At 43.2% G+C, this 121,896-nt stretch overlaps 3 protein-coding genes, 2 non-coding genes and 1 pseudogene across 8 annotated transcripts; 2 read left to right on the top strand and 4 right to left on the bottom strand.

Moving 5' to 3' along the window:
- The first annotated feature begins 952 nt into the window (after positions 1-952).
- Positions 953-17,399, top strand: LOC109891364 (DDB1- and CUL4-associated factor 12). Of its 2 annotated transcripts, XM_020483842.2 has the most exons (10): positions 953-1,445; positions 7,427-7,717; positions 7,907-8,182; positions 8,304-8,364; positions 8,488-8,681; positions 8,810-8,875; positions 11,140-11,302; positions 11,413-11,424; positions 12,137-12,315; positions 15,112-17,399. In XM_020483842.2, the coding sequence occupies exons 1-10, from the start codon at positions 1,383-1,385 to the stop codon at positions 15,268-15,270; spliced, it is 1,464 nt and encodes a 487-aa protein (XP_020339431.1). In that variant the 5' UTR covers positions 953-1,382; the 3' UTR covers positions 15,271-17,399. The 2 variants fall into 2 exon arrangements, with proteins under 2 accessions (XP_020339431.1, XP_020339432.1); XM_020483843.2 differs by lacking the exon at positions 11,413-11,424.
- A 237-nt stretch (positions 17,400-17,636) lies between these two features.
- On the top strand, positions 17,637-46,250 carry LOC109891363 (ubiquitin-associated protein 2). 3 transcript variants are annotated; one of them, XM_020483841.2, is made up of 27 exons: positions 17,637-17,759; positions 19,302-19,439; positions 19,607-19,684; positions 20,172-20,282; positions 24,998-25,166; positions 28,288-28,371; positions 28,516-28,582; positions 28,691-28,788; positions 29,088-29,140; positions 29,438-29,508; positions 29,974-30,124; positions 30,301-30,592; positions 30,998-31,263; positions 36,852-37,039; positions 37,350-37,623; positions 37,935-37,971; positions 38,056-38,224; positions 39,534-39,582; positions 39,689-40,166; positions 40,296-40,387; positions 42,018-42,068; positions 42,171-42,261; positions 42,424-42,792; positions 42,901-43,005; positions 44,633-44,703; positions 44,955-45,137; positions 45,487-46,250. In XM_020483841.2, exons 2-27 carry the CDS (start codon positions 19,344-19,346, stop codon positions 45,580-45,582), a joined length of 3,789 nt encoding a protein of 1,262 aa, XP_020339430.1. In that variant the 5' UTR covers positions 17,637-17,759; positions 19,302-19,343; the 3' UTR covers positions 45,583-46,250. The 3 variants fall into 3 exon arrangements, with proteins under 3 accessions (XP_020339430.1, XP_020339428.1, XP_031681416.1); XM_020483839.2 differs by having other exon boundaries at positions 28,288-28,422; XM_031825556.1 differs by lacking the exon at positions 17,637-17,759 and adding an exon at positions 17,826-18,349 and having other exon boundaries at positions 28,288-28,422.
- An 8,293-nt stretch (positions 46,251-54,543) lies between these two features.
- LOC109891362 (nucleolar protein 56-like) lies at positions 54,544-62,154 on the bottom strand (annotated as a pseudogene).
- LOC116374269 (small nucleolar RNA SNORD57) lies at positions 55,571-55,637 on the bottom strand. The gene has a single exon (XR_004210138.1). It is a non-coding gene; the product is annotated as a small nucleolar RNA SNORD57 (small nucleolar RNA).
- LOC116374270 (small nucleolar RNA SNORA26) lies at positions 57,333-57,454 on the bottom strand. Its single transcript, XR_004210139.1, has one exon. It is a non-coding gene; the product is annotated as a small nucleolar RNA SNORA26 (small nucleolar RNA).
- A 28,401-nt stretch (positions 62,155-90,555) lies between the features above and the next one.
- LOC109891361 (retinol dehydrogenase 12-like) lies at positions 90,556-109,070 on the bottom strand. Its single transcript, XM_031825555.1, has 6 exons — positions 108,795-109,070; positions 107,004-107,243; positions 98,705-98,794; positions 96,993-97,181; positions 96,308-96,417; positions 90,556-94,033 (listed from the first exon to the last, which is right to left on the bottom strand). Exons 1-6 carry the CDS (start codon positions 108,955-108,957, stop codon positions 93,854-93,856), a joined length of 972 nt encoding a protein of 323 aa, XP_031681415.1. The 5' UTR covers positions 108,958-109,070; the 3' UTR covers positions 90,556-93,853.
- Between the last annotated feature and the right edge of the window lie 12,826 nt (positions 109,071-121,896).

Here is a 121,896-nt window from a genome sequence, read left to right as displayed (position 1 = left end):
TTATTCAATTATTGCACCCACACTGCTCGCACACGCCAACGAGTGTCTGCATTGCCAAGGGCTAAAATAGAAGTCAGTTCTATTTCTGAAGCAGATCGCGCTGCAAGTCCTGCCTCTCCCATCTCCTCATTGGTTTATAGAAGCAGGTACCCACGTGCCATCTCCTCATTGGTTATACCCATGTGGATGACAGAAAGACAAACGAAGTCAGTGGCGGTAATGCACCTAATTTATGAAAGTTGCCAATCGCAATATAAAGTCAAGAGAAGAAAAAGCCTGGAAGGAGGAGAGATGACTAGAAACGATTCGGTTGACCGTTTTATGTGTGGATTAATTGGCAGAGTAGAGGACCTTGTGCATTTCAGGTAAAATAACAACTCAGTGTTTATATCCCAGGACAAATTAGCTAGCAACAGCAAGCTAGCTAAAAAGAACAAATTAGTTAGTGCAAGCTAGCTAGCTAAATTGCCATAAATGTTTCATGCTTTTTGACCTGTCCCCAAATTAATATAATTGGTTCAGAGTTTGTTTTGATATTTTAACCTGCGTGTAGTGATTGCGTTTGGTGGGGGGACAAAATACATTTATGCACAATTGCGCACGGGCGCAGCTGGTTTGGGTTAGTGGAATAGTGTTAGCCCTTGGCAACGCAGATGTTCGTTGGCGCAATAATTGAATAATATAGATTTCTAAATTTATGTTGCAACGCTCGCGCACGCGACGCCTGTTACAGAGTGACTTCTCTATAGTTTTTTGGGGGGATTCCCTGTCCCCCATATTACAATATATTCTATGTGATGCACATTTATTTTGGCACGATCAATGTAATCTGTTAGTCTCATACATTTGATGTTTGCATGAACTCTGAATTGAAAAAATATTGTGCTTTTTCAATAAATCATTAGAGCAAAGAGTTCGGAAGCATAAATATGACGCCAATGACAAATGGTTCGTGAACGCGCACGCTTTATCGTAAACATGCACGTTCGACCTTGTTTTTGTTGATGTTTAACTTGACTGCGGCTGCGCGCGGCAGAATGTTGTTGCCGTTGGTGACGCGATTTGTAAAGAAAGAACAATTGGATAAAATATAAAAATCGATTTGTACTGTAGGAGAGTCTCATATCTTGGCTCATCGACCGAAACACATTTTAGTAGGTTACAAGCGAATCTACGCGCGTAGCTAGAGTTTGAGTTTCGGAGGCCGGAGTGGAAGGGAAGCTAGCTCGTCAACCTCACCCTTATGTGATCGTCCTTCCACGTCGCCGGGCGCTGCTATACTCGGAGCAAGACAACAAAATAGCTTATCGCCATTATATGACCCAGTACTTAGCGTCATTATTTGGCCTCCATGTGGGTGAGGGATTTGTGTGTGTCAGATTATGGCGAGAAAAACAGTTAGCAGGAAAAGGAAGGCAGGGGAGTCCAAGGACCAACAACAACAGGTATGAGGAAACAGACTGGTGTTTCAGTCAATTGCCGTTAGCCATTCGAGCAAATCTTGGTTAGCCTAGTTGGCTAGCTAACGTTACCACTTTGCCTTGACTGGTTGAGCTAGCTAACTACTAACATATTCGTAGCGAATTTAGCTCGATAGCTAACGCCACGCAGATAAAAAAAAAAGCACGTCCAGTTTTTAAAGTGTAACGTTACAGTAACTAGATAACTATTAATAACGTTAGCTTCCTAAAGAACTCTATCCGTGTTACTAGCTAGAATGCCATGGCTAACGTTAGCCAGCTCACTGGCCAGTGTGCTTAGCTTATGTTAGTTCATCTTTCTATTTTAAAAGTTGTCGTTTGACTGTCTTTTTTATTTTATTACATGGACCGTTTCTCTAACTGGTTAGCTAGCTAATTTAGTTAGCTAGTTAAATTAGACGTGTGTGAGTGTTTCTGGTTAGGCCCTAGGCCTACAACAACTAATGCTTTTTCCTAAGCACGGGATGTAATATTGGATCGTAGGGGATGGATGGAAAAATATATAGAATAATCATTCTGAGAATGGAATACAATTTCAGTAGCTGTGTAAAATCATAGGAATTTTTAGCTAGGTTATGTCCTATTCGACTGGATAAGGGTGGTTAAGCCATATGTTGTATACCCGAATGCAGTTGCGTTAAACTCAATTTCAGTTATTATTTTAGACTATATCCATGTGGTTGGCAAACATTTTTGTGAATTAAAATGTATGTAAAAAGAGTTGTTAAAGTATTGCCCCCAAATTCAGTGCCACATCCGGCATCGTGTTCCCATGTTGATGTACCACGACCACATACAAAGCCCATACTGCATTAATGTCCAAGTAATAACACTGTTAGTTCCTATGTTACAACAATGCAAGTATGAATTGACGACCAAGAAATCCAAAGGTGACATGTTAGTTGAATTCAGCAAATATATAATTGGCCTGCACGAATGACATCTGTTTTTATTTAATTTTTAAACTTCTATTTAACTAGGCAAGTCAGTTATGAACAAATTCTTATTTACGATGACGGCCAAACCCAGACGACGCTGGGCCAATTGTGTGCTGCCCTATGGGACTCACACTCACGGCCAATTGTGATGCAGCCTGGATTCGAACAAAGGACTGTAGTGACTCCTCTTGCACTGAGAAGCAGTGCCTTAGACTGCACCACTCGGGAGCCAGAAGGAGCTAGCAAGTTTAATAGATAGCTACAGTAGTTGTCAAGGTAACCAAACAAACTTGCTAGTTTTGCTAACCAAACCATCTGTCCTAGCCTGCCATTGTTGAATTCGATTTTCATGTCAGTAATGTTTTCAATTTTACGTTTGCTTTCAAAATCAGCTCAAAATAGAACATGTAAGAATGAACTATAGCTATTGAATTCTACCTTTTAAATATACAGTGTGTTTATAGGGAAATAATCCGTCCTCTAAAATTCAACAATGCCATGGTATAAAGACAATTATAAACTCTGTGGTTCAAGCCCTGAATGCTGAGTTGCTGAAAGCTGTGGTATATTAGACCGTATGACAACGTGTATTTTTACGAGGGATGAACCGATATTAAAGTTTTGGCCGATATACATTTTCCTTGCCCAAAAAAATGATACCGATAACGATATTTTAAATATTACCGTCCTTTTAAGCATTCTAGTACCAAAAAGTTATTTTGTTGGCATTTCCGTTTTTAAAACTTGCATATATTTAACTAACCTTTTATTTAACTAGGCAAGTCAGGTAAGAACAAATTCTTGTTTACAATGAACGCATACCCTGGTCCAAACCCGGAAGACGCTAAGCCAATTGTGCGCCGCACTATGGGACTCCCAATCACTGCGGATGTGATGCAGCCTGCAGCTATGTCCCCATTAGCAGTAAAACATAATCAAAACCTATTTCTTTCACTTACTTGCTGTGCTGTTTCGTTGTTCATTTGTTTTGTCTCAACCAGGATTTCATCATGCATGTCAAGCAGTGAAGTTTCAGCTCTGTCTGTGGCCTCTTCCTCGGTACACGCTGTCACTGTGTCCATTTCCATCTTGTCCAGCTGTGTCTTTAACATTTCACGTAAACTCTGTTTCTTGTCTGCGTCGAAGTAGCGGTCCTTGTACCTGGCATCGACCACGGTGGTGACACAATAGCGGCTCAGAGAGAATGCCACCGCATCGCTTTTTCACGGTCTCTTTCGACTTAACCCGATGGTCTGTTGGCATTTTTGTTGAGCAGGCATTTCAATGCCATGACACGGTATCACGCCTGCTGCAGATGCAGTTGAGCTTATTTCTCGAGTCAGTTGTTCGAATGGAGCTCGGAGTGTTCATGTTTCAAACATGTTCTCAAATGCCATTGAAATGGCTGCAGCGGTATGAGAACCGGCACTTTCTTGAGCATGCAATACGGCTTACCTCAGTACAAAATCCTCGTCGGCCCACTGTGCTATCAGACTCAATGCTCATGGGGCTGACATCGCTGTAACTCCAGTAGAGCAACATCTGAAAAATAGCGCCTACTTGGTAGGGTGTACCAGTGCTCGTCCAGTCGGCAAAAGCCAACATCTTCCACGACAGAAAACGGTTCATTTTCAAGGGCAATGAATTCCATTATCTTGGCTTTAATGGATTTCGCCTTTAAGTTGTCTCGTTGAAATTTTCTTACTCTTTCAAATGACTGCTTGACTTGTTGACTGCTCGATCCACACAGCAGACATTGTGGGCTAGGTTAGGAATGCTGTGTAGAGCTATATATATATTTTGTGTTGTCATTACGTCATCTACCTACGTTATATCCATATGCACGTCAGCTTTGACATCGGTTTTGCACATCTCCGTTGAATTAGACATCGGGCTGATGCCGATGTTGGCATTTTTAGCTAATATCGCCCGATTCCGATATGCGTACCAATATATCGTGCATTCCCTAATTCTTACTGCTCTGTTTACATTGGTAACCAGTTCATGATAGCAATAAGTCACCTCGGGCAATTTGTGGTATATGGCCAATATACTATGGCTAAGAGCTGTTTCCAGGCACTCCACATTGCGTCGTGCCTAAGACCAGCCCTTAGCCGTGGTATATTGGCCATATACCACACCCCTCTGGCCTTATTGCTTCATTAACACAGGTCTCATAAACAATATCTCAACCACAAGCCCACATGCTAGTGGGTAGCCAAGTAATCATTATATTTCAAGTTTAGCCAACTAGGATCTATTTTCTAGCTTACAAGGCAGAACAGTTGAATTGTTATGAACACACCCGTCTGTCCGTTTCCAACTGTTTGAACAGCATTCTAGCCTGTCCATGTTGAAATCAAGTAGCATACCTTATTTCTCAGAACGAGAACGAGTTGACAATTCCTTATATAATTGTGCTTTATGGTTATTTATGGTTATTTTAAAAACGCAGACTAAACAGCAAGTATAGCCGTCTTTGGCTAAAATGCTTCTATTGGTATCGCAATGCCGAGTGCGACAAACTGAGGAATTATTTCCCAGAATCAATGTTCATTGATACTCACATTTTTGTAGTCTGCTCTGCTCGCAATTCGAGTTGAGATATAAGAAGTGTATCGTTAGAAAGGTTAACTTCTCAATAGCTAGGTTTCCATCCAATTGGTGACAGATTTTCATGCGAATATTCAAAAATCTGCATCAAATCAACATGCGCGGTTTCCCACCAGAGATGTTTCCATTAAATAGAGTTGTTGCAGGTAAACGGCAGTGCGTGATGACATAGTGCACATAAAAATACCTTTTGCGGTTCAAATCCCATCTACTGAATAAAAAATACAAGTTCAATGGGTTTCCATTGCATTTTCAACTCTACTGATGTTTGTCTTACGTTTAAAAAAAAAGAAGCTTTATATAGCATGTGTCCCCTCTGGTATTGGCACGTGTGCTCTAGCTGAAAGCGCGCAGATGAGGTACTGTATCTGCACACTGTTGACTAGAGCGCATGTATAGCCTACATGATGAGATTAAAAAGAGCAAGATTGTTTATTTGTCAAAAGGCAGCCAAGCATTGATGATGTCACCAGAATAAGTCCATCGATATTTATTGGAAAGGAGCATCAAGCTCATCACCTTGCACTTTCACCACCCTGTGATGATAACTTATTTAATCCGTAGCCTAATAAACTGCATGCTTTCCTGGCGAGTTGTAGTGGGAGGACCACACGTGGTATCAACAGAAAGGTATAAAAGCTCCAGTATATAGTGTATGAGGTCATAGAAGTTTTGTAGTGATTCCTTTGTTTTTTGATGTAATTCATATTTGTTGGTCTGTAGTGTGTAATGAGGAGCAAGCAGACACTGCACTTTACATATTTATGACATTTCTTATTCCAGTTACTAATAAGCATGCACCAATTTAAGAAATTACTATTGATGAGCAATTGAAAAATTGTATGGTTGAGAGGGATGAGGCAAAATTAATGGCAAATAAGTCTGGCAGCACAACCGATTGGCAAACATACTGCAAATTGAGAAATTATGTGACTAAGGTGAATAGAAATAATTAACTATTCTATGAAACAAAGATGAATGATAGTAAAAGCTTTGGCGCACCTTAAATGAAATGTTAGGCAAAAGGGAAAACTCAGCTCTGTCATTCATTAAATCAGATGGCTCATTCATCACAAAACCCACTGATATTGCCAATTACTTTTAATCTTTTTTTCATTGGCAAGATTAGCAAACTTAGGCATGACTTAATGTGGCTTTTGACATTATGATCAATAATCTGCTGATGGAAAAGTGTATGTGTTATCGCTTTACACCCCTGCTATATTGTGGATAAATAGTTAACTGTCTAACAGTACACAGAGGGTGTTCTTTAGTGGAAGCCTCCAACATAATCCAGGTAGAATCAGGAATTCCTCAGGGCAGCTGTCTAGGCCCCTTACTTTTTTCAATCTTTACTAACGACATGCCACTGGCTTTGAGTAAAGTGTGTTTATAAATGTGGCTGACTCAACACTATACACATCAGCTACTACAGCGAGTGAAATCTCTGCAACACCTAGCAAAGAGCTGCAGTTTCAGAATGGGTGGGAAGAATAAGTTAGTCCTAACTATTTCAACAAAAAAAAAGCATTGTATTTGGGACAAATCATTCACTAAATCCTAAACCTCAACTAACTACTTTAATAAATGTGGTAATCCTGGATTGTTAACTGTCATGCTCAAAGCATGTTGATACAACAGTAACTAAGATGGGGAGAAGTCTCTCCATAATAAATTGTTTCTTTGCCTTTTTAACAACAGCAAGGCAGGTCCTACATGCTATATATTTGTCACACCTGGACTCCTGTTCGGTTGTGTGGTTAAGTGCCATAGAAGGAATTACGATTGGGTCAGAACAGGGCACCACGTCTGGCCCTTAAATGAACACGCAGAGCTAACATTAATGATATGCATATAAACCTCTCATGGCTCAAAGTGGAGCACAGATTGACTTCCTCACTAGTTGTTTTTGTAAGAAGTGTTGACATGCTGAATGTACCGAGGTGTCTGTTTATACTACTAGCACGTAGCTCGGACACGCATGCATATCACACAAGAAATGCCACCAAAGGTCTCTTCACAATCCCCTAGTCAAGAACAGACTATGGGAGTCGCACAGTACTACATAGAGCCATGGTTATGTGGAACTCTATTCCACATCAGGTAACTGATGCAAGCAGTAGAATCGGATTTAAAAAACAGATAAAAATACACCATATGGAACAGCAGGGACTGTGAAGCGACACAGACACATGCACATAAAGTCAAACTGTCAAAGATACGTTCTCTAGCCTAAAATACAACTTTGTTTATTGAATTGCAGGAGCATGGCAAATGTAACGAAAATGTTGTTCCATATTCACTTGGAATGACCTTGTTCTAAATACTTGGTGCTGTTCATTTCATTTAAACCTTGTACTAACCTTTCTCCTCTCTTTCTCTCTCCTCCGTCAGGTGGCCTGGTGCCAGTCGGCGAGCAAGCGGACGCGTGTGTCCTCCTCGTCCCGGCACGCTCAGCAGTGGTGGCGTAGTCAGTGCTCGGTGGTGTGTGCACTCCGGGGCCGAGAGTTTCGGCCGCAGCAGCAGCATGAGTGGCGGCTCCAGCGTAGCCTGCGGGGCTTTGCTGCTGGCCGCCTCCCGGGCATCCTCAAGGAGCGGGAGTTCTCCCTTGGCCGCCTCAACAAGGTGTTTGCCTCCCAGTGGCTCAACCACCGCCAGGTGGTGTGTGGAACCAAGTGCAATACGGTGAGACATTGGCCTCTTGTTTTACTCTACTCTGCTTTCTTCTTTCAAAATGGAAAAAAGTGTATAAACATTTGCTGTTAACCGGAAAACCTTGGAACTGACCTATTATGAACCAAAAAAATGCGACCCGCAATGATTCCAGACCATTTAACTTTTTCTCTTACCAGATTTCTTTCTTCCTCTCCCCAGCTATTTGTGGCAGATGTTCTGACAGGGCAGATCACCCGCATCCCAATGCTGAAGGACCGACACGGCGGAGGAGGGGCCCCCGGGGGGGTTGCGGGTACAATAGGGGCCCCCTTCCTCCCTGGTAGTGGCTCAGTGTCTGGGCTGGACCAGCAAGGCTGTGGGATCCACGCCATTGAGCTTAACCCCTCCGGCACTCTGTTGGCCACCGGCGGAGACAACCCTAACAGCCTGGCCGTCTACCGGCTTCCTACCCTGGATCCCGTCTGCGTGGGGGACGTGAGTGGTTCCCCTCTCTTTTTGGTGTGTTGGTACTGAGCTACACAAAGTGGGACAGCACTGGTGGCTGAGGCAGCCTAAGCAAGCCTGATCATACATTGAAACAAGTTCTGTTTTTCAGGATGGCCATAAAGATTGGATCTTCTCCATTGCGTGGATCAGCGACAGAATGGCCGTGTCAGGTGACACACTGCTAAGCCATAGGAAGACCTTCACACTATTGTTCATCTGCGATAGTTTTTTATGTGTGTAATATTGTCTCTGTATAAAATCAACCAAACAATCAATGTGCTGCTGTTCTTCAGGGTCCCGGGACGGTTCAATGGGGCTGTGGGAGGTGTCTGAGGTGGTTCTGAGCCACTCCATGAGACAGCAGGACGAAGAGGGGGTCCCCTGCTACTCCCACATCTCCCACCGTGCCCTGGAGGACATCCCCAAGGAATACACCAACCCCTACAACTGCAAAGTGCGCGCCCTGGCCTTCAACAACAACCACAAGGTCAGACATACCTCCCTCCTAGACCTCTGAGACAAACCACAGCCTGTGGTCTCTAGTAAAAATCTGTGTTGTACTATAGCCCTGTCCTTACTGGGACCTACACACTATCTTGTTTTGCCTTCTCTCAGGAGCTTGGTGCAGTGTCCCTGGATGGCTATTTCCACCTTTGGAAGGCAGAGCAAAACTTGAGCAAGGTCTGTTTGAGTATATCTGTTTCCGCTCTGCATAGCAATGCTTGTTTGGTTCAGTGACTGTGTACTTGTTTGGGGACATTGGAGATTATGAAGACTTGGCTGGTGTCGTCATGAGTCAATATTAAACAGTACTGCATTTTTGTTGAATGTCCTCGCATACCAAACATTTCTGGTCAAGACGATTGTGCAAATAAGACATTTCTGTTTTTATTTGAATTTGTAAAATGTGTTGTGTGCAGATTGATGAGGATTTTTATTTATTTAATCCATTTTAGAATAAGGCTGTAATGTAACAATATGTAGGTTATGCATGCCAAAGCAAAGGAATAGGCCATTTGGCAGGGCCTGCTGTGGGCTGCCCGGTCAGCTCTTTACTGTGTGTTACAGACTATTTGAAATTGACGATGGCTGTCAATCATCTTTGATATCTGATACCATTGTAACATCGCCAAACCCTAGCGCACATAGTTGTTCAGTCCCTTTGTTATGCGACTCGAATTTGAGCTCCGGTACATCCTATTTCCATTGATCATCCTTGAAATGTTTGTACAACTTGATTGGAGTACAACTTGATTGGAGTACACCTGTGGTAAATTCAATTGATTGGACATGATTTGGAAAGAAACACACCTGTCTATATAAGGTCCCACAGTTGACAGTGCATGTCAAAGCAAAAACCAAGCCATGAGGTCTAAGAAATCAGTGGAGGCACAGATCTGGGGAAAGATACCAGAACACAGTGGCCTCCATTCTTAAATGGAAGAAGTTCGGAACCACCAAGACATCTTAGAGTTGTCTGAAAGGCCAAACTGAGCAATCGGGGGAGAAGAGCCTTGGTCGGGGAGGTGACTCTGACAGAGCTCCAGAGTTCTTCTGTGTAGATGGGAGAACCTTCCAGAAGGACAACCATCTCTGCAGCACTCCAACAATCAGACCTTTATGGTAGTGGCCAGATGGAAGCCTCAGTAAAAAGGCACATGACAGCCTGCTTGGTGTTTGCCAAAAGGCATCTAAAGGCCATGTGTGGTCTGATGAAACCAAGATTGAACTCTTTGGCCTGAATGCCAAGCATCATGTCTGGAGGAACCTAGGTGTCAAAAAACATTTTTGATCAATATTAGAATAAGTCTGTAACGTAACAAAATGTGGGAAAAGTCCAGGGGTCTGAATACTTTCCGAATGCACTGTATTTAAAAATGTTATAACAATTTACAGAATGCAACTTAACAATGTAGACAGAGATAAGATGTTCACCAAAGCAGCACAGAATGTCCAGTCAAATGTTTTTATCTTTCTCTCAATGTCAGTTGATCTGAAGCCTATTTTAGTTTTTATAGAGGACACTCTGGTGTCTTAATTATTTTAAAATCCACATTTGGTATTTTCTCTCCATTTGATATGAATATGACTTAATTTTTTATGCATGCTGTCTTTCTCCCGCCGTGCTATTTCATTATTAAACAATTAATTTATCTAGCTGAGTTCTAGGCTCTCTCGAAGTTTGAAGTTGTTTTTGAATAACCTAAAAACATGATAGGCCTACGGGAATAATTAGAGGTAGAACAAACAATAGCGAGATAGAAAAATCTAACTAGTAGTTTGAACAAACCTTAGTTGGGCAAGGCTTAGTCTATTATAAAATAAAGGATGCATGCATCCCTCCTTCCCGTTGCCAACCAAACGGCCAAAAGCCAAATCCTACTGATAGCCTATCAAAACCATTAAGACAAGTTAGTTATTTAGAGTATTTCCCAAATAGGCTAATAGTGCCATGTCCAAACATTGCAGCTTTCAAATGGGAACAATTAGAAAATTGCCTATAGACTGACTTTACATCACAGCTCTATTTTGAATGGAAAATATTAGAGGGAACAATAAGTGAAATTTAGCAAACAATATCAAGATGGAACATTTTTATGAGAAGTCAAAAGAACTTACAGCTGAACAAAGCTTATGAAAGCAGCAACATGTAGAGTAGGCCTATTTACATAGGCTATTATTAGAAATGTGGCCTACAACACACTGAGTATACCAAAGATTAGGAACACTTTCCTAATATTGAGTTGCACATATTGAGTTTCCCGGTTGCTGTCGGCTGGAACACCGCCTGGGATTGAACCAGGATCTGTAGTGACGCAGCTAGCACTGCGATTCAGTGCCTTAGACCCCTGCACCACTCGGGAGGCCCCGGTGCGTGCAAACTTTTGACTGGTACTGTACATGTCTGTCCCTGTCTAACAAGCCTGTGTATCTGTTGTTCATAGCTGCTGTCCACAAAGCTGCCTCACTGCAAGGAGAATGTATGTCTGGCATACGGTCAGGACTGGTCGGTGTATGCGGTGGGCTCTCAGGCCCATGTGTCCTTCCTAGACCCCCGGCAGCCCACTCACAACATCAAATCAGTCAGCTCCCGGGAGAGGGGAAGTGGTAAGGAATTGACACCACACTACAATGTTTGACACACACAGGGTATATAGAACACTATAGCATACATTCTGTAAACTTTCTGTAACTTTCATTTCATTCCATTTTTCCAGAGGCAACACGAGGTACTACAAACACATTCCACCAAGAAGCAAAACAAAATCCAAACATTCGCCAAGACCCGCTCTGCACTTATGCTGCCTTCAAGTGGTGTCGGAATTATCGGAAATAGGAGTTACCAACTCTGAAATTTCACTTGAATGGCCCTCCATGTCGGGATTACGAGTTGGAAAGGCGGGAGAAAATAATGAAACTCGAATTTACGAGTTGTGCCGTTTCATCACTGTCCTTTTCAACCAAAAGATGATTAAACAAATCCATTTACATTATTTGTACATTATTTTAATGTGAATAATGTAGTTAGTTTGGCTATATTGTCAACGTTAGCCAGCTAGCTAAAATATTATTAGGAACGTTAGCTAGCTAGATTTATTATTAGCAACATTAGCCAGCTAGCTAAATTATTATTATTATTATTATTATTAGCAACGTTAGTCAGCTTGCTAAATTATTATTATTGTTAGCAACGTTAGCTAACTAGCTAAAATATCATTGGTTGAAGAGTTGTTCCGAATTCAAAAGCACTTGGACACACTGATGTCGTATTTACGACTTCACCAACTGGGAAATGCGAGTTTCCGAGTAGCATTTGAACGCAGCATTACAATGAAGTGCAGAGGCAGTACTTTTGAAATAAATGTATTACAGCTTTTTTAAAGACGTTTATAAAGCTATTAAAGGCAAGGTATTAACTTATTTGTGTGTGCTCGTTCACAGGCATCCGCTCGGTGAGTTTCTATGAACACATAGTGACTGTGGGCACAGGCCAGGGCTCCCTGCTGTTCTATGACATCAGAGCCCAGAGGTTCCTGGAGGACCCTTCCAGCCCGGCCGGCGGGTTCCGGCAGCGCCCAGGAGAGGGCATCCTCAAACTCACCACAGGGAAGGGCTGGCTGGTACGATTCTTTTATTTATTGTTCCCCTTTTGTATACCCATCTCAGGAACTTTTAACTTGAAGTGTCCTGCTATTACTATTTACGCTACATGGCCAAAATATGTGGACACTTGCTCTTCTCATTCCAAAATCATGGGCGTTCATATGAAGTTGGTCCCCCCTTTGCTGCTAATACAGCCTCCACTCTTCTGGGAACATACTGGGTATACATACTGGACCTCTGAGACCCTGAAGCGACATTTGTCTGGATTTCATTTGAGATTAAGAGATTTTATCCTGTCTATGATCTGGCGGAGGGGCTCGTCGTGTTCCTGACCAGGATGTCGACCATAATGATTTTGACAGGGTTGTTCTGCGAAGAGCTGCTCCATGCACCTCCTGAAACACTTCACTTCCTGTAGAGATTCCACAGGGCATGCGTAGGAAGTGATATCTGCCCCCTGGGGTCAAGAAGTTGGCGAGCTTTGACGCTTCATCAAGTGTGCTCTGCCAGAACCAAAACTTGCCATCCAACATGAAGAATAGCTTTACATCAGGCACGTCTGAGATCCCCTGCTCCACTGTTTTCATGGGATGATGTGGCCTGAGGAGTGCTTTGTTGAGATGGACTGGATCAATGCATATTCTCACTCTTCTATCCATTTTCTTTACAGCCACCATGGCTGAGACCAATTCCATGGCCGTGATGAGATCTTGTCCTTCCATTCGGTTTATCTCCTTGATCACTTTTTTTCCCCTTCAAATCAAATGTACATATTTTTACCAGATGTTATTGCGTGTGTAGCAAAATGCTTGTGTTCCTAGCTCCAACAGTGCAGTAGTATCTTCATGGCGAGTGGCATGCTTCTGGGAGCCCACACTGGGGTAAACAGTCATCCAGCCGCAAGTGGTAAAAGGCTGGTAGCTTACCCACTGTGCTATAGTCAAACAGGTATTCAGTCTGCTCAGGGGCTTCATGCTGGACTGCATGCACTTCAGGTTGGAGATGAACTAAGCCCAGTCTGATACTGTCAGGGGGCAATGAGTGGTTTGACTTCACGATACACCACATGGAATTGTAATTTTCCATATGTGAAGGCCAGAGTGGCAGTAAAAGTCATAATCACCTGTCCTCCATAAGCCACTTGATTCAATGTGTTTGAGTGGTCAACAGGAGTGCTTGGGTCAACGTGTTGTAGCCCCAGTGTACATTTTTTGTTTAACGTTCTCACTGCTATTGATGGATGAGAGATCTGTGAATATCTCTCCCCTCTCTGATGTTATCCACATTTTCACAGTTTAGTAGATCTGCTGGTTCAGGTGTCTCCTGTGTCCCCAGTTCATTAACCCTGTGTGAATACCTGCCTCTGCATGGATTGGGAGGAGCAGCCTGTGCTGGTCTGTTTGTAGTACACTACATGACCAAACGTATGTGGATGCCTGCTCTTCACAAATCTCATTCCAAAATCATGGGTATTAATATGGAGTTGGTCTATAACAGCCTCCACAATTCTGGGAAGGCTTTCCACTAGATGTTGGAACATTGCTGCAGGGACTTGCATCCATTCAGCCACAAACGCATTCGTGAGGTCGGGAACTGATGTTGGGTGATTAGGCATGGCTCGCAGTCGGCGTTCCAATTCATCCCAAAGGTGTTCAATGAGGTTGAGGTCAGGGCTCTGTGCAGGCCAGTCAAGTTCTTTCACATTGATCTCCACTAGCCATTTCTATATGAACATTGTCATGTTGAAACATGAAAGGGCTTTCCCCAAACTGTTGCCACAAAGTTGGAAGCACAGAATCGTCTAGAATGTCATTGGATGTTGTAGTGTTCCTTCTCTGGAAGGAACACTACAAGCCTGAACCATGAAAAACAGCCCTAGGCCATTATTCCTTCTCCACCAAACTTTACAGTTTACACTGCATTCGGTAGTGGGTGTTGCAACCGAGGACAGACAATTTTTACACATGCTACGTGCTTCAGCACTTGATTGTCCCATTCTGTGAGCTTGTGTGGCCTACCACTTCGCGGCTGAGCCGTTGTTACTCCTAGCAGTTTTCACTTCACAATAACAGCCCTTACAGTTAACCGGGGCACCTCTAGCAGGGCAGAAATTTGACGGACTGACTTTTTGGAAAGGTGGCGCCCTGTAATGGTGCCACGTTGAAAGTCACTGAGCTCTTCTGTAAGGCCATTCTACTGTTAATGTTTGTCTATGGAGATTGCATGGCTGTGTGCTCGATTTTATACACCTGTCAGCAACTGGTGTGGCTGAAATAGTTGAATCCACTCATTTGTAGGGATGTGCACACACTTTTGTATATAAAGTGCATCTCCTTAATTCTATTGTAAGAATGGGATGAAATACTGGTTACTCCAGCATTTCTAGATTGTGACTATTGACAATACTATCATGACACGGAACATATTTATGAACAGCTGACTTTAGGGTACACTAAAAGAAACTGTGATTCAGTGACTCCTGACCTCATGTGTTTGTAGTCTATCTTGGACCTGCCTTGACAAGATGCTAGCACAAGACAACAATAACCATTTCCCCCTCCGTGTTCTTTCACCCTTGTTTTCAGCAGCAGTGTTAGGTCTCAAAAAGGATCTTTAAAAAATAAAAATATTGCTCCATTATAATTTTTCTACATGCTTTATATCTGGTTAAAGTTTACACTGGAAAACGTTTTACCATCCTGGAAATATATCCCCCCCTGTCCCCCCCAGTGGAGGCCACAATTTAAATGCATATAGGGGAAACATTGATGTCATCCCCTCCCCTCACACCTGTTTCTCTCGTTCTCCCTCAGAATCATGACGAGACGTGGAGGAGCTACTTCTCGGACATCAACTCGTTTCCCAACGCCGTGTACACACACTGCTACGACGACTCCGGCACCAAGCTGTTTGTGGCCGGCGGACCGCTGTGCTCGGGCCTTCACGGCAACTACGCAGCCCTCTGGAGCTAGCCTTCCCTTCTCCTCTATTCTCCTCCGCTATTCTCTCCTTACCCCACTACCCAGCCCCCCTCTCTTCTTCCTCCTTTTAGCGTTTCACTCACTAGTGTCCCTCCTTTGTGGACTCAGGAGCATGATCTTGGACCCCCTCTTATCACGGCTTCCATATTACCAATGTGTATCTCGTCAACACCTCCTTGTTGCATCCCTCCATCCTCCCTGGCACTTTGCCCTGTTTATATTCAGTTCTTTCATCTCTGCTCCCTGTTTTTTTATATAGATGATTAACCAGTGATGTTGTAATGAGTTGAGAGGTCCGCTTTTGAAAAACTCAAATGAAAGTTGAACGTTTTATTACAATTTTTTTGCCTGTTTTTGGGAGTATGTCATACTGGCATAGACCGTTTCCTTGTGCGAACATTGGAGGTACACTCCTTACTGTTCCCCTTCTCTCTCTCCGAAACTGATGGCAATATAAAATATTGAGGATGGGGGGAACATAAGAGACAAAGTTCTGAAGGAAGGAACAGGAGTATAGTTAAACTGAAAAAGGACATGGTCATTGGTTGGTAGCTTACCACCCTGTGCCATGGCAACCAATAAGAGCCGTAGCGATGGAAAAACTACCCAAACAGACGCAAGGTGAGAAGAAGCAGAGGATGAGTACAACAATCAGACAGCGGCAGCCACTTGTTTTTTTGTTTTTCCCTGACTGATGATGTAAAGGAGTGATGACTGTAGATGCTAAATGCCATAGGTATTCTGCAATGAATAATAATCCTGAAGAATCCTTATTTTATTTTGATTCTGACTGTGTGATTTGACATAAACGTACACTTGTTGATATTACTACTATCTTTATTATAATTTATTTTCCCCCTTTCACTATCACCCTTAGTTATGGTTTACGGCCGGGTCATTCAACGTCAGGGCCGTGCGGAACGCAGTGTCTGCTGGTTCTCTTTCTTCACAGTTACTGGTCCATTCATGTCGGTGGTTGTGTATATCACAAAGCATGATCATTAAGTCAGCTAGCTAACTTGGATAAACATTCATACATGGCTGTTGATGTTGTGGATTATCCCTCTTTGAACTAGGAAATATGGAGTTGTTTGAGGACATTTTTGAAACATTATCTTGCTAAATCTTTGATCCTGCTTTGTGACATAACCCAGTGGTTTCCATGTTCTAAACCAGCTGCCGATATAAAAACGAGGATGAAAACCTGCAGACAGTGCTGACCTTAAGCGCCTGAATCCCAAATCAGACCCTTGCCCTTTCGTCCTAGGCACTTGTGTAGATTTGAGAGAATTGAATAGGTGTAAGCAATATGGTGATCACTCCATCAATGCCCTCTGATAGCCAGATGGCATTGTTGCCATTTTGCCAAGACTTTACCAATATTAACAGATCTGAGGTGTATTCACTAGAAGCCAACAGAAGCATGCAGAATGAAGCAGGGAGAGACTTACCTGAATTGGTCCAATAGAAACTCTTGTTTTCATTGGAAAGGATTTTCGTTTGGAGTAAACGGTTTCCATTGCAAAACGGTTTGCTAAGGTCATGGTCTGAATGAATACATCCCTGGACAAGCGCATAGGATGTAGGGGGAAGTGGTTGGAGTTGAATACATCTGGAGGCACCATCGTTTTTGTCACTCTTCTTTTTTTCTATCAAGGGATGAGTGTAGCTGCTCTTTTCCTTATGTGCAAAGGCAGGGTATATTTGAGTGACTTTGTTGCCTTTCTATAGTCTTTCTGTGAAAGACTTGTAGGCTGACATAGTTTTGCTTTTTGGAACTTTGAGAGTTTTCATGATAATGCGAGAACAAAAAGAGACCCAATTACGACCATAAGTTGAACAAATAACCACTTTTAAAATGTATTTTATAAATGTGTATGTGTGAAATGCATAGGGACAAATGCATACCTTTTTATGTATATGTTCCAGGAAGTGTGTGAACTGACCCCTGTCTTTACTTTGGTGGTGACCTATTTTATACCTTTACACACCTCATGAATGTTTTTAGAAATTACTGAACCTGGGGATATTGTATGATGTCAACAACAGCCGAAACCAACCTATAAATCTTTAAAATGAAAATAATGATAAATTAAAAATGTAAGATTTCTCTTATTTCATGTTGCTGTTTGTGTGTGGTTTATTTCATTATATTTGTGCTGGACTTACTCAAATTGCTCATTGGTTGATATTGTAGCCCTACAGTACTTACAAAGTTCAATTCATTGTACGGACAGGGTTTCTGTGTTACTGACAAATTACTGATACATTATTCATAGACATCATAGGTGACCCTGGCTATACTCTAAAACTTAAATCAACGACCCTTTATGGCTTGCTGTGAGTATCAATGACCCCCAAGAGGACGACGTGCGCCTGCGTACTTGTCTCCCACTGAGGAAAGCAACGACAGCAGCTACGCCGTATATCACGTGACCTTGTCTGCTGCTGACTGAGTAGAGCGTGTTAGCGGTTAGCAGGTAATACAAAAAACAAATCTCGTTCAGGCACTCAATATTTATCTTTATACTTGAGCTAATTTAAACCCTTGTGTAGTCTCGTCCCTCTTCAAGTGTAATATCACCGATTTATTCGTCTCTTTAAACCATCTTTTCACTCTGTATTTTGTTATTTTCTATTGGCTTGTTCCCTGGCAAGTAATGTCGGAGCTTGGATCATACGCTGTGGCCATTTTCGTCAGAATTGAATTGATAAAGCTTTGTGGTTAGCTAGCAAACTAGCATTATTTGATACCTGAAGAACGGTTGTTTGTTATTGTCACTTGGGGAGAACCCCCGTTGGTCAACATTCAATAATGTTTGAACAGGAATGTCCGTTCGTCGTGTTTGGTATATTTTTTTGCAATAAATAGCCTAAATTGCATTTTCAGCTAGCTAGCTACTTAGCTAACTAGGACAAAGGGGTCCCACTGTCTGTCACTGTTGTGTATTGTTTGGCAGCTAGGACTAGAATCCACATTCGTGTATTTGAAACGCTCGCGCTTGCATTTGAGTTAACGTATCGAACGTGTGAAGACTAACGGAATTTATTATAAATGTCATTTATATAGGTATGCATTCTTTTTTAATTCTAACTTAATTATGGCAAGCTATAAATAACAATTATTGTTTGCGTTGCACCCATTTGATGGCCGTGATTATATTGGCTAACACTTCTATATTTTTACCGTTCGGGTGTGTTTATGTCATATATTGTGTAGCTAGATTAATGATTTATGAGTAGCCAGCTACTATTAGAGGTGATGAGGCCAAATTCGATAGCTACGGTAACTTGTTTTTTTGTTGCACAACAGCAGTGAAACCTCTTGGCGAGTGATATGATCCAATAGCTCATTAGCTTTCATGATAATAAATTCGCTTTGTAAATACAAATATAGGCCCCGTCAGAGTATTTGCTAGGTTTCCAAGTCCACTGCTTTCGCAAAGGCAAACTGGTGTTGCTGCTCTAAATAATCATATTTTAGAGCCAGTGTTTTTGGATGCATTACTGTAAGTTGCCAATGGTAGCCACTGACCTGCAGCTGCATTGTCCGATATGAACCAAGCAGTGTAATGTGTGAAGATCTCACTATTCAATCTCCGTATTCAACGCTCAGTTTATACAGTCTAGTTTATAAAGTATGTCTAGGGATACTGTTCACCGTAGATTTATGCCAATACAGTCAGATCACTGTGTGTTTTTAGACTTGGTGTTGCGCAATCCCATCCGACTTTGTTGACGTGTGGATGTCTGATACAGGTTACTCCTGTCCACGACCAGGGAATGCATTTCAGCTCAAAATAAACTGCAATAAAATAAAATCAGGACTATCCTAACAACCTAGGCCTAAATTTAAATAAGTGTTTGTCTTATACCTGTAATTTATTTGTATTTTTATTTAACCTTTTATTTAACTGTCAGTGAGTAGGGAAAATACTGATTGCGTTATTGGTGTGACTTTCTATCCACATTTGACCTTTGTTCCCACCCCAATCCCTCTTTCTCTCTGTTTTGTCTTCCAGATTTTTCTATTTTGTACATACATTGTTTTGTATATACTGTATATGATGACCTCGTTGGGTGGCGACAAAGCCCGGGGCACTCGGGATAAAGTGCTGCCTGCTGCCACCCACACAACTCAACCACAGAAACAGCTCCAGGTGAGGGACACACACAGTACAATTCACTTGATCATACTTAGCAGGTCTTCAGGTGTTAATGAATTTCTTCAAAACATTACTTCTCCTTCCTTCTCTTTTCCTCCTCCCCCACCTTCCTCTTTTCCTCCTCATTTATCCTTCCTCGCTCTACCTCTTCTCGCCTGCAGGCGACCGCAGAGCAAATCCGGCTCGCCCAGATGATCTATGACAAGAATGATTCTGATTTTGAGGACAAAGTGAACCAGGTGAATTGCCGAGGCCATTGTGTCAGTGCTGAATGTTGGCGTGTGTCTGTCTGGGATGTTTGTTGCCCATTTAAGAGGCCTACCTTAATTCCATCTGGAATCTGCAGGAATGAACACACTTGTGCTGTGCTCTCCTGTTAACTTTGAAACCATTCTAAGCCTGTGAGTGTATGTTTGTGACTGCATGTACTAGAGAAAGAGGGTCTGCACTAATATAATTTAAAAATATATATATATTATGCATTTTTAGAATAAAATGGCCCCCTCCCCCACACACCTACATTCTAAGAGTGCAGACCTTTTCCTTTTCTAATACTGTCTATGCAACTAGAAGTGACAAATATTTCCTTCTGTGATACACACACAAGCGGTACATACTATCAACATCAGTATACATAGGGTCCTTGTATATTCTGTCATGTTTTGTTGTGGATTCAAATGAAGCACTCGTGTATATTTGTGTGTGCCCGTGTGTGTACGTCCATAGCTGATGGAGGTGACCGGAAAGAACCAGGACGAGTGCATGGTAGCGCTCCACGACTGCAACGAGGATGTTAACAGAGCCATCAACTTCCTTCTTGAGAGCACCTCTGACACGGTAGGGCACAGGGGACTAACGCTAATGCTACCTTTTCAATTTCCTTCAACCACTTTCCTTCTTTCTGGGTGATGGGCAGCTAGTCGTAGCTAGCTTAGTTTTGCACAGTCGCCTCAAAGGCTCATTTTTGTTTTCTGGCCCAAAACAATGTACTACGTTTTCATATGTTTTGTGCTCTAATGAATATGACCCTGATGTATATGTCTCCTCTGAAACATAACAGCTCAAATCAAATTTTATTGGTCACATACACATGGTTTGCAGATGTTATTGCGAGTGTGGTGAAATGCTTATTCTTCTAGATCTTACAGTGCAGCAGTATCTAACAGGTAATATCTAACAATTCTACAATAAAACCTAATACACAATCTAGTAATGGAATGGGATAAGAATATATAAGTATAAAATATATGAATGAGCAGTGACAGAGCAGCTAAGATGCAAAAGATAGTAAAGAATATAGTATACACCTATGAGATGAGTAATGCGAGATGTGTAAACATTCTTAAAGTGGCATTATTGAAGTGACTAGACGTTTATTAAAGTGGCCAGTGACATCAAGTCTGTAGGTAGGCTGCCACCTCTCTGCTAGTGGTGGCTTTTTAACAATCTGATGGCCTTGAGATTGAAAAACAGCTTCTATCTCTCTGTCCCAGCTTTGATGCACCTGTACTGACCTTGCCTTCTGGATGGAAGTGGGCAGTGGCTTGGGTGGTTATTGTCCTTGATGATTTTTTTTTGCCTTCCTGTGACATCAGTTGTTGTAGGTGTCCTTCAACAAGTAGTTTACCCCCGTTGATGTGTTGTGCAGACCGCACAACCTTCTGGAGAGCCCTGCGGTTGAGGACGGTGCAGTTGCCGTAGCAGGCGGTGATACAGCCCGACAGGATGCTCTCAATTGTGCACTTGTTAAAGTTAGTGATCGGTGACAAGCCACATTTTTTCAGCCTCCTGAGGTCTGTGTGCGTGCACCATTTCAGTTTGTTGGTGATATGTACACAGAGGAACTTAACACTTTCCACCTTCTCCACTGCTGTCCCATCGATGTGGATAGGGGGTTGCTCCCTTTGCAGTTTCCTGAAGTCCACGATCATCTCTTTTGATTTACTGACATTGAGTGAGAGGTTATTTTCCTGACACCACACTCCGAGGGCCCTCACCTCCTCCCTGTAGGCTGTCTCGTTGTTGTTGGTAATCAAGCCTACCGCTGTAGTGTCATCTGCAAACTTGATGATTGAGTTGGAGGGGTGCATGGCCACTCAGTCGTAGGTGAACAGGGATTACGGGAGGGGACTGAGAACGCACCCTTGTGTGGCTGCAGTGTTGAGGATCAGCAAACTGGAGATGTTGTTTCCTACCTTCACCACCTGGGGGTGGCCCATCAGGAAGTCCAGGACCCAGTTGCACAGGGCGAGGTCGAGACCCAGGGTCTCAAGCTTAATGATGAGTTTGGGGGGTACTATGGTGTTGAATGCTGAGCTGTAGTCAATAAACAGCATTCTAACGTAGGCTTTCCTCTTGTCCAGATGGGATAGGGCAGTGTGCAGTATGATGGGGATTGCATCGTCTTTGGAACAATTGGGGCGGTAAGCAAATTGGAGTGGGTTTAGGGTGACCGCTAGGGTGGATGCTATATGATCCTTGATTAGTCTCTCAAAGTACTTCATGATGACAGAAGTGAGTGCTACGGGGTGATAGTCATTTAATTCAGTTACCTTACTTTCTTGGGAACAGGAACAATGGTGGCCATCTTGAAGCATGTGGGGACAGCAGACTGGGATAGGGATTGAGTGTGTGCGTAAACACACCAGCCAGCTGTGCTGCGCATGCTCTGAGGATGCAGCTAGGGATGCCGCCTGGGCCGGCAGCTTTGCGAGGGTTGACATATTTAAATGTTTTACTCACGTCGACCACGGAGAAGGAGAGCCCACATTCTTTGGTAGCGGGCCGTGTCGGTGGCACTGCATTGTCCTCAAAGTGCGCAAAGAAGTTGTTTAGTTTGGCTGGAAGCAAGACGTCGATATCTGCAACAGGGCTGGTTTTCTTTTTGTAATCCATGATTGTCTGTAGACCCTGCCACATACGTCTCGTGTTTGAGCCGTTGAATTGCGACTCCACTTTGTTTCTATACTGATGCTTTGCTTGTTTGATTGCCTTATGGAGGGAATAACTACACTGATTGTATTCTGTCATCTTGCCATGATTAAATGCGGTGGTACATGCTTTCAGTTTTGCGCGAATGCTGCCATCAATCCACGGTTTCTGGTTGTAATAGTCCCAGTGGGTACAACATCTCCTATACACTTGCTCACTGAGTCAGAGTATACGTCAATGTTATTGTCTGAGGCTACCCGGAACATATCCCAGTCCACGTGATCGAAGTGATCTTGAAGCGTGGAATCCGATTGGTCAGACAGCGTTGGATAGACTTAAGCACGGACGCTTCCTGTTTTAGTTTCTGCCTATAGGAGGGGAGCAACAAGATGGAGTCATGGTCGGATTTGCCAAAATGAGGGTGGGGGAGGGCCTTGTATGCATTGTAGAAGGTAGAGTAGCAATGGTCGAGCGTGTTACTCGCTCGTGTACTGCAATCGATATGCTGATAGAATTTAGGTAGCCTTTTTAACAAAGCTGATTTGAGAATATCCCCAGCTACAATATATGCAGCCTCAGGATATATGGTTTCCAGTTTGCATAGTCCAGTGAAGTTCCTTGATGGCCGTCTTTGTATCCGCTTGCGGGGGGATATACACGGCTGTCACGATAACGGAGGAGAGTTCTCTTGGGAGATAATACGGTTGGCATTTGATTGTGAGGAATTCTAGGTCAGGTGAACAAAAGGACTTGAGTTCTTGCATGTTGTTACAATTACACCATGAGTTGTTAATCATGAAACATACTCCCCGGCCCTTCTTCTTACCGGAGAGATGTTTATTCCTGTCGGTGCGATGCGCTGAAAATCCCATTGTTCCTGTACGGACTCCGACAGCATGTCCCAAGCTATCCATGTTTCTGTGAAACAGAGTATGTTACAATCTCGGATATCTCTTTGGAAAGCAACTCTTGCCCTGATTTCATCGACTTTGTTAACTAGGGACTGGACATTAGTGAGTAGTATACTCGGAAGCGGTGGGTGGTGTGGGCGCATCCGAAGCCTCACTAGAAGACCACTCCGCCACCCTCTCCTCTGGCTGCATTGTTTTGTGTCGGCCTCTGGAATCAGTTCAGATGCCCTGGGAGGTGCAGACAAAGGATCCGCTTTGGGAAAGTCATTCCTGGTCGTAGAGTCTGGTTGTGGTGGTAAATTGACATCTCTCTGATATCCAATAGTTCTTCCTGGCTGTATGTAATAACACTTAAGGTTTTCTGGGCTAACAGTGTAAGAAATAAAACATATAAAATCCTGCACAGTTTCCTAAGGACTAGAAGCGAAGCTGCCATCTCTATCGGCGCCATCTTGCGTTCATTTTCTGGTTTATTCAGGGAAGCAAACATCACTTTTCGGAGATATTTGCCGTTTTTATCTCCAAATAAGTAATCCACGTGAATCGTGTAGATCTGTAAAAAAATATATATATATCTATGTTTGGGGTAGGGAGTGGTGGTAGTGGTGGGGGGGGGATTGGAGTGGTGGGGGGGAATTTATGAAAAGTGCGCAGACTTAGTGTGTCACTCATTGAGCTATGAAAGTGAGATGCGAACAGATTTTCTCCCTGTGTGATTACTAAATAATGGTATGTTACTCACATCTGATCAGAGGCCTTCTGCTCTCTTTTTTTTTTTACTACTGAAAGTGTCTGTTCCAGGTGCGTAGAAGTCAAAATAACAATACTGGAAGAAATAGAGACCTGCCCGCTGTGAAAAAAAGGAATAGATCCAAAACTGATGCCTGAAGATATTTATTGAAACAACATGGTGCCCAAAGAATATAGCATAGTGCAGAAATAACATGTGAAAACAAAACCCATGTTTCTCATATCGAAATGAATGACACAATGCATCTCTACGTATCCTACAAATAGAATATGGGAGTTCAGAGCGTGATGTCAGATATGTCATATCAGAATGAGTTCTACATCCAATATCCAAAAAGTGTGAAGTTAAATGTAATGTGTTGTATTGAGGTGTGAATATCAGGGACAGGTTTTTGTGCGGCACGTGCAGAAAATAGTGTTTGAGTGACAACTGCAAAGTTCAAGGAGTTGGTCTGATGGTGCCCTCTATCATCGGCCTCCCCCCATGCTTGCAGGAACAATAGAGTAGCTACATTTTCTGTAGGCAATGAATCGCTCAACAACCCTTGTCACAGCCCTTCCAATCAAGCCCAATCTACTACTGCTGCTCCCGCAACCCTGTGGTCATGAATCCTTCATGATGTCTGTCTTTGTCAGTGACGTTGTGACACTGCAGTAGGAGGGGTATACAGGGTCACAACCACACGTCGATTACATAAATACATTATCTCACATTGACTATTTTGTACTTTGAAGTTCATGGGAAAGGAAGAAGTTCAAGCAGTTGTAGGATCTGACTTGTAACCTTTTAATCTGTCGTTCTCTTCCCCCTCTTTCCCATCCTCTACTCTTATCACCCCCTCTAATTCTATCCCTCCACCTCTTGTTCCCATTTCCCTATACACCCCCCCCTTTCAAAGCAAGTGAGGGTGTGTCAATAAGGAGAGACCAAACTTTTTAAAACCTCTCTTTCTCTCTCAGACCTCATGGGAGACAGTGGGGAAAAAGAAACCCCTAGCGAAGGAAGGCCCTGCGGAGGGCAAGGAGAACCGGGAGAAGAGAGGAGGAGAGAGGGAGGCCAGCAGGGGCCGCGGGGGAAGCAACCGGAGAGGCAGAGGGGCCAGCAATCGCAGCCGCCAGGGGGAGAGAGGTAGGGGGCCACGGAGTCTCTCAAATTCTATCCATATGTTAATAAACAAGGCATTATAACATTGCCTAATTGATCACCTAAGAGCCAGGGTGAGTGATAAGTCAAAGGATTTCAGTTGTTTATTACAGTTCTACACCTTTCAAACCAATATGTTTTCCCGACAACTTTAGCATCCCACCAACTTTTTCCGCCTTTTCTTTATATCTGAATGGTGTTGCCGGTATCAAGGCCTGAACTTTTATTTCCGCGAACCGATCTAGTCATGATTGCGGTAAAGGCCTGCCTTCGGCTTAGTATGAAATGTAGCCGTAATGTTGAGACGGGATTGGCACGCACTACTATGCTCTTAAGCTCTTGATGGTTGCTAGGCAGCGGACGTTACTACTATCCTCTAAACTTTGCGAGGCATGTCACTTCACCTATTTCTTTGCATAGCCCACCACATGTACTGTTTTCTTAGCCACAACTGGATGGCTCCATAGAGAATAACTGGGAATAAATGACAGTATTATGAAAAATATGGGAATAAAGTAGGCGAATGTCATTGAAGGCATCAAATTGTTGCTTACTGAAACTGTCTTCCAATTATTTTAATATATTTGAAGCAATAGTCTGACGTGTGGTCAACTATTTTAGCACTGTTTCCTGCCGCTTTGAGACAAGCGTGGGGACTTGTCTTGATAAATCCATACATTTCAGATTTTTCTTTTCACTCATTCGCTGTTTGGCTATTGGTTAGGCTATAATTAGGCTGTGGAAATGTTAGTTAAGTTGAGGTGCGTTCTGCTCATGATCATCTTGTCTAGTTGGCTCATTCATTAGCACTGATCAGAACATTTTGCCAGCATGTTATGTAGCTTAACAAGTGGATAATTTTGCTCTTGACTTGCAGTTGTAGCCTAGGTCTACTCCCAACCAAAAGCCTGTGACTTGTCTTAATCAACCAATGGGATTTTGTTTAATTGACTCTCCATATGTATATTTGGTTAATTCTCTGGCTGGGCAAATAAGTGGAGGTGGTTTAACTCATCTATTCCTTTGCTCATCTATCACTGATCAAAAACATTTAGCATTCAATAATGTAGCCTAAATAAAGTTTAGACCTAGAGGACCAAAAAAAGCCGATACCAATCAATCGACGGATTTAAAAAAATATATATATTAAAATAAAATAAAAATTGATTTGTAATAATGACAATTACAACAATACTGAATGAACACATATTTAACTTAATATAATACATCAATAAAATCAATTTAGCCTCAAATAAATAATGAAACATGTTCAATTTGGTTTAAATAATGCAAAAACAAAGTGTTGGAGAAAGTAAAAGTGCAATATGTGCCATGTAAAAAAAGCTAACGTTTAAGTTCCTTGCTCAGAACATGAGAACATATGAAACCTGGTGGTTCCTTTTAACAGGAGTCTTCAATATTCCCAGGTAAGAAGTTTTAGGTTGCAGTTATTATAGGAATTATAGGACAATTTCTCTCTATACGATTTGTATTTCATATACCTTTGACTATTGGATGTTCTTATAGGCACTTTAGTGTTGCCAGTGTAACAGTATAGCTTCCGTCCCTCTCCTCGCCCCTACCTGGGCTCGAACAAGGAACACATCGACAACAGCCACCCTCGAAGCAGCGTTACCCATCGCTCCACAAAAGCCGCGGCCCTTGCAGAGCAAGTGGAACAACCACTCCAAGTCTCAGAGCGAGTGACGTTTTAAACGCTATTAGCGCGCACCCCGCTAACTAACTAGCGATTTCACATCGGTTACACCAGCCTAATCTCGGGAGTTGATAGGCTTGAAGTCATAAACGGCTCAATGCTTGAAGCACAGCGATGAGCTGCTGGCAAAACACACAAAAGTTCTGTTTGAATGAATGCTTACGAGCCTGCAGCTGCCTACCATCGCTCAGTCAGACTGCTCTATCAAATCATAGACTTAATTATAACATAATAACACACAGAAATACAAGCCTTAGGTCATTAATATGGTCGAATCCGGAAACTATCATCTAAAAAACAAGACGTTTATTCATTCAGTGAAATACGGAACCGTTCCGTATTTTATCTAACGGGTGGCATCCATAAGTCTAAATATTCCTGTTACATTGCACAACCTTCAATGTTATGTCATAATTACGTACAATTCTGGCAAATTAGGTGGCCCAAACTTTTGCATATACACTGACTCTGCGTGCAATGAACGCAAGAGAAGTGATACAATTTCACCTGGTTAATATTGCCTGCTAACCTGGATTTCTTTTAGTAAAATATGCAGGTTTAAAAAATATATACTTCTTCTGTGTATTGATTTTAAGAAAGGCATTGATGTTTATGATTAGGTACAGTCGTGCAACGATTGTGCTTTTTTCGCAAATACGCTTTTGTTAAATCATCCCCCGTTTGGCGAAGTTGGCTGTCTTTTTTAGGAAGAAATAGTCTTCACAGAGTTCGCAACAAGCCAGGTTAGCAGGCAAAATTGACTAAATATGCAGGTTTAAAAATATATACTTGTTTATTGATTTTAAGGAAGGCATTGATGTTTATGGTTAGGTACACATTGAAGCAAGACCGTCCTTTTTTGCAAATACGCACCGCATCGATTATATGCAACGCAGGACACGCTAGATAAACTAGTAATATCGTCAACCATGTGTAGTTAACTAGTGATTGATTAATTGTTTTTTATGAGATAAGTTTAATGCTAGCTAGCAACTTACCTTGGCTTCTTACTGCATTCGCGTAACAGGCAGTCTCCTCGTGGAGTGAAATGTAATCCGGTGGTTAGAGCGTTATACTAGTTAAGGTTGCAAGATTGAATCCCCTAGCTGACAAGGTAAAAATCTGTCATTCTGCCCCTGAACAAGGCAGTTAACCCACTGTTCCTAGGCCATCATTGAAAATATTATTATTTCATTGACCATACCCTGGATTAGGTAACACTGCATGGAGCATTTACTAAGAATTTATTGGCAGCCTATTTGTCACTAAGCCATTATTAGTCAATGATGCACTATTTAGCAGAATTGGTTAAAAGGCAACACATTTTATCCAGTTACTAAGTCCTGTCCCTTCCCCTCTCTCCCTTTTTCTTTCTGTCTCTCTGAGCAGTGCGGCCAGAGGAGAATGGTGTGGAAGCGGTCCCTGTGGACAGAGGGTCAGAGCGAGGCCGCAGGGGTGGGAGAGGGGGTAGAGGTGAGTGTCATTTAGTGGCACTTTCTCATATGTTCCAGTCATCACTCCCAGGTAAATTGTGGTATCTTAACTAAACACAATTTGTTTGGTTCCATGCTTTCTGTGTGTTGACCTAGTGTGTGTCTGTCTGTGTGTGTACTACAGTCGGATCTGGAGGCAGAGGAAGGGGCAGGGTGCCAGCGGGAAGCAGGTTCTCAGCCCAGGGAATGGGGTGAGTTATGGAATATATACACACCTGCACATACCAACTCTTACACACACACCTGTCTGGTTCCTCGTAGACTGCTTTTTCTTACACCTAGACCCCTCCTCTCCTCAGGACCTTTAACCCAGCAGACTACACTGCAGAACAGAGGACAGGGACCACACAAGATGACTCCTGGGAGTCAGTAGCCATCAACAGCACAGACGGGACAGGTGAGGCCAGGACCATGAAACTTAAAAAAAAAAAAAGGCTTTTCAAAAAATTGTGTGCACACATCCACCAATTTCCCCAGGTGCAGAGTTGAAAAAATATAAACTCTGGATGTATTCTCAGGATGTATTCATTGGTCAGGATGTGTTCATTGTTTTTAATGTTCCTTGTCGACTGGTGCTAGGGAAATGTCCCTGGACTTCAGTTCATATTCTAACGCCTCTCCATAAAGCCTCTGTTTTTCCCCCTTCATCTCTGACCTTCAATAACCTCTAACCCCTCACTGGTGTTCACCATGCAGTGGCCTGGAGGAGTACTCTGGAGGACTGGGCTGCTGAGGACTGGAGCGAGGATGTGAGTCTGAGTACCGGGGAGTAGTGGTCAGGGGGTGGAGGGAGCTGTAAGTCTTATGTTCACGTTTTGGAGATTTATCTTCAGATGGAACAAATACAATATACTAGTTCTCATACAGCGTTAGTTGTTTGTTGAAAAGGTTTATGCTAGTTGATATGGAGCTTTCCTTGAAGTGGACAGTGTTAGATTGGCCATTTTGGATTGTAATTTAACGAAACCATAGATTTGCTTGCATCTCACAACTCTGTCTATTGCATTTGTCACCAACTCCGTAACCCTCTCTCTGTCTTCCCTCAGCTCTCTGAGACCAAAGTGTTCACTGCCTCAAGTGCACCGGCACCTCAGAACCACATCACACCTGGGCAAAGGTAACTCCCTGCTCAACATCCGCACAACCAACTAGGGCACATTTCAACACAGATTTTGGTATTGTGTTTGTATATATATGGGCTCCCGAGTGGAGCAGGGTCTTAGGCACTGCATCTCAGTGCTAGAGGCGTCACTACAGACCCTGGTTCGATCCCAGGCTGTATCACAACCGGCTGCGATTGAGATTCCCATAGGGTGGCGCACAAAATATAGGACAATACTAGTGCCCAGCGGTGCACAAAACAACAGTTTTACCTTTTTGCCAGGTTTATTCCATGGAGTGATATGTTTGGCCCAGGTCTATACATGCACAATATCCTGGATGAATGGATCCTTCACCTGTAGACCGGGTTCTCATAGTGGCTGTGATGTGTATCTCTGAAGCAGGTCCCCATTCTGACTGTGTGTATGTGTATAATATAAATAGTATTATTTTGTAATAATTGTATGTGTATGTCCTGTAGCCTGGACCATGCGTCTATGCTGCAGAAGCCAGTGGGAGGAGAAGAGGCCCCCTCCTCTCAGAGCCTGGTCTTCACAAACTCCCACCATCACCCCACCCGCAACGGGTCGGCCATCGGCACAGGCAGCACCAGCTACGCACATGCTGCCCTGGTGAGCCATACCCTCCCACACACTCGTTTCCTTGACAGTTTTCAAATACATATTTCCTGTACATGATCACCATATTTTTCTTGTATTATCATAGCGCCCCATTCATTCTGAAAATGTGTCTTAAACTATTTGCGAGCACCCCAAGCTAACTCTCTGTCTCGCTCGCTCCCTGCCAGTCGTCAGTGCTGGGCGCAGGTTTTGGGGACCTGGGTCAGTCTAAGAGGAGTCAGTCCAGTCCAGGGGCCCAGATCTTGGAGCAGCTGAAGGGCCCAGGCCTGGGTCCTCTCCCCTCCTCCCAGGCAGCCCCCCCTCCCAGCACACAGGGGACCAGCAGCACCTCTCTGGGGAGTAGACTCCCAGGGTTAGGAGTAGCGCCCCCGGTCCTCCCTCCGCCTTCCACTTCCAGCTGGGACATCAAGACCCCAGAGCCTAGCACCACCACCACCTCACTCACCTCCCACTTCAGCCGTGAGACACACACACACACTTGTTTTTCTATTCTCGTGGGGACCTAAACTTTATTTAAATTCAAAATCCTATTTTTCCTAACCTTAACACCTAACTGCTAACCCTAATTGTAAACCATAAACCTAACCCCTAAGTTTAAAATAGCCTTTGTCCCAGTGGGGTACGTGGGAAGAATCTTCCTTGTTTTACTGTCCTTGTGTGGGATTTCACATCCCCACGAAGATAGAACAACACCCACCACACACTCAAACAGTTTTTATCAGATTTAATTAGAGATTTATCAAATTCCTCTATCATTTCAAATACCTGGCATATGGCTTCAAAAACTAAATGACCATATGTCTTCATGTGGTGTTTGTGTCCATATGCCTGGCTGATCTGTGTTTGTGTGTTTTTGCCCTCCAGGGGAGTTTAGACTGCAGCCTGAGCCGTCCCTGGTGCTGAGCCATCTAGTCCAGAGACACGGCGCCCCCTCTCTGCCCCTGGCGCGCCAGTCCAGTCCCCCGCCAGCCCAATCCCCCTCCCCCAGCCAGGGACCCCCCCTGGCCGCCATTGGTGCCAAGCCTGCCCCCAGCGCAGGGCCGGACCCTCAGGGCAGCAGCTCGCTGCAGCAGCAGCATCGCGTTCCTCAACTAAAGGCTCAGAAACGAAGGATACCTCCCACCTCCAAGGTAAGGAACCAAAGTCAAGTCTTTCCTCGATTCCCTGTGTGAAGTCAAGGAATCAAAGACGGGGGAAACAAGGAAAGACTTCCGAGATTCACCCAGTGTGCAGGTCAGTAATGGTCAACCTTTGCTATTAAGGCTCTTAGCCTAGTTCTAAATCAAATCAAATGTCACATGGGATGAATACACCAGGTGTAGACCTTACAGTGAAATGCTTATTTACGAGCCCCTAACCAACAATGCAGTTTAAAAAAAAATACAATTAAGAAATAAAAGTAACAAGTAATTAAAGAGCAGCAGTAAAATAACTATAGCGAGACCATACACAGGGGGGCACCGGTTAGTCAAGGTAATTGAGGTAATATGTACATGTAGGTAGAGTTATTAAAGTGACTATGCATAGATGATGATAACAGAGAGTAGCAAGTCGAATAAAAGGGGGGGATGCAAATAGTCTGGGTAGCCATTTGATTAGTTCAGGAGTCTTATTGCTTAGGGGTAGAAGCTGTTTAGAAGCCTCTTGGACCTAGACATGGCGCTCCGGTACCGCTTGCCGTGCGGTAGCAGCGAGAACAATATATGACTACGGTGGCTGGAGTCTTGGACAATTTTTAGGGCCTTCCTCTGACATCGCCTGTTATAGAGGTCCTGGATGGCAGGAAGCTTGGTCCCTTGTGATGTACTGGGCCGTACGCAATACCCACTGTCATGCCTTGCGGTCAGAGGCCGAGCAGTTGCCATACCAGGCAGTGATGCAACCAGGATGCTCTCGATGGTGCTGCTGTATAACCGTTTGAGGATCTGAGGACCCATGCCAAATCTTTTCAGTCTCCTGCGGGGGAATAGGTTTTGTCATGTCCGCTTCACGACTGTCTTGGTGTGCTTGGACCATGTTAGTTTGTTGGTGATGTGGACACCAAGGAACTTGAAACTCTCAACCTGCTCGACTACAGCCCCGTCGATGAGAATGGGGGCGTGCTCAGTCCTCTTTTTCCCTGTAGTCCACAATCATCTCCTTTGTCTTAATCACGTTGAGGCAGAGGTTGTCCTGGCACCACACGGCCAGGTCTTTGACCTCCTCCCTATAGGCTGTCTCGTCGTGGTCGTTGATCAGGCCTACCACTGTTGTGTCATCTGCAAACTTAATGATGGTGTTGGAGTCGTGCCTGGCCGTGCACCCCTGAGGGGCCCCTGTGTTGAGGATCAGATTAGCGGATGTTGTTACCTACCCTTACCACCTAGGGGTGGCCCGTCAGGAAGTCCATGATCCAGTTGCAGAGGAAGGTGTTTAGTCCCAGGGTCCTTAGCTTATTGATGAGCTTTGAGGGCACTGTGGTGTTGAATGCTGAGCTGTAATCAATGTATAGCATTCTCACATAGGTGTTCTTTTTGTCCAGGTGGGAAAGGGCAGTGTGGAGTGCAATAGATATTGAATCGTCTGTGGATCAGTTAGGGCGGTATGCAAATTGGAGTGGGTCTAGGGTTTCTGGGATAATGGTGTTGATGCGAGTCATGACTAGCCTTTCAAAGCACTTCATGGCTACAGACGTAAGTACTACAGGTCGGTAGTCATTTAGGCAGGTTACCTTAGTGTTCTTGGGTGTAGGGACTATGGTGTTCTACTTAAAACATGTTGGTATTACAGACTCAGACAGGGAGAGGTTGAAAATGTCCGTGAAGACACTTGCTAGTTGGTCAGCGCATTCTCGCAGTACATGTCCTGGTAATCCTTCTGGCCCTGCGGCCTTGTGAATGTTGACCTGTCTACAGGTCTTACTCACATCGGCTGCGGAGAGCGTGATCACACAGTCTTTCGGTACAGCTGGTGCTCTCATCCATGTTTCAGTGTTATTTGCCTCGAAGTGAGCATAAAAGTAATTTAGCTCATCTGGTAGGCTCGTGTCACTGGGCAGCTCTCGGCTGTGCTTCCCTTTTGTAGTCTGTAATAGTTTGCAAGCCCTGCCACATCCGACGAGCGTCAGAGCCGGTGTAGTACGAATCGATATTAGTCTTGTATTGACGCTTTGGCTGTTTGATGGTTCGTCGGAGGGCATAGCAGGATTTCTTACAAGCTTCCGGGTTAGAGTCCCGCTCCTTGAAAATGGCAGCTCTAACCTTTAGCTCAGTGCGGATGTTTCCTGTACTCCATGGCTTCTGGTTGGGGTATGTACTAGGTTGATTAATTAGGGCTGATTTCAAGTACTCATAACAATCGGAAATCTGTATTTTTGGACACCAATTTGGCACTCTTTTTTTTTTTTTTTTTTTTTTTTTTTTACGCCTTTATTGAATCTTTTTAACTCGACAAGTCAGTTAAGAACACAATCTTATTTTCAATGACGGCCTAGGAACGGTGGGTTAACTGCCTCGTTCAGGGGCGGAACAACAGATTTTCACCTTGTCAGCTCGGGGGATCCAATCTTACAGTTAACTAGTCCAAGGCAATAACGACCTGCCTCTCTCTAGTTGCACTCCACAAGGAGACTGCCTGTTACTCGAATGCAGTAAGCCAAGGTAAGTTGCTGGTAAAACTGTGCTAGCTTATCTTATAAAAAACAAATCAATCAATCATAATCACTAGTTAACTGCACATGGTTGATGATATTACTAGATATTATGTAGTGTGTCCTGCATTTCATAAAATCTGACTGAGCTGTGGTAGGCAGAAGCAGGCGCGTAAACATTAATTCAAACAGCACTTTTGTGCGTTTTGCCAGCAGCACTTCGTTGTGCGTCAAGCATTGCGCTGTTTATGACTTCAAGCTTATCAACTCCCGAGATGAGGCTGGTATAACCGAAGTGAAATGGCTGGCTAGTTAGCGCGCGCTAATAGCGTTTCAAACGTCACTTGCTCTGAGTCCGTGGTTGTATCCCTTGCTCTGCATGGGTAACGCTGCTTCGAGGGTGGCTGTTATCGTTGTGTTGCTGGTTCGAGCCCAGGGAGGAGCGAGGAGAGGGACAGAAGCTATACTGTTACACTGGCAATACTAAAGTGCCTATAAGAACATTCAATAGTCAAAGGTTAATGAAATACAAATGGTATAGAGGGAAATAGTCCTATAATTCCAATAATAAATACAACCTAAAACTTCTTACCTGGGAATATTGAAGACTCCTCTTAAAAGGAACCACCAGCTTGCATATGTTCTCATGTTCTGAGCAAGGAACTTAACTTCTTGCGTTGAGCAAATCCGTATCCGGGAGCGTAATCATAGCCTCAAGCTCATTACCATAACGCAACGTTAACTATTCATGAACATCGCAAATTAAATGAAAGAAATATATTCACTCACAAGCTTAGCCTTTTGTTAAAAACATTGTCATCTCAGATTTTCAAAATGTGCTTTTCAACCATAGCTACACAAGCATTTGTGTAAGAGTATTGATAGCTAGCATAGCATTAAGCCTAGCATTCAGCAGGCAACATTTTCACAAAAACAAGAAAAGCATTCAAATGAAATCATTTACCTTTGAAGAACTTCAGATGTTTTCAATGAGGAGACTCTCAGTTAGATAGCAAATGTTCAGTTTTTCCAAAAATATTATTTGTGTAGGAGAAATCGCTCCGTTTTGTTCATTACGTTTGGCTAAGAAAAAAAAACGAAAATTCAGTCATTACAATGCCGAACTTCCTAATTAACTCCATAATATCGACAGAAACATGGAAAACGTTGTTTAGAATCAATCCTCAAGGTGTTTTTCACATCAATTCGATGATAAATCATTTGTGGCAGTTTGGTTTCTCCTCTGAAGCAAATGGAAAATACACGCAGCTGGAGATTATGCAATAATTTCGACGGAGGACACCAAGCGAGCACCTGGTAAATGTAGTCTCTTATGGTCAATCTTCCAATGATATGCCTACAAATACGTCACAATGCTGCAGACACCATGGGGAAACGACAGAAAGTGTAAGCTCATTCCTGGCGCATTCACAGCCATATAAGGAGACATTGGAACACAGCGCCTTCAAAATATGGGGCATTTCCTGTTTGAAATTTCATCTTGGTTTCGCCTGTAGCATCAGTTCTGTGGCACTCACAGATAATATCTTTGCAGTTTTGGAAACGTCAGTGTTTTCTTTCCAAAGCTGTCAATTATATGCATAGTCGAGCAGCTTTTCGTGACAAAATATCTTGTTTAAAACGGGAACGTTTTTTTTATCCAAAAATTAAAAGAGCGCCCCCTATATCGAAGTTAAACGTTAGCTTTCTTACATAGCACATATTGCACCTTTACTTTCTTCTCCAACACTTTGTTTTTGCATTATGTAAACCAAATTGAACATGTTTCATTATTTATTTGAGGCTAAATTTAATGTATTGATGTATTGTATTAAGTTAAAATAAGGTGTTCATTCAGTATTGTTGTAATTGTCATTATTACAAATAAAAAAAATATTAAAAAAATCGGCAGATTTAATCGGTATCGGCTTTTTTGGTCCTCCAATAAACGGTATCGGCGTTGAAAAATCATAATCGGTCGACCTCTAGTATGTACGTACGGTCACTGGGGACGACGCCATCGATGCACTTATTGATGAAGCCAATGACTGATGTGTTGTAAATGCCACCGGAGGAATCCCGGAACATATTCCAGTCTGTGCTAGCAAAACAGTTCTGTAGCTTAGCATCTGCTTCATCTGACCACTTTTTTAAATTGATTTAGTCACTGGTGCTTCATGCTTTAATTTTTGCTTGTAAGCAGGAGTCAGGAGCATAGAATTGTGTTCAGATATGCCAAATGGAGGGTGAGGGAGAGCTTTGTGTGTGGAGTATAGGTGGTCCAGAGTTTTGTACACCAGCTGTTATTTACAAAAATACCTAGTCCGCCGCCCCTTGTCTTACTAGACGTCGCTGTTCTATCCTGCCGGTGCAGTGTATGACCAGCCAGCTGTATGTTGATAACGTCGTCGTTCAGCCACGACTCCGTGAAGCGTAAGATATTAGTTTTGAATGTCCCGCTGGTAGTTTAATCTTCCGCGTAGGTCATTGATTTTGCTAGCAGAATGGAAGGAGGTGGGGGTTTATTCAATCGCATACGAATTCTCAGAAGGCAAACCGCCCTCCGGCCCCTTTTTCTCCGCCTTCTCTTCACGCAAATGACGGGGATCTGGACCTGTTCCCGGGAAAGCAGTATATCATTCGCATCGAGCTCGTCACTCATTAAAGGAAAAAAAGGATTCTGCCAGTCCGTGGTAAGTAATCTCAGTCCTGATCTCCAGAAGTTATTTTCGATCATAAGAGACGGTAACCGCAACATTATGTACAAAATAAGTTACAAACAATGCCAAGAAACAAACAAAAAAACACAATTGGATAGGAACACGTAAAACGTCAGCCTTCTTCTCCGGCGCCATCTAACACACCTGATTGATCTAATCAATGTCTTGATGCTTAATTTGATCAATGCCCAGCATTGTAGGGCACTGCTCTAAACTAACAAGCTAAGGGCGTTTGAGGGTATTGGGGATCAAGATAAGCAAATCTTTGCAGATCCTTACACAGGCTGATCTTCTCAGATCCAAGGATTGTAAATGATAATGTTACCAACAGTATGCCCACTCTGAGAGCTTTCCCTCCCCTCCTGTCCAGATCCCTTCGTCGGCGGTGGAAATGCCCGGCTCTGCCGACATCCCCGGTCTCAACGTTCAGTTCGGAGCGCTGGACTTTGGCTCGGAGGCTGCCCTACCGGACTTTGGCCCCGTGGAGACATGTGTCAGCGTGGCCTCCAGGGCCCCCGCCCCACAGAGCCAGACCAACCTCTACTCCAAACCCCTCAGGTGGGTCACAATTTCCACCACAGATGTATTCAGTTAGGTTAAATGTTGCAGATAGAAGAGTAACGAGTTTACGTGATTCCCCTTTGTGCCTGATAGGATTGTCTATCTGTTCTGCACACCAATTCTATGTTATTCTATGTCTAGCTATATGTATTCTGTTATGTTGCACTCTCCTGAACAGATCAAAGGGGTGGCCAACAGACTGAAGACCATGCAACCACACCCCTTGGACTAGAAGTCTATTTGAATACTATGTACTTGTACATATGGCATGTTTATAACTAAAACCTTCTTCTCTGTTTGTCACCAGTGAATCTATGGGCACCCCTCTTTCTATTCCCCTCCCTCTGTCCTCCTCTGAGCCCATCTACCACTCCCCGTCGGTGGCCATGCCCAGCCTCGCCCCCTCCGCTATGGGTATGGTCAGCTCCTCCACTCCCTCCTCCTCCATTTCCTCCTCAGTGCCCTCCTCCTCCTCTACTTCTCCCTTCGTCTCACTGGGAAGCGGTTATGACTGTGGGCCTGTGGCCCCTCACTCACGCCTGGCCTTCTCCCAGAGCAAAGAGGCCCCCGGACCAATCATGGTGAGTCTATGTTTAGGTTATCTATCTAACATTGAAGGCCACCGGAGTCGTAGTCGTTCGGCACCAAACGGACTGAAACATGGAGGAACGACCTGAACTTGTCCAATAAGAAGCGTTTGTTTTCATTTTCCGTTGCAAAACGTTTTGCTACGGTGTGCACTAATGAATAAGACCCTTCCACACTGTCATGGCTTGTGTAATTGTGAGACGCACCAGTTGTTGTATGATAAAATAATTTCCCACTGTCGGATAATAAAGATAAGTTGACTTGAGTGAAGAATACAAACTTGGTCGTTTGCTCGTCTCAACAGAACGGTCTGAACAGTGTGAGGACGTCTGCGATGGACAGTAAGTAACACATTTCATTAAATCAATCATTCAGTGCTGCTACTTTTGTAGTTAAATTGTGATTGTTTCTCTCTTTCTTCCCAGCTTCATCAGCCTCCTCCACTCCAAAGCCAGAATCTCCCTCTCCGAGCATCAGTACCAGCAGTGCTCCTTCCCCCTCTGCCCTCATGCCCTCCTCCATACCCCCCCACAGCTCAGCACTTCCCAGTCTGCCACACGACATGCCCTCTGCCAGCTTGGCAACACTGAGCAGGTAACACACACATCTACTCACTTTTCCCTTGACGTCTTTGGATGTGTGCTTGTATTGACATGAGTGAGAGGCATTTTATGCATACAGAGTTCAAGTTTGCCACTATAGGCTACAAATGCAGTTAACTTCTAGTATCTATTGAGATGAATATACTTGATTGTGAATATATCTAAATCAAGAGCAGAAGGCAAGTGGTGTGTATATATAAATTAATGAATGTCCTTTATACAGTGCATTCGGAAAGTATTCAGGCTCCTTCCCTTTTTCCACATTTTGTTACGTTACAACCTTATTCCAAAACTGATTAAATACTTTTTTCCCCTTATCAATCTACACACAATACCCCATAATGACAAAGCAAAACAGGCTTTTAGACATTTTTGCAAATGTGGAATTTTTTTTAAACTGATATCACATTTACATAAGGTTTCAGACCCTTTACAAAGGACTTTGTTGAAGCACCTTTGGCAGCAATTACAGCCTTGAGTCTTCTTGGATATGACGCTAGAAGCTTGGCACACCTGTATTTGGAGCGTTTCTCTCAATCTTCTCTTCTCAAGCTCTGTCAGGTTGGATGGGGAGTGTGGCTGCACAGCTATTTTCAGGTCTCTGTTTGCTCGGGTTCAAGTCCGGGCTCTGGCTGGGCCACTCAAGGACATTCAGAGACTTGTTCCGAAGCCACTCCTGCATTGTCTTGGCTGTGTGCTTAGGGTCGTTGTCTTGTTGGAAGGTGAACCTTCACCTCAGTCCTGAGCAATCTTGAACAGGTTTTCATCAAGGATCTGTCTGTACTTTGCTCCATTCATCTTTGCTTTAATCCTGACTAGTCTCCCAGTCCCTGCTCCTGAAAAACATCCCCACAGCATGATGCTGCCACCGCCATGCTTCACCATATGGATGGTGCCAGGTTTTCTCCGGGTGTGACGCTTGGCATTCAGGCCAAGGAGTTCAATCTTTGTTTCATCAGACCAGAGGATTTAGTTTCTCATGGTCTGAGTCCTTTAGGTGCCTTTTGGCAAACTCCAAGCAGGCAGTTATGTTCCTTTTACTGAGGAGTGGCATCCATCTGGCTACTCTACCATAAAGGCCTGATTGGTGGAGTGCTGCAGAGATGGTTGTCCTTCTGAAAGGTTCTCCCATCTACACAGAATATTTTTATTTTATTTTTTCTTCTAAAAACCTGTTTTTGCTTTGTCATTATGGAATATTGTGTTTAGATTGTGGGGTAAATCATTTAATCCGTTTTAGAATAAGGCTGTAACGTAACAAAATGTGGATAAAGTTAAGGGGTCTTCTCTCTACCTTGTAGTCATGGCAGCAGTAGTCATTCCTCAGTGCTCGGCTCCAGCTCTCTCACTGTGAGTATGGCTTAACACACACTCACACGTACATTTATTTTAGAGAGGGAGGTCTATGCAGAGTACAATCTCCTCCTTAACTCTCTCTCTATCCCTCTCTTTGTAGTACACCAGTGTGGACAGTAGTGTGAGCTCTCTGGCGCCCTCGTCTGGCTCCTACTCAACTGGCCAGGCCCCGGCCCAGTCGCTGCACCAGGCCCCGGCCCAGTCGCTGCACCAGGCCCCGGCCCAGTCGCTGCACCAGGCCCAGTCGCTGCACCAGGCCCAGTCGCTGCACCAGGCCCAGTCGCTGCACCAGGCCCAGTCGCTGCACCAGGCCCAGTCTCTGCACCAGGCCCAGTCGCTGCACCAGGCCCAGGCTCAGTCACTGCACCAGGCCCCGGCCCAGTCTCTGCACCAGGTCAACAGCAGCATGGCTCACATCATGGGCACCATGAGCCACATGAACAGTATGGTCAGTAGCATGGGTGGCACCAGCGGGCTACACGCCAACCAAGCACTGGGGCTCAGCGCCAATGGAACCACAGCCCAATCAAACCTCTCCTCGGCCCCCAGGACCGCACCACTGCTCTCCTCCTCAACTGGTACTCACAAATATATTCGTACACACACACACACACACACACACACACACACAGAGTTAGCCAGAAACATGAAGCATACAAGTGAAACTGTAGTTGTCTAGAAGCAGTGTGTATCCTTGTATTATCCAGGTAAAGCTCATCCTAACCTGTCCCAGGGAGGGCCCCCACTACTGCCCAACCAGTACATCATGGGCCCAGGAGGCCTGCTGCCAGCCTACCCGGTAATGAGTGAGTGTGTGTGTGTGCGCATTAGTGTTGCACGGTATACCACAACTTCGGTACTTTTTCAATACTACAACATAAAAAAACTGTTTTGAACTAAATTATTTTTTACTTTCGGTACTTCTGTCAAATGTGTCTCATGTCATATACGGATTGAGAGGATCGTGTCTGTCTAGTAATTTGTCTGAATCTTCTTAAGGGGGCAGAAGTAAGCTAGTCAGTCTTCTTGCAAATGTGCCACTTTTGAAAAGCAAGCGACAGCATGCCTTCTAATGAAAACATCATACCTCCACTTCCCACAACTTGACAGAACTGGCTCCAGTTCCATTTATGTCCAAATGGCCACTTGTTGTTAGCGTGTTCAGCCCAGTAATCCATCTTCATGAGGCGCAGGCACTTCATCCAGACAAAAACTCTAAAAGTTCCGTTAGTCCTTTAGAAACATGTCAAACGATTTATGGAATCAATCGTTAGGATGTTTTTAACATATAAATAAAACAATAACAATGTTCCAACCGGAGAATTCCTTTGTCTTCAGAAAAGCATTGGAACGAGAGGTAACTCTGGTAACTCTGTCGGGAGCGCGCGTCATGAAACCGAGGCTCTCTGCCAGAGCACTGACTCAGAGGTCTCATGAGCCGCTCCTTTATAGTAGAATCCTCAGTTTCTAAAGACGGTTGACATCTAGTGGAAGCCCTAGGTAGGCCAAGCTTTGAAAAACTACAAACCTCAGATGTCCCACTTCCTGGTTGGATTTTTTGCAGGTTTTCGCCTGCCATATGAGTTCTGTTATACTCACAGACATCATTCAAACAGTTTTAGAAACTTCACAGTGTTTTCTATCCAATATTACTACTAATATGCATATATTAGCATCTGGGACAGAGTAGGAGGCAGTCCACTCTGGGCACCTTATTCATCCAAGCTACTCAATACTGCTCCCCTGTCACCAAGAAGTGACATGGAGTCATTTTTTGGGGTATCTGTACTTTATTATTTATATTTTTATAATGTACTTTTGACTCCATACTTGGCTATATATATATTATAAGTGCCCCTGACACCCAAAAGTACAGGACTGGAAAAGGGTCCAATTCCCACACGTATCAAGAGAACACGTGGTCATCCCTACTGCCTTACTATACACAAATACATCATTTGTAAATTATGTCTGAGTGATGGAGTATGCCCCTGGCTATCCCTAAAATGTAAAATCAAGTATATTAAATAAATAATAATAATAATTGTATACTTGTGTATTTTAGCAATTAGATTTTCTTTTTATACTTAAGTATATTTAAAACCAAATACTTTTAGACTTTTATTCAAGTAGTATTTTACTGGGTGACTAACTTTTACATGAGTAACTTTTTATTAAGGTATCTATACTTTTACTCAAGTATCACCATTTTTTTCACCACCGACTAAGTTTACATCTGTTGTTTACGAAGCATGTGACGAATAACATTTGATTTGAATATTGTGATACTACATCTGGTTTCAGTAACACTGGTGTGCGTGCGTGCAACTGTCTCACCTGTCCCATAAACTACTTTCAAAGCATCTGTCTTTTGTTATCTGGACTTACGATTCCTCCAATTGACTGTACTTGCCCTGTGTATTCCACAGCAGATCTATGGCTATGAGGACCTCCACATGTTGCAGTCCAGACTGCCTATGGTGAGTCTCAACCCTTTACCCTTCACTAGTCAATGAAAGTGTTTGTGAAAAGACAGGACAAGCATTAGGATGTCCTTTCTGATCCTGTCTCTCTGTGTAAAGCCCTCTTTGCAGGATTATTACGGAATCACATTCCCTGGCCCCACAGCACTCTCTGGCAGAGATGGGAGCCTCACCAATAACCCCTACTCAGGTAAGCAACTCTGGCAGCGCTACTCTCAAACTTGTCGGTCAACTTATTGGAATCAGCCTATTGAAACAAGTTCCTGTAATTTTTTTGATTTGTTTGAAAATAGCATCCGACACAATCACAGACACTTAGCGGACACCTCCATGTCTCCCACCCCTTCTGCAGGTGAAGTCACAAAGTTTGGCAGGGGTGACTCCACCTCCCCTGCACCCCCCAGCAACTTGTCAGCCCAACAGCAGCCCCAACAAGGCCAGACCCAGGCCCAGCCTCAACCCCCTCAGCCTCAAGGCCAGCCCCAGCCTCAGGGCCACCACAGCAGCCAGCAGCAGCAGGCCTTCCTCCCGCCGGGCTACAGCTACACGGGCCTGCCCTACTATCCCGGGATGCCCGGCGCTGCCTTCCAGTACGGCCACACCATGTTCATGCCCCAGGGACAAGGGCCAGCCAAACAGCACGGTGTGGGTCTGGGTAACCCCTCAGCAAGCCCCTTCCAGCAGCAGCCCAGCGGCTACGGCCAGCACACTTTCAGCTCAGGTCGGTTACAGTGAGATAGCGAGTGAGACGCACACAAACACCAACAATCTAGTCGACTTCTGAGGAAAGGACAGAGTTGATGTCAGTATGTTGTTGTGGTGTCCTCAGGGTATGAGGACCTGACCCAGGGCCAAGCAGGAGTGGACTACAGCAAAGGCTACAGCAACTCATCCCAGAGTCAGGCCAAATCTGCTGCTACAGGTGCTGGTAAAGGTACATCACCCATCACTTCACTGTCATCTTACCTACCATCTGTCCCCCTATTGTTACCATGCTTGAACTATTTTGTCTCTTGAGTTGTCCATGTTTCTGTCTTTTTAATTTTTGAAAATTGTAACTGGTTCTCAGCTGACTTGCCTGGTTAAATGAAGGTTAAATAAATACATAATATTGTCAGTAACTTGTCATTTCAATAACATTTGATACATTATTTTGAAAGTATAGTGTCATAAGCTGCCCTGGCATGCTTTATGAGGCATTATAAACTAGGTGGTTCAAGCCCTGATTGGCTGAAAGCTTTGGTATATCAGACTATACCATGGGTATGACACATTAATTTTTACTGTTCTAATTTAGTTGGTAACCAGTTTATAATAGCAATAAGGGGGTTATTCAGACCCTTTGCTATGAGACTTGAAATTGAGCTCAGGTGCATCCTGTTTCCATTGATCATCCTTGAGATGTTTCTACAACTTGATTGTACTTGTGGTAAATCTAGCCATGAAGTCGAAGGAATTGTCTGTAGAGTTTCGAGACACAATTGTCTCGAGGTACAGATCTGGGGAAGAGTACCAAAAAATGTATGCAGCATTGGCGGTCCCCAAGAACACATTCTTAAAAGGAAGAAGTTTGGAACCACCAAGACTCTTCCTAGAGCTGGCCGCCCAGCCAAACTGAGCAATCGGGAGAATGGCCTTGGTCAGGGAGATGACCAAGAACCCGATGGTCACTCTGACAGGGCTCCAGAGTTCCTCTGTGGAGAAGGGAGAACCTTCCAGAATGACAACCGTCTTTGCAGCACTCCACCAATCAGGCCTTTTTATGGTAGAGTGGCCATATGAAATCCACTCCTCAGTAAAAGGCACATGACCACACACTTGGGGTTTGTCAAAAGACATCAAAAGACTTTCAGACCATAAGAAACCAGATTATCTGGTCTGATGAAACCAAGTACAGAGAGATCCTTGATGAACCTGCTCCAGAGTGCTCAGGACCTCAGACTGGCATGCTGTTTCACCTTCCAACAGGACAATGACCCTAAGCACACAGACCAGACAACACGAGTGGCTTTGCGACAAGTCTGAATGTCCTTGAGTGGTCCAGCCAGAGCCCGGACTTGAACCCGATCGAATATCTTTGGAGAGTCCTGAAAATAGCTGTGCAGCAATGCTTCCCATCCAATCTGACAGAGCTTGAGAGGATCTACAGAGAAGAATAGGAGAAACTCCCCAAATACAGGTGTGCCACGCTTGTAGCGTCATACCCAATAACACTCGAGGCTGTAATCGCTGTCAAAGGTGCTTCAACAAAGTACTGAGTAAAGGATCTGAATACTTATGTAAATGTGGTATTTCAGGTTTTAATTTACTTTTTATAAATCAGCAAACATTTCTTAACCTGTTTTTGCTTTGTCATTATGGGTTATTGTGTGTAGATTGAGGGAGGGAAACTATTTCATAAATTTTAGACTAAGGCAGTAACTTAACAAAATTTGGAAAATGTCAAGGTGTCTTAATACTTTCCGAAGGCACTACCACACCTCAGGACTTATTGCTTAAGTAATTCTGTGATTTGAATGTTTTTTTTCAACTATAGTATTTTATATTTTGTCATGCGCTAGGCGGCATTTCTGTGACGTCAGGCAACGCCGGGATCCCAGAAATCAGTGGCAGTGTTTACAACAAGACCCAGGTGAGATCTTTGATGTAGTCATGTTTGTATTTCTAATTTGGTTTAGTTCATTACAATACCAATTAGTCCACTAGGGCTTATTTTCCTAGGATAAGATACACAATAATAATAATAATCTCTTGTCAATTAGAATTGAAATTCAAGTCCTTGTCAGGGCTTAACAGTGATGGTATTTGTTTCTCCATGTTAGTTTTCCACCAGAGAAACCTAATCGCTGACCTCTACTTTGCTCTCCTTCCGTCTTTCTCCAGTCCTTTGATAAGCAGGGTTTCCATACGGGGACTCCCCCTCCCTTCAACCTGCCCTCAGCTCTGGGGGGTCCTGGAGGGGCCCCAGGGGGCTATGCTCCTGCCCCCTTCCTCCACATCCTGCAGCCTGCCCACCAGCAACCCCACTCCCAGATGCTGCACCATCACCTGGCTCAGGACGGACAGGTAACACACACTCCTCTCAAACACTCATCTGCCTGTAGTGTACAAGGTACTGTATAAACTTGCTTTAACATGCCACACAACGGCACTGGTTAGAGGGTGGTGGACAATCCTACAATGCACTGGTGCGGTTCCAGCCAAGCAGTATCACCTACCCGTCAAGTCTTCAATCAAGACTGATTTAGGTCAATCAGATATATTGCTGCTTGAACAAAAGTCTGCACCCACACAAGCCATCACATAGCCCACCTTTGGTTTATATTCCCATTACGTCTTTGTTGTGTATCAGTGTGGTACCTTACTTGTGATGGTCATGTCCAGTTTGTGACGGTGTCCTCATCTCCGTTTGCAGGGCGGTCCTAGCCAGCGAGGCCAGTCTAGCAGCATCCAGCAGAAGAGCCAGGTCAACAAGTCCAGCTACGGCAGCTCCCCATACTGGGGCAACTGACAGGGTTGTGTGTCTGAGTGTATATACTGCAGCGTGCCCATCTATCTTGACTGATCAGACCATCGAAGGACAAACCATTTTACAGCACCGAGCTAAAACACACTACCACCCCCCCCCCCCCCCCCCACTCAATATTCCCCTTTTCAAATTTATGGCTGTTGTATGTAAAATATATTTATGTATGTATTTATACAGTATATATGTATTGGTAGGACATGAAATGTGGTTTTCTGCATTTGTTTTATTTTTTTGAAGGATGTTTTGTTTTATTTCAAAATGTCAGGAAGATGAGCATCAAAGATCATGAGAAGTAATTATGAAGTTGATGGTGAATATACTTGAACCAGAACAAGCATCATGTGGCGTGGATGATTTTTGTATGCATACATGACCCTGATGTACATTACTGCTAAGCATCATTTTTCATGGTGAAGCCTTTTTTAAAAGCTTTTTATTTTATTTTTTTGTAACTTCGGTCTCTCCCATCTGAACTCTTTTCTATTGAGGGTGACTTAAGTTGTTGATAGCTTGAGTTTTTTATTTTTCGCCCCTTTATTCCAACATTTGATTCCCACCTTTAGTTGGCTGACGTGTGACAGCCAGGCATTGGATGTCAATAACATTGGTTTAATCTTCATTGTCCAACAAATAAAAGTTCTGAACAGTTATGAATTATAAACGTATTTTATTGGATTACACAACATTGCAGGTCCACATGATACCGTACTGTAAACCAGTCACTCAGCATATTCTTGTGATTCAACACATGTACTCAACCATTGGTTTAGTCACTCAACTCACAGGGTCAAATAAACTCCTTTCCCACTTTGAAACTAAGATACAAAGGTTTGATCTTTGGAAGCTTGCTTACATGTAGTCACAACATGCCTTGTACTTTGTTTAGTTATTCAAAGTTCACTAAAGTTCCATTAGCTGTGTTCGGGAATTGTCTACTCCGCATGACACCACGTTTACCGGGCAACAATCTCAAGGATAAGCAAGCAGGGACTGTCCATGATTTGATTCATACATTTCTTTTCCCTTAAATTTGCAATCTGCAGTTTCATGAATACCATGTATGACCATTATGCAGAAGGCAGGCTCTTAAAATGTATATTTCCAGTTGTAAACTATTGTACACAACCCAATTACAGAAAAGCAACAATACAGATTGTTAGGGATTCGAGTTGACATGATAAAATCAAATGTATTTATATAGCCCTTCGTACATCAGCTGATATCTCAAAGTGCTGTACAGAAACCCAGCCTAAAACCCCAAGCAATGCAGGTGTAGAAGCACGGTGGCTAGGAAAAACTCCCAAGAAAGGCCGAAACCTAGAGAGGAACCAGGCTATGAGGGGTGGCCAGTCCTCTTCTGGCTGTGCCGGGTGGAGATTATAACAGAACATGGCCAAGATGTTCAAATGTTCATAAATGACCAGCATGGTCAAATAATAGGTCTGGGACAGGTAGCACGTCCGGTGGAACAGGTCAGGATTCCATAGCTGCAGGCAGAACAGTTGAAACTGGAGCAGCAGCACGACCAGGTGGACTGGGGACAGCAAGGAGTCATCATGCCAGGTAGTCCTGAGGCATCCTCAGAGAGAAAGAATTAGAGAGAGCATACTTAAATTCACACAGGACACAGGATAAGACGGGAGGAAGTACTCCAGGTATAACAAACGGACCCTAGCCCCCCGACACAAACTACTGCAGCATAAATACTGGAGGCTGAGACAGGAGGGGTCAGGAGACACTGTGGCCCCATCCAATGATACCGCCGGACAAGGCCAAACAGGAAGGATATAACCCCACCCACTTTGCCAAAGCACAGCCCCCACACCACTAGAGGGATATCTTCAACCACCAACTTACCACCCTGAGACAAGGCCGAGTATAGCCCACAAAGATCTCTGCCATGGCACAACTCAAGGTGGGGGGGCAACCCATACAGGAAGATCACGTCAGTGACTCAACCCACTCAAGTGACGCACCCTTGCTAGGGACGGCAGGAAAGAGCACCAGTAAGCCAGTGACTCAGCCCCTGTAATAGAGTTAGAGGCAGAGAATCCCAGTGGAGAGAGTGGAACCGGCCAGGCAGAGACAGCAAGGGCAGTTCGTTGCTCCAGAGCCTTTCCGTTCACCTTCACACTCCTGGGCCAGACGACACTCAATAATATGACCCACTGAAGAGAATAGTCTTCAGTAAAGACTGAAAGGTTGAGACCGAGTCTGCCTCTCTGACATGGGTAGGCAGACCATTCCATAAAAATTTAGCTCTATAGGAGAAAGCCCTGCCTCCAGCTGTTTGCTTAGAAATTCTAGGGACAATTAGGAGGCCTGCGTCTTGTGACCGTAGCGTACGTGTAGGTATGTACGGCAGGACCAAATCAGAAAGATAGGTAGGAGCAAGCCCATGTAATGCTTTGTCGGTTAGCAGTAAAACCTTGAAATCAACCCTTGCCTTAACAGGAAGCCAGTGTAGGGAGGCTAGCACTGGAGTAATATGATCAATTTTTTTGGTTCTAGTCAGGATTCTAGCAGCCGTATTTAGCACTAACTGAAGTTTGCTTAGTGCTTTATCCGGGTAGCCGGAAAGTAGAGCATTGCAGTAGTCTAACCTAGAAGTAACAAAAGCATGGATTCATTTTGGACAAAAGGTTCTGATTTTTTGCAATGTTACGTAGATGGAAAAAAGCTGTCCTTGAAACAGTCTTGATATGTTCGTCAAAAGAGAGATCAGGGTCCAGAGTAACGCAGAGGTCCTTCACAGTTTTATTTGAGACGACTGTACAACCATTAAGATTAATTGTCAGATTCAACAGAAGATCTCTTTGTTTCTTGGGACCTAGAACAAGCATCTCTGTTTTTTCCGAGTTTAAAAGTAGAAAGTTTGCAGCCATCCACTTCCTTATGTTTGAAACACAGGCTTCTAGCGAGGGCAATTTTGGGGCTTCACCATGTTTCATTGAAATGTACAGCTGTGTGTCATCCGCATAGCAGTGAAAGTTAACATTATGTTTTCGAATGACATCCCCAAGAGGTTAAATACAGTGGGGCAAAAAAGTATTTAGTCAGCCACCAATTGTGCAAGTTCTCCCACTTAAAAAGATGAGAGAGGCCTGTAATTTTCAACATAGGTACACTTCAACTATGACAGACAAAATGAGAGTAAAAAAATCCAGAAAATCACATTGTAGGAATTTTAATGAATTTATTTGCAAATTATGGTGGAAAATAAGTATTTGGTCACCTACAAATAAGCAAGATTTCTGGCTTTCACAGACCTGTAACTTCGTCTTTAAGAGGCTCTTCTGTCCTCCACTTGTTACCTGTATTAATGGCACCTGTTTGAACTTGTTATCAGTATAAAAGACACCTGTCCACAACCTCAAACAGTCACACTCCAAACTCCACTATGGCCAAGACCAAAGAGCTGTCAAAGGACACCAGAAACAAAATTGTAGACCTGCACCAGGCTGGGAAGACTGAATCTGCAATAGGTAAGCAGCTTGGTTTGAAGAAATCAACTGTGCGAGCAATTATTAGGAAATGGAAGACATACAAGGCCACTGATAATCTCCCTCGATCTGTGGCTCCACGAAAGATTTCACCCCGTGTGGTCAAAATGATCACAAGAACGGTGAGCAAAAATCCCAGAACCACACGGGAAGACCTAGTGAATGACCTGCAGAGAGCTGGGACCAAAGTAACAAAGCCTACCATCAGCAAGGGCATTGAAGATGAAACGTGGCTGGGTCTGTCAGCATGACAATGATCCCAAACACACCGCCCGGGCAACGAAGGGGTGGCTTCGTAAGAAGCATTTCAAGGTCCTGGATTGGCCTAGCCAGTCTCCAGATCTCAACCCCATAGAAAATCTTTGGAGGGAGTTGAAAGTCCGTGTTTCCCAGCAACAGCCCCAAAACATCACTGCTCTAAAGGAGATCTGCATGGAGGAATGGGCCAAAATACCAGCAACAGTGTGTGAAAACCTTGTGAAGACTTACAGAAAATGTTTGACCTCTGTCATTGCCAACAAAGGGTATATAACAAAGTATTGAGATAAACTTTTGTTATTGACCAAATACTTATTTTCCACCATAATGTGCAAATAAATTCATTAAAAATCCTACAATGTGATTTTCTGGATTTTTATTTCTCATTTTGTCTGTCATAGTTGAAGTGTACCTGTGATGAAAATTATAGGCCTCTCATCTTTTTAAGTGGGAGAACTTGCACAATTGGTGGCTGACTAAATACTTTTTTGCCCCACTGTATATAGTGAAAACAATAGTTGTCCTAAAACGGAATCTTGAGTAACACCGAAATGTACAGTTGATTTGTCAGAGGACAAACCATTCACAGAGACAAACGAATATCTTTCTGACAGATAAGATCTAAACCAGGCCAGAACTTGTCCGTGTAGACCAATTTGGGTTTCCAATCTCTCCATAAGAATGTGGTGATCAATGGTATCAAAAGCAGCACTAAGGTCTAGAAGCACGAGGACAGATGCAGAGCCTCGGTCTGATGCCAGTAAAAGGTAATTTACCACCATGACAAGTGCAGTCTCAGTCCTATGATGGGGTCTAAAACCAGACTGAAGCATTTCATATACATTGTTTGTCTTCAGGAAGGCAGTGAGTTGCTGCGCAACCACTTTTTATAAAAACGTTGAGAGGAATGGAAGATTCAATATAGGCCGATAGTTTGTTATATTTTCTGGGTCAAGGTTTGGCTTTTTCAAGAGAGGCCTTATTACTGCTTCTTTTAATGATGCAATGAGCGTGCAACGAGCTGCAGTCATTCCTGGCTCAGGGAACTTCAACGGTAACTATCCCCTTTTACAAAGCATTAGCTGCAATTCTAGCCACATGGAAATACTCTGAACCAAAATAAATGCAATTTGTGACAGATTTGACTAAATTAGTCAATTGAAATAAGGTATCTGTATTCCATAGATTAGGGCCTAATTTAAGATAGGGGTGTAGATCATAAAAACAGTATCTGGTGACCTCTTCAATGGCTGTGCGAAGTTGTTGGATATTGGCGGTACCTAGAACATGCTGTCGTACATGTATACCCCTGCCTGTCTGCACATTATGCCCTGAATCTATTCTACCACGCCCAGAAATCTGATATTTTTATTCTTTGTCCCCAACGCTCTAGACGACCAGATTTTGATAGCCTTTAGGTAAACCCAGGCCCTGCGTGTCCCCAGGCACCCCCATTTGTTGACTTCTGTGATCAAAAAAGCCTTGGTTTCATGCATGTTAACATCAGAAGCCTCCTCCCTAAGTATGTTTTCCTCACTGCTTTAGCACACTCTGCCAACCCTGATGTCCTTGCCGTGTCTGAATCCTGGTTTAGGAAGGCCACCAAAAATTCAGAGATTTCCATACCCAACTACAACATTTTCCGTCAAGATAGAACTGCCAAAGGGGGATGAGTTGCAATCTACTGCATAGATAGCCTGCAAAGTTCTGTCATACTTTCCAGGTCTATACCCAAACAGTTCGAACTTCTAATTTTAAAAATTAATCTTTCCAGAAATAAGTCTCTCACTGTTGCCGCCTGTTATCGACCCCCCTCTGCTCCCAGCTGTGCCCTGGACACCATATGTGAATTGATTGCCTCCCATCTAGCTTCAGAGTTTGTTCTGTTAGGTGACCTAAACCGGGATATGCTTAACACGTCGGCAGTCCTACAATCTAAGCTAGATGCCCTCAATCTCACACAAATCATTAAGGAACCCATTAGGTACAACCCTAAATCTGTAAACATGGGCACCCTCATTGACATTATCCTGACCAACTTGCCCTCCAAATACACCTCTGCTGTTTTCCATCAGGATCTCAGCGATCACTGCCTCATTGCCTGTATCCGCTATGGGTCTGCGGTCAAACGACCACCCCTCATCACTGTCAAACACTCCCTAAAACACTAATGCGAGCAGGCCTTTCTAATCGACCTAGCCCAGGTCCTCATCCCGTCAGTCGAGGATGCCTGGTCGTTCTTTAAAAGTAATATCCTCACCATCTTAGATAAGCATGCTCCTTTCAAAAAATTGAGAACTAAGAACAGATATAGCCCTTGGTTCACTCCAGACCTGAAAGCAAAGGCTAGTATTTTCAAGCAGAAATTTGTATTCTGTAGCTCTAACTCCAAACAGTTTTGGGACACTGTAAAGTCCATGGAGAACAAGAGTACCTCCTCCCAGCTGCCCACTGCACTGAGGCTAGGTAACACGGTCACCACCGATTAATCCACGATAATCTAAAATTTCAGTAAGCATTTCTCTCCAGCTGGCCATGCCTTCCTCCTGGAAACTCCAACCCCCGCCCAACAGCTCCGCCCCCACCGCAGCTACACACCCGAGCCTCCCCAGCTTCTCCTTCACCCAAATCCAGATGTTCTGAAAGAGCTAAAACCTCCACCCGTACAAATCAGCAGGGCTAGACAATCTGGACCCTCTCTTTCTAAAACTATCGCCGCCATTGTTGCAACCCCTATTACCAGCTTGTTCAACCTCTTTCGTATCGTCCGAGATCCCTAAAGATTGGAAAGCTGCCGCGGTCCTCCCCCTCTTCAAAGTGGGTGGCATTCTAGACCCAAACTACTATAGACCTATATCTATCCTGCCCTGCCTCTCTAAAGTCTTCGAAAGCCAAGTTAATAAACAGATCACTGACCATCGAATCCCACCGTACCTTCTCCGCTGCGCAATCCGGTTTCCGAGCCGGTCACGGGTGCACCTCAGCCACGCTCAAGGTACTAAACGATATCATAACCGCCATCGATAAAAGACAGTACTGTGCAGCCGTCTTCATCAACCTGGCCAAGGCTTTCGACTCTGTCAATCACTGTATTCTTATCGGCAGACTCAATAGCCTTGGTTCTTCTAATGACTGCCTCGTCTGGTTTATCAACTACTTTGCAGACAGAGTTCAGTGTGTCAAATCGGAGGGCCTGTTGTCCTGACCTCCCCCCTATGGGGGTACCACAGGATTCAATTCTCAGGCCGACTCTTTTCTCTGTATATATCAATGATGTCGCTCTTGCTGCGGGTGATTCCCTGATCCACCTCTACGCAGACAACACCATTCTGCATACTTCTGGCCCTTCCTTGGACACTGTGCTAACTTACCTCCAAACGAGCTTCAATGCCACACAACACTCCTTCCGTGGCCTCCAACTGCTCTTAAACGCTAGTAAAACCAAATGCATGCTTTTCAACCGTTTGCTGCCCGCACGACCAGCATCACCACCCTGGACGGTCCTGACCTAGAATATGTGGACTATAAATACCTAGGTGTCTGGCTAGACTGTAAACTCTCCTTCCAGACTCATATTAAACATCTCCAATGCAAAATCTAATCTAGAATCGGCTTTCCATTTCGCAACAAAACCTCCACTCACGCCGCCAAACGTACCCTAGTAAAACTGACTATCCTACCGATCCTCGACGATGTCATTTACAAAATAGCTTCCAATACTCTACTCAGCAAACTGGATGCAGTCTATCACATTGCGATCCGTTCTGTTACCAAATCACCGTATACCACCCACCGCTGTGACCTGTATGCTCTAGTCGGCTGGCCCTCGCTACATATTCTTCGCCACACTGGCTCCAGGTCATCTATAAGTCTATGCTAGGTAAAGCTCCGCCTTATCTCAGCTCACGATAACACCACCCACATGTAGCACACATTCCAGCAGGTATATCTCACTGACCATCCCCAAAGCCAACACCTCATTTGGCCGCCTTACCTTCCAATTCCCTGCTGCCAACGACTGGAACAAATTGCAAAAATCGCTGAAGCTGGAGACATATTTCCCTCACCAACTTTATACATCAGCTATCTGAGCAGCTAACCGATCGCTGCAGCTGTACATAATCCATCTGTAAATAGCCCACCCAATCTCCCTACCTCATCCCCATACTGTTTTTGTTTACTTTTCTGCTCTTTTGCACATCTGCTCATTTATCACTCCAGTGTTAATCTGCTAAATTGTAATTCTTCGCCACAATGGCCTATTTATTGCCTACCTCATGCCTTTTGCACACACTGTATATTGACTATTTTTTTACTACTGTCATTTGCTTGTTTATTCCATATGTAACTGTTGTCTGTGTCACACTGCTTTGCTTTATCTTGGCCAGGTCGCAGTTGTAAATGAGAACTTGTTCTCAACGAGCCTACCTGGTTAAATAAAGCAAAAAATATATATATATCCAGAGCATCCCAAACATGCTCAATGGGTAACGAGTATGCCGACCATGGAGGAACTGTGATATTTTCAGCTCCAGTGAATTGTGCATAGATCCTTATGACATAAGGCTGCAGGTGAATGTCACGATAATGGGGTCTCAGGATCTCAGCATTCAAATTGTCATTGATAAAATGCAATTGTGTTTGTCTGCCCATACCATAACCCCACGATGGGCACTGTTAACATCAGCAAACCACTCACCCACAAAGCCATACACGGTCTGCCCAGTACACTTGAAACCAGAATTCATCAGTGAAGAGCCCACTTCTCTAGCATGTCCGTGGCCATCGAAGGTGAGCATTTTCCCACCGAAGTCAGGTCAAGAATTGCAGACGAGCTTCACTGAGAAAAGGTGTAGAAATTCTTTGGTTGCACAAACCCAGACTCATCAGCTGTCCAAGTGGCTGCTCTCACAACCCTGCAGGTGAAGAAGCCAGATGTGCCCTGGGCTGGCACAGATACACACGGTCTGCAGTTGAGGCTGGTTGGACATACTTCCAAAATGACACCTGAAGTGGCTTATGGTGGAGAAATGAACATCCCTGCAGTCAGCATGCCAATTGCACATTTGAGTAGTCTGCGCAATACACATGCCATTTAATCAGCTTCTGGATATGCCACACCCGTCAGGCTGATTACAAATGCTCACTAGAAGGAAAGTAAACAAATTTGAGAGAAACTAGCTGTGTGTATAGAACATTTTTGCCATCCTTTATTTCAGCTGAATAAATGAAACATGTGACCAACACTTTATATGTTGCGTTTATATTTCAGACACATCAGGTAGGTAGCGTATATATTTAGTAGAAAAATGGTTGAAAGCAAGTTGACGCTGAACAGATTTGATAGACAAAATGGACATGAAAGTATGTACATAATGGGAATGTATAATTACATTAACTTCAAGGCACCGAGCTGAATATTCACGTTGCGTTGAGGATGGGAAGGTATAAAATTGAGACAAACACTGATGACACAAGTCAATCTGCTTCCAACCTCATTGGGTGGGTTAAGTCAAAAATAAGCAATAAAATCACCTGTACAAAACTAAGAAATGTTCAGTCTCATCCAAATCCTTTATTCAACATTTCTTCTTCTCAGTCTGGGCATCTCTGGGTCATCTTCAACCACCTCTAATGCCTCACTCTTTCATTTATTTTTGGCTATGGGGTCTCCATTCTCTGTTGCTGGAGCCTCTTCCTTCATTTGGACAGCGTCCTCTGCTGCATGCTTCTTTACCACAGCGACGTCACATTCTCCCTTCTCACCATTAGCATAAACCCATAATAGAAAACACATTAGGATGTTACATAATTTCCCCATGGCATTAGTTTTAATTGCAGTATGACAAGAGCTGTAATGTCCGATTCACTTCAGTGATTTGGTCTACAGTAGAAGACCAGCCAATGGTTCGGAGTCAAGTTAATTTAGCATGTCATACACAGAGAGAACCACGTAGAAGGGTCAAATCTAAACATGCTTTCAGTATCCGGACAGTATCCGGACAGAGCTAAACCAATACATACCTCGCCTGTGGAAAGGGCTGCCAGCTTCTTCTCCCGCTTCCTACGTTTCTTCTCCCCTTTCTCCAATCTGATCTTTATCTCAGCTGCCACCTCTCCTGCCTAGGAGTGGTAAGCCAAACAGTATGGGTAAACAGCGAATACTTCTAGAAGACTAGCTGCTAGTAGCACTGATGTGCTTTGGCGCTGTGTCAGGCTCATTAAATCAGTTAAACCCCCACGTTTGAGTCAGGGAAAGTGTTGTCATCACTCACAGCAGATTAGCTAAACATCTACAAGGGGAAAAGAGTCCTAAAAGCAGGGTTCATACACATTGACAGATGGAATTTCATTACTTGTAACCAAATTTCTCATGACCAACGCATACAAAAGTACACGTAATGTATTGACACAGAGGCTGCTTTGATCCCATACTTAAAATTACATTAAACAGAAATGTCCATTACGTTTCAGATTTGATGACTTTTTAAAATGGTTCCAGGCCTAGAAATCCCAATTTTAAAATTCCATTACTTTCCCCAGATTTTTATTACCGTACAAACGCTGTAAAAGCATGCTCACAAACCCAAGAAAATCCCACGTCAGTGACATAGCTCACCTGTATCACAGCCTCTTTTCATGACATCCAGGTTCTTGAGAGGTGCCTCGCCCGTCTCGTAGAATGACAGGCGCTCCTCCACCTGGTCACACAGCTTGTCACCAAACACACAGGTGGGCACCTCTGTCAGCGGGAGGGAGAGGAAACGTCAATACCACCGCAGGAGAGCACGGGGCAGCAGTAGTCAAGACACCAAAGCTCAGTCACCATCATGTACCCAGAGGTGGATTACTGTTGACAAAAAAAAGAACATAATTGCAAATAATCCAAAAGGGTCATAATAAACAGGCCCCGAAACGGAACGCTGAGAGGACCTTGATCTACCAGGCCCAGGCTAAGTTTGTCCTCTGCTCTCCTCATGGGTTAACAGACATCTTAACTCACCAGAGAAGGTATCGATTCGTGAGGCGATTGTGCACTTGTTGGCAAGGTAACGGGAGATACGCCCTTTGTTCTTGGCTGCAGCACAGCCGATGAAGGTTGAGTGGAAGATGAGACCGTACTTAGGAGTGTTGCCACGGGTCTTCAGAGCCCTGTGTGTGGGGAATGGATGTTGGGTTTCCAGTGAAAGTCACTTTGGAAACATGTTACAACCATTGATTGTTGATTTTTCTAGACAAATTATTGGTTGAGTATGTAGGAGTTACAGTATCTACCTCTGCGCACTAGGCAGCTGCTCAGACTGTGGGGGTGCATAAGGGAGAGGGATCACACCACCAGTCACCCTTCTCTGCTTAGCCCCAGCCCTGCCAACATAGTAGCTGCCAGTTTCCCCAGCAGGGAGTGGGTGCCCCAGTACCTGAACAGGGCCTTCTCGGCACCCAGGATCTGCACGGTGGAGGCTGGGTACTTGGCCAGGTTGGTCAGGCTGCCGGCATGGGAGATGAGATATGCTCCCACCTAAAGAAGGAAGAAACACCACGTCAGAGGTTGGCTGATGAACATTTTACCATGAGCTGAGGTGTCAGGGACTGTCAGGACCGATGGAAGACTCAACACAAAGAATTCAGGGGATTGACAGATTTGGTATAAACATCATTCTGTCCCCTTAGGAAGAGTATGTAGATCGGACATTTGCTGAATCTAATTACTACGCACCACATCTCCTATAAGGGTAGCCAGGTTGGGGAGCCACCTGGCTAATTTTAGAGCGCAGGTACTCCTGGAGTTCCAGCCTGTAGGAGGCTAGGGAGACCACACGGTTGGAGAACCTCTCAATGTTGATCAGGTCCATGGGAGAGATATCCATGCCTACAGAAAGTCAGGGGAACAGTTTCAGTGGCAGTCTCGATACCCAGACACGGGAATTCAATGTACAAACATCTCCACTGTGAAGACGACTGAAATATACGTTTTGTATCTCCCGACAGGATCCGCAGTGAGGATGAGCCTACACTACAGGTTTATGAGAGAACTATCATACTCTTCCCCTCTGTGTTGGTCATATAGGACACCTAAAGTCCCAGATGGGCAAAAAAGGAGTTGGTTTTATAAGTGTGTATAATATACTGTGTGGCTTGGCGACTGACCCATGGAGCTGCGGGATGCCTCCAGGACAGCCCGGGCCTTAGCACTGTCCATCACTACCTCCTCCAGGCTCTCTAGACTCTCCTCGCTCAGCTCCTTTCTGTTGCAGATCAGCTGGGCCATCTTGCAGTACGTAGAGTTGTCAATCACTATCTTGATCAGCTCTGGGAAGTGGTAGCCATACCACTCACTATAAAGCAGAAGGGGAGGGGCGAGCAGAAGTTAGGAAACGTTAGGATAGTCTTAACCAGGTTGAAGGCATACCTGACATTTATACTGCGGGACTGTCAGCACCGATGGAACACTCAATATAGAGCTTAGGGGATAGACAGATTTGGTATGGTCATCATTTGGTCATGTTAGCAAGACTGCCAAGTGGATGGTTTTTGGGTCTACTACTACGTACCCTATGAGGGAGACTTGACATTCACAGCAGCTGTACGTACCGCACACGCATGGAGAACGTGTTGATGTCCTTGTCCAGCTGGTCCAGGAGGGCAATGGACTGGATGATCATGTTGTCGGACCTGTTGACGTTGAACTTGACCTTGGCTCTGGAGTAGCTGTGGCCCAGACCTAGTTGGGCCTTGGAGGCAGCCAGCCCCTTTATCAGGGAGTGGAAGTGGAGACGCACCCCTTCAGGGGAGATGGGTAGTGACATTGAGTATGCGCGGTAGAGGCACTTTCACAGCCCTAGGTCATTCGCCCTGGCGGCCATTCAGATTTTCAGTATAAACCATCACGAGGGTCAGGGGTTGATTATATTGACATCACCACAGGCCAGGTATCGCCAGCCACACACAAGTTACTAGTCACAACATAAAAGACGAGATAACAACAACTTTTACTGTAGTTCATGTGAGTCCTCACCTCTCAGTATCTGACACCACTCCACCAGTCTGGATAGACAGGCCCAGCTCCTCCTGCAGAGCTCCTCCTATCTTGGCATCACCCACCCCCAGCATCGCCGCCTTCTTACCCCCTATGGGCAGGTTAGTCTCCAGGAACAGCCTCAGGTCAGCGTGGACCACACCTGCCATGATGGAAATAGCCACGCGGTGCAGATAATGCCAAGTGGACAAGAGAAAGGATGTTTAGCGAGAATAAAGTCACATGTCAGAAGTGGACTATGGTCAGCGCAGCCCACGGGTCGTGTGACGTGATAATGTATACCCAACAAAAATAAATGCAACAAGTTACAGTTCATAACAAAAATTATTTAAATACATTCACAATGCCCTAATCTGGCCTTTCTTATCTTCTTTGGGAACGGGGGGCAGTATTGGGTAGCTTGGATGAATAAGGTTCCCAGAGTGAAATCTGAGATTGTTTTTATTTATTTATTTTTTTACTTTTTTACATGATTGCCTATCCAATAAAGAGTGTCTATGGGATCAGATTGCACTTCCCAAGGCTTCCACTAGATGTCAACAGACTTTAGAATGTTGCTTCGGGCTTCTACTATGAAAGGGGAGCGAATAAGAGCTGTTTGAACCAGGGGTCTGGCTGAAAGCCATTAGCTAAGTCTCGCGAGTGTGAGCCCCGTTCCCTTTCATTTCTAAAGACAAAGGAATTGTCCGGTTGGAATATTATTGAAGCTGTATGATAAAAACACCATAAAGATTGATTATATACATTGTTTGACATGTTTCTATGAACTGTAATGGATATAATGCCTTGCGCATTTGGATTACTGGTCTAAACGCGCAGACAAAAAGGAGGTATTTCGACATAAAGAAACTTTATCGAACAAAAATTGTCCAACATGGAGACCTGGAAGTACCATCAGATGAATATCAAAGGTAAGTGATTAATTTTAACGCCATTTCTCTTTTGTGACACCTCTCCTTGGTTGGAAAATGGCTGTATGGTTCTCTGTGGCTAGGCGTTGACCTAACAATCGCATAGTGTGCTTTCGCCGTAAAGCCTTTTTGAAATCAGACACTGTGGCTGGATTAACAAGAAGTATATCTTTAAAATGGTCTATAATACTTGTATGTTTGAGAAATTTTAAATCAGATTACTGTTTGAATTTGGCGCCCTGCAATTTCACTGGATGTGGCGAGGTGGGACGCTACCGTCCCACATATCCCAGAGAGGTTAAAGTATGGATCACGACTGTTAATGGCGGGTTGCGACGTGTCAGTGTACATTTATAATCATTTCATTATTTACTGGAACTGATTTGGCAACGTGCATCTGCACTCTCTGTTCAGTGCGCTCTCTGTTGAAGCAGCAGCAGTCAGCTGCTGCTGCACGTGTGCCTCGCAGTTTACCGGATCTTTTTTCTACCGTTTTCTTGAAGATTACGCCGTGACACGATGCAGCGCTGTCATTCAGGCTGCAGATGCGCTGTCAGCCATTGACTTGTCATTCCCACTCGCCATCACTCACCGTTGTCATCAAATGGACTCATGCTAGCCACAAGTTCTGACTGAGCTCAATTGTCATGAAACGCATATACAGCGATGAGTTTCTCTTTCATACAAACTGATAACGAGGAGGGCCCACAATGTGTTGTGTGTGGAAGTGCTTAGTAATGAGACTCACATAACGAAAGAAATGTATAAAACGACACGACCTGACCAAACATCCACAGCAAACTGATGGTAAACCCAGGGAGTTCTTTCAGAACAGGGCAGAATGCGTCAGGAAAGTGCTTAGACAGTGGAAAAGTCAGCTAGCAAGGCATTGTCGTCATTTTTTAACAGGTGATAAGCAGTTATAAGGGAGCACCAACTAACTCATAGTAGTAGATGTGAGTTTCTTTCAATCAAATCCCTGGCCTTGTACACAGCTAATAACTAACATTCGCCAAAGCAAGCTACCTACTGATAGTACAACCCTAAGTAACAGCACAGATGAAAAATGATCAGGCCTACTGTACATCTACTGTAGAAATGGTTGAAAACTAGTCTAGGTTGGAACTGTTGCTGATAAAATACAATAATTTGTATTCTTAACTGGAATAAACTTATTGAAGCAAGATGTTTTTTGAGGCAAACACACTCACACAGTTCTGGGTTGCTCATCTACAGCAGGAAGCGGTCTACTGTCTGACTGAGAAAACAGTAGATGTTCTGGTCCAGTTTGGCACCACATGCCTATGCGAGTCAGGGTTCCCAACTCTAACACACTTAAAAAACAAGTACAGGAAGAGTATGACCTCAGTGTTGCACTTTGCAAAAACAGAGCCCAGAATAGACATGCTCTCATTAGGACTGTCTGTTTTCTGGTCTATCTGTACTGTTAATGAGGGTTGCACTATCAAAAAGCCTGTGTGTGTGTTCTGTTATTCATGTGTGATCAATCGGTTTAATCCAATTCAGAATTCAAACTATTTATTGTATGTTAATAGCAACAGCACCAACCTAGACAGATATGCAAGAGTGTTTTTAATGGGGGAAAATAGGCTGGAAAAGTTTAAGAACCCATGCCCCAATTTATGGATTTCACATGACTGGGGATGGGTGCATCATGGGTGGGTCTTGGAGGGTATAGGCCCACCCACTAAGCAGCCAGGCCCAGCCAATCAGAATTAGTACCAGTGTTTATTACAGAGACCCCTGTTGAGGTCCTGGGCTGGCATGGTTTGTCTGCACCGCAAAATTCTCTCAAACGACATTTGAGGTAGTTTATGGCAGACACATGAACATTAAATTCTCTGGCAACAGCTCTGTAAGGACATTTCTGCAGGCCGCATGACACTCCCTCAACTTGAGACATTTGTGGCATGGTGTTGTGATAAAACAGCATGGTCATTACAATGTGCAGTTAAAACAGCTTCTTGATATGCTACACCTGTCTGGTGGCCGGATTATTTTGGCAATGGAAAAATTTTCACTAACTGGGATGTAAACACATTTCTACCAAAAATGTGAAATAAACTGTGTCTATGGTTAATTTCTGTGATTTTCTATTTCAGTTCATGAAAAACACTTTACATGTTGAGTTTAGAATCTATCAACTTTAGATTTAAAGTGTAGGTACTAGATAGTATTTCTCCAAAATACTGTAACGTCAACCTATTTGAACTTGCGCGTCATTACAACCAATACTACGGTCACCACGTGTTGTGGGGATCAATACGCAGTACCCATGGCATGCACATTGTAAAGATATTTAAACTAGTCCCTTACCTATAGCAAATGTTTACCAAATTAGGCTGTTATCAATAGCTATGTTAAATGTGTTCATTAAATCCTTTCGCAAATCTGGCTTTTTAACAAGACTGAGGCCTAGTCGTGAGGCTGCCAACACATTCCCAATCTTTGCTGAGAACGCTAACGTTGGGTAATGACAGTCAATTTGGAATGGAACGCTAATTGCTTACAGTAAATGTTTTATTCTGATATGATAAATCAAACTCGTTTTTGTAACTTAACTTGTTAACTCTTCACCTTTCGACCCTGAAATTGAATATATGCCATATAAGTTAGCTAGTTGGGTAAGCTAACGTTATTTTCCAAAGCATTTTATTGATGAGTAGTTTTTGTTGGTATTTCAAATGCTGAAACGTATAACAAATAATATCTTACCATGATTGCACAATCTCTGATGCTATGCGTGTCCTTTCCTCTGCTTCACGAATGTATAAAGACTTTTAGTTTTCCACACGCGGCTACATGACGGTATTACCGTGGGGTCGACTTTGTATCGCGAGATTCATGAACTCTGCGTCATGTCGTGCACTACCTGATGATTGGTGAATGATGAGCTCAGTTGGGAGGGACAGAGAACATGGAGGGGATGCTGTAAGCGAGGCTTATGATGGGCTTTAGGCAAATTATTGCAATGGGGATTTCTATGGAGTATCACAGCCATAATATCAGCCTATATAAATACCTATTGATCTGCAAAGGACTACAATCTTTAATAAGTATTTAGCTTAATCTGATTTGAATGTCATTCAAATTGTATTCTATATTATTATTTAAAATTCATTTAAAATTAATAATGTCAATGGAGTTAGCTTCTGCAATTCAACACTGTTCACACATTGTCAGTACTTGAAATTGTCAGTGATTTTTTAAAAACTATGCCCCCTTCAACTTTGTCATGAAAATGTAAGAGCAAAAGCAATATCCTCCAACAGTGCTTAATTTGTAAATTGGGAGGTGCCAGAATAAAATGTGAGCCGAGAGGGGGGTGACATGGGGGGTTCTGAGGTATTAGAATGGATGAATAAAACTAAACTTTATAATAAAGCTTTGCATGTATTAGCATCGCTTTTGTGTGCTGGCATAGAGCAATAGAGTAGAGGCACTTGGAGAAATAGAGTAGAGGCACTTGGAGAAATAGAGTAGAGGCACTTGGAGAAATAGAGTAGAGGCACTTGGAGAAATAGAGTAGAGGCACTTGGAGAAATAGAGTAGAGACACTTGGAGAAATAGAGTAGAGGCACTTGGAGAAATAGAGTAGAGGCACTTGGAGAAATAGAGTAGAGGCACTTGGAGAAGTTTCACAGATGAGGAATTTTTAAAAGCCCTTTCGGCCTTTTATAAACACATTTCATTTGATTCTACATATGTTTAGATGACTGGAGACTTTAGCAGAATCTTGTTTTAATACCTCACAAATGATCGAAATGACAGGCTACGTTGACACTGACAAACTGAGAATCTGAGATCAATTAAAACGACCTTGTCTTGAATCCAGCAATAGCCTTTTGGCCTAGGTGTGTGGAGACACTGTACAATATGAGGAGGAAATTTGGGGTGGTAGGTAGCCTAGTGGTTAGAGCATTGGACTAGTAACCAAAAGGTTGCAAGATCAAATTGCCGAGCTGACAATGTAAAAATCTGTTGTTCTGCTCCTGAACAAGGCAGTTAACCCACTGTTCCTAGGCTGTCATTGAAAATAAGAATTTGTTCTTAACTGACTTGCCTAGTAAAATAAAAGGTATACATTTTTTTTTTCAGACTCACCCAATGGTGCTCAGCACACTCACCAGCGATGGTGATACGCTCATGCCAAAAGCCTATTTCTCTCTCTCGTTTTACTTTGTCAAACAATGTTGCTCTCTCAATAGGCCTATTTGGAAGTTGATAACATATTTGGTTGCCTACATAGGTTATTCTTCTCCTTTCAGCAGAATCCATTTGCTTTCCAAATCGATGTTGCACAAGGACTGTTTTTGCTGCATGCTGCCTTGGGATTGGGCTACTCACAATCCACAGCCAAGGTATACTTTTTTATAAGCTATTGATCCTCTGTGGTTAAATTACAGGCCTACTCCTGGTGTAGTCTTCTGAATTACAAAGTCATTCTATAACTTTGGCAAATGTATTTCAATTTTTAGGGGAGCTGTGGCACCTCCAACACCCTTCCCGCGGCTATGATTCTATAAGGAAATAAATGATTGAGTGCAACTCTGGAGAGATGACAGTTGCATGCTCATGTCATGTTAATCAGAGCAGAGAGTGGGAGAGAGATCATAAAAAGTTCTCATTCTAGTTCTGTGAGAGATAGAGAGAGGCACCTGTAGCCTCTCATCACAGCAATGGCCAGTTGTGGGAAAAGTACCCAATTGTCATACTTCAGTAAAAGTAAAGATGCCTAAATAGAAAATGACTCAAGTAAAAGTGAAAGTCTGATTTAATTGGAATTTTTACATTGCACACAGTGTTTGTGCCATGAGAGGTAACAGATCCTGGCAAATGGTTTCCAGAACGAAACAGTTAAAAATTGAAAGATGCCTGATCCTGTTCAAGCAGGATCCAGATCAACTTAAGCACTGTCATCCAGCATAGGGAATTCTACTTAATTCAAGACTAAATGGGATTCACAGCTGGCACTGGACTGCTACAAGGGACACTGAAGAGTTATGCAAAACACCAAAAGCTGGGTAGAGGGGCTCAGTGAATGTGGCCTGGAATGTGCACAGGTGCCATCTGGCCAGTCCAGATACACTCCTACTCTCTGGGGTTCGGGTCTGGGGGTTGGGTCAAGAATATTAATCTCTGTATTATTGTGGAAGGCAATAGACACCAAGACTTGTCATTGCTTCCCAGTTTACAATCCTTTTAATCTCCTGCTGATACTTTTAAATGACACTCCTATATCACACTCCCCAATCAAATCCGCCTCCCAGTAATGGCATTTGGTAGGAGGCTCTCTACACAGCACCTGTGACATATCCTCAAATCTCTCTGGGTCATCATGATATGGCTGTTTCTCTTCCACCCATGTCCCCTTTCTGGTCTCCTCAGTCAGTGAGATATTTATGTTTGCTCTGTTTGGGTCTAGTGTGACCTCAGTAACATCTGCACAACCAAGATAAGTCAGAAAATTGTATCAGAAGCAGTGGGTCAACAGCAATTAGATTAAAAAGCATTATCATTAGCAATGTCACCTACACTTTTAAAGCAGCTCTGGTTTTAACCAAAACTCTTCATTTTGAGTCAAACTGTGGGAGAGGCAAAGGAATAGACATTAAGTTAGTGACAGACTCATTGCTTGTAATGTAACGTCCCTTGCTTAGGTACTAGACTTGGGCAGTGATTCGGGAGAGTGGGACTAAGACACATTTTACACAGTTATCATACAAACTTTAGTTTATCCAATCTACAGTGTGGATCCTCCAGTCTAGTAGAGAATAGCTTCACTCCTGAGTCTCCTGGGTGATTGAAGCTCAGGTGGGAGGGGTTAGAGCTCAGAACAGAAGCCAGAGAAGCACAGCTTTCCTCTGTGATACCACAGAATGACAGCCTACAGAGAGATGTCATCATGATTTTACAACAGGACTGCTGGAGGTTGAATACAGTTATGTAAGCACAGCTAGTCCAGTGACATACCATCAGGGCCTTCAAAGCATGATATTTACAATTCAATTGAAACGTATAACACATACATTACCAGTCAAAAGTTTGGACACATCTACTCATTCAAGGTTTTTATTTATTTTGACTATTTTCTACATTGAAGAACAAAAATGAAGACATTAAAACTATGAAATAACATACGGAATCAAATAGTAACCAAAAAAGTGTTAACCAAATCAAAATATATTTTATATTTCAGATTCTTCAAAGTAGCCACCGTTTGCCTTGACAGCTTTGCACACTCTTGGCCTTCTCTCAACCAGCTTCACGAGGAATGCTTTTCCAACAGTCTTGAAGGAGTTCCCACATATGCTGAGCACTTGTTGGCTGCTTTTCCTTCACTCTGCAGTCAAACACATCCCAAACCATCTCAATTGGGTTGAGGTCAGGTAATTGTGGAGGTCAGGTCATCTGATGCAGCACTCCATCACTCTCCTTTATCAAATAGCCCTTACACAGCCTGGAGGTGTGTTTTAGGTCATTGTCCTTTTGAAAAACAAATTATAGTCCCACTAAGCTCAAACCACATGGGATGGCGTATCACTGCAGAATGCTGTGGTAGCCATGCTGGTTACGTGTGCCTTGAATTCTAAATAAAGCACTGATAGTGTCACCAGCAAAGCACCCTCACAAAATCATACCTCCTCCTACATGCTTCACGGTGGGAGCCACACACGCAGAGATCATCCGATCACCTACTCTACGTTTCACAAAGACACAGCAGTTGGAACCAAAAATATCACATTTGGACTCATCAGACCAAAGGACAGATTTCTACCCCAATGTTCATTGCTCGTGTTTCTTGGCCCAAACAAGTCTCTTCTTCTTATTTGTGTACTTTAGTATTTCTTGCCATAATATGGACTTGGTATTTTACCAAATAGGGCTATCTTCTGTATACCACCCCTTCCTTGTCACAACACAACTGATTGGCTCAAATGCAAGAAGGAAAGAAATTCCACAAATGAACAAGGCACACCTGTTAATTGAAATGCATTCCATGTGACTACCTCATTAAGCTGGTTGAGAGAATGCCAAGAGTGTGCAAAGCTGCTTTGAAGAATCTCAAATATAAAATATATTTTGTTTAACACTTTTTTGGTTACTACATGATTCCACATGTGTTATTTCAAAGTTTTGATGTCTTCATTATTATTCTACAATGTAGAACATAGTAAAAATAAAAAACTCTTGAGTAGGTGTGTCCACGCTTTTCACTGATACTGTATATTGAAATAAAAAAGTATTAAAGTATTATTGAAAATTATATTTCTGTACATTTGCCCACCTATGTATTTCTCACCTAAGTATCTCCAGTTCACAGTGTGGATTCTCCAGTCCAGGAGAGAGCAGCTTCACTCCTGAATCCTGCAGGTCATTGTTACTCACATCTAACTCTCTCAAGGGAGAAGAGTTTGAGCTGAGAACTGTTGCCAATGTGTAACAACATGTCGCTGTCAGAAAACACTGACTCATCCTAAATGCGAAACAATCAATTAGTATTTGGTAGCATTGCCTTTCAATTGTTTAACTTGGGTCAAACATTTAGGGTCGCCTTCCACAAGCTTCCCACAATAAGTTGGGTGAATTTTGGCCCATTCCTCCTGACAGAGCTGGTGTAACTGAATCAGGTTTGTAGGCCTCCTTGCTCACACACGCGTTTTCAGTTTTGCCCACACATTTTCTATAGGGTTGAGGTCAGGGCTTTGTGATGGCCACTTCAATACCTTGACTTTGTTGTCCTTAAGCCATTTTCCCACAACTTTGGAAGTATGCTTGGGGTCATTGTCCATTTGGAAGATCCATTTGCAACCAAGCTTTAACTTCCTGACTGATGTCTTGAGATGTTGCTTCAATATATCCACATAATCTTCCATCCTCATGATGCCATCTATTTTGTGAAGTGCACCAGTCCCTCCTGCAGCAAAGCACCCCCACAACATGATGCTGCCACCCCCATGCTTCACGGTTGGGATGGTATTCTTTGGCTTGCATACTCCCCCTTTTTCCTCCAAACATAATGATGGTCATTACCGCAGTTTTATTTTTGTTTCATCAGACTAGAGGACATTTCTCCAAAAAGTACGATCTTTGTCCCCATGTGCAGTTGCAAACCATAGTCTGGCTTTTTTATGGCGCTTTTGGAGCAGTGGCTTCTTCCTTGCTGAGCAGCCTTTCAGGTTATGTCGATGTAGGACTCGCTTTACTGTGGATATAGATACTTTTGTACCTGTTTCCTCCAGCATCTTCACAAGGTCCTTTGCTGTTGTTATTGGATTGATTTGCACTTTTCGCACCAAAGTACATTCATCTCTAGGAGATAGAACGTGTCTCCTTCCTGAGCGGTATGATGACTGCGTGGGCCCATGGTGTTCATACGTGCATACTATTGTTTGTACAGATGAACATGGTACCTTCAGGCGTTTGGAAATTGCTCCCAAGGATGAACCAGCCATGACATAATTTTCTGAAATTTTCCTAACTGTTTAAAGGCAAAGTCAACTTAGTGTATGTAAACTTCTGACCAACTGGAATTGGTATACAGTGAATTATGTGGAAGTGGAATAATCTGTCTGTAAACAATTGTTGGAAAAAATACTTGTCATGCACAAAGTAGATGTCCTAAACGACTTGTGAAAACTATATTTTGTTAACAAGAAATTTGTGGTGTGGTTGAAAAACAAGTTTTAATGACTCCGACCTCATGAGAAGATTTATAAAGATTTTTCCTAAATTCCAAGATGGCGGAAAATCCATCATGGTGAACGTTATAGGTCCACAGAGGCAATATTTTTTGGTGGAGCTGTAGGTCAAATATGATGCTTGTGCCAAATGTTGCACCATAGTTACTCTTGATGGTTTCTACCATCCTGCCAATTTATACAACTTTTTTACAAATCTGTTGTTGAGATATTGTCTGGAAGGAAGGAACTACCCGAATAATAATACAACAAATACATGATGTGCTAGGACCCCTAACAAGCCGAGTAACAAGTAAAAAAGTGAAAACAAAATCACAATAGTTCTGACCTCAGTTTTCCAATTTACAGTGTGGCTTGTCCATTCTAGCAGAAAGCATCTCCACTCCTGAGTCATTCAGTCTGTTGAAACTCAAGTACAGGCCTTTTAAGGCCCAATCGGTAAATTATATGCCCCCTGTGGTAATACAAGAAAGTACTCAAATGATTGAAGAAGAACAAAGGTACATGTATGCCAATCAGTGCACACTAAGTGTACAAGGCATGCATCAAAAATACTTGTTATCCTAAATTAAACTCACTGATTGTATCTGGGATCACTGGCATTAGAGCAGTAATCAAAGTTGCACAAGATGGTTCTTCTGTGAGTTTACAGCCAGAGAGTCTACAAAGACAGAGACATCAATTGGATAAAACAGGTTGTCTTTTTCCATTTATTTATTGTTTGTTTTAAGAAACTCAGCATAGAAAGCATATGTGTGAAGTGAAGCTGAACATAAAGCACCATAAAAAAATAATTTCATTTCTATGTGTGTGCCCATTACTTAAAAGGTGCAATATGCAGAAATCGCTCCGCTATTTCCTGGTTGCTAAAATTCTAATAGGGTAGCCTAATTTCAGTTTCTGTGACAAAACAGGCAATGTATAGTGCCCAAAACACGCTCTAAACCTTATGGAACAGTTTGTCAGAGTCAATCTGTGGGATGTTATCATGATATCATACTTAGACCCCTCCAAAATAACTGACCTCAGTGTTTCCAGTTTACAATGTGGAGGTTTTAATCCAGCAAAGAATAACATCTCTTTGCAATCATCAAAGGAATTGTTACTCATGTCCAGGTCTCTCAGAGGTGAGTCTGCAAATTGGAGAATGGAGGCCAGTAATTCGAAGCACTTATTTGAGAGTACATTGCCAGATATTCTGTAGAAATAAAGAAAATACAACTAATTTAACTTGTGATGTAGTGTATGTCAGGGTCGCTTAACTGATGTTTTGAAGGTAGACTCAGCGAAATAACATTTCCACAAGCAGCACACACAGTATCTGAGCACTTGCTCAGGTTCGCTTCACACTGTTCACAGCGTGGTAACCATGTGACCAAAACAGCAGAGAAGTTGAGCATCAGGCTTCAATGCTCTTAGTTGTTGCAGAAATTGACCCACTAGGATTTTTACTTTCTGCATCTACGTCATATCGCTGAGTTTACCTTTGAGTATTATTTTGATTTACCAGGTAACTGTAAGCAATTGACAAATGAAAACCCAGTGCTACTAGGGGTATCAGAAAGGCTCTCACTATAGTAAAAATGTCAGTTCATGGTCAAATCTGATTGTGTGAATTCTGGATTAATACTTGCATTGCCTTTCTGCAGTTACTCACAACTGGAAGCAGTCTCACATCACCCGTAATACCCGTGTTGTATCCGTTCACGTCAAACTCATCCAGCACCTCGTCTGACATTTCAAGCATGTAGGCCAGTGCTGAGCAATGACAGGTGACAGTTCTGTTTCTGCATGATTGTCTGACTTAAGGTACTTTAGAATGTCCTCTTGTACTGAATTGTCTTTCATCTCAGTCAAGCACTGGAGAAGATTGATGTATCTTTCGGGTGAGTAATCCCCTACAATATCGTGATCTCTAAAATATGTCATCATTTTCTCAACAGATTCAGAACCATTCTCATGGTTTGTCTGAATGAGCAGGAAGTGAGAGTACATCTCAGTCAGAGTTGTAGAGATCTCTCCAAACTCATTTGTCATCAGCAATTCTTCAAGGACTTGGGCAGAAATCCAAAAGTAGACTGATATGTGGCACGTGATGTAGCAACTTCTTGATGTTGTAAGGTGTGAGATTATTCTGCTGGCAAGATTATCATCACTGGTTCTTTTCCTGAAATATTCTTCTTTCTGTGGGTCATTAAAACCTCGTACTTCTGTCACTTGGTTGATGCACTTACTGGGAATCTGATTGGCTGCTGCTGGTCTGGAGGTGATCCAGAGGAGAGCTTTGGGAAGCAGATTACCCTTGATAATGTTTGTAAGCAACACATCCACTGAGGATGTCTTTGTAACATCAGTCACCCTCTTGTTTTTATGGAAATCCAATTAAAGTTGGCTTTCATCCAGACCATCAAAGATGAACAGACAAGCAGCAAATGCCTTTGTCTTTTATCTCTGCAAGTTCAGGGTGGAAGTCATTCAGAAGTTCAGAAAGACTGTACTGGTCATCTTTGATCAAATTCAGCTCTCGGAAAGGAAGAACAAAGATGAAATCCACATCTTGATTGGCTCTTCCTTCTGCCCAGTCTAGGATGAACTTATGCACAGAGACAGTTTGTTCGATTCCAGCTATGCCTTTCTTCATTACTGTTCTGATGGGTCTCTCTTGTTCCGGTAAGGGTTTGAATATGTCATTGCAGTTGATTGGAGAGTCTGGTGCCTTTTTTCTCCTGGATCTTTTCTCAATCTGCCACATTTCATGTTCATCATTCACCCCTTGACTTTCTCCCCCATGTGATCTACAGGTTTGTGTAGATCCTTTCGAGATGAGTTTCATTGTCTGCGTTGCCCTCAAACACAAACTGAAACTTCTCCTTCAGACTGGATTTATGCTCCTCTTTAACTCTTTGCATCACAATGTCCACTGCAAGGATAAGTTATATAAAATCCACAATAAGTGAAGATAAACATTTCATGGTAACAGTTTGAACTGCAAAAGCCTTATCGTTAATGTCGCCCTCAATCTAATATACACGTGTTTTACTACTACAACACTTATCACAATCATTTAAAATAAAATAAAAGTGATGTTTTATTGTTATACACCAGTCTTTTACTTTCGGTTTTGGACACCAGCTTCAAACAGCTGAAAATGCTACATTTTGCTTATTGAAAAGATATTTCAAAACGGTTTAGATGGTACAATGATTCATATGAACTGAAATTAGGCGAACTATTACAATTTTAGCAACCATGAAATGGCAGAGCGATATCTGTATATTGCACCTTAAACCTAGGCCCTTTTGTTACCTCATATCCCAGCGATAATGCCTTGAGAAGAAAACACTTACATTTCCTTGCCATTGGCTCAATTTGCCCTGTGGGGGCTGTGCTTTGGCACAGTGGGTGGGGTTATATCCTTCCTGTTTGGCCCTGTCCGGGGGTGTCCTCGGATGGGGCCACAGTGTCTCCTGACCCCTCCTGTCTCAGCCTCCAGTATTTATGCTGCAGTAGTTTATGTGTCGGGGGGCTGGGGTCAGTTTGTTATATCTGGAGTACCTCTCCTGTCCTATTCGGTGTCCTGTGTGAATCTAAGTGTGCGTTCTCTAATTCTCTCCTTCTCTCTTTCTTTCTCCCTCTCGGAGGACCTGAGCCCTAGGACCATGCCCCAGGACTACCTGACATGATGACTCCTTGCTGTCCCCAGTCCACCTGGCCATGCTGCTGCTCCAGTTTCAACTTCCACCTGACTGTGCTGCTGCTCCAGTTTCAACTGTTCTGCCTTATTATTATTCGACCATGCTGGTCATTTATGAACATTTGAACATCTTGGCCATGTTCTGTTATAATCTCCACCCAGCACAGCCAGAAGAGGACTGGCCACCCCACATAGCCTGGTTCCTCTCTAGGTTTCTTCCTAGGTATTGGCCTTTCTAGGGAGTTTTTCCTAGCCACTGTGCTTCTACACCTGCATTGCTTGCTGTTTGGGGTTTTAGGCTGGGTTTCTGTACAGCACTTTGAGATATCAGCTGATGTACGAAGGGCTATATAAATAAATTTGATTTGATTTGATTTGTTAATTACTGATGTCCCCTTTAAGAATGGAGCACCCTTGGTCATGCACAGTGTTGTTCTATGTTATTCTGGTACTATCTCGTTTTAGTAAATGTGAAGGTCCAGTTAATTTCCTTGTATTCTGAGTCTTTCTTATTATATAAATAAGTAATTAGAACTAAAACACTACATACCCCATGGCCATTTGCTCAACTTACCCAAAGGCAAATTATCCCACACAGCTACAAGGATGCACTTTCATTCTAGGTTTAGGACCTCATATTGAAACTTATAGAGACCCCAGCTGATGTATAGAACAATCTTAAATGTATATACTTTGGTTTAGATACAAGCATCATGAAACCTCTAACACAATACATTAATTTAACTTGGTAAAAATATATATTTTTGACCCAACTTGCTTACCACTTTTTCCATGTGGTTTCTTCCTTCACAGACTCCATGAAATGATGACCTCGTCGTAGATATTTGGTCAACCAGAAAAGTCATTTTTCTGGTTCAGTACCTTTTTAAAACGTAACAACTATGTGTACCTCTACTGCTGTTTCCCATAATTAGTTGGCTACTATAAAAAAAATATATTACTGTAGCTTTTCAACTGACTTCCTATTTCGCAACAAAGCATCCTTCACTCATGCTGCCATACATACCCTCGTAAAAGTGACTATCCTACCGATCCTTGACTTCGGCAATGTCATTTACAAAATAGCCTCCAACACTCTACTCAGTAAATTGGATGCAGTCTATCACAGTGCCATCCGTTTTGTCACCAAAGCCCCATATACAACCCACCACTACGACCTGTATGCTCTCGTTGGCTGGCCCTCGCTTCATATTCGTCGCCAAACCCACTGGCTCCAGGTCATCTATAAATCTTTGCTAGGGAAAGCCCCGCCTTATCTCAACTCACTGGTCACCATAGCAGCACCCACCCGTAGCACACACTCCAGCAGGTATATTTCACTGGTCACCCCCAAAGCCAACTTCTCCTTTGGTCGCCTTTCCTTCCAGTTCTCTGCTGCCAATGACTGGAACGAATTACAAAAATCACTGAAGCTGGAGACTCATATCTCCCTCACTAACTTTAAGCATCAGCTGTCAGAGCAGCTTACAAATCATTGCACCTGTACATAGCCCATCGGTAAATAGCCTTCCCAACTACCTCATCCCCATATTATTTTTTTCCTTTTTTTCTTCTTTGCACACTAGTATCTCTACTTGCACATTCATCTTCTGCACATCTATCACTCCAGTGTTTAATTGCTAAATTGTCATTATTTCGCCACTATGGTCTCATTATTGCCTTACCTCCCTAATCTTACTTCATTTGCACACACTGTATATAGACTTTTCTATTGTGTTATTGACTGTACGTTTGTTTATTCCATGTGTAACTCTGTGTTGTTTGTGTCGCACTGCTTTGCTTTATCTTGGCCAGGTCGCAGTTGTAAATGACAACTTGTTCTCAACTGGCCTACCTGGTTAAATAAAGGTGCAATAAATAAATAAAATAAACGTATTAAGACAGGTATTTGCTGAGGGTGCACCCTACAATCTACATGCTAAGAACATCACAGGGTTGCAAAGGTACATACAGCTATACCAGGCTGAAATGAAATATTTCCGGTTCTGTCATATGGGCTGCTGGTTGTCATGCAACGTTTCCTTATTCCTGTTCTAATTTCGCCTGCTACTGTGTTTGGTGTTTGTTTTTCTACGGCTCACATCTCTTCCTGACAGAGAGTTTGTTAACTAGTGTTGCTATTCTACCGGTCAGTAGGTTGGTCAAATCGATGTCTTTTTCAACCCAAATCGTTTTTTGTGCCTACAGCTAGAGACTAAGGTGAAATCTGGTTAGCGAGCAAGAAATGCGAATCGTTTTGCTATACTGCACTCGAACGACTGATATCATATCTCTTAGTTATCGATCAAATGTGTGGGGAGGCACGTTCCCATTCAATTGTCAAAACGTGGGCTGGGACAAGCATGCATGGCAGTACTGTGAAGTTAGCTTTATGTTAAAGATTCGGACTTTGCTCGTCAATACCTTTTCAAAGGAACATTCAAGGATGATATGAATGTCATATTTAAATCAGATGGCGAACAAGTTACACCCCTTTTCGCTGTTACATTGCCTTTTCTAAAAATTAGTGTACGCTCATTTCTATGTCTCTTTCTCCGTGCAGTTGCAACTAAGGGACCGTGTTAAAAGTGCAATTGAACCTAAGTATTAACTGCAACACTTCAATAGCTTTGTAACCATATGACAAATCTCAAACCAACTGTAATATGTTCAGGGATCTCTCCAATCATGACAATTACTTTTGTATATATCTTTTTTTACTTTGGCTGTTCATTTATTACATTTTATTATTTAATTAATTTAAGTTTAAAAAATACTTCCTTAGTATCACTTGAATACAACCAAATGTTATTGGTTCAGGGACATTGTCTGTAGAATCTACGGCAATTGCATTAGAGTTGTTTGACTTTGGGTATTTTCAATACCCTAATTTATTATAAAATACTGGCGTAAAAACTTCAATACCTTCCATCCCATATGACTTTCATGAATAACCAACTGTTATTGGTTCAGTGACCTTGTCTGTACAATCTACTGTAATTACTTTTGTAATTAACTTTTCGTAATTTGTTTTTACTTTTGCCATTTTAAACGAAATCTCTCATTATATGTAAAAAATACTTGCTTAAAACTTCAATAGCTTCCACCCCACATCACTTGCATGAATACAACTGTTTTTGGTTCAAGGACCTTGTCTTGAAAATTGAATTGAAAATACCCAAAGTCAAACAACTCTAATGCAATTGCCGTAGATCTACAGCAATTATATATGTGTTTTTTGACTTTGGCTATTTTCTATTAATTGAATTTAATTATATGTAAAAGCTCACTCAACATTATTTTTTAAAAGCGTAATTAAGTTCATATAGGGCATGGGAAAGACATTTAGGAAGAAAACTATTTTCAGCTGGTGGTGCTAATGGGAGACCATACAGGTTGGTACTCAGGGTGTGGGGTACTATGGTCAATGTCTCCACCTATTGATGAAATACAGAAGTGGAACCAGTAAAAAACAATTGGAAAACTGGGCAAGCAAGCTTTTTTCAACTACAGTATATGTAATTGATATACAACCATTTCTTTATAATACTGATTTTGTTTTTTATATATACAAAAAAAGTATTTGAATTTAGTTTAATTTCTTATCATTTTTGCCTCATATTGTTCTGAAAAGAAGAGCCTTATTTGGTACATATGTTTTACTTGTAAATTAATGTTAAATTAATACAGTATATCCACATGTCACCAAATAAATGATTAAAACACACTATTTTGCAATAATGGTCTACAGTATCCTCAGCAGCACTCTGTAGGATAACACCTTGGTGTAGACGGAGGACAGCTAGCTTCTGTCCTCCTCTTGGTATATTGACTTCAATACAAAATCTAAGAGGTTCTTGGTTCTCACCCCCTTCCATAGATTTACACAGTAATTATGATAACTTCCGGAGGACGTCCAAATAAAATAGCGGTTGACTCTTCCCATCCACTCCAACCTGAATTCCAGCTCCTTCCCTCTGGATGCAGGTACAGACTAACTAAGGTTAAAAAAAATAGGGCCTTGTTCTCTTTTATTCCGAATGCAATTCTGCAACTTAACAAATGTTGGACTAATTGCACTTAGCACTTGTACTATGAAATTGCACTTACCATGCCTATTTGTTTTTAAATATTCTTAGCTATTTATTTAACATTTTTAGATGACTTGCCTCTTGAGGACATTAAAGCTTTCTGAATCTGAAAACCTATCAGAGCTCTTGCAGCATGAACTGACATGTTGTCCACCCAATCATAGGATCCAATAATGAATCTAGTCCTGAAAGCATACGCTACAGCTAGCTAGCACTGCAGTGCACACAATGTGGTGAGTAGTTGACTCAGTGATGGAAAAAGACAATAGTTGAACAGTTTTGAAAAAATGAATTTCTTCAAAAAATAAGGAGAAGCAGTAGAGATAGAGCTAGCTATATTTCTCATTGTAATTTTTTTTCTTCCGTTCAGCGAATGCAATTAGCAATTTTAGCCTACTCAAACAGAGTTGGATGCTATTTTAGCTAGCTGGCTATGGCTATCCAACGCTGGAACTCTTCCAAGTCAATGTAAGCTTTTGATTTGATTAATTTATTGCCACAGTGGCCTGTCGGTGTAACTGTTAAACTGCTTGCTGACTGTACACTGTACTGCATGATCGTAGCGGGTTTACTAACGCGTTAGTTCCAGTAGCTAGCTATGACTTTAGATAATATGGTAACAACATATTTGTTGTCTCCACCAAGTCTGTCCCCAAACAATTTGATTCGCTGGTTTTAAGTATTTCACTTTCAAATAGCTTTGTTGACTGATGCTGGGTCCTATCGTCTTCCATCAGCACCGGCCTGTACCCTACGTGCCCTAAGCTCTCCTGGCCCCTTACACCAAGTCTGAATTTGTCCTGCTAGGTGACCTAAACTGGGACATGCTTAAACCACCCCACCAAGTTCTAAAGCAATGGGACTCCCTAAATCTTTCTCAGATTATTACCAATCCCACATGGTATGACTCCAAACACCCAGAAAAGGCTACTCTTGTATTTTTCCTCACAAATAATCCTGATAGGTATCAGTCCGGTGTTTTCTGTAATGACCTTAGTGATCACTGTTTTACAGCCTGTGTTCATAATGGCTGCTCAGTGAAATGTCCTGTCCTGATTTGTCATAGATGCTTGCTAAAAAACTTGAAAGAGCAAGCCTTCCTTCATGAACTGGCCTCTGTAAAATGGTATAGAATCAGCTTGATCCCTGTCGAAGATGCTTGGACCTTCTTTTTTTATATTTTCAGTAGTATTGTAAACAAACACGCCCCCATAAAGAAAATGAGAATTAAAACAAGTTCAGCCCCTGGCTCGACCATGATCTTGCAGAGTTACTCTACCTCAAGAATTGCATTTGATGAAAGGCTCGGCACACGCATACTCAGGCTGACTGGCTTTCGTTCGGACAAATGAGAAATAAGTGCACTCAGGCTATCCGGAAGGCCAAAGTTCAAGGAGCAGTTCTCTCTCTGTGGGTCAAACCCCAAGAAGTTCTGGAAAACGGTTAAAGACCTGGAGAATAAACCCTCCTCCTCACAGCTGCCCATGCCCCTTAAAGTTGATGATGTGGTTGTTACTGACAAGAAGCACATGGCTGAGCTTGTTAATCACCACTTCATTAAGTCAGGATTCCTATTTGACTCAGCTATGCCTCCTTGCCCTTCCAACATTTCCTCATCTCCCACCCCTTCTATTGGAACTATCCCGATGCTTCTCCCTCTTTTTCCCCTGCCTTGCTACAAAGTTTTTTCCTGCAGTCAGTCACTGAGTCCGAGGTGCTAGAGGAGCTCCTGAAACTCTACCCCAAAAAAACATCTGGGATAGATGGTTTAGACCCTTTCTTCTTTAAGGTTGCTGCCCCTATAATCGCCAAGCCTATCTCCGACCTTTTTAACCCATCTCTCCTTTCTGGGGAGGTTCCCATTGTTTGGAAGGCAGCCACGGTTCGTCCTTTATTTAAAGGGGGAGATCAAGCTGATCCTAACTGTTATAGGCCTATTTCTATGTTGCCCTGTTTATCAAAAGTGTTGGAAAAACTTGTCAATAATCAACTGACTGGTTTTCTTGATGTCCAGGTTATGGACATCTCAGGTAATGGATGTGTCACTGCAACCTTAAAGGTCCTAAATGATGTCATCTTTGCCCTTGATTCTAAGCAATGTTGTGCTGCTATTTTTATTGACTTGGACAAAGCTTTTGATATGGTAAACCATTCTTGTGGGCCGGCTAAGGAATATTGGTGTAAGGGATTTCCTCCTCTTCCTCCGAAGAGGAGAGGCGAGAAGGATCGGAGGACCAATATGCGGCGTGGTAAGTGTCCATGGTTCTTTTAATAAGAAATAGTACACATGAACAACTGAATACAAAAAACAATAAACGTGGAATTAACCAAACCCAAAACAGTACCGTGTGGTGAAAAACACAGACACGGAAACAAACACCCACAAACAAACAGTGAAACCCAGGCTACCTATGTATGATTCTCAATCAGAGACAACTAATGACACCTGCCTCTGATTGAGAACCATACTAGGCTGAAATGTACAAATCCCCAAATCATAGAAAAACAAACAAGACTGCCCACCCCAACTCACGCCCTGACCATACTAAATAAATACAAAACAAAGGAAACAAAGGTCAGAACGAGACAGTACCCCCCCCCCCCCAAAGGTGCGGACTCCGGCCGCAAAACCTTAACCTATAGGGGAGGGTCTGGGTGGGCGTCTGTCCGCGGTGGCGGCTCTGGCGCGGGACGTGGACCCCACTTCACCATAGTCTTAGTCCGCCTCATTGTCCGCCTCCGTGGCTTCCTAACCATGGCGACCCTTCTAAATGACCCCACTGGACAGAGGGGCAGCTCGGGACAGAGGGGCAGCTCGGGACAGAGGGGCAGCTCGGGACAGAGGGGTAGCCCCGTACTGGCTGATGACTCTGGCAGATCCCGGCTGACTGGCGGCTCTGGCATATCCCGGCTGAATGGCGGCTCTGGCAGATCCCGGCTGAAAGGCGGCTCTGGCAGATCCTGGCTGAATGGCGGCTCTGGCAGATCCCGGCTGAATGGCGGCTCTGGCAGATCCCGGCTGAATGGCGGCTCTGGCAGATCCCGGCTGAATGGCGGCTCTGGCAAATCCCGGCTGAATGGCGGCTCTGGCAGATCCCGGCTGAATGGCGGCTCTGGCAGATCCTGGCTGACTGGCTCTGGCGCCTCTGGGCTGAGGGGCTCTGGCGCCTCTGGACTGAGGGGCTCTGGCGCCTCTGGACTGAGGGGCTCTGGCGCCTATGGACTGAGGGGCTCTGGCGCCTCTGGACTGAGGGGCTCTGGCGCCTCCGGACTGGGAGGCTCCGGCAGCGGCGGGCAGGCGGGAGGCTCCGGCAGCTCCGGACAGGCGGGAGACTCTGGCAGCGCCGGACATGCGGGAGACTCCGGCAACGCCGGACAGACAGGAACACCTGTAGGGAGGAGACAGAGAGACAGCCTGGTGCGTGGGGCTGCCACAGGACCCACCAGGCTGGGGAGACCTCCAGGAGGCTTGGTGTTAGGAGGAGGCACCTGAAGGACCGGGCTGTGGGGGAGCACTAGAGCTCTGGTGCGCAGCCTTGGCACCACTCCCCCAGGCTGGATCACTACTCTAGCCCGGACCCTTCCAGAGTGCAGGCACAGGTTGAACCGGGCTGTGGATAAGCACGGGAGATCTAGTGCCTACTACGCACACCTCTCCCTTAGGCTCCACTCCCACATTTGCCCGGCACGAGCGGAGCGCAGTGCCCCGGAGACACAGTACGCAGAGCCGGCGCAGGATACCCTGGACCAAAACTGCGTACCGGCGACCAGACCCGCTGAGCAGGCACCATACGCCCTGGCTCAATGCCCACACTCGCATGACACTCTCGGGGGTGCTGCCCTATAGCGCACCAGGCTATGGGCACGTACTGGCGACACCGTGCGCTTAACCGCATAACACGGTGCCTGACCAGTAACGCGCTGCTTATAATAAGCACGAGGAGTGAGCTCAGGTCTGCTACCTGGCTTAGCCTCACACCTCGTGTGCCCCCCCAACATTTTTGGGGGCGCTGCCTCTCGTACCTGTCGCGCTGCCGTGCTGCCTCCTCATATCACCGCCGCTCAGCTTTCTCTGCCTCCAGCTCTGCTTTGGGGCGGCGATATTCCCCAGCCTGTGCACAGGGTCCCTCTCCGTTCAATATCTCCTCCCATGTCCAGGAGTCCTGTGATGCTGGCCACTGTTGTTGCTGCTGCTGTCTTCGCTGTCTTTTACCACGCCGCTTGGTCCTTGGTTGGTGTGTGTTTCTGTAAGGGATTTCCTCCTCTTCCTCCGAAGAGGAGAGGCGAGAAGGATCGGAGGACCAATATGCGGCGTGGTAAGTGTCCATGGTTCTTTTAATAAGAAATAGTACACATGAACAAATGAATACAAAAAAGAATAAACGTGAAATGAACGAAACCCAAAACAGTACAGTGTGGTGAAAAACACAGACACGGAAACAAACACCCACAAACAAACATTGAAACCCAGGCTAGCTAAGTATGATTCTCAATCAGAGACAACTAATGACACCTGCCTCTGATTGAGAACCATATTAGGCCGAAACGTACAAATCCCCAAATCATAGAAAAACAAACAAAGACTGCCCACCCCAACTCACGCCCTGAGCATACTAAATAAATACAAAACAAAGGAAACAAAGGTCAGAACGTGACAATTGGTGTCTCTGAGGGTCTTTGGTCTGGTTTGCTACCTACCTTTCTCAAAGAGTGCAGTGTATAAGGTCAGAAAATATGCTGTCTCAGCCATTGCCTGTCACCAAGGGAGTATCCCAAGGCTCAATCCTAGGCCCCATGCTCTTCTCAATTTACATCAACAACATAGCTCAGGCAGTAGGAAGCTCTCTCATCCATTTATATGCGAATTATGCAGTCTTATACTCAGCTGGCCACTCCCCGGATTTTGTGTTAAATGCTCAACAACAAAGCTTTCTTAGTGTCCAACAAGCTTTCTCTACCCGTCACCTTGTTCTGAACACCTCCAAAACAAAGGTCATGTGGTTTGGAAAGAAGAATGCCCCTTTCCCCACAGGTGTGATTACTACCTCTGAGGGTTTAGAGCTTGAGGTAGTCACCTCATACAAGTACTTGGGAGTATGGCTAGACAGTAGACTGTCCTTCTCTCAGCACATATCAAAGCTGCAGGCTAAAGTTAAATCTAGACTTGGTTTCCTCTATCGTAATCTCTCCTCTTTCACCCCAGCTGCCAAACTAACCCTGATTCAGATGACCATTCTACCCATGCTAGATGACAGAGACGTAATTTATAGATCAGCAGGTAAGGGTGCTCTCGAGCGGCTAGATGTTCTTTACCATTCGGCCATCAGATTTGCCACCAATGGTCCCTATAGGACACATCACTGCACTCTATACTCCTCTGTAAACTGGTCATCTCTATATACCCGTCGCAAGACCCACCGGTTGATGCTTATTTATAAAACCCTCTTAGGCCTCACTCTCCCCTATCTGAGATATCTACTGCAGCCCTCATCCTCCACAACCCTCTCAGGCCTCACTCCCCCCATCTGAGATATCTACTGCATCCCTCATCCTCCACAACCCTCTTAGGCCTCACTCCCCCCATCTGAGATATCTACTGCAGCCCTCATCCTCCACAACCCTCTTAGGCCTCACTCCCCCCTATCTGAGATATCTACTGCAGCCCTCATCCTCCACAACCCTCTTAGGCCTCACTCCCCCCTATCTGAGATATCTACTGTAGCCCTCATCCTCCACAACCCTCTTAGGCCTCACTCCCCCCATCTGAGATATCTACAGCAGCCCTCATCCTCCACAACCCTCTTAGGCCTCACTCCCCCCAGATTATTTCACATAGAATTCACTGCATCATAATTCCAGTGCGTCAGAAGTTTACATACACTAAGTTGACTGTGCCTTTAAACAGCTTGGAAAATTTCAGAAAATTATGTCATGGCTTTAGATGCTTCTGCTAATTGGCATCAATTGAGTCAATTAGAGGTGTACCTGTGGATATATTTCAAACTCAGTGTACCTTCAAACTCAATGCCTCTTTGCTTGACATCATGGGAAAATCTAAAGAAATCAGCCAAGACCTCAGAAAAAACATTGTAGACCTCCACATGTCTGGTTCATCCTTGGGAGCAATTTCCAAACGCCTGAAGGTACCACGTTCATCTGTACAAACAATAGCAACACCATGTGACCATGCAGCCGTCATACCGCTCAGGAAGGAAACGCGTTCTGTCTCCTAGAGATGAACATGCTTTGGTGTGAAAAGTGCAAATCAATCCCAGAACAACAGCAAAGGACCTTGTGAAGATGCTGGAGGAAACAGTTACAAAAGTATCTATATCCACAGTAAAACGAGTCCTACATCGACATAACCTGAAAGGCCGCTCAGCAAGGAAGAAGCCACTGCTCCAAAAGCGCCATAAAAAAGCCAGACTATGGTTTGCAACTGCACATTGGGACAAAGATCGTACTTTTTGGTGAAATGTCCTCTGGTCTGATGAAACAAAATATAACTGTTTGGCCATAATGACCATTGTTATGTTTGGAGGAAAAAGGGGGAGGCTTGCATGCCGAAGAACACCATCCCAACCGTGACGCACGGAGGTGGCAGCATCATGTTGTGGAGGTGTTTGCTGCAAGAGGGACTTGTGCACTTCACAAAATATATGGCATCATGAGGGTGGAAAATTACGTGGATATATTGAAGCAACATCTTAAGACATCAGTCAGGAAGTTAAAGCTTGGTCACAAGTGGGTCTTCCAAATGGACAAGGACCCCAAGCATACTTCCAAAGTTGTGACAAAATGGCTTCAGGACAAAAAATTCAAGGTGTTGGAGTGGCCAACACAAAGCCCTGACCTCAATCCTATAGAACATTTGTGGACAGAACTGAAAAAGTGTGTGCTAGCAAGGAGGCCTACAAACCTGACTCAGTTACACCAGCTCTGTCAGGAGGAATGGGCCAAAATTCACCCAACTTATTGTGGGAAGCTTGTGGAAGGCTACCTGAAACATTTGACCCAAGTTAAACATTTGAAAGGCAATGCTACCAAATACTAATTGAGTGTATGTAAATTTCTGACCCACTGGGAATGTGATGAAAGAAATAAAAACTGAAATAAATCATTCTCTCTACTATTATTCTGACATTTCACATTCTTAAAATAAAGTGGTGATTCTAACTGACCTAAGACAGGGTATTTGTACTTGGATTAAATGTCAGGAATTGTGAAAAACTGGGTTTAAATGTATTTGGCTAAGGTGTATGTAAACTTCCAACTTCAACTGTATATAAGGAACAGAAGCTTCGTCCTAACCCCAGAGAGATAGCGAGAGATAGAGGTATGCTGGTGGCGTGCTATGACACGACATTCATTTCTTTATGACAGATGGCTATTGCTTCTGCTATACAGATATAGATATACAGAAGGAGGGTCATTTGTTATCGTTCGATCAGAATATTTTGTATAAAGATAAGCATTATATTTTTAGATTATAGGATTAACTCTGGTAGGCCTGAAACAGTCTTCTTCAACTCACCTCACCTGTCGGAGGCAGTAGGACCGCCAGGGCGCACTGCCTTCATTTCATAGGCCTGCGGTAGCTAAAGCTTAATAATAGCTACACAATAGCAAACCTTTGTTTTATTGGTCACTACCCTCCCCTGTGCCCAATAAAAAAAACACAACTCTCCTCAAAGCAAACATTTTAAAGTTTGACAACCCCTCTCCTATTTTGGTCCATCCCTCCCCCCAGTAAATTTCAACCTATCCCTAACCACTCAACAAAAAATGTAACTGGCCAAATCTAGACATTAAAGGTTTCCTCATGCTCAGTCAATCACGCTTATTGCATAAAAATAAATAGAGAAAATTACAACACTGTCGGAAAAAGGATAGGATAGCCTACAACAAAGACTAGTCACTAAAACACATTTGACATTTATCTCTATGAATTTATTATGTCCATCTACAGTCCATTTAGACAAGGTCCACGTCACATGAAGGATATCTAAAAAAATAAAATCTAAAATACCATGCAAGAATGATTGATTAAATAGTAAACAAGTGAAGTGTTACAGCAGGAAACGGTATGGTAAAAGTCATCCACGGTAACCTGTTACCAAGAAATGAATGTATGTGGTGCCATGTGTGTAGCTGAGTGTTACAATGCCAGGTCATAAACGTCACGGTAGACAGGATATTACTGAAGAGCTGAGAATGTATTATTGGCTATAACTGAAGCAGCTCCCCCCCCCCCCCCCCCACACACACATACATGTGCACACACAAACAAACATAGTCAAAAACAGCATGTACATTTGGCATAGAATTTTCTCTCTCAAAACGTCCTCTTTAATCAGAATTGTCTGTGCTCTGACATTATCTGGCAGTAAGACAATAACAAGGGAAATAGTACTGTAAACACATAATAAATCCTATTATTATTCCACTTTTTTCCACAGTAACCCCCTTTGCTACTTTTATTTTTCACTGTCTTTTACTGTTGTTTTTATTTCTTTACTTACCTATTGTTCACCTAAGCCTTTTTTTTTTACTTAGAAGTTGCACTGTTGGTTAGAGCCTTTAAGTAAGCATTTCACTGTAAGGTCTACTACACCTGTTGTATTTGGCGCACGTGACAAATAAACTTTGATTTGATTTGATTCAAGAAGAAAGGCAGCCCATTCCCATTAAGACATGCCTGTGTTTCCGGGAGCTGGAGGAGAGTGGCTGGTAGAGCTGTTGAGGAGCAGATGTCAGAGGGGACAGTAAAAGAGACCGAGGGATGAGGATGTGGATCCATATAAAGAGCAGGGTCTCTAGCAGGGTGACAGAACAACAGGACACAGCCAGTTAGCTCATCACCAGCAGGGACTCACACAGGGAAACAGAGTGGGTAGTTCAACAAGTTGGCGATATGGATCTGTCTGTCTCTGTCTGTCTCTTTCTCTGTTGGTCTCTCTTTTTCTGTCTGTTTGTCTGTCTGTCTGTCTGTCTGTCTGTCTTTATCTATCTCTGTCTCTGTCAGTCTCATTTTCTGTTTGTCTTTTTGTATTTATTTATTAAGGAGTTTACTCACCGTGTGTGTGTTTTTTGTGTGCCTGTCTGCATATGTACGTGCTTGTGCTTGAGTGTTTGTGTGAGCAGCCATCTGTGCAATCAGTTTACTTTCATTACATGATGTTTACATTACACAAGTCAATTGTCTTGGTCAGCATCATTATTCTTGAATGGTCAAACAACATTGTACAAACAAGTTTGTGTTGGACAGGACTAAGCAGGATGACCATGCGTGGAGCGGTGACGGGCTGTGTGGTGCTGGTGTGTCTGGTGGCCATGCTGCATGAACGGGCAGAGGGACACTTCTCCTTCTTCAGCCCCAAAGAGATGAGGGAGTTGAAGGTGAGAAGCGTGAAGTGAGTCGCAGGAAGGGGGGGGACTGAGGTAAACAAAACAGCCAACCCATTGGGAAAAAACTGGTTGAATCAACCAAACAATGTGATGACGTTGAATCAACGTGGAAAATGGATTGGATTTGCAAAAAGTCATCGACATCAGGGAATTTGGTCTTTTTTTCTAACCTAAAACCAATGACAGGGTGACATTTTTTGTTGATTTCATGTTAGTTGACAACTCAACCAAATGTAAATGAAAACTCAATGTTGAACTGATGTCTGTGCCCAGTGGGAGAATACCAGTGTCACGTTAAGAAGGGTGCACGGTACTGTATTTTGCAGATAAAAATGCCATGACCAGAGCTGATATGATTTCTAAAGCTGAGGCATGTCTGTTCTACACAATCTGTGTCAGACCTGGGTTCAAATACTATTTAGGGTATTCAGAGACATTTGATATTGGTATTTTGATATTTTTGATTTGAAAACAAGTAGTTGAATATTGGAATATATAAAAAAAATACTCAAATAAATACTCCCATGAATTTGAACCCATGTCTATTTGGTATTTGATATAAGTATTTTAAAATGTTTTCAAACGTTTTTTTCCAGAAATGATTTGAAAATGCTTTAAAATACTTCCAATAGAAGTAGTTGATTCAGACACGTTATTTGAAAATATGTGTGTATGTGTTTAGGCCCTACAGGATAAGTTGGGGAAGAAGGACATAGAGCCTCGGTCAGAGGATGGACAGTTTCAGGATGTCACCATCCAACAGCTTCCTGAGGACGATGGTGGAACTCCTGTAAGTACACACACACACACACACACACACACACACACACACACACACACACACACACACACACACACACACACACACACACACACACACACACACACACACACACACACACACACACACACAGAATGTGTGAATGTTTTTTGTTGTTGACTATTTTGTGTTATGAAAGTCTAATAAATGTGTGTGGACAGGGGAAGACAGTGGAGATAAGTGTTCGACTGACAGCCAAACAGCTGGAGCATGTGGCCCCCGTGCTGGAAGACATCATCCATGAAATGGTGGAGCAGGCAGAGAAGAAAGGTACCCATGACCATAGAGATATAACACATGAAATTAGATGCACATAACAGCCACAACTGTCTGTCATCATGGGTGATTACAGGACATTTACAGCCTGGTTCAACTGCATACAGTACCAGTCAAAGGTTTGGACACTCCTACTCATTCAAGGGTTTTTCTGAATTTTTTCTATTTTCTACATTGTAGAATAATAGTGAAGACATCACAATTATTAAATAACACATATGGAATCATGTAGTAACCAAAAAAGTGTTAAACAAATTATTCAAAGCTGTCATCAAGCACAAGGTGGTTAACCTTATTTGCCTTGATGACAGCTTTGCACACACTTGACATTCTTACAACCAGCTTCATGAGGTAGTCACCTGGAATGCTTGAAGGAGTTCCCACGTATGCTGAGCACTTGTTGGATGCTTTTCCTTCACTCTGCGGTCCAACTCATCTCAAACCTTCTCAATTGGGTTGAGGTCAGGTGATTATGGGGGCCAGGTCATCTGATGCAGCACTCCATCACTCTCCTTCTTGATCAAATAGCCCTCACATAGCCTGGAGGTGTGTTGAGTCATTGCCCCGTTGAAAAACAAATGATAGTCCCACTAAGCGCAAACCAGATGGGATGGTGTGTCGTTGCTGTGGTAGCCTTGCTGGTTAAGTGTGCCTTGAATTCTAAATATATCACAAACAGTGTCACCAGCAAAGCATCCCCCACCATCACACCTCCATGCTTCACGGGGGGAACCACACATGCAGAGATCATCCGTTCACCTACTCTGCGTCTCACAAAGACACAGCGGTTGGAACCAAAATTCTCAAATTTGGACTCATCAGACCAAAGGACAGATTTCCACCAGTATAATGTCCATTACTTGTGTTTCTTGGCCCAAGCAAATCTCTTCTTCTTATTGGTGTCCTTTGGTAGTGGTTTCTTTGCAGCAATTTGACCACGAAGGCCTGATTCACGCAGTCTCCTCTGAACAGTTGATGTTGAGATGTATCTGTTACTTGAACTCTGTAAAGTGTTTATTTGGGCTGCAATATGAGGTGCAGTTAATTGCCCATTTCTGAGGCTGGTAACTCTAATGAACTTATCCTCTTCAGCAGAGGTAACTCTTGGTGTTCCTTTCCTGTGGCTGTCCTCATGAGAGACAGTTTCATCATAGCTCTTGATGGTTTTTGCGACTGCCCTTGAAGAAACTTTCAAAGTTCTTTACATTTTCCAGATTGACTGACCTTCATGTCTTAAAGTAATGATGGACTGTCATTTCTCTTTGCTTATTTGAGCTGTTCTTGCCATAATATGTACTTGGTATTTTACCAAATAGGGCTATCTTCTGTATACCACCCCTACCTTGTTACAACACAACTGATTGGCTTAAACGAATTAAGAAGGAAAGACATTCCACAAATGAACTTTTAACAATGCACACCTGTTAATTGAAATGCATTCCAGGTGACTACCTCATGAAGCTGGTTGAGAGAATGCCAAAAGTGTGCAAAGCTGACATCAAGACAAATAAAGCTGACATCAAGACAAATAATCTGTCTGTAAACAATTGTTGGAAAATGACTTGTGTCATGCACAAAGTAGATGTCCTAACCGACTTGCCAAAACGATAGTTTGTTAACAAGACATTTGTGGAGTGGTTGAACAACGAGTTTTAATGTCTCCAACCTTGCAAAAAACTTCAGGTACAAAATCAGGTAAAAACACAAATCAGGTATACAGTGCTTAAAGTTGAGAGGCTCTGACATATTTGTACTATCTCTCCCTCTCACGTTCTCTCTCTCTCTCTCTCTCTCTTTCCGTTCCTTTTCTCTTTCTCTCTCTCTTCTATCTCTTTCTCTCTCTCAGACAAATGAGGAGACATAAGACCACAGGAAACATCAAAGGTGCCAGTATACTATAATTGACCAGGAATACATGCACAGATAGCTTGTTATGTGTCAATGATATGAATAAAGGGAAACAATCATTTCAACATTACTTTGCTTGTCTTGTGAAATTGCTGTATATCCATATATGTCACACTTACATACCCTACATTCGAGATTGCAGTGTCTATGTAATGTAAAGAAACAACCACTCATTGCTGGTAGTGAGTTAATTGACAACATTCCCTCTTCTTTACACATAAGCATGCACAAAGGTGCACGCATGAGCACACACACACGAACATACATTTACGCTATTTAGCAGACGCTCATATCCAGAGCAACTTACAGGAGCAATTAGGGCTGAGTGCCTTGCTCAAGGGTACATCAACAGATTTTTCACCTATTCGGCTCGGGGATTCAGACCAGCAACCTCTCGGTTACTGGCCCAACACTCTTAACCACTAGGCCACACACACACACACACACGCGCACGCGCACGCGCACGCACACACACACACACACACACACACACACACACACACACACACACACACACACACACACACACACACACACACACACACACAGTATTTGAGGATGGCCGGAGGGCATTGGAGGTTGGAGTATTTAGCATTTGAAACAGCTTTTTCCTGCAATCTAGAGCCATTATCATTATGCTTAATTCTATGTAAAAACGGTTAATTTTTCTGCATCGCTAACATCTAATCATATCAAATTTTATTTGTCACATGCGCCGAATTCAACAGGTGTAGACCTTACCGTGAAATGCTTACTTACAAGCCCGTACCCTTACCCAACAATGCAGTTCAAGAAATTGTCACACCCTGATCTGTTTCACCTGTCCTTGTCGCCCTTCTTCCCCATTCCCCATTAAATACTGTGTATTTACATGTGTTTTCTGTCTGTCTGTCTGTGCCAGTTTGTCTTGCTTGCCAAGTCAACCGGTGGTTTTCTCTTAGCTCCTGGTTTTCCCCCAGTCTCTCGTTTTCTCGTCGTCCTGGTTCTGACCCTTGCCTGTCCTGACTCTGAGCCTGCCTGCCTGCTTGACCACTCTGCCTGCCCCTGACCTCGAGCCTGACTGCTGCCCTGTACCGTTTTGGACTGTGCCCTGGCAATGAACTATTGCCTGTCCCGGACCTGCCTTTTGCCTATCTCTTGGACTATAATAAACCATCTGCCTCCTGTGTCTGCATCTGGGTCTAGCATTGTGTCATTATATAAATAGAGTTAAGAAAATCTTTACTAAATAAACCAAAGTAAAAAATATTATGTTACAATAATGAGGCTATATAAATGACTGAGTCAATGTGCGGGGGTTCAGGTTAGTCTAGGTAATTTGTAAAGTGACTATGGATAGATAATAAACAGCGAGTAGCAGCAGTGTAAAAACAAAAAGGGGGGGGGGGTGTCAATGTAAATACTCCGGGTGGCCATTTGATTAATTGTTCAGCAGTCTTATGGCTTGGGGGTAGAAGCTGTTAAGGGGCTTTTTGGTCCTAGACTTGGCCCTCAGGTACCACTTGCTGTGCGGTGGAAGAGAGGACAATCTATGACTTGGGTGACTTGAGTCTTTGACCATTTTTTTGGGCCTTCCTCTGACACCGCCTAGTATATAGGTCCTGGATGGCAGGAAGCTTGACCTCAGTGATGTACTGGGCCATATGGACCACCCTCTGTAGCTCCTTATGGTCAGATGCCGAGCAGTTGCCATACAAGGCAATACTTATTTTCCACCATAATTTGCAAATAAATTCATTAAAAATCCTACAATGTGATTTTCTGGATTTTTGTTGAAGTGTACCTATGATGAAAATTACAGGCCTCTCTCATCTTTTTAAGTGGTTGTTTTTTTCTTTGGATTATCTTTTACCAGCCCTATTATATTATCCTACATTCCTTTCATATTTCCACAAACGTCAAAGTGTTTCCTTTCAAATGTTCCATCAGATATTTCATTTTATGCTCATGAAATTCTCTGTCTAACTTTTCATTCATTGTCATCTTTTTTGTTCTCTGCTGAAAGGTGGTGGCAGCATTTTCTCTAAGGGATGCTATAACAGATGTGGAGGGTACACACTCACTGTGCACTGGCTCTTCCAACCTGTTCACATTCCTTTCCTCTGGAAAAAGAACACTGTTAGAAGCCATGTTCATGAAAGCTACTCATGAGCATAAAATGAAATATCTGATGGAAGAACATGAAAAGAAAATGAGAATTCTACAGGTTGAATTGGATAGTAAGTTGGAAGAGAGAGGTATGATCCAAAAAAGATACAGTAATGAGACAATTGATTACCAGCTATGGTGAACACATGATATGTAATAATGTATGTTTTGTCATTTGGATATTCATGAGTGAGAGTATTTTAATCACCACAAACTACATTTTAAACCAGCCTTGGTTTAGTCACTCATTTCATTTTGCTGCAAACTATTTGAAATGTGTACAGAACAAACATTATAAAAGCAGAAATAAGTCATAATGATACATTCCATATTTAAATGCATCTCATCTAGTTGAAGTGCTTGGTCATTGCTTGCCTCAGCCATGGGCACATCTGCTTGATCCTGATCTTCCATTGGAGGATCAGGACAGCAATACTGCTTCAGGTAGAGTTGAGAAGAATCATGAGTTGCACCTTTCCAACTGGCAACAATGTTTGAAAACTCTAAATTAGGAGTACATACACCCTGAACATTGATGGAAAAACAATTCTTACGGTTCCTGTACTCCTCAGCATCAGGAGTTGATGGACACTTGATGGGAACATGACATCCATCTATACAGCCAATCACTCCTGGGAAGTGCCCATATTCATAGAATTGCATTTTATAGTTGGTTTTGCCAGCAGCATCAGGAAACTTGATGTAAAGACTCCTCAGTTCACAAATTGTCCTGCAGACTATTCTACACACAGTTGCTTCACTGGCACCACACGAATCCCCAGTTTCACGATGAAAGATTCCAGATGCCAAAAACCTCAATCAAAACTGGGTAAAGGCCTTCCTCTTTGAGACGGAGAGGAAAGTCTAGGCTCAAGCAAATTATACTATCTCCAATGCATTTTCTTTGTAAGTACGAAAGCGGTCTCAAAAAGATATTTCAGTAAAGTAATTTAATGGATTACTCCTATCCACAAGTACTCATCTGGCTGGCCTCTAAGGCATGTTGGTCTTCATTTAGATATTCCAAATAGTCCATGCTCCCTCACAAACAGTACTAAGCAGAAGTTAAACCTCCTTCTGAAGTTTTAATTTAAGCTTCAATTTAGTCCTAGAGTAGCTCTAATCCTCCCTCTTGCAATCGGCTTTGTTAAATCCAGAACAGGCTAAATCTACATCTATTTTAAGATACAGTTGAAGTCAGAAGTTTACATACACCTTAGCCAAATACATTTAAACTCAGTTTTTCACAATTCCTGACATTTAATCCGAGTATTAATTCCCTGTCTTAGGTCAGTTAAGATCACCACTTTATTTTAAGAATGTGAAATATCAGAAGAATAATAGAGAGAATTATTTATTTCAGCTTTTATTTCTTTCATCACATTCCCAGTGGGTCAGAAGTTTACATATACTCGGTTAGTATTTGGTAGTTGTTATGAGAATTTTGTTCTCAATGTTCATAAACTGAACTTCAATTAAAATACTCTGTCTGTCACTAAGAATTTGTAAGGTTCTTATTAAAATGAAACAGTCAGAGGCCAGTCTACCATAGTCAGCAAGGTTTATTTACGAGAGCGCTGCTGTACATATACAAAGACATTCCTTTTATAACTTTCTCTTACCCTACACACATACATACACACCAACATAGGGATTTTCTCATGAGTCTCACCACAGTTTATTACCACTCAGCTGATAGTTCCAGTCTCCCCCAGATACGAGAGCTCTGGAGGGGCTCTCCCTGTCCTATCTTATCTCCCCAGAGTTACAGCCGGGTCGGTTTAAACATAGGTTAATGCCCCTCTTTGTTCTCTTTCGACACACACATACATTCCTTTCTTATGTTAAATGTATACATCATTTAGTCATTATTCATAAAAATCACAACAGTAGCATTGTCTTTCCATTGTTTAGCATGGGTCAAACGTTTCGGGTAGCCTTCCACAAGCTTCCCACAATAAGTTGAATTTTGGCCCATTCCTCCTGACAGAACTGGTGTAACTGAGTCAAGTTTGTAGGCCTCCTTGCTCGCACATGCTTTTTCAGTTCTGCCCACACATTTTCTATGGGATTAAGGTCAGGGCTTTGTGTTGGCCACTTCAATACCTTGACTTTGTTGTCCTTAGCCATTTTGCCACAACTTTGGAAGTATGCTTGTCCATTTGGAAGACCCATTTGCGACCAAGCTTTAACTTCCTGACTGATGTCTTGATGTTGCTTCAATATATCCACATAATTTCCCATCCTCATGATGCCATCTATTTTGTGAAGTGCCCCATTCCCTCCTGCAGCAAAGCACCCCCACAACATGATGCTGCCACCCCCGTGCTTCATGGTTGGGATGGTGTTCTTCGGCTTGCAAGCATTCCCCTTTTTCCTCCAAACATAACAATGGTCATTATGGCCAAACAGATCTATTTTTGTTTCATCAGACCAGAGGACATTTCTCCAAAAGGTCCGATCTTTGTCCCCATGTGCAGTTGCAAACCGTAGTCTGGATTGTTTATGGCGGTTTTGGAGCAGTGGCTTCTTCCTTGCTGAGCGGCCTTTCAGGTTATGTTGATATAGGACTCGTTTTACTGTGGATATAGATACTTTTGTACCCGTTTCCTCCTGCATCTACACAAGGTCTTGCTGTTCTACACAAGGTCTTGCTGGTCTTTGCTGTTGTTCTGGGATTGATTTGCACTTTTCACACCAAAGTACGTTCATCTCTAGGAGACAGAACGCATCTCCTTCCTGAGCGGTATGACAGCTGCGTACTATTGTTTGTATAGATGAACGTGGTACCTTCAGGCGTTTGGAAATTGCTCCCAAGGATGAACCAGACTTGTGGAGGTCTACAATTTTTTTCTGAGGTCTTGGCTGATTTCTTTCGATTTTTCCATGATGTCAAGCAAAGATGCACTGAGTTTGAAGATAGGCTTGAAATACATCCACAGGGACACCTCCAATTGACTCAAATGATGTCAATTAGCCTATCAGAAGCTTCTAAAGCCTTTACATAATTTTCTGGAATTTTCCAAACTGTTTAAAGGCACAGTCAACTTAGTGTATGTGAACTTCTGACCCACTGGAATTGTGATACAGTGAATTATAAGTGAAAAAATGTGTCTCTAAACAATTGTTGGAAAAATTACTTGTGTCAGGCACAAAGTAGATATCCTAACCGACTTGACAAATCTATAGCTTGTTAACAAGACATTTGTGGAGTGGTTGAAAAATTAGTTTTAATGACTCCAACCTAAGTGTATGTAAACTTCCAACTTCAACTGTGTTTTTATAAAGTCTGTTATTGAATAATACACTTAAGATAGAAACAGAATTTATAGACATAATTGACCCTGCATTTTTTATTAATCCTTCATAATAACAAGGGTAAATGGAGTTCAAAAGGAATTTGACCCCACTGCAAACTAGCCTCTCTCTTTCTCTCTCTCTCTCCGTATCTTTCTCTCTCACCCTCTGGTAATTATTCAGAGCTTGGATGTCAATCTCTCACAGAACTCAAAGTCCTTGACTGCGAGGGCAGGGTCTCTGGCCAGGTGGGCGGGGAGAACCAGGGAACAGTCGCTGTCAATGTACTTTCCTGTTATTCCCTCCATCTCCTCGGCGACAGCACAGTAGATGGTGCTCACTGCCCCTTCTTCAGAAGACTTTGTGGACAGAGATGGGAGAAGAGGGTGAGAGCATAAACATTAACCACCTCTGCATAAAAGAGACAACAATGTGTAAGCACATTGAGTGCAAGTAAATATCTTTGTTGGGACTTTGTTTCTTTGAGTAATGCCAGGAAGGGGAGTGTCCCTTAACCTGGAGCTCAGAACGTTTACACAATTGTCATGTTTACTCAGAGACATCTGCTATAGAGATTTTGTGAAACTGCTATAAATAAATAAGTACACCCACACACACCCACACACACACACACACACACACACACACACACACACACACACACACACACACACACACACACACACACACACACACACACACACACACACACACACACACACACACACACACACACACACACACACACACACACACACACACACACAGGTTTCAATAGCAAACATGTTGTAGCTGTTACAGTTGTTCTGCTGGCTTTATAACAAAGGCCAGCTCTTTCAATCTGACTGGCCTTCAGACCTATAAATCACTAATTCATTCTAACCAATCAGCCGATTGGACACACTCAACATCACGTTCTAACCGTACAGCTCTATAGTGGACAGAACCAAACCAATCAGCATTAAGTACATAGAAGGTGAGGGCATATCCCGAGTGGCGTAGCGGTCTAACACACTGCATCTCGTGCTAGAGGTGTCACTACAGACCCTGGTTTGATTCCAGGATGCATCACAACCGGCTGTGATTTAGTGTCCCATAGGGCTGCGCATGATTGTCCCAGCATCGTCGGGTTAGGGTTTGGCCGGGGTAAGCCGTCATTGTAAATAAGAATTGGTTCTTAACTGACTTCCCTGGTTAAATAAAATAAAGGTTAAATAAATAAATAAAAAATATACAGCCAACCGCGCAGACGAGCTCCAGCTAGCTGTTTTTTCAGGTTTATTGAGTGAAATTGTTTAACTCATTATATGCTGTAGTGTGCCCACTGAAGCAAACCATCATCTTTTGGATCATGACAAATGATCAGAGACTCTTCTCTGTCCCAAAGACCCACCTAAAAATGATGGACCAAGCATTCTGCTCCTTTGGTCACCAACAAGCCTCCATCTCTGCATAGCCCAGAACATCACTGCCTTGAAGTCTGGGCTAAAGACACATTTGAACCCCTTGTCTTAAATGTGGACTATTGTTGTGGTGTCCTTGGTTGGTCTCCACTCTAATTGAGTTTAATTTAATCTCAGCAGCACACACACACGCACACACATACACACACACACACACACACACGTTCACCTTTGGTTTCCTTGAAGTGAGACATAACACATCCTGTTCGCACACACTAACCAACCAGGACGAGAACAAATTCTTATCTGTTTGGCTAGGATTCAATCCGATCACACTCGTAGACATTGCAGCTTTTAAAGGCAATGTTACTGAGTTTGTGGAGATTACATTCAAGTTAAATGTTTCAGATTCAAGGTAAACGCTGAATTGGAAATTACCTTAATGTCAAGTGTGCTATAGCGCGGCCCCAGATTGAATCCAGGCACTTGTCTCACACATTCTTCCTACCTACAGACCTTTCCGGAAACCCACTTTCCCTCTCTTTCAGTTCAGACAAACAGAAAATATTGATTACACTTCATTCTTTTACAGTTCATTATGCACTTGTTATTTATTTAGCAGTTACAGTTTAAAAGGGTTATTATGTAAGGGATTAACAACGAGGGGCTATGAGTTTTATGGAAATAATGCACAACGCGGGTGTGCCACGACCTGCAGCGGAATGGCAGTAACCTTCTGCGGAGTTGCATGATTTTGCTAACACTCAAACACTACTAACACTCACATTTGCCAGTAGAAATTTGAGTTGAAATCTTTAAAGTAAGAGCTGTAATTCAATTGGTATTGCAGAAATTCAACGTTACAACGTGATTGAAATTTAAAGGCAATGTCCCCAAATCCCGCGTTAGCGGAGACTGCATTCACGGTAAATGCTGCATATGTTGGCTCAATAGGAAATTACCTTTAAATGTCTACCGCACAATCTGTGACGCTTCAGTGATACAGATTGAATAGAGCCCTAAGAACCAGAAAGTTAGCCTGGTCACAGATGTTTGTGCTGTCTTATCATGACCATAGAAGTTGGCATGACAACAAAAACAGACCTGGGAACAGGGTCAACAGAAATGTTCCACTGTTAACTTCCTACATGAAACAGGACTGTAAAATAGTGTTAAAAGCATTTTTTCCCTTCAAATTTTCACCAGAGTGTTATGATACAAAGTATTCACCTTGAAGAAAAAGATTCCAATCAGGTTGAATAGGAACCGAACCAGGAAGTTATAGTGTCTCATCACTTCTGTCATCACCACCCCAGGGTGGAGGGAGTTAGCTGTCACCCCTGTGAGAGAGAGACACACACACACACACACACACACACACACACACACACACACACACACACACACACACACACACACACACACACATTATAAACCACACTAAAGCCCTTACCCTGAGTCTGATTCCATGGGAAGTTTGACTCACACAGGGAAACTCTATCTCCAGCTGCACAGAAGATGTTTGGTGCCTAACTTTCGTTATATAACCACGTTCCCCGTTAGACCCCTCAGGAATGATGCTCATTGTATAATGTTACTTATGCACTTATACTTATGCACTTGGTACTTTTCCAAACATTACCGATATACGGTCATATAGTCAAATCAGTATCAGACGTGCTATGAATGAGATTCAACTGTGGGGTAAGGGGCCAGGATAGAGCAATTGTCTACAAGCTGAATGGAACCAGGGCCATTATTCCAAAACCATATCAGAGTAGGCTTGTTGATATAGGATCAGGTTCTCCCTGTCCATGTAATCTTATTCATTATGATCTAATGCCAAAACTGATCCTAGATCAGCACTCCTACTCTGAGATGCTTTATGAAAACTTGCCTAGGCATTCCTACCCACCTGTGCCCTGTAGCCTTCGTGCCAGCTCGTTAGTGCAGATGATGTTGTGCAGCTTGGTGTGGTTGTACACGCTGTCCATGGTGTAGGCCAGGTTCTCGCCCTTGAAGTGTGAAAAGTCGACCACGCCCCTCCAGTGGTTCATAGATGACACGTTGACGATGCGCGCCGGAGCCGATCGCTTTAGCAGGTCTGGACAGAGGTAAGGAGAGAGGGGAGAGACGGAGGAGAGGATGGAGGGGAGAGAGAGAGAGAGAGAGAGAGAGAGAGAGAGAGAGAGAGAGAGAGAGAGAGAGAGAGAGAGGGGGGGGGGGTAGGGATGGAGGGGAAGGAGGGAAGGAGGAAGTTAGGAAGGGATGAGAGGTGGGGAGGGAGCAAGGGAAAGAAAAGAGCAGGGGAGAGAAGTGGGAGGGGAACAGTAATACAATGTAAGGTGTGGAATGTAATATGAAAAAACATTCCTTATCGGACCACGACACTTTAATGGGTGACTCTCCAGGAAAAAAATATAAACACAACATGTACGGTGTTGGTCCCATGTTTCATGAGCTGAAATGAAATATCCCAGAAATGTTCCATACCCACAAAATGTTGTGCACAAATCTGTTTACATCCCTGTTAGTCAGCATTTCTCATTTTCCAAGATTATCCATCTACCTGACATGTGTGGCATATCAAGAAGCTGATTAAACAGCATGATTATTACGCAGGTGCATGTTGTCCTGGGGACAATAAAAAGCCACTCTAAAATGTGCAGTTTTGTCACACAACACAATGCCACAGATGTCTCAAGTTTTGAGGGAGTGTGCAATTGGCATGCTGACTGCAGGAATGTCCACCAGAGCTGTTGCCAGATCATTTTATGTTAATTTCTCTACCAATGTTGTTTTAGAGAATTTGGAAGTACTTTCAACCAGCCTTACAACCACAGACCACTTGTAACCACGCCAGCCCAGGACCTCCACATCTGGCTTCTTCACCAGTGGGATCGTCTGAGACCAGCCACCAGGACAGCTGATGAAACTGAGTAGTATTTCTGTCTATAATAAAGCTCTTTTGTCAGGAAAAACTAATTCTGATTGGCATCAGCCTTGCTCCCAAGTGGTACTGGCTCCCATTCATGTGAAATCCATAGATTAGGGCCTAATGAGTTTATTTCAATTGAATGATTTCCTTGAATGAATTTAAACTCAATACAATCATTGAAATTGTTGCATGTCGCGTTTATATTTTTGTTCAGTACATAAAGAATGTTTTTGAAGTGTAAGAATTGCCTTTTGTTCAAGCTGGGCTGAATCACCTCTTTCAATTGGGATATTCTTATCCAGAAGGTATGTGGTGTCGTACCCAGAAGATATGTGGTGTCTTACCCAGAAGATATGTGTTGTCTTACCCAGAAGATATGTGGTGTCTTACCCAGAAGATATGTGGTGTCTTACCCGGAAGATATGTGGTGTCTTACCCAGAAGATATGTGGTGTCTTACCCAGAAGATATGTGGTGTCTTACCCAGAAGATATGTGGTGTCTTACCCAAAAGGTATGTGGTGTCTTACCCAGAAGACATGTGGTGTCTTACCCAGAAGATATGTGGTGTCTTACCCAGAAGATATGTGGTGTCTTACCCAGAAGATATGTGGTGTCTTACCCAGAAGATATGTGGTGTCTTACCCAGAAGATATGTGGTGTCTTACCCAGAAGATATGTGGTGTCTTACCCAAAAGCAGGCTGGTGAGGAGGAAAGGACCCACATGATTGGTAGCGAAGGACACCTCTAGACCATCGGAGGTGATATCTCCAGGCAGACCTAGATGATAAGGCACGCACACACACACACACACACACACACACACACACACACACACACACACACACACACACACACACACACACACACACACACACACACACACACACACACACACACACACACACACACACACACAGAGACACACACACACACACACACACACACACACACACACACACACACACACACACACACACACACACACACACACACACACACACACACACACACACACACACACACACACACACACACACACACAGAGACACACACCACACACCACAAATGATGTGCATGTTGCAAACCGTAGCCCAAATAGACACCGCGTCAAGGACAAACATTCACAATAGTAAAAGGTTTAATACTTTACCAGGATACGCATTATGGACAGTAACTATAGAAACAAGGTAGCTTAATTCAGTTCAGGAGAATTTTGCCAAACAAGGTTGCTATATTCACGTCAGGGGAAGTGGCAGCCTACTTGCAGCGTACTTCCTTGTTATTGCGTCTCCATTTTCGTGTGTTGCACTTGCATTCAGAAGGCATAAATGTATAAACCGTATATTCCTATTTTTAATGTATGTAGTTCTGTCCTTGGGATGTACTTGTCTATTCATGGTCTGTATTATGTCATGTTTTGTGTGGACCCCAGGAAGAGTAGCTGCTACTTTAGCAGTAACTAATGGGATCCTAATATAATACTAAATACTGAATAGGTAATGAATAGGAATTTGTTTAAGTAACAAACTGACAAGTGAACAAGACAACATGATGATTGCTATGATCTGGACAATTATTTTTTAATGCTTCCCAGCCAATAGGCTATAAAGGCCTGAGTGGGTGGAAATCATTTAAATGGCCCATATGGATAAAAAGACTGGGAGGGATTAAATGTCAAACCGACTAAGACGTTGAAATTGTAAGCACTTAGTACTTTTATTTCCATTGGTCTCTCTCTCCTGGGAAACATTATGTATATGTTCTGTTATAATCTCCACCCGGCACAGCCAGAAGAGGACTGGCCACCCCACATAGCCTGGTTCCTCTCTAGGTTTCTTCCTAGGTTTTGACCTAGGTTTTTCCTAGCCACCGTGCTTCTACACCTGCATTGCTTGCTGTTTGGGGTTTTAGGCTGGGTTTCTGTACAGCACTTTGAGATATCAGCTGATGTACGAAGGGCTATATAAATACATTTGATTTGATTTGATTTGATATTATTACGTGTCGATTATACTTTTAGTACAATTGATAATGTTAATTGGTGTTGTTATGTCAATTAACCAATGTTAATTGGTTGAATGAATGTTGAAGAAACATGGGCAATTACAGAGTTTATAAAAGAGAGAAACAAACAAGCCCGCTATGTGTGCGAAGCCCACAATTAAGCACCTTTCAATAATGATTTCCAGCTCTTTGTTGGAAAATTATATGGAAATTAATTAATTCACTGAATCACAAGGTGGGAATGTACAAGAAATGTAGCAAGGCCTGAATGGAACATGTAGCCGTTAAACTGAAAAATCAAGTGAATAAATTGCACTGCTTTGGCTCTACTGGTGCCCAGAGTAGAACGGATGTTGCATTCATGTTAATAAAGTCACTAACCTGTTCCAGTAATCCGCCCGCTCAGTCCCCAGGTGCTTTAAAAGGAGTGCGCACCACATTTGGTTGCATGCAGTTCGATGGAACTGTAGACTACTCCAGTGGTTATAGGCCTGCATCTGTTTCCATTCATTTAAATTAATTTCTCTTTTTAATATATTAGAATGATGCCTAATGCCTAAATAATCAAATTCATTTTATTCTTAATTAACACAGTGATGGCAAGTGCTTTTTATGTTGTTTATGTTGTTTTCCTCTTGCCATTGACCCTGAGAGGGATAACCTATTCTCTTTTTTTGCTGAGAAAAGCTGCATCTATCATGACGAAGGTCTGCATATTCAAGCTGTGCAACACAACCAGAAAGAAAGAAGAAACAGGGATGTTCTCAAGCAGCTTATCAACACCACAGCGTTTTTCGGTATGCTAGAATTGGCTATTAGAGGACAAGACAAGAGCAAAGATGATAATGCAACCACTTCAGACAGACACAAGCAGAAACTCATGACATAAATGTTGCAGCAGCCTAGGCTACACCTAAACATTAGAGATCTGACATGCTGTATGGGATGAAAACGAGACAATTTTTCAGTCTGATCAACTGTAGGCTACTAATAATAGCAGCTGCAGACAGCCTATGCACCTTGTTCATCTGGTCAGGGTAACTAATTATTAACTGGAATTAATCAATCAACATAATAGTGATGACAGACTTCAGTTCATTTTTTATAAGGCCTACAGTTGAATAGGCCTACATAACGCAAACATGCATAAAGCAAGCTCAGTCCTGTGAGTTCTATTGTATATCAGTTGTTGTCTCTGCCTCTGGGTAGAGGAATCCCCCTCCTAATCTAGTCTAAGTATAAGGTTGCTGGAGGTTTTTTTCAGTTTCATGTGACCTGATTAGAAAAAACTGGTCCCATCATAGCCCTTATAAAACCTTTTTACAACTGATTAATCACTGACACACCTTATAGGGTCCAGAGTTTTCCTGGTTAGGGTAACAGATAAGGAAAAACTCTGAGCCACAGGGGGTAAAAATTATCATCAGGTATGGGGATGATCAGGGCTTAATTCAGAAACGTTTCTTGGACTACTTTGATGTGTCAAGTGGGCGAGATGCGCAGTCTGTGTTTAACGTCATGGAGAAACTTGTTGTTTGAATCTACGATGACACAGCTGTAATGGAATGTATCTGCTATTTGTATTTCCAGCTAAGTCCCCTCCTGTTTCCTGATTAAGAGATGATGACCACTACCATTGCCAACTCTCTCCTAACATGACTAACTGAAGCCATGTCTCATGTGCCCTCTCATCCACAGGCACATTGAATGTTCCTCTCCAACATTCTCTGTCATTTGTTTTACTACTGTTGGACACATATGGCGCCATATCAGGATTCAAAGTGAATTGGGAGAAAACTGAAATAAAGCCAATTTCTAATTATGACTTCTCAAGCTTAGAAAGTACATTCAAGTGGAAATGGACAAAGACATGAAATACCGGGGTGTACTGATACCATGCCGTCTGGAAGAAGCATATACAGTACAATCAATTATTTTCCTTTCATAGATTAGATTGAATCTGATGTTCAGAGATGGAGATATCTCCCTATTTATGTTAGGTATGGTTAACATAATAAAAATGTATATATTACTAAGGTTGATGTATTTATTCCAGGCCCTGCCAGTTTCAATTCCATCCATCTTTTTAAGTTAAATAAATGGCCTGTTCTCCAACTTAATTTGGAATGAAAATAATAAAATTGACTGTTTTATATTTACCCTATAAAGCTATACCCTATACACCTTTAAGTCCTGGTTCCAAAGTGGCACCATGAATTTTGAACATGTGTATTATGATGAATCTATACTCTCATTCAATCAAGTTAAATCAAGGGTTGATTGAAACTCTACCTGATGGTTCAGAACCTATAAGGAAAAAATGGGAAACAGATCTAAAAGAAGAAATTGAGGAGAACCATTGGTCACAGATATGTTCAAATGTTAATACCTGCTCCTATGACCTAAGACAATAATTACTGCAATTTTAAGATAATTCATATGAGTTACTACACTCCTGCCAGAATGCAGGTAAATGCACCCAGAAATGTCACATCTCTGTTGGAGATGCAAAAAGCACCATATGCTGTGGTCCTGTGACAAACTGACACCATTTTGGGATAACGTATGTGCTATCATTTCATTAGGTCTAGGAATTTAAATCCATCCTTCTCCACGATTATAGAGTGGCTTGCGAAAGTATTCACCCCGCTTTGCATTTTTCCAAGAAATAAGACAAAAAAAAAAACTGGAAAACTTGAGAGTGCATAACTATTCAACCCCCCAAAGTCAATACTTTGTAGAGACACACTTTGCAGCAATTACCACTGCAAGTCTCTTGGGGTATGTCTCTATAACCCTGGCACATCTAGCCACCGGGATTTTTGCCCATTCTTCAAGGCAAAACTGCTCCAGCTCCTTCAAGTTGGATGGGTTCCGCTGGTGTACAGCAATCTTTAAGTTATACCACAGATTCTCAATTGGATTGAGGTCTGGGCTTTGACTAGGCCAATGTTTCCCTTTTATTTATTTATTTTTATTTATTTTACCTTTATTTAACCAGGTAGGCAAGTTGAGAACAAGTTCTCATTTACAATTGCGACCTGGCCAAGATAAAGCAAAGCAGTTCGACAGATAAAACGACACAGAGTTACACATGGAGTAAAAACAAACATACAGTCAATAATGCAGTATAAACAAGTCTATATACAATGTGAGCAAATGAGGTGAGAAGGGAGGTAAAGGCAAAAAAGGCCATGATGGCAAAGTAAATACAATATAGCAAGTAAAATACTGGAATGGTAGTTTTGCAATGGAAGAATGTGCAAAGTAGAAATAAAAAATAATGGGGTGCAAAGGAGCAAAATAAATAAATAAATTAAAATTAAATACAGTTGGGAAAGAGGTAGTTGTTTGGGCTAAATTATAGGTGGGCTATGTACAGGTGCAGTAATCTGTGAGCTGCTCTGACAGTTGGTGCTTAAAGCTAGTGAGGGAGATAAGTGTTTCCAGTTTCAGAGATTTTTGTAGTTCGTTCCAGTCATTGGCAGCAGAGAACTGGAAGGAGAGGCGGCCAAAGAAAGAATTGGTTTTGGGGGTGACTAGAGAGATATACCTGCTGGAGCGTGTGCTACAGGTGGGAGATGCTATGGTGACCAGCGAGCTGAGATAAGGGGGGACTTTACCTAGCAGGGTCTTGTAGATGACATGGAGCCAGTGGGTTTGGCGACGAGTATGAAGCGAGGGCCAGCCAACGAGAGCGTACAGGTCGCAATGGTGGGTAGTATATGGGGCTTTGGTGATAAAACGGATTGCACTGTGATAGACTGCATCCAATTTGTTGAGTAGGGTATTGGAGGCTATTTTGTAAATGACATCGCCAAAGTCGAGGATTGGTAGGATGGTCAGTTTTACAAGGGTATGTTTGGCAGCATGAGTGAAGGATGCTTTGTTGCGAAATAGGAAGCCAATTCTAAATTTAACTTTGGATTGGAGATGTTTGATATGGGTCTGGAAGGAGAGTTTACAGTCTAACCAGACACCTAAGTATTTGTAGTTGTCCACGTATTCTAAGTCAGAGCCGTCCAGAGTAGTGATGTTGGACAGGCGGGTAGGTGCAGGTAGCGATCGGTTGAAGAGCATGCATTTAGTTTTACTTGTATTTAAGAGCAATTGGAGGCCACGGAAGGAGAGTTGTATGGCATTGAAGCTTGCCTGGAGGGTTGTTAACACAGTGTCCAAAGAAGGGCCGGAAGTATACAGAATGGTGTCGTCTGCGTAGAGGTGGATCAGGGACTCACCAGCAGCAAGAGCGACCTCATTGATGTATACAGAGAAGAGAGTCGGTCCAAGAATTGAACCCTGTGGCACCCCCATAGAGACTGCCAGAGGTCCGGACAGCAGACCCTCCGATTTGACACACTGAACTCTATCAGAGAAGTAGTTGGTGAACCAGGCGAGGCAATCATTTGAGAAACCAAGGCTGTCGAGTCTGCCGATGAGGATATGGTGATTGACAGAGTCGAAAGCCTTGGCCAGATCAATGAATACGGCTGCACAGTAATGTTTCTTATCGATGGCGGTTAAGATATCGTTTAGGACCTTGAGCGTGGCTGAGGTGCACCCATGACCAGCTCTGAAACCGGATTGCATAGCAGAGAAGGTATGGTGAGATTCGAAATGGTCGGTAATCTGTTTGTTGACTTGGCTTTCGAAGACCTTAGAAAGGCACGGTAGGATAGATATAGGTCTGTAGCAGTTTGGGTCAAGAGTGTCCCCCCCTTTGAAGAGGGGGATGACCGCAGCTGCTTTCCAATCTTTGGGAATCTCAGACGACACGAAAGAGAGGTTGAACAGGCTAGTAATAGGGGTGGCAACAATTTGTTTCCCTTTAAACCACTCGAGTGTTGCTTTAGCAGTATGCTTAGGGTTATTGTCCTGCTGGAAGGTGAACCTCCATCCCAGCCTCAAGAATTTCCCTGTATTTAGCGCCATCCATCATTCCTTAAATTCTGACCAGTTTCCCAGTCCCTGTCGATGAAAACATCCCCACAGCATGATTCTGCCACCACCATGCTTCACTGTGGAGATGGTGTTCTCGGGGTGTTGGGTTTGTGCCAGACAGAATTTTCCTTGATGGCCAAAAAGCTAGTCATTTTAGTCTCATCTAACCAGAGTACCTTCTTCCATATGTTTGGGGAGTCTCCCACATGCCTTTTGGCGAACACCAAATATGTTTGCTTATTTTTTTCTTAAGCAATGGCTTTTTCTGGCCACTCTTCTGTAAAGCTCAACTCTGTGGAGTGTACACCTTAAAGTGGTCCTATGGACAGAAACTCCAATCTCTACTGTGGAGCTTTGCAGCTCCTTCAGGGTTATCTTTGGCCTTTTGTTGCCTCTCTGATTAATGCCCTCCTTGCCTGGTCCGTGAGTTTTGGTGGGCGGCCCTATCTTGCCATTGTCTTTCAATGCTTTAATAATGGATTTAATGGTGCTCCATGGGATGTTCAAAGACTCTGATATTTTTTTATAACCCAACCCTGATCTGTACTTCTCCACAACTTTGTCCCTGACCTGTTTGGAGAGTTCCTTGGTCTTTATGGTGCCACTTGCTTGGTGGTGTTGCAGACTCTGAAGCCTTTCAGAACAGATCATGTGACAGATCATGTGAGATCATGTGACAGATCATGTGACACTTAGATTGCACACAGGTGGACTTTATTGAACTAATTATTTTACTTCTGAAGGTAAATGGTTGCACTAGATCTTAATCAGGGGCTTCATAACAAAGGGGGTGAATACACATGCACACACCACTTTTCTGTTCTTTTATTTTTTAGAATTTTTTGAAACAAGTAATTTTTTACATTTCTCTTCACCAATTTGGACTATTTTGTGTATGTCCATTACATGAAATCCAAATAAAAATACATTTAAATTACAGGTTGTAATGAAACAAAATAGGAAAAATGCCAAGTGGGTGAATATTTTTGCAAGGCACTGTATCTGTTGGGAAATGTAAATATTGACGATCAATTGGAAAGCCTCATACCCACCCTAAATAACAAACTGGAGGGCTGAACTATCTAGCTACATACTGTTTTGTATATTTTGTATATTATTTTGTATATTGTATATTTTTTTGTATATTATATTTTGTATATTATAAAATTAAACAAGAACCAGAAGTGTTTGACAAAATTTGGAAACCATATGTTGATCACCTTGGGGAATGTGTTTTGTTTTTGTGTTTGTGGGGTGCTGTGAAAAAACAATAGAAAAAATATAAAGTCATTTGTCAGCCAAATATTATAATATTGTAATTGGGTGGCATGGCATGTTAGTAAGGTTTTTATCAAACAAGCAATGCTGTTTCTCTTGTGGACATTGTCATTGGATACAGATGCGAAACCAGACCCATGCTTTGGTTCATTGAACCATGCTTGCGTGACAAGTAACCTTGCCTAAGACCTGGGCCCAGTTTTTCAAAAGTTATCTATGTGGATCTATTGTATAGGATTAAATGCACAGAGTTAGAATTAATAGAACGCGTGTCCCCATTCAAGTCAATGAATGGGGACATTTCTATGCATTTACTCCTGTCCAATTGCCGAAATCCGACAAGATAACGTTTGAAAAACTGGGTTGAAAACTTACATTAACTCCCGTCATGCCCGGGCTTTAGCTCTATGAGCTACCACAGCCTGATGGCGACTAGAAGCCCCAGGTCACACTAGTATTAGGGCTGTTGATGTCCACCCTTGGTTGACTGTCTCATAGCCTGGAATCCACATAACCTGGAATCCAACCTGGATATCACTCTGTTTCATTATTGTTCCGCTTCAGGTGAATAGTGAAGATATTGCGATATTCAGTGTGGATTCCAGGCTGACGTGGTGCCCAGCTGAAGGGCTCGGTTTGTTGACCAGAATGTGGAGCTGTTTCACTATTGTCTATTGTTTTAAGTGAAACAGTAGTGAACACAGTGGTATTCAGTGTGGATTCCAGCCTAACTGTCTTTGAATCTTGACCTGAAGCTACCCACCTGAAGCCCCAGCGTTGTTGACCAGGATGTGGAGCTCCTTCTCCTCTCGCAGGATGCCCTCTACAAACGCCCTCACAGACGCCAGGGACGAGGTGTCCACCAGGCGCAGGTGCACGTTGGTGTTCCCGCTCCTCTTCCGGATTTCCTGCAGGGCGGCACTACCGCGCGCCTCGCTCCGGCACGCCATGATAACACGAGCTCCACGCCGGGCAAAGTCTAGGGCAATGAACTTCCCTATGCCTGAGGGAGTGGGAGAGAGGAGAAGAGAGAAGAGGATGAGAGAGATATATAGAGAGAAAGAACAAGAGGGAGAATAAGAGAAAGAGAGAGTGAAAGTGGTTGAGAGAGAAAGACAGGGGAAAGGTAAAGTAGAGAGGGAGAACGATGATTAGTGAAAAAGACACTCAGAGGACAAAACACAATTTAAGAGCAGTTGCTTGCAGCGCAATCTAACAGAGCTGCTTGTACAGTATGCGTGAGTCTGTCTGTCTGTCTGTCTATGTCTGTCTGTCTGTCTGTCTGTGTCTGTCTGTGTCTGTCTGTCTGTCTGTCTGTCTGTCTGTCTGTCTGTCTGTCTGTCTGTCTGTCTGTCTGTCTGTCTGTGTCTGTGTCTGTCTGTCTGTCTGTCTGTCTGTCTGTCTGTCTGTCTGTCTGTCTGTCTGTCTGTCTGTCTGTCTGTCTGTCTGTCTGTCTGTCTGTCTGCATGTATGTCACTCCGTCTGCCTGTAATTTGTGTGAGTGTGCCTATGTGTGCACGTCTGTGTGCAAAGTTCATGGACATGGCAGTCCAGAAGAATGGTCTACATCTAGTAACCCCTATATCCAGGTCAAAAGACTGAAGATCCACGAGAAATACTCTTTTCATGCCACTTTGATTGCGCTATGACCAGAAGTTACTTATTCATAGCAGGTTAGGAGAATTAGGTTAAGGTTATGAAAAGGGTTAGGGTTAGCAAAAATGCTCTCTCTCCAAACATGCTACCTCCGGTCATAGCTGTATCGAAGTGGAGTGAAAAGAGTGTGTCCCCAAGTTCCACAGGGTCAAGGTGTATTTGTTTGAGGTTTAGCATTGATCAGGCTATAAGCTAAAGCTGTAAAAAACAGGACTTTCCTTCACATGAGAGTGTGCAGGTCTTAGCTCTGGCTAACTGACATGCACTGCTGGAAGTCATATTGGTCCAATTGTTTATGTAATTAGCATGAGTAGGAACCCTTTTACATGAAATAACTTTAGTTTTCCCAGAGAAAAGTCAAGCGGATGAGGATTTCTCAGATAGAGAGAGAACCCTCCATTTACACACTCTCTCTCTCTCTCTCTCTCTCTCTGGAATTTGTTTTCTTTCTTCACTTCTTTAAAGAGGGATTCCAAAAGCACATCATTAACTACATTCTGAAGTCTATTTGAGACACTTTGATGGTGAGAGGTTCAAGTGAGAGAAATGCACCGTGATTGGAATGGAAAGGTTGCATTACTTAATTTGACACTTAAAGGGAATGCTTACTGGAAGTCATCATTGGATTTGTTTTGTTGGTATTACAGTATGTATAAATTAAAAAAAGATTTCCCTTTGACTGCTGTGTGGAAAAACTGTTTCATTTTGAGAATTAGAAATTGTCAAGAGTAATTGCCAATTATGACTTATACATTTTTTTTTTGTATTTCCAGTTGGTTAACATGCTTGTTTTGTGCAGCATGCAACTGCTGGAGGGATATTCTTATTGAATCTAATTGGATAAACCATTCCAAACGAAACAAGTCAAGCAAGAATTTAGCCCATGCAAAACCGTTACCTGTGTTAGCTCCAGTAACTATGGCGGTCTTGCCCTTCAGTTGCACAAGACAGGCTCGGGTGTCCCAGGACCCTCTCTGCTGTGACCGCAAGAGGAGTCCCAAAATCACAGTCGATACTGCCCATAACGGGTGAGAGAAGACATCAGTCCAAACCCAAGACATTTAAAAGTCCACTGAGCCCCAATGAAGAACTCAAATATTTCTGGCTACAACTTTGCTGTTGTCAGACACCTTCACCGACTTGAATTATATTTATGACCCAAAGCTCCGTTCTGAGGGTTATTTGCTGGGCTAAGTCCAGCACTTGATCAAATTTCAAGGCTACATGTTACATAATTTAAATCTCCCTACACCGCCAGGTCTTAATGTCTGAGGAGTATAGTTTCAAAATGTTTCAGTTGTTTAAAGTTCTTTTATCCATCTGCAAATGTTATGTTTCTAGTTATTGCTGCTCATAGGCATAAATGGTTGTGGTGCGTACAGTTAGGCTACACTGCGCCATGTGTAAGAGGAACATACTGTAGCCGTATGGAACGATTTACGTTAAATCCCATTAGATGTTTTCCCCCACAGCCAATGTTAGGCTATATTAACACAATCTTAAATATTTATGTTTATAGATCAAAGTACACTATATATACAAAAGTATGTGGACACCCCTTCAAATGAGTTGGTTTGTCTATTTTAGCCACTCACAGAACGGGACCGCCGAGAGCTGAAGCGGGTAGTGTGTACAAATCGCCTGTCCTCGGTTGCAACACTCACTGCCAAGTTCCAAACTGCCTCTGGAAGCAATATTAGCACAATAACTGTTCGTCGGGAGATTCGTGAAATGGGTTTCCATGGCTGAGCAGCCGCACACAAGCCTAAGATCACCATACGCAATACCAAGCGTCGGCTGGAGTGGTGTAAATCTCACCGCCATTGGATTCTGGAGCAGGGGAAACGCGTTCCCTGGGATGATGAATCTCGCTTCACCATCTGGCAGTCCAATGGACGAATCTGGGTTTGGTGGATGCCAGGAGAACGCTACCTGCCTCAATGTATAGTGCCAACTCTGAAGTTTGGTGGAGGAGGAATAATGGTCTGGGGTTGTTTTTCCTGTCTCAGCCTCCAGTATTTATGCTGCAGTAGTTTGTGTCGGGGGGCTGGGGTCAGTTTGTTATATCTGGAGTACTTCTCCTGTCCTATTCGGTGTCCTGTGTGAATCTAAGTGTGCGTTCTCTAATTCTCTCCTTCTCTCTTTCTTTCTCTCTCTCGGAGGACCTGAGCCCTAGGACCATGCCCCAGGACTACCTGACATGATGACTCCTTGCTGTCCCCAGTCCACCTGGCCATGCTGCTGTTCCAGTTTCAACTGACCTGAGCCCTAGGACCATGCCCCAGGACTACCTGACATGATGACTCCTTGCTGTCCCCAGTCTACCTGGCCATGCTGCTGCTCCAGTTTCAACTTCCACCTGACTGTGCTGCTGCTCTAGTTTCAACTGTTCTGCCTTATTATTATTCGACCATGCTGGTCATTTATGAACATTGAACATCTTGACCATGTTCTGTTATAATCTCCACCCGGCACAGCCAGAAGAGGACTGGCCACCCCACATAGCCTGGTTCCTCTCTAGGTTTCTTCCTAGGTATTGGCCTTTCATGGGAGTTTTTCCTAGCCACCGTGCTTCTACACCTGCATTGCTTGCTGTTTGGGGTTTTAGGCTGGGTTTCTGTACAGCACTTTGAGATATCAGCTGATGTACGAAGGGCTATATAAATAAATTTGATTTGATTTGATTTGATTTGTTTTTCATGGACGATTCTGTGCTTCCAACTTTGGTCGTGCAGTGTATCTTCTATGATGTAAAAGAATAACCTCCAAATGTTTTCATTTTTCTCTATCCATAAAATGCATTTATGTCTTTCTCCATCAGACAACATAAAGGCATTTCATTTTTACAGATGTTTGATCTACATTTTAGAATTTTCCAGCACTGCAGGAAATGCAAACGTGTAGTTTATTCAAGGTTTAAACAGGCTTCTAAAGTTTGTAATTTCCATTTCAAATTTCAGACTTGATTTGCCCTAACGAAAAATGTATTAACCCCAACCAAAAAAATCCATTGATTATTATCCACATAATAATTCACATTTCCTGTTACTGTAGGATCATTTTCCTGCTGTAGCAAACTGGCTGAAATTAAGATCATACTTTATTGTCCAACACATTTTATAGACCTTGATTGTTTAATTAATTCTAACATTAGATTATTCAAATAGCTAACATTAATACAAATCTCCCCCCAAAATTGCTTTGTTTTCTACTACTAGGACTATAATTCTCCAGGGCTCATTTCGTTAGCATTTTGGCATGTTTTTCTAGATTCAGAACATAAAAAAACATTTATAAAGTGCACATTCTCTCTTAGGTCTAGCACAGCAAATAATTAAATAGTTTACACAATTATTGCAGAACATGGACTAATATAATTTTTCATAATATTGACAAAATAGGTTAGCAATCATGGATGGAGTTGACAGCTACTGATGGAGGTGACAATAATTGTTAACATTTCGTTGGAAATCCCTTGAAAACCGCATGCAGTTGTTAATGGTTTTAGCGGAGCTGGGGGTCTCCTTGCCCCCAAGAAGGCAAATTGAACCTTGCTGTGACGTTTATTGATAACAACCTATTCTATTTTATTATTCAGCCCATCATCATGTGCATCGATTTGTCATGGCTATTGATCTGCATTCTCGGGATATCTGCGCTAGGGATAGAGTACACACAACATATTATTCCCAAGTGTTTGGTTATTTGTTTTCTTTTCCAAGCTTTTTCAACCTGTTTTCCTATTGATGGAATCATTGTGGGGATGAGAGAGCTCTATGCCTGAATTGGTCTCTTACCTGGCATGGAAAAATACAGGAGATTTCTAATATTGATTTGTCATAATAACTCGCCTATTATTTGGAATACAATTTCATTTCCACCATCAAGGATTATGTTGATCCTTTAGTCATCTGTCACATTGAGAACATTTATTTTAAGGAAATGTAAGCGCATAATGTCATCAAATACACCTTTCACATTTCTCTGGATTAACATACTAATGCCATGGATGCCATTTATGAATGAGGCAAAATTAGGATCCATACATTTTTAAAGACACAATCTATGTTTTCAACAGCCTGATCCTGCCACTTTGTCAGGTATGATGAGGGATGGGGCCTGGTAACTACACACACTCAAATTCATAGACAGTGCTATGGATGCAAGGAGGAGGGACATTCCATGAGATTGACATGATCCCCACTGGGCACACATGTCAATTCAACGTAATATCATTGAAATTACATGAAAGCAAGTTGATTCAACCAGTGTGTGCCCAGTGGGTCATCTCTAAAAGCTTGTATACATCATCATAGTTTTCTACAGCTCCTACTCCCACAGTGGCAGTTCATCTTGTTGCACCAAATTTTAAAACTAGTTCTAAATTAATCCTAGTTAAATTAAATCCTTCCTTTAATCTAAATAAATTAGATTTCACTTTAAACCTAAATCAATTTTAAGCCTGTTGGTCAATGAATTAAAAATTATATACACTGCTCAAAAAATAAAGGGAACACTAAAATAACACATCCTAGATCTGAATGAATGAAATATTCTTATTAAATACTTTTTTCTTTACATAGTTGAATGTGCTGACAACAAAATCACACAAAATGTATCAATGGAAATCAAATTTATCAACCCATGGAGGTCTGGATTTGGAGTCACACAACATTAAAGTGGAAAACCACACTACAGGCTAATCCAACTTTGATGTAATGTCCTTAAAACAAGTCAAAATGATGCTCAGTAGTGTGTGTGGCCTCCACGTGCCTGTATGACCTCCCTACAACACCTGGCATGCTCCTGATGAGGTGGCGGATGGTCTCCTGAGGGATCTCCTCCCAGACCTGGACTAAAGCATCCGCCAACTCCTGGACAGTCTGGTGCAACGTGGCGTTGGTGGATGGAGCGAGACATGATGTCCCAGATGTGCTCAATTGGATTCAGGTCTGGGGAACGGGCGGGCCAGTCCATAGCATCAATGCCTTCCTCTTGCAGGAACTGCTGACACACTCCAGCCACATGAGGTCTAGCATTGTTTTGCATTAGAAGGAACCCAGGGCCAACCGCACCAGCATTTGGTCTCACAAGGGGTCTGAGGATCTCATCTCAGTACCTAATGGCAGTCAGGCTACCTCTGGCGAGCACACGGAGGGCTGTGCGGCCCCCCAAAGAAATGCCACACCACACCATGACTGAGCCACCGCCAAACCGGTCATGCTGGAGGATGTTGCAGGCAGCAGAACGTTCTCCACGGCGTCTCCAGACTCTGTCACGTCTGTCACATGTGCTTAGTGTGAACCTGCTTTCATCTGTGAAGAGCACAGGGCGCCAGTGGTGAATTTGCCAATCTTGGTGTTCTCTGGCAAATGCCAAACGTCCTGCACGGTGTTGGGCTGTAAGCACAACCCCCACCTGTGGACGTCGGGCCCTCATACCACCCTCATGGAGTCTGTTTCTGACCGTTTTAGCAGACACATGCACATTTGTGGCCTGCTGGAGGTCATTTTGCAGGGCTCTGGCAGTGCACCTCCTGCTCCTCCTTGCACAAAGGCGGAGGTAGCGGTCCTGCTGCTGGGTTGTTGCCCTCCTACGGCCTCCTCCACGTCTCCTGATGTACTGGCTTGTCTCCTGGTAGCGCCTCCATGCTCTGGACACTACGCTGACAGACACAGCAAACCTTCTTGCCACAGCTCGCATTGATGTGCCATCCTGGATGAGCTGCACTACCTGAGCCACTTGTGTGGGTTGTAGACTCCGTCTCATGCTACCACTAGAGTGAAAGCACCGCCAGCATTCAAAAGTGACCAAAACATCAGCCAGGAAGCATAGGAACTGAGAAGTGGTCTGTGGTCACCACCTGCAGAACCACTCCTTTATTGTGGGTGTCTTGCTAATCACCTATAATTTCCACCTGCTACACCAATGTAGCGGGTTTCTTATGTACCACAGGAGAACCAAGAAATGAAGAGTCTTTTAGGCTTTTATGTTGATCTGCAATAGTATTGTGAAAAGACAGGACAGGAACACATCAGTCTCCAGTGCACCATCTGACAAGTTGTTCTTTCTCTCTCAGTGTTTTCTCGGACCCACACAATCACACTCATACATAAAGCCATAATGTATACTATAAAATATTAACCAGTCCTTAATACAAAGAATGTATAATCTTAATTCTTAGACAATAGAACCATACCTGCAATAGTATTGTGAAAAGACAGGACGGGAACACATCAGTCTCCAATGCACCATCTGACAAGTTGTTCTACACAGGAGCATGAAGAAAAGTAAAACACATATCCTGTCTCACATCCCCAATACATTGCTAGGTGCTTTCAGTGTTGTGTAAGAGGCTGCGTCTTTAGAATCCGGTATCAGGAAGAATAAAAGTCAGAATCTGTCGTTAATTATCTTTAATTAAATTGAAGCAATAAATGGCAAATGCAATTTTTGTATATACGGGTTCACTGTAACACCACGCAGGGTAGAACAGAGAACTGACTTGTTCCTGACAAAGATATTATAATATACTCTGATGACAGAAGTAGTTCCTGCTTCTGAGCCGGCCTGTCAGAGTAGAGACTGGGCGTGGTTTAAACTCACCCAGCCTATCGTTGATTGTTGGCGCACAGGCTAGTCTCAGCCTCCTAGGGGCTTCAGCGGTCAGTCGTTGTAGTTGTGTAGAATATCTATGCGCTCATACTCTCGATACAGTTATCTCACACCTGGCTCCTGTTATCTAACAAAAGACCGTTTGTTCCCGCAACATTACGTTCTGAATGTGCCCTCACAACTCATTGCACAGTCCCTGTCTTCATGTTATTCTGTATTTTTCCATCACGAGAAAGGCCCATGGCCCTGAAACTGTTAACAATGTCTCAAGTCAGCTATGTTGCATAACACATATACCCACACAAGCTAACAGCAAATAATATTCCATCACATATGATATGGTAAGGGCTATAGTGTATAACACAGAACCTCACAGTTCACAGTACCAAAATACAACAACTCATGTACAAAAACACTGCAACATAAACAAGTTACAACGTGAAATCGTCTCTATTCCATTCAGACCGTAGAGGACCAAACTACATCTCCCATAATGCAACGCCAGCACCGGTCGGCAGCTCAGCTAACTGTCTACATCACAGAAAGGCATGCTAGCTGGCAACATCAGCACTTTTAGCACTCTGTAAACTATATTAATAACAAGAATAAAACTCTGAAAGTTATGTTTCAATAGTCTCACACTCCCTTATAACAATATCTACAGCATTAACCTTGAGATGTTTAATTTATTTCACATTATGGACTTCTACAAAGGAGTAATCTGCAACACATACCTTTCTCTCTCAGTGTTTTCTCGGACTGAGGAGAACGGGAGCTACGGGTAGTACCAGGGTGTTAGTAGGTGACACAATCACCCAGATGAAATAAAATATATTTAATGAAACAAAACCTGAAAATTTTAACATCATTCAGCTACTGTAGCTGCCTACCTAACATCAACAGGCAGCACCAGTAGCGCAACAATTAAAAATAGACACCAAAAGTAAAGTTCCTGGCGATCATAGCGATCTGACATCCCCCTTCTGTCTGAACTTGGAATATTCCTGTTTGCGGGCCTTGGCCACTGACCCTCAACCTGGTTGTTCTGTTCTGCGTTGTGTACTATTCTAATAATTTGAAGTTTGATGGAATAACCATTTCTACTACACTCACCCCTTCTTCATTCTGCAAACTTTAAGACATAAGGTAAGAGTTCTTCCTCCACAGGGGTAACCTTGACCAAGAGTTGTCCAGAAGGACAGCAAAGAGACTTTGCCAGGTAGAAATATGCCCATATACATACAACCTAAGACCCCCTAATAAAGTATTTCTCATTTCCTTAATCTATCCTCTGGCCTCTGTTTCATTGGGGTACTGTCACTTCAACAAAAGTTGATAGGGCCTGAATCAGGGTCGCTAGATGCTCTCTTTTGTCAGGCTCAGCAATCACTTGACTAATTGACTCTAAAAGTCTTCTGACAGGCTTCACAACTCTTCCAGTTCGAGTTCTCAAAGTGCCTTCACTGGGTCTCAGGACTGTATCAGTGAACTCAGACGTCTGGCTGTTTCTGCACTCTACCTCTCTCTGGTTACTCATTCTCTTCTTAGTAGATCTTATGCACACAGAGCCACTGACTGATGAACTTCTACTGCTGATGCCATCTTGACTGCTCACTGACATTGCTTTTCTACTTGTGTCATCTTCAGAAGGATCACTTGAATCATCACCAGGCATCCTTGAGGAGCTTCCTGTGTTTGAGTTAGCTGCTTGTTCGGAGATCATGTCCTTCCCTGGGCTTTGAGGATCAGCTTCTCTCATGTTTACTCCATCTTCCCGTCCCGAAGATTTTTGAGCTTCAGTCCTTCGATCCTCTGAATCCTCATCCACATCGAATACTGGCCTTTCGTCACCGCTGTCTGCGATTATGTCCTCCTCTGAAGCAGTAGAGGCTACTGTGGACATCTCGTCAGTCTGTCCCACCGGCAGGAAGTTCACTGGCAGTATGAAGTTTCGATGAACTACCTTACTCTTCTTGGTAGTAGGATCTTCGACTCTGTAGATGTGCACAGACGGGTCTTTCCATGTGATCACATAGACCGTTAAATCCCACAAGTCGGCAAGTTTACCTTTTCCTCTTTCCTTTCGGTTTGCCAAGAGAACCCGGTCTCCAATCTCCAGGGCAGTACCTTTCTCTCTCGTTATACTGCCTTGCTTGCTTTTTCTGAGCTTCAGTGGTGTTGGCCTGAGCGATCCTGACAGCCTCTCGCAGGTCCTTTTGGAACGAGTCAACATACTCGTCATGAGTCAACACGTCTTCGTTTTTCAAGGTACTTCCAAACATGATGTCCACTGGCAGTCGTGGAATTCGGCCGAACATCAGGATGAACGGTTTGAATCCTGTCGTTTCGTGTGTGGTACAGTTGTACGAGAAGGTGAGCGTCTGTATCATCTGGGGCCATCTTTCTTTTGCTCTCGCTGACAATGATCGGACCATGTTACCGAGCGTGCGGTTGAGTCTGACCATTGCCCATAGGATGATATGGAGTTGTATGGGACTTTCTGACTCCTGACACTTGTAGCAATTCTGCGATTAAGTGACTCTCAAAGTTTGCTCCTTTGTCAGAGTGTATCCGCTGGGGAAACCCATAGACATAGAAGAACTGGTTCCATAACTTCTGGGCAACCACCTTTGCTGTCTGGTTCGGGCAAGGAAACGCATGTGCCAGCTTCGTAAAATGATCTGTGACGACGAGTACATCAACGCTCTCTCCATCTCTTCCTTCTGCTGACCAGAAGTCTATGCACACCAGTTCCAATGCTATGCTGGTCTGTATAGATTCCAACGGTGCCCTAGCCTCTGGCTACATTGTCTTGCCAACCACACAGCGCTTACAGTAGGAGACATACTTCTTCACTTCCCCTTCCATTCCAGTTCAGAAGAACCTTTGACGTACCAAATGGAGTGTTCTAGTCTGGCCTTGGTGGCCGGCTTCATCATGGGTTCCCCTCAAAACGATGGCTTTAAGGGAGTCTGGCACCACCAGCTGGTACCTCTTCTTGACAACTCTGTCCTTAGATCTTCGGTAGAGGATCTCATCCTTGATTTCAAGTTTATCCCAATGCTTCAGCATTCTCAACACTTGGGCAGTCTCATGATCCCTCTCTCTCCGCGAAGGTCTCCTCTTCCTCTCAACAAAGTACGCCACTCGGGCCAGCACCTGATCCGCCTTCTGTTTTCTCCGTATCACATCAGAAGAAAGGACTGGAAGAGTAGCCGCTCCCCCTTCATGCTGAAGGACGCTGGCAGAATACTGGGCTAATTGGAATTTGCGCACTGGCACACTCGCATCCCACTCCAGACAGGATTCCAAAACTGCTTTCACTCCTTCAGAAGAGACTTGAGCCAGGATCTCACCACCCTGGATATTGACTGACAGTTTGAATGCGTCCTGGATGGACTCTGAAGTCACATACTCTGGGAACTAACTTGCCTTTCTAGCTCCAACAAACGGCTGTCGACTAAGCAGCTCTGCTGGGACATTCTGGGGCGCGGGGATGTACTTCAAGTCAAAGTCAAAGGGGGCCAGTTTAGAGACCCACTGTTGCTCACAAGCGTCTAGCTTTGGTTTTGCCATTATATATGTCAGGGGGTTGTTATCTGTTAGGACTGTGAATCTATTCCCCTTCAGCCAATGGGTGAACTTATCACACACAGCCCACTTAAGAGCGAAGAACTCTAATCTTTGTGCTGGGTAACGGGACTGGGACCTTGACAGAGTCTTGCTTGCAAAGGCTACTGGTCTGGACCTACTCTCACACTCAAATGTCTGGCTAAGTACTGCACCTAAGCCATCCATTGATGCATCTGTTGATAGGAGAAACGGTCTGCTAAAGTCTAGGTGAGCCAGCACAGCTGTCTGGGAGACAAATCTGAGGTTCTCCAGCGCCTCTTCACATTCAGTAGTCCAGTCTTCAGGTTTCAGACGTTTTAGGGCCCCGCCATGAGGTTTTCCTTTTTCTCCTTTCCGCTTTCTTTTCTGTCCTGCAATCAGACGAAACAGTGGTTTGGCTAAACCTGAGAAACTCACAATGAAGTGGGAATAATAGTTTGCCATACCAAGAAATGATCTGACCTTGGTGGGTGAAGGTGTTTTCTATCATTTTCCATCAGATCAGCTGCTGTGATGTCGTTGATTGCAGACACTTTTCCTGGGTCGGTTGCCATGCCCTCTGCCGTGACGATATGGCCTAAAAACTTGACAGATTTTCTGAGGAGGTAACATTTTTTTGGAGCTAGCTTCAGGTTGTGTTCCTTAAGGCGGGAGAACACCACTTCAAGACGGTCCAGGGCTTCCTGCTCACTCTTCCCGAAAACCAGGAGATCATCCAAGTAGCACAGGAGGGACAAGTAGTTCTGGTCGCCGAAGATCGAGGTCATCATTCTGGCGAATGTTGCTGGGCTGTTACATAACCCCTGAGCCATTCTGTTGTACTCAAATAAAACTGTGGGTGTTGTGCACGCTGTGTACTTGCGGTCATCTTTATGTATGGGGATGTTGTAGAATCCCGAAGTCAAATCCATAGTACTGAAGAAGCAGTTCCCTCCCAAATCAGCGAGAGCATCGGATTGATGGGGCAATGGGTATGCATCTTTCTCTTTCCTCTGGTTCAACTATCTGAAATCAGTGCAAATTCTCAACTCTCCTGACGGCTTCCAAACCAGGACAAGGGGGAGGCCCACTCACTACTGGACTTTTGGATGATGTCCCGCTCCTCCAGTTCCTCCAACGTCTGCCTCAGTTTCTGGTAGTCGGATGGAGAGACCCTCCTGTACGGCAGCCTGAAAGGCCTTTCATCTTTGAGTCGGATACGGTGGATGACATTCTTCACTTCTCCACAGTCAAGTCGGTCCCTGGAGAAGATGCCTTCATACTGAGCAATAAGGCCCACTAGTTTTCCTTTCCACATATCAGACACTTCACAGGACTCTATGGCAACTTCTGTTAAGCCCAACTCTTCCAACTTTTGTAGATACTCCTTTGTCCTTTTTCCACTAACTGAACATTCTTCCCCAGTTTGGGTGACATTCTGAAGTTGAGACTGGACATTACTGGGGTTCTCAACAAGGCTGGAATAGAGCTCTAGGTCTTCTAGGGCTAGGCATGGGTGAACATCAGCCAACTTGGTGTTACAGCGGAGAACAATAGGGTGGTCCAATATTTTGATCACTTTCATGGGGACCCACTTGTCACCCCTCAAAGGACATACAGTGCGTCCTACTAGGACATTTCTTGGTTCAGATCGTGCTGTTGGTGGCCTCTACAGTACTACCAACTGATAGCGGCACCTTTTCTTTCAGTTTTCCCCAGACCAAATGTTCATGTTTAGGCATGAGAGTCACACTCTGTTTGAGCATTACAGTTCCCACTTTGTCTGTTATTTTGTCACCGTGCCAGGGGTTCACGTTGGCTAGCATGCTGAGTAAAAGTTCATGTGAATCTCCTTTGGCAGGTTTGGAGAGGCTGTCCCAATACCACTCTGTTTTCTTAACCTGTTGCATTATGTGTTTTATGGCGTTCGATCCAACTATCATATCGTCTGTCTGTCCAGGTACAACTAAAACAGACACTGCCATCTTGCAATCTAAAAGATCAATGTTCAAGTCATATTCATACTTAGGCTGTGCCTGGTTGCCCCCACAGCCTACAAGAACTACTTGAGTTGGCTTTCTAGACTCTGATTTAATCACATTACATCTCAGAAGTGTGTCTTCACGTAACGTGCAGGTCATAGACCCACTATCTATCAGAGCTTGAAGTTCTACAATTTCTTGCACCATTACTGGAACATAGAAAACACTGTCATTACTCTCTATTTTCTGATAAATCGCCTCGGTTTTCATTGTGTTTCCAGTCCTTATATCCGTGGTGTTCTGTGGGGGTGTAACATGTTTGCCCACACTCTTGGCGTGAGCATGTTAGTTTAAAGCGGGCCCAGGGGGAGCCTCGTCAGTTGCCTCTCCAACTTGTTTTCTTGCTGGACATTCAAAGCCTCTGTGGCCTGTCCTGTGACACTGGAAGCATAAACCCTCCTTAAAGCAGTGCGACTGAGTTGAATGGTCTGAGGCCTTACAAATTCTACAGGGACCAGCAGCTGTATTAGTTTGTGGCGTTCTGGCCGAAGTTCTCCTTTGATTCTGTTCCTGGGTTGACAGGAGCTTTTCCAGGAGAGAAATCACTTTGTTCAATGGAGCCTGATCACTGTTAGTGGGTGTGGCTGAATTATCATGAGCGACTGCTTGTTGTTGAGTCATACACCAAGCTTCGGGTGTCATCACAATTTCTACCTTTGCAGTACTTTGCGCCCTGTGTCTGGCTGACTGTTTGTCTCTGTGATGGCTGTCAATCATTGCCTGCAAATCTCCAACGGTCCAATTTTCAATAGGCCTGCACCTAAGAGCGGCATATAGTGCTGGATCAGGGCAGTGCTTAACAAACATCATGGTCACCTCATGACCTGGATCATCCACTCTTTTTCCCTGTCTTTGCAAGCACTCATTGGCAAGGTCAATTGCTTTGTTCAGTCTAACCCAACAATCCAAGCAGCTCTCTGACTGTCTTGGTAAGGTTTCATAGAAGTATCCCAATGGAATTGTAGATGAGATTGCTTCTCCAAAGTGATGCCTCAAGATATTGTATATTTTGCTTCAAGACCTCTGCTTATGTTAACAAGAGGGTTTCCACGGAGCCCAATTCTTTATTATGTCTTTAGCCCACCCCATCAGTCTATCCTGTATCTCTTGCCCCTGTTCTGATATACTGCATCCCTTCTTTTTCAAGTAAGCTTGCATAAGTTCTTGCCATTCAGTCACTGTGCACCGGTCTGTGCTATCACCCCGGAAGTGGGGTGGTTCTCTGATGTCTGACTTCAGAATTTGGTTGACCTTTGACCAATCAGGTATTTCTACAATTGGTTGGGGAGGGGAAGTGCTTGCACCAGCCCCTGCTAGACTAGCGGCAACTTGATTTCCTATTTCACTGCCCAGTTGTTTGACTAACTCTGGTAGGGCTTGCAATTGGGTTCGGTTTTCATTTTCACCCTTTATGGCTTTCTGGGACTCTTCACTGTTATCGTTGCCTGGTTGGCTACTGCTAACATTAGGCACTCTAGTATCGGCTGCTGGGTATCTAAGAGGACTGGCTCTAGCACTATGTTCCATCATACTGGCCAACTGAGCCCCCCGCCCCACCCCAGTGGCAATACCTTGTGGACCTCTCACAGTAACGCCAACCAGAGTAACATGTACTGTACATTGTTATCACCAACACCTGATATGTCTTCTCTCTCCTGTTCTGTAATCTCACACAACTGAGGTGTACGCAACATATTGTCCAAAGCTCACCTTGCCTTCAAATGTTCTAAACGTGTGATGTCGATCCAGTTC

The sequence above is a fragment of the Oncorhynchus kisutch genome, linkage group LG5 (assembly GCF_002021735.2).
Source record: "Oncorhynchus kisutch isolate 150728-3 linkage group LG5, Okis_V2, whole genome shotgun sequence".
NCBI lineage: Eukaryota > Metazoa > Chordata > Actinopteri > Salmoniformes > Salmonidae > Oncorhynchus > Oncorhynchus kisutch.
The sequence above is the reverse complement of the archived record's forward strand: the minus strand, read 5'-3'. Positions and strand labels throughout refer to the sequence as shown.

Bases quoted from the DNA above. Each gene is read 5' to 3' on its own strand.
- LOC109891364 (XM_020483842.2), top strand. From the start codon at position 1,383: ATGGCGAGAAAAACAGTTAGCAGGAAAAGGAAGGCAGGGGAGTCCAAG. The intron at 8,682-8,809 runs GTCAGACATACC...GCCTTCTCTCAG, and splicing joins CCTTCAACAACAACCACAAG to GAGCTTGGTGCAGTGTCCCT. The intron at 8,876-11,139 runs GTCTGTTTGAGT...TGTTGTTCATAG, and splicing joins CAGAGCAAAACTTGAGCAAG to CTGCTGTCCACAAAGCTGCC.
- LOC109891363 (XM_020483839.2), top strand. From the start codon at position 19,344: ATGATGACCTCGTTGGGTGGCGACAAAGCCCGGGGCACTCGGGATAAA. The intron at 28,583-28,690 runs GTGAGTTATGGA...TCCTCTCCTCAG, and splicing joins TTCTCAGCCCAGGGAATGGG to GACCTTTAACCCAGCAGACT. The intron at 42,262-42,423 runs GTAAGCAACTCT...CCCCTTCTGCAG, and splicing joins CACCAATAACCCCTACTCAG to GTGAAGTCACAAAGTTTGGC.
- LOC109891361 (XM_031825555.1), bottom strand. From the start codon at position 108,957: ATGTCTTGGGTTTGGACTGATGTCTTCTCTCACCCGTTATGGGCAGTA. The intron at 98,795-107,003 runs GTGGGTAGCTTC...CTTATCATCTAG, and splicing joins CAACAACGCTGGGGCTTCAG to GTCTGCCTGGAGATATCACC. The intron at 94,034-96,307 runs GTGAATACTTTG...CTGTCCACAAAG, and splicing joins TTGGAATCTTTTTCTTCAAG to TCTTCTGAAGAAGGGGCAGT.